The following is a 144,179-nucleotide window of genomic DNA, read 5'->3' as shown; positions in this document are numbered from 1 at the left end:
TTACTAATGGCTACAGAGACATTTATCATTCCTATTATCTACGTATCACTTCAGGGGCAGACTGCACACCACATTTGAGTTACCAGGAATATGAATTTTATCCATAGTGGATGCTGTCGAACTCCGTGACTGTTCTTTTATGGGGTGTAGAAAAATATCCGCTACCAGTCACAATAAAACGTTTTTTTTGCCACACGACCGGTTTCGGGCTTGCGCCCATCTTCAGATGTTTCTACATTCATGTACATGTTTGTACTTTTGGAGATCACTGTATAAATACAATTATTTTTTTGTATTTATACAGTGATTTCCAAAAGTACAAACATGTACATGAATGTATAAACACCTGAAGATGGGCGCAAGCCCGAAACCGGTGGTGTGACAAATAAATAACCCTTATTGTGACTGGTAGCGGATATTTTTCTATACCACGGATATGCTGACAGCTAAGTATCTAACTGGCAATCACTGTAGTTCATCTCTACATGCTGAAGGATATTCAGACCTGTATCACATCTGAATAAATAAATAACTGCAACAGTTGCCATATGACATTGGTTCACAATTTGATTACCGGTACTTTGTGTAGCACTTTAACCCGTGTCCTATATTTTCCTCCGGGAAACACTAAAATGCTCGAATAACGCAGTAACTATGCTTTTCCAGATACTAGTTGAGACAGCCTTTTTTTCTTCTTGCTAAACGCATTTCTGAGATTTTGCCGACGAGTTTTGAAGCACCCTGTATAGTTCCATTAAAGAAACGATGTCGAAATCGTAATTCCGAAGCTATAAACATTAAGAATTGCTTTTGTACTTCAGGAAATCGAAGAGGTCCGCCGTAATCAGTCTTAGCACTCAGTTTGGTAAGGATTAATTGATGTTATCTGTTGTGCTTTCCAATCCACCATATGCTGGTAACTAGCAGCTAAAGAGGCACTGCCAGAAAGCACTACCTACTATAATGGTGTGCAAAACTTAGGCGCGAAAGAAACTTTGACATGATGCATCACTGCCAAGTAACATACCTCGATTCAACATGGGCCATACAAAGAGAGAACTGCTACAGTGTAATACAGAAGGTAACTAGAGGAAATATACAGTGAGACGAACAGAAAAGGCATTTCTATTCAAGGACAATGATTACCCTGAAGTCACTGATATTCATGATGGTCCTCTCATCCTCGTCGCAAGGTTGGTAACGAGTGGTAGAACGTTTGCTTCATTTACAAGCTCGGTTGACAACTGCATGATGGTTGTTGGTGCATGTAGATGTCCTGCCAAGCGTCCTCCTAAAGTATCACGCACGTGCTCGATGGGATGTAAACTTAGGGGACGAGCAGGCCAGTCCATTCCTCTTGTTCCAAGAACTACTCCTCTTGAATTTACAGTACAAGACAAAGGTCTGAGATATTACTATAATGAAAACTATTACCAGTATCTCACGGAAATTAAAAATGCTGAGAATTATGCAATTCTGTGTTGGACGAGAGAAATGACAAAAGATGCCAGACCTGACGAAAGAACATAGATAAATGACATTAATGACGTAAATCACTCATTGAAGTAATGATGAGTTTACCGTCTATTAATATTGTGAGGCATGATACATCAATCCATTGAAGCGACTGCCGAAGTCATTGTTCCAAAGTAAAAGATCAATCAACCTAACATAATTCTTACATAAAAATATACGATAGGAATGAAAGAAATGATCGGCAACTCTGTTTCAAGGTGGTTCTGCTTAGCGATATTGAATAGGTAACGAAATAACTCGTAACGTGTTCGGTCGTTCTTCCGTCGAACAATTCGTCGGCAACCTTATCTATACGGCCGCTGTTCAGAAAGATGCAAATACACTGAAGCGCCAAAGAAACTGGTATAGGTATGCGTATTCAAATACAGAGTTATGTAAACAGGCAGAATACGGCGTTGATGTCGGCAACACCTATATAAACAATATGTGTCTGGCGCAGTTGTTTGATCGGTTACTGCTGGTACAATAGCATGTTATCAAGATTTAAATGACTTTGAACGTGGTGTTATAGTCGGCGCACGGGCGATGGGACACAGCATCTCCGACTTAGCGATGAAGTGGGGATTTTCCCGCACGACCATTTCACAACTGTATCGTGAATATCAGGAATCCGGTAAAACATCAAATCCCCGACATTGCAGCGGCCGGAAAAAGATCCTGCAAGAAAGGTACCAACGACGGCTGAAGAGAATCGTTCAACGTTATAGAAGTGCAGCCCTTCTGCACATTACCGCAGATATCAACGCTGGACCAGCGACAAGTGTCAGCGTGCGAACCATTCAACAAAATATCATCGATATGGGCTTTCAGACATGAAGGTCTACTCGTGTACCCTTGATCACGACAAGACACAAAGCTTTACGCCTCGACTGGGTCCGTCAACACCGACATTGGACTGTTGTTGACTGGAAACATAATCCCTGGTCGGACGAGTGTCGTTTCAAATTGTAGAGAGCGAATGGACGTGTATGGGTATGGAGACAATCTCATGAATTCATTGACTCTTCTTGTCAGCAGGGGACTGTTAAAGGTGGTGGAAGCTCTGCAACGGTGTGGGGCGTGTGCAGTTGGAATGATATGGGACATCTGACACGTCTAGATAGAACTCTGACAGGTGACGCGTACCTAAGCATCCTGTCTGATCACCTGCGTCTATTCATGTCCATTGTGCATTTCGACGGATTTGGGCAATTACAGCAGGACAATGTGGCAGCCCACACGTCCAGAATTGCTACAGAGTAGCTCCAGGTACACACTACCGCTGACCACCAAACTCCCCAGACACGAATATTATTGAGCATATCTGGGATGCCTTGCAACGTGCTGTTCAGAAGAGATCTCCACCTCCTCGTAGTCTTACGGATGTATGGACAGCCCTGCAGGACTGTCAGCTCCCTCCAGCACTACTTAGACATTAGTGGAGTCCATGCCACCTCCTGTTGAAGTATTTCTGGGTGTTTGTGGGAACCTACACGATATTGGAAGATGTACCTACCTGTTTCTTTGGCTCTTCAGTGTATTAATACAATGTTATCGTTATTATGACGGGATTTTATCAGATTTGATGCTATCATTAAATTCCGCTTACACATTTACAAAAGTATCTTATATTTTTTTAAAGGCAAGGTACATGGAGACGCGTGTTACTCTGGAACAGCCAGACAGGACAAAAGGCCACAGAATGATGAGAAGAAATGAAATGCCATATCGTTCGTTCTACAGTAAAAGAGATGCACATTACGTTTTCATTTGGTCTATGATCAAATGATTTTACTATGATTGTAAAGCAGAAAAGCAAAAATAGAAACATGTTTCTATTGGCATTTTTCACCTCAGTCTTTAACGGTAATGAAGTCACATGTGGGCAATGTGTATATATATTGTTGGCTAGCACATATAACGTTATATAGCCCCCTTAAAAACATAGAGTGATGTAAGGAACAGAACACACTTCATGCAGACGGCCAATTAGAAACTAATATTGACGTCAATTTCAAATATTATCTCAGAGAATTTTACTTTTTGATGACTGAATCAATTACGAATATCCAACAACAAATTACTTTCAGAAATACTTTCATTTTTGTTAGTCGACCACATAAATTTTCAGTAGTTTCGTTATTGAGCCCCTATCGATAAGTTATCTGCCATTGTTGCAAAGTTTATTTTTACATAGCACAGAATGAGAATTTTACATAGTTACGTTTAATTTTATGAGGCACATGCGAACAATTGTGTTTACGTAGTATTACTCTTCATTTGATAACATCCGTCCCCATTTTGGCGCAGATGACGGGAAAAAAGCAGCAAAAGAACAGCAGCTAGGGATAAAATTCTAATATTTTTAACTAACACAAAGACAATGATTCAAAAATACAATAGTACACAAAGTTACTGTTAGATGAAACAGAAAAGATTTCATATTTGGTAGAGTTGCTTTATATCATCGAAGAGAATGTGTTAATCGTACTAAAAATCTGACTTATTTTGCTTCAGCAGTTTACAGAGTATGAAAAAGTTATTTTTTATAACATTCGTACCTAAAATCTCACATGATTAGAAACTTCATGTTTATGTGACAATTACCATTACGACAGACGTCAGTTCCCTGTAGAATACCATGTTTATCACATTGTAAAGAGTGTGCCAGAGCTCTCCATTACATAAAACAATATATCCAACGCTATTCTTTGCATTGTGTAAGCACTCAGATATCGATAGTAAGAATCTGAGGGCAAAACATGGGAGCGCGATTCTAAGCATTGTTGTGAGACGAGGTCTGTCTGCGAGAGTGGAAGTAGCAGTGTCGGTTGAGAGCTCGGAGACAGAAGACGTGTCGCGCTGCCCTCAAGTCGGTGATGGCAGATCATACCACATTCAAGGCGTGATCTCATTTATGTAGCCAGGAGAGATTTAGATGGCGTAACTACGCTTCAAAGCGGAATTCAAAGTAAATTCGCAAGCATAGCGCAAAAGCAATTGCAGGATTAGGCTCGAGATTGCTAGTCCGAGTTTACAATAATCCCAGGTTTTGCTTGAAAGTTAAACAAGCCGCCTTTTCCTCCAAATAATAATGATAGTTATTCTCAACATCTAATTAATATATTGCTGCTGTGGTTATTAGGTGTTAATGTAACTTTGAAACAGAAATAATCTGTTAATCTGTCACTCAGCCATTGTTGATACTTATGTAATTCTCATTGTATGTTATTGGTCATTGGAATTTCTGAAGTTTTAAATTGACTTAATTTATGAAATCCCTTCTTACAAGTTATTTAGTAATTAACAAGGCCCCAGCAAACTCCTTTTTATTAAATTTATTCTTCGTAACAATAAGCTTTAACCGCTGCTGCATGCTGCTGCGAATTGCTGTAAACCACATGGAAAAAGGCAGTCAGATGAAGAGGTGAGAGCAGAGCATATGGTCAAAACAGAGACACTGACACACCACAGCATGTCATGTACTCTAATCCAGTAAATTCCCTTGCTCAAGTCACATTCTGCATAACTTGAAAATTCTTGTTCAAAAACGCAGTCAGACAGCTTATCCAAATGTTAGTTTCAAGTTTTTCATGTAACGACGCGTTGAGGGCTTAAATGACAGTGACACTGAGACTCATGCAACACGCACATAGTGTTATTGCAGGTCATATTCCGTTTACTGATAGCTTAGGTTGATTATCGAGTCCAGTTTCACAGACGAACATAGGCAATATTAGCTGTAGCTACGTTACGTATTTGTTACATATACGTTACAACATGTGTTTATTCGTGGTTTTGTGCAACACCACGCTCGAAGACACACAGGGTTATAAGCATTCTGCTCTCTTAAAACTCTGTGGCAAAGAACAAAGCTAAACGGCGTGTTCGTGTTGAATAGGAGGACGGACTAGGCGGTGGGACGATTTTGGAGCATGCAAGAATCTCATTATAGAGTTTGTGATGGAAAATAAACAACAATATCGAAATTTTACGAGAACGACAGCGATGGAGATGGAAGAAATTCTCTTTTACATAGGACCCAAAGTTGCCAATTTACATCCTCACACGCATCTTATGATGAAACTGCGTGCCTATGGAATACCGCTTCTGTTGTGCGACTAAATTCGTGAGCTCTTGTCAGAAAGGTAACAGTTAGTAGTAACTGACGGAAGTCATCGAGTAAAACAGAAGTAATATCTGGTGTTCCACAAGGAAGGGTTTTTGGCCCTCCGCTGTTCATAGTCTACATAAACGACGTAGGAGACAATTTGAGCAGCCCTCTTAGCCTGTTTGCAGGTGATGTTGTCATTCACCGTCTTGTGAAGTCATCATATGATCAAAAACAATTAAAAATCATTTATACAACATATCTAAATGGTGCGAAAAGTGTCGATTGACTCTATTTAATGTAAAGTGTGAAACCAGCCACATGAGTACTAAAAGAAATCCTCTAAATTTCGTTACACGAGAATTCACCCACTCTAAACGCTGTAAATTCAACTAAGGGATTGCAATTAAGAATAACTTAATTTGGAAAGATAAAATAGATTATTTTGGGGTTAAAGTGAACCAAAGACTGCGGTTTATTGGCAGAACACTTAGAAAGTGCAACACGTCTTCTGGAGTATTGCTGTGCGGTGTGAGATCCGCACCAGATGGAATTGATGGATGACATCGAAAAAGTTCAGACAATCGAGGCTTCTTTTGCTCGTTTTTCCTGCGCACCGTTCGGGTGTGAAACAGCAGATGGTTCCATGAACAGCCTTCCAGGCACTTAATTGTGAATTGCGGAGTAATTATGTACACTATGTGATGAAAAGTATCCGAACACTCTCAAAAACATACGTTTTTCATATTTGGTGCATTCTGCTGCCACCTACTGCCAGGTACTCTATATCAGCGACCTCAGTAGTCATGAGACATCGTGAGAGAAGAGCATCGCCGGCCTGAGTGGCCGTGCGGTTCTAGGCGCTACAGTCTGGAGCCGCGCGACCGCAACGGTCGCAGGTTCGAATCCTGCCTCGGGCATGGATGTGTGTTATGTCCTCAGGTTAGTTAGGTTTAAGTAGTTCTAAGTTCTAGGGGACTGATGACCTCAGAAGTTAAGTCCCATAGTGCTCAGAGCCATTTTAACTATTTGAACAGGGTTTGGGTATGGTGAATGCCTCGTGAACGTCATCTGTCAGCGTGTGTAGTGCCAACAGTAAAATTCGGAGGCGGTGGTGTTATATTGTGCTCGTGTTTTTCATGGTGGGGGCTTGCACCACTTGTCGTTTTGCGTGGCACTACCACAGCACAGGAGTACATTAATGTTTTAAACACGTTCTTGCTTCCCACTGCTGAAGAGCAGTTCGGGGATGGCGATTGCATCTTTCAACACGATCGAGCACCTTTTCATAATGTTCGGCCTGTGGTGGAGTGATTACGTGACAATAATATCCCTGTAATGGGTTGGCCTGCACAGAGTCAAATGGTTCAAATGGCTCTGAGCACTATGCGACTTAACTTCTGAGGTCATCAGTCGCCTAGAACTTAGAACTAATTAAACCTAACTAACCTAAGGACTTCACACACATCCACGCCCGAGGCAGGATTCGAACCTGCGTTCATAGCGGTCGCTCGGTTCCAGACTGCAGCGCCTAGAACCGCACGGCCACTACGGCCGGCACACAGAGTCCTGACCTTAATCCTGTAGAACACCTTTGGGATGTTTTTCAACGCCGACTTCGTGCCAGGACTCACCGACAGACATCGTTACCTCTCCTCAGTGCAGCACTCCGTGAAGAGAGGGCTGCCATTCCCCAAGAAACCTTCCAGCTCTTGATTGAACGTATGCCTGCGAGAGTTGGTCATCAAGGGTAAGGGTGAGCCAACACGATATTGAATTATTGCATTACCGATGGAAGGCGGCAAGAAACTTGTAAGTCATTTTCAGCCAGATGTCCGGATATTTTTGATCACATAGTGTAGATGTAGATGTAGAAAGCCAATTCTCATCTGTTCCAAGTGCTCCCTGGAAACAAGCTCGGTAGTTGAATTTATCTGCACTGCTTGCTGCTGAGACATTTATCGAAATTTGCTGTCAATAGTTCTTGTGTCAAATCAGCCCTTAATTGTTCGGTATGTTCCCTGGAAACAAGCTCTTGAATTGTGTTTATCTGCCCTGCCTGTTGTTGAGGCAGTTTGTCAAAATTCGCTTTTAAGTTTTCTTGTGCAATGCGATCAAAATCAGACCTGAGCTGTTCGGCTTGTTTCCTGGAAATACGCTCGAGTGTAGTATTAATTTGCACTGCTTGCTGCTGAGATGGTTTGCCAAAATTGTCTGTTAATTGTTCTGAATGTTTCTGTGCTTATCTAGCAATGCATTGAATGGATCGTGGGCAGCCCCGTTTGCCGAATTTCTTCCATTAATTCGGGTTGCATGTTTTTCTCGTCTTGCATGTGAAAGGTGGCTACACTGTGTCACTGCGCCAGAGATTGCGCCAAAGAGTACTATTAAGCCGCCTCCACAGTGCGTGTTAAGATCTCATGGCAGTCAGTGGTTGTTGAGAGTTCGTAGAGGACAGTGTGTGTTAAGAGCTGGTGGTTGTCGTGAAGTTGGAGTAAGATGTTGTAGTAAAGAGTGTTGTTCCATGTTTTATGCAGTTATTTGATGGGAGAGATAGCAGATGTTATTGTGTGCATTTCGTCAATATATATGAAGGTAAAACTTACAATGCTCTTTTATTAATTGTGTATCTGAAATAATGTGTCACTACAGGTTCAGTCAACAAAGCATCTGGCTTGTGTTCTTGGATTAGAGTGTAATTGTGATTTTCTTGCGTAATTATAGTTTTTCTAAATTTCTTTTGTCACGTCAGTATAGTTGGTATTTAAAAATTCTTGTCTTGTTGGAAAAGAACCGTGCCAGATGTGGGCGTTGAGTCACACTCCCACATACAGAACAGTTACTCTTGTGCTTGGATTTTGTAGGTTTTATAGTTGCTGGGGACTTAATTAATTAACTGTGTTTACGAAAATTTTCTTTCATTGTTTGTTGCAGTCAGATAGCGTAATAATACTAGTCAGGGCCAGCCGATTACGAGACTTACGTAATCGGACATACTAAAATTAAAAGTATTTTCAAATTTATTTAATTAAGCCCCCATGCACGTGGCGACCCTGCCAGGATCGTCCCTTGGAATTTTTCTGATTGTGAAAATTGTAGACTGTAGTATTGTTGTAGTAATTTTGAGTTTAGTGATTGTAGTCTGTATTGAGTGTGTAGATTTGGTAATTAGCATTCTTCTAATGGTATTTTTCAAAATTTAATTTTTATTGCCTTGTATACGCATTTGACAATTTTGTGCAATTATTTCAATTGTTCGATTGATTGTGTTTGAAGGAAACATCTCGTGTGAATAGTCTTGTTGGAGATAAAGAGTCACGGTGTGTAATTTTCGTACAGTGACGAATCTTTCGTATATTTTGTAAATGATTACGCGATCAATGAAAAAGGCAAAAATGATGAATAGTGAGGACGAAATTGTTGACATGGCGAACTCGCCAACAGAGGAAAACTGTATGATGGATAATGAAGTGGAAAACAATGTAATAAGTCGGGAAGACAATCCGGAACCATTTCAAAATTTTTCTCAATCGGAAAATTCACAGAATCGGAGATTAACGACAGAAGATTCTGAAATAGTATCGAACACAGATAGCCTTACAGCTGTGACGAAGGAAGTTAGTTTTGCGGGAGATGTTAGGGGCGAAAAGAATTCTGAACAATTTAATATGGAGCAGTTGATGAGTGTAATATTAAATTTTCAATCTGAATTAAAAACACAGATAGGAACAATGGAAACACGGATGGGAACAATGGAAACACGGTTTGGATCTGAATTTAAAACAGAGATGGGAATTTTACGGACTGAATTAAAAACTGATATGGGAACAATGGAAACTCGGTTAGGATCTGAATTTAAAACAGAGATGGGAACTTTGGAAACACGGTTAGATTCAAGAATAGGGACATGTTTCAAAAATATGAAAGATGAATTAAAGAAAGAAATCAGGGAAGAAGTACAACCGATTCTGAATTCTCACAATAATAGATTAATTGCAGTAGAAATCAGACAAAGGGAACAGGATAGAGAACAGGAAGAAAGAGATCGCGTGATAGTACAGAATTTTTCAGAGTTAAATTTACAACGTGCAAAGGATAAGGAAGAAATATTTGAGAGAATCGAAGGATCCGTACCAAATGACAGATTAAATAACCTAACACAACAATATGAACAGCTAGCTACCAAATGTGACAATGCTGAAACCCGAGTCGCGACACTTACGGAAGACGTAAATAAACAGAAAGAACAATTTGGTGACTTATCGGAAAGAGTGGAGGAAATTTCAGATAAACTGACAAATCTTAGTTTACATGGGGACAGAGATTCAGATGATACAGTTCCATTACCATTTGCAGAAACTGAAGAGTATCAGAACATAAATAAGCATGTTGAAAATCAGGGAAAATTTAATGAACGTGTGAAAAGGGAATTTGAGGCATTACGGAAGCAAGTCAAACAAATTGAAGGCGAAATAGTAGGAAAGGACAGTAGAAGGAACTTAGAATCACAGATAGCAGAGGGGTATGAAGAAAACAATTTATTTCATTTACGGGATGCAGTAAGAGAGCGCGAGGCGCGTGAATTTAACAATAATCGACATTCGGACTGGGACAGACGCGGTAGGTCTTTGTCGCCACGAGGCGAAAACTTTGACTATAAACACTTTTTGACTGTCCGGAAATTTAAGATCTTCCGCAACTCTAGGAATGACATACATCCATGTGCATGGTTAGATCAATTTATGTACGCACTTCCACCAAATTGGCCACTAAGTCACAAACTAGAATTCATGTGTGGATATTTAGAAAACGAACCGGCGACGCGGATGCGCGCACTCATTAGAGATTGCAATAATTTGAATGATTTTTATCATGCATTTCTATCGGCATATTGGTCCGAAAACACACAAGACAGAGTCAAACATAGTCTGATTATGCAGCGTAATTTTAAACAGTCTGAGTTCCGCACGCCGGCAGAGTACTTTGAAGACATGATTCGAAAGAATCAGTTCCTGTCCAACCCTTATAGCCCGACTGAATTAATTCGCATTTGTTTAACTAAGTTGCCACAATCCATAAGACAAATTGCTTTAGCTGGAAGATGTAAGGACGACATCGAGACTTTTAAGACTTTGTTGCAAGAACTTGAGTATGACAATGATGACGGGACCTCTTTTAACTTTTTCAGTAACAGTAATTACAATAGATTTTCGGAGAAAAGTGATAGTGGTCGGAACGGAGGTTATAGCGGTAATTTTGAGAATGACAGACGTAACAGACAGGACAATAGATACCAGCCCTATGACAATAACAGACGTTCTAACAGAAATTACACAGACAATAGCGGTAATTCGTACCGGAATGATCAATCATACGGAAACAGTAATCGGTATCATCAGGACAGAAATTATTCATACGGTAATAAAAATTCTTTCTACAGAAACAATCAGGGTAGTAGATACAACAATAATTTCAGAAGTGACAGTCGAAATTACACAAGGAGTAGTTATGCAGACAGACAGGAAAACAGAAATTTTAATAACAGACACAGACAAGAATTTGCATCCAACAGACAGGAGGGACCTAATTGGCATCCTCCACGTGACAGAACTTCAGAGAGACAAGTGCAAGTCGTAGAAATTGATCCGCGAAATGACGCGAATACTCAAAGACGTGACGCAAACAATCGACAATGACTTGCAGCTTCGGCTTCTGGCAGCAATATAGACGGTTCAGAAAGTAATGACACTACGACTTTACGTACGCCTGGAAGACATGAGAGACATTTTATTAGACGAAAAGGAAAATAATGTAGACGCATTTTTACATCCTGTTATTGAAGTATGTGTGGGTAAGAATAAGTTCACTGCAGTATTAGATTCTGGGAGCCCATTGAATGTCATTAGTGAATCAGTTTTTCGTATATGTGAAAGATCTATTGCCTGTCCTGTGTTACCTATTTCTAAAACTACAATTCGTGGAGCGATTTCTGGAAAAAGTGTGGAGGTCAAACAACAGACCAATTTAAATTTCATTTGTCAAGGATACGAATTTTCTGCTAATTTTATCATTGTTCCATTACTCAGTACACAAATTATATTAGGTATGGAGTTTCTTAACGCACATAAGGCAATTTTGAACTTTAAAGAAGGAAGTGTAAATTTGACTGTTGCCGGAATGCCGAAATGTTTAAAATTTTTCGAGTGTTTAACAAGATCTGAGTCAGATACAAAATGTTTAAGGTTTCTTACTTCTGATGTTTTCGTTGAGCATTATGACGACAATGTGTTTATTCATGATAATGACAATAGATACAGAGACGCGATGGATGATATAATTAATAGCGAAGAATTAATTAATGAAAAGGTTAAGAAAGCTGAAGTGCCAGATGACGTTGCAAGAGAAGAGCTGCACCACATTTTGACTTCACATGCTACAGTGTTTAGTCATCACACAGGAACTATACAAGGCTTACAATATTTATTTAAAGTGAAAGAACACACACCATTTCGCGGGAAAACGTACGCTATTCCTTTGGCTTACAGAGACAAGGTTAAGAATGAACTTCAGTACATGTTAGATCAGGGCATTATTGAGCCTGCAGTCAGTCCTTATACTAGCCCATTACACGTTGTTCTTAAAAAGGATGGGTCAATTCGTTTGGTTCTGGATTCCAGACAGATAAATAACATCATCATTCCTGAAACTGACCGCCCACAAAATTTAGATGAACTTCTTCAACATTTTCATGGAATTAAAGTTTTATCCACGATTGATATGCGCGCAAGTTTTTGGCAAATAGAACTCCACCCTGATTGTAGAAAATATACTGCCTTTTTAGCCTTTGGTAACTGTTACCAATTTCGGAAATTACCGTTTGGACTTACTGTATCTTCAGCAGCATTCATTCGTAGTTTAAATGAAATTTTACCTGTTTATCTTCGTGACAATATTACTTCTTATGTTGACGACATTCTTATTGCGAAACGTTCTTGGAGTGAGCACAACAAAATTTTGGATTCATTATTACGTATTTTTGCACGAGTTGGCATGACAGTGAACTTGGAAAAATCTGAATTTGGTCGTTCTCAGGTGAAATTTCTCGGCCACATTATTTCTACAGAGGGTGTTCTTCCTGATCCAGAGAAATTAGATGCTATTCGTAATTATGCTGTTCCTACTACAAAACGTGATGTTCGTAGTTTCCTTGGTGTCTGTAATTTTCTTCGACGCTTCGTTAAATTGGACGATTTGGCCACACCTCGTTTATGTGAACTATCTGGAAAGAAATCTAATTGGTGTTGGGATGAGGAAGCTCAGTCAGAATTTGAACAGCTTCGTGATGCTTTAGTTGCTGCTCCACTTCTTTCACATCCGGATTTATCTAAAGAATTTTGTTTGGCGACGGACTCATCATACAAAGGCCTAGGTGCACATTTATTTCAAGAGATAGAAGAAAACGGCGTTGTAGTACAGAAGACTATTGCATTTGGAAGTCGCGTTCTCTCTAAATCCGAAAAGAATTATTCGATTACGGAACTTGAAGCTTTGGCTGTTGTTTGGGCTTTCACAAAATTTCGCACATTTTTGTTTGGCAGACATACTAAGGTTTACACCGATCATCGAGCTCTGGAATTTCTTATGTCAACAAAATTAACTCATGGCAGATTGTCACGATGGGCGTTGTACCTACAGGAATTTGACTTTAGTATTGTTTACATACAGGGTTCTTCTAATATTGTTGCCGATGCTTTATCACGTGCACCTATAGGTTTGAAACGAAGTGCTGAAGAGGACTGCAAAGAAAACAATTATTGTTTGATGTATATTCAAGGTGTTGCGTTTGAGAACTTTATTTCGTCTTCGCTCCAGGACATCGCTAAGGAGCAAAATAAGGATCCAATCTGGAAGGACATTAAGGAGAAGTGGAGGAGAAAGGAAAGCGTAGCGATTAGACAGCATTATTTAGTTCGCAATGACATTCTTTTTAAACGAAAATCGGTCGACAACTCCGTTTGGTTAGTTTGTATTCCTGATGAGTGGGTCAATAAATTGATTTGGTATACGCATTTCAGTTATGCACACTTTGGTCCCAGAAAATGCTTTCATAAATTACGAGAAAATTGTTACTTCAGTAATATGGAAAAACGTATTCGATCTGTTCTTGCCAAATGTAAATTATGTCACATGGCTAAGCCTCCAACGATTTCTCACAGAGCACCGTTGTTTCCTGTCATTCCAGCGAAATTAAAGGAGATGGCTGCAGTCGATTTGTTTGGTCCAGTGGTTCGTTCTACTAATGGTTTTGCGTACATTTTTGTAGCAGTGGAGTTGACATCAAAATATGTGTGTTTTACACCGTTACGCAAAGCAACAGCTCGTTCAGTATCTAACGCTTTCATCAAACATTTTCTTAAAGAAGTTGGTCATGTTGATAAGGTAATATCAGATCACAGTTTCGTTCTAAAATTTGGCTTCGTACTCTACGGCGTCGTAAAATTAAACCAATCTTCATTTCACTTTTTCACCCTCAATCTAATGCTTCAGAGAGATGGATGAAGGAAATCAATAAATTGTGCCGTCTTTATTGTCATCAGAATCACAGAACTTGGGATCAGTATCTTCATATTTTTCAAAACATTCTGAATGAACTTCCTAATGACTCAACTTCTTTACCGCCTCTATCGATATTAAAAAATAAAGTACCAACAAATCGCATTTCTGAAATCGTTCCTTTTCCGCCTTCACGGAAACTGCGACATTCTGAAGTTGTCAACCTGGCTCTACGAAATATTGCGTCTGCGGCTGCAAGAAAAGAGAAATCAGCGAAACGTCCTGGTCGTTTAAAAACTTTTTCAGTTGGTCAAAAAGTATTAATTAAGTCCCACCGTTTGTCTCACAAAGGAGAAGGCTTATGTCGCAAATTTTTTCTGCTTTATAACGGTCCATATAGAATTCGTAAAATTATACATGATAACACTGTTGAAGTAGAAACTCTTAAGTCACGACGCTCTAAAGGAATACATCATATATCAAACGTTAAAATTTTTGTGGAATAACATACTTTAGAGAGACCAACAGTTTACGTAAACACGGAGAATGCAAGAGTACCGCGCTGTGTTTTGGCGGCGGCACATACTCAAAGCAACAGTCAAGTCTGCGCGCCGCACAAGGCAGTCGTTGACCGCAAACAATTGCTTCCTACGTCACGCGCCTACAGCTGATCGAGCGCTCAGTGCGAATGCACTGACAGCCGTAAACAAACACACAGTCTAATTTCTCCGACTAAATTCTGTATAAAGCTATAAGGACTTGTTGAATTGTGTTATTAACATTCAGTATTTTGCAGGATACGGTGTATAAAGTATTTAAGACCTTCAGGTAAATTCTGTGCGTGTCCGACGTTAAGATGACCTGCTATCGAGAAATTTTCAGGAAGAATGTAATTTCGAAGAAGAAACTAATAAACTAAAAAAGGTAACTGTTAATTGAGTTCATTTTTCAGGTAACATATTTCCACTTAGGTACGTACTTTAGACGTAATTTGCTGCTCGCGATTACGTGATTCATACTTTGTGCTAATTTCATGTTCTATGAATTTACGTGTGAAGCGACGCGCTTGTGTACATATACTGATTTTGACAATTATTGATTAATGAACTGGGTTGTGACTTGTATATATTATGCATCGCTTGGCTGCACTGCTTTTTCACTGATGTCTTATTTTTTTTAATTATGTGCCTGCTGTGCTTATTTATTTAAATTATAATTGTAACCTGATTAATTGTGCTGATGTGGTTAGGTATGTAAGTTATACTTTGTGATTTATCTGCTTGCGCCTTCATGTTTACTTATTAAGATGACATATGAACATTTATTTGCTTAGGCTGATATGATGCTAATGACTTGTTTATTACGTAAGATATATGTTTGCTGCTTTTTGTATGGATTACATATTTACACATTTCTGTTTTGTTGCCATAACTGCTCTTTAATTTGGTGTATAGCAATGCTGATGTACTGTGTATAAACATAGAGTTTAGGTTACACTGTGGTATTAATTATAGATTGTTCGCTTGGCACAGCCTCGTTGTAGGAATTGTGCTGCATCCACTTGTTGACATTCTGTTCTCTACTGGTATATTTACTCGCTATTGCATGTTTTGCTTACGCTCAGTGCCTTACATTTTTAAGATAAGAAAATTAACTACTATAATTCGACGAACGACATTAGTACAAGAAAGTCATAGAAGTCACATGAGCTGAGGTTTTATGGAAGCTGTATACATTTATGCTAATAGGAAGGAAGCTAACGACATGACATACCAATACTAGGTTTAGACCATTGACAGTTATTACACTGCATTTTTCGTGAGCAATTGAAATAGGAAGTGACACTTGACACAAGAAATACTCCACATGTTTGCTTCTGTCTGCCATAATTCTTGAAGTGGTGTACACACTGTGAAATATTATGATCATTCACACTCCGTAATCGTACTTAATTACTGAGAGTTATTCGAACTAAGTCTGTTAGAGGTCATGTATGCATTTCTTTGTTTATAATTTATAATGAGTAGAAGATTTGGGTCAGATGGATTACACAGAGGTTGTGTGTTGACAATGTGTCTTCGAATTGTATGGGATGCTGAATTGAAGTTGCATTAGGATTTTATCTGTACTTGTTCGAGGAGACTGACTAGAGGAAAGAGTTGTTATGGAAGTGAAATGATGTTGGTGCTGAGGTTTATATTTATCGACGTATTATTATAGGTATTGAGAGTATATGAAGTTGATGATTATTGGAGTTTTTGTGGACAAGAGGTAAGGTAAATGATATTGATGATAAGAGTTATATGTATCGACGTATTGTAGAAGTATTAGTGACGTATTGAGATTAAGTTGATGATTATTGGAGTTTTGGTGTATAAGAGGTAAAGTAAGTGAGGAGCATATTTTTTTGTTGGTCTTATGGAACAAGGAGGATGAAGAGAGCAGAGTAGAACACTAAAATAGAAGGAAGATAGTCTATGCATACACTTTGTTAAATCACTAAGCAGTATATACTTTTTTTTGGAGAGAGGAAGTAATTGCATATCTTGGCTCACTGACAGTTGTTCAACAACAGTACATTTTGATCTGGCTTGGCAAACATTGGTCTTGACATGATGACTATGACGTTGACTAACTATTATTGACTGTTATACATTGCTGCCAGTACTACTTGATACACATGATGAACATCAGATTTTGACAGAATTACATTTACACAATTAACACTATTCAATTACACAGTAGTACTTAATGTGGATGAAAGATGAGTGAGTGTGTTCTGTGTGTTTTCCTTTACTAATCCTACCCACTTATCTCCTAAATATTATTTTAGTGTTGGTAGTGGCTTGCACTGACACCCATAAATATTATAGGTTTACTGGTATTTGTGTATTGTAATAGTTAATAGGACAATTATCTGATATCATTTGTGTGTTTGTTATGATTTATATGTTACTGTAAAAGCATCTGTATGTGCATTCAAACTATTGTTCATGCCTGAACTGTCTGATTAGCGAAGATAAATATTCTGAACTGTTACCTGCACTTTTCAACATGATGTGTGACATTTGGTCATGTTTAATTTCTGCTGATGAACTGTGTGATCAGTGATTGTAAAAAAAAAAAAAAAAAAATTATGGACTGTTACCTGTACCTTTTCTACATGATTGGTACCACTAGGACATGTTTAATTTCTGCTCATAAACTCTGATGAACAGTGTGATCAGTGCTAGTGAATTTTGTGGAACTGCTTCTGCTGAGAGATGTGACTTTTTGCTGTCTGCACCTGCTCAACATTGCTGGGTGCAACTGATTGACTGCTTCTACTGAAATGATGTCACTTGTTGGTGTCTGCACCTACTCAACATTGCTGGGTGCCTCTGATGGACTGCTTCTACTGAACTAATGTGACTTGTTGCTGTGTGTACCTCTTGAACTTTACTGGGTGCCACAGATGGAACTGCTTCTACTGAAATAATGTCACTTGTTGCTGTCTGCACCTGCTCAACATTGCTGGGTGCAACTGATGGACTGCTTCTACTGAAATGGTGTCACTTGTTGGTGTCTGCACCTGCTCTCAACATTGCTGGGTGCAACTGATGAACTGTTTTTACTGAAATGAAGTCACTTGTTGCTGTCTGCACCTACTCAACATTGCTGGGTGCCTCTGATGGACTGCTTCTACTGAACTAATGTGACTTGTTGCTGTGTGTACCTCTGGAACTTTACTGGGTGCCACAGATGGAACTGCTTCTACTGAAATAATGTCACTTGTTGCTGTCTGCACCTACTTAACATTGCTGGGTGCATCTAATGAACTGTTTCTACTGAAATGAAGTCACTTGTTGCTGTCTGCACCTACTCAACATTGCTGGGTACCTCTGATGGACTGCTTCTACTGAAATGATGTCACTTGTTGGTGTCTGTACCTACTCAACATTGCTGGGTGCCTCTGATGGACTGCTTCTACTGAACTAATGTGACTTGTTGCTGTGTGTACCTCTGCAACTTTACTGGGTGCCACAGATGGAACTGCTTCTACTGAAATAATGTCACTTGTTGCTGGGTGTACCTGCTAAACTTTACTGGGTGCAACTGATGGACTGCTTCTACTGAAAAGATGTCACCTGTTAGTATTTTTTTTTGTATAAACTAATCATTGAAAGCATTTTATGTGAACATTTGTATAAACTGATTTTTTGTATATTGTGTAAACTATTATGTAAAGTCACATGTATGAAAAGAAGTTGTATTGCTTACTGTATTTCATATATTAGGTTAGTGAAAGGTCAGTGCAAAGCCAAAATTTTAACTAATTATGTGATATTTAAGTATTATATTACCTATTTTTGTCTGTATTTTTGTGGACGAATTTGGTGGTATTTTCACCACCAATGCTGGCAAAAATACCATCAAATTCTGGCCTGTGGAGGAGGGGCATATGAAAGGTGGCTACACTGTGCCACTGCGCCAGAGATTGCGCCAAAGAGTACTATTAAGCCGCCTCCACAGTGCGTGTTAAGATCTCATGGCAGTCAGTGGTTGTTGAGAGTTCGTAGAGGACAGTGTGTGTTAAGAGCTGGTGGTTGTCGTGAAGTTGGAGTAAGATGTTGTAGTAAAGAGTGTTGTTCCATGTTTTATGCAGTTATTTGATGGGAGAGATAGCAGATGTTATTGTGTGCATTTCGTCAATATATATGAAGGTAAAACTTACAATGCTCTTTTATTAATTGTGTATCTGAAATAATGTGTCACTACAGGTTCAGTCAACAAAGCATCTGGCTTGTGTTCTTGGATTAGAGTGTAATTGTGATTTTCTTGCGTAATTATAGTTTTTCTAAATTTCTTTTGTCACGTCAGTATAGTTGGTATTTAAAAATTCTTGTCTTGTTGGAAAAGAACCGTGCCAGATGTGGGCGTTGAGTCACACTCCCACATACAGAACAGTTACTCTTGTGCTTGGATTTTGTAGGTTTTATAGTTGCTGGGGACTTAATTAATTAACTGTGTTTACGAAAATTTTCTTTCATTGTTTGTTGCAGTCAGATAGCGTAATAATACTAGTCAGGGCCAGCCGATTACGAGACTTACGTAATCGGACATACTAAAATTAAAAGTATTTTCAAATTTATTTAATTAAGCCCCCATGCACATGTTATTTAAATCTACACCAGACATTAGATTTTTCTAAAAATGGTCACCACACAACACATACAAATGCTTTGTAGCAATGGCGGTTGGAAAACCTAAATTAAGAGAGAACAACACGATGGATTCCTCTAACTGAAACGTAAGACAGACAACCTCCATCAATCTTATTCACATGCAACTTAATAGTGGCCATGTTGCTTCGACTTCTGTGGTTACAATAATGAAATTTACAAAAAAAGAAAATAAAATCTTAATAAAAAAAACTGAACCATGAGCTGCTAACAACACTGTCTGAAAGTCGCAGAAATGCAGACAATGCAAGTGTGGATCAGTGGTGCTCTTATATGATAGTGATGCGCTGTGTCTTCGTCATTTATGCAATAGTGTTGTATGCTTTCTTAACGACGAAAAAATGTTATAACTTGAATAACTTATTCCTCTCACAGTTTTTGTTTACATCAATGTACATTACAAGCGACATTAATAGATATTTACAACAAAATTTTTCTTTTACTGTGCTCCATGTTGGGCGCAACTGAAATATTTCCGTCAGGAATTTATAGTACAAGAGAAAGGTCCGCCATACTACTATTATGAAAACTTTTACCAACACGTCACGGAAACTAAAAATACTGATTATTGTGAAATTCTGTGACGGACGGGAAATGTTCAAAGAGGGAAAATCTGAGCAAAAAGCATGCGTAAATGAAATTAATGATGTAAATCACGTATTGAAGTTTACCGTCTATTAAAAAATCATGAGGCAGGATACATAAAGTCATTGAAGCGACGGCCGACGTTAGTGTTCGACGCTAACTGACCAGTCAACCTAACGCGATTCTTACGAAAAAGAATCTGAGAAGAAATGATCAGCAACTCTATCTCAGTGTGGCAGTGCTTAACGACATTGAAAAGGTAATGAAAGAACACGTGACATGTTCGGTCGTTCTTCCGTCAAACAATTCGTCGGAAATTTTTTCTCTACTGCCTCTGAAAAGAAAGGTGCTAATATTCATACAAAGTTAGGGTTATTATGATGGGATATTATCATATTTGATACTATAATTAAATTACGCTCACACGTTTTAAAAAAAGTATATTATATTTTATCTAAAGCAAGGTACTAGAAACGTATTTACTGTGTAACAGCCAGACAAGAGAAAACGCCACAAAATGGCGAGAAGAAATGAAATGCCATATCCTCTGTTTTACAGCAAAAGATACGCGGATAACATTTCTATTTGGCGTCCTTGGCAAAAGTCTCTGTCCAAACGATTTTATTATGATTTTAATTACAAAACGTATTTTTACATAGAAAAGCAAAAAGAGAAATTCACAATATACCAATGTATTAACATGTTTCTATTGATATGTTTCATCATGTCCGCCTTAACACATTCATGAAGTCACATGGGGGCAATTTATGTATGTACAGGGTTATTACAAATGATTGAAGCGATTTCACAGCTCTACAATAACTTTATTATTTGAGATATTTTCACAATGCTTTGCACACACATACAAATACTCAAAAAGTTTTTTTAGGCATTCATTAGTGATTCGGCAGACATCAAGCCGATAATCAAGTTCCTCCCACACTCGGCGCAGCATGTCCCCATCAATGAGTTCGAAAGCATCGTTGATGCGAGCTCACAGTTCTGGCACGTTTCTTGGTAGAGGAGGTTTAAACACTGAATCTTTCACATAACCCCACAGAAAGAAATCACATGGGGTTAAGTCGGGAGAGCGTGGAGGCCATGAAATGAATTGCTGATCGTGATCTCCACCACGACCGATCCATCGTTTTTCCAATCTCCTGTTTAGGAAATGCCGAACATCCTGTTGAAAGATGAAGTCGGCGCTGTCGGTCTCCAGTTGTGGCATGAGCCAATTTTCCAGCATGTCCAGAAACACGTGTCCTGTAACGTTTTTTTCGAGGAAGAAAAAGGGGCCGTAAACTTTAAACCGTGAGATTGCACAAAACACGTAACTATTGGTGAATTGCGAATTTGCTGCACTAATGCGTGAGGATTCTCTACCGCCCAGACTCGCACGTTGTGTCTGTTCACTTCACCATTAAGAAAAAATGTTGCTTCATCACTGAAAACAAGTTTCGCACTGAACGCATCCTCTTCCATGAGCTGTTGCAACCGCGCCGAAAATTCAAAGCGTTTGACTTTGTCATCGGGTGTCAGGGCTTGTAGCAATTGTAAACGGTGAGGCTTCTGCTTTAGCCTTTTCCGTAAGATTTTCCAAACCGTCGGCTGTGGTACGTTTAGCTCCCTGCTTGCTTTATTCGTCGACTTCCGCGGGCTACGCGTGAAACTTGCCCGCACGCGTTCAACCGTTTCTTCGCTCACTGCAGGCCGACCCGTTGATTTCCCCTTACAGAGGCATCCAGAAGCTTTAAATTGCCCATACCATCGCCGAATGGAGTTAGCAGTTGGTGGATCTTTGTTGAACTTCGTCTGGAAGTGTCGTTGCACTGTTATGACTGACTGATGTGAGTCCATCTCAAGCACGACATACGCTTTCTCGGCTCCTGTCGCCATTTTGTCTCACTGCGCTCTCGAGCGCTCTGGCGGCAGAAACCTGAAGTGCGGCTGCAGCCGAACAAAACTTTATGAGTTTTTCTACGTATCTGCAGTGTGTCGTGACCATATGTCAATGAATGGAGCTACAGTGAATTTATGAAATCGCTTCAATCATTTTTAATAGCCCTGTATTTACTGCCTAGCATGTATAACGTTATTGTAGCGTTCGTGGTACGAGCGATGTACCTCCAATACATTATCATCCGCCAAACTGTACATGTAATACAATGTTGGGAGCTTTTGATTGGTGCACATTTATAGACTGGAAACTAGAGACACAGGCAATTACAAACGACCTTATACTCACCTATGCTAATGGCTACGCAAACGTATTCCTAGTACTAACGTATCACTTCAGAGCAAACTGCAAACCACAACAGCTAGGCACGGATATGCTGGCAGCGAAGTATTTAACAGGCGATCACTGTACTACATCTCCATGTGCTGAAGGATATTCAGGCCCATATCACATCTGACTAAATAAATACTGCAACCATTGCTGTATCAGATTGATTCTCAATTTCATTACTTGTGCAACGCTTGTAACTGGCGTCCTAGCTTTTCCTGCGAAAACAGTACTTGTCAGCGTGCACTCCGTAACAATGCCATGCTCGAATAACTCGGTAACTATGCATTTCCGGATCGCTGTTGAAATAGTCTATTTTCATCAAGTTATATGGGGAATTCATTCCTGAAGTTCTGCTGACAAGTTTTGGAACATCCTGTTTAGTTTCATTAAAGAAAATATATCAACTTCATAATTCCGAAGCTATATACATTCAAGGAATTTGAAGAGATCTGCAGCCTGCAGTTTCGTAAGGATTAGTCCAACGACGTCATTAGTCGTGTTTTCGAATCTAACATATGCTGGCAACTAGCATTTCGACAGGCACCCCCAGAAACCACTGTCTGCTACAGTGGTGTGGGAAACTTCGGCAAATGTGGTACTGCCAAGTAACATTGCGATATAACTTGGACTGTACATAGAAATAACTACTACACTATACTACAGAAGATAGCTGAAGGAAGTACGTAATGAGACGATCAGAAATGACACTTCTATTCAAAAACAATAATTACACTGAAGTCACCGTGATTCATAATAGTCACCTGGACATTACAAAAGCCGAGGCAAGGTTCTGAGTACGGTGTTTGATCACCAAGACGGCAACGCATGCTCTGCAGCGTGCTCCCATGCTGGACACAAGGTTGGTGAAGAGTTGATATGGTAGGACGTTCCATTCCGTCACCAGCGCGATTGACAACTGGTGAATGGTCGTTGCGTATGTGGACGTGGTGCCATGCGTCCCCCCAAGGCATCACACACGTGCTGGATGGGAATTAAGCCGGGGAGGGTGGCGGGGGGGGGGGGGAGGGGGGGGCGGGACAAGCATCCAGTCCATTCTTCTCGTTCCAAGAACTCCTCCATCTGCACTTCGATGTGGTCTTGCACTGTCATCCATGAAACTGAAGTCAGGGCCGAATGTACCTCTAAATAGACGTACATGGGAAGGAGTGAAAAGGGGAAATGACAATGATCAGCGAGTGTGCTGTGTTCAAGTATTTGGGGGTCTCTGCTCTTAAGCAACATTGTTCCTTCCCTCACTATAATATCTGGGCCAACAGAACGCTCATGTCCAAAAGTGTTCCTAGGAGCAGTACGTGTTCCCACGTAAAAAAAAAGAAAAAAAGGAAAATCACTTAGGGTGTCCCATAGGTTTCAATTTTGGCTCAACTCATATTCCTTATGTAAGTGAATGACTTTACACTTAACATTCAACAATCAAAATTCCTAGTTTTTGCATACGATACTAGTGCCATAATAAATCTCATTAGAGGGGAAGCAACAGAAGATTTGGTAAACGATATGTTGCAAAGAATTATAAAGCGGTTTTTTGAAAATTTTGAAAAAAAGTCACATATTCAGTTCCATGCAATAAAAAGAGTCATATCAACAATTGACGTAGCACATGGAAAGAGTCAGTAAATAGGGTGGAATGCTCCATATTTCTGGATGTGCATATTGATGAAAACTTTTACTGGAAGAAGAATATTACTGAGTTTTGTTACGTTTAGCTACTTTTGCTCCTCGTGCAATTGCTAATCTTGGAAACAAACGTATTGTGCAGGGAAGAGACCCCCCAAGAGGGATCATTGCCGATAAAATTTTATTAAATAATTTTTTCCATTCATAATGTACGGCCGCAGCCGGCTTGGGCATACTGTGGTGGAAGGTGCTGGCAGGAAGACCGTGGTCGGGACATTCCTGCCACGTGCTCCTCGGTCAGACTCAAGTCCCACGGGTTGGTTGCACTGACGAGGGTACGCTACTAGCAAGGCGCGTTGGCGGGATCAACCCCCCAATCAGAGAATAGCCGTGTGATCACGTGGGGATGCGGCCGGGAGCGGCGAGAGCGGCTTGGAAACAGCTCCGCGCTCTCTTAGCTTCAGACCTCGGCCCCGAGTAGTCGCTCCTCTAGCCTCAAACCACCTGATCAACAGACGGCAACCCCTCTTGGGGTTGCTCAGCCCTACGTAGGCACCCATGTACCATCTTTACATGAATAAATAGGGTCCATTCAAGCTTAATTACTTTTAATTATTGCAACGCCCACAATTTTCCGCTCCTGACATCTATCCTGACAAACAGTATCAACTTCCTGACACATTTTTCATATTTCCACTAAGTAATGTAGCACGGAATAAGTTTAGGGGCTAACTGACCACTTAGGAAGAAAGTGTAATTGTACAAAAGCCAGAAGTAAGAGCAGCATATGGTGTTCACCGACGAACGTCATGTAGGTACGTCTTCAAGGGGCTAGGCATTTTAACTGCTTCATCACAGTATATACTGTGATCAGCCAGAACATTATAACCACCGACCTACTACAGATTTAAAACCGTCCAGGCGATAGTAGCGTATCCTGGAGTGGATTGACTGCTAGTCAGACACACGCTCGGTGCATGTAGAGTGAGGCAGCGTGATGTCAGTGTGTAGGATAGGGAAGGTTTCACCGAAGGCAGATTGTGATGGCCAGGAGGCTCAGCACGAGCATGTAGGAAACTACATGACTTGTCAGGTGGTCGAGGAGTGCTGTGATGAATATCTTCAACACTGGCGAAACCAAGGTGAAACCACGTCTCGATTTCGTGGGGTTGGGCGGCCAGCCCTCATTGCAGAAGCCTGATGTCGTAGGATGGGCAGACTCGTAAACCAGGACAGGTGGCGAACTTAAGCGGAACTGACATCAGATTTCAATGCTGGGAAGAGTACAATTGTGTCTGAACGCACTTTGCACCAAACGGTCCCAACAACGGGCCTCCGCAGCCGACGACCCATGCATATGCCAATGTTAACACCATGACATCGGCAACTACGACTGAAATGGGATGTGACCAATGGAAGATGAATCCCGATATCTTCTTCATAATGCGGACGGGAGGGCGCCAAACCGTTCTCTTCCACGGGAGCAGCTTCTTGACGCCTGTACTGCGGGAACATTCACGTGGACATTCATGGGCCCAGTGAAGCTCCTGCAAGGCACTATGACGGCCATGGAGTATCGTACATTGGCTGCAGACCATGTACACCCCTTCGTGGCGATCATGTTTCCCGACAGCAGTGGCATTTTTCAGCAAGATAATGCGATGTGTCAAAAGGCCAGGAGTGGTTCAAGGAACACAGTGGCGAGATCCAGTTGATGTCCTAGTTTTGCAGCTCGCCAGATCTGAACCAGATCGAACAGATATGTTATTGAACATGACGTTAGAGCTCATCGCCTCATTCCCCGGAATTTACGGTAATTAGGTCACTCGTGTGTGCAGGTGTGGTGCAAACTCTCTCACTGATTCCATCCCAGGACGCGTCGTCGCTGTTATCCATGCCAAAGATGGACATACCGGCTATGTTAGGTAGGAGGTCATTATTTTCTGGCTGATCTTTGTATATTCGCTAGTGAAATTCGTCATAAATAATTCATAACAATTTGACAATAACAGTGATGTACATACCTACAACACAAGAGGGATAAATGACCTCCATCGTCCATTGTCAACGCTGAGAGTGGTTCAGAGACGAGGTCAGTATGCAGCGAAAAATTTTTTCGACCATTTGCCTAATAACTTAAAACGTCTGACAGATGGCTAAGCAACTCTTAAATATAATGCAAAATCATTTCTCCTGGACAGCTCCTTCCATTCCATTGACGAATTTTTTCTGAGCTGGTAGCCAGTAGAAATAAATAAATAAATTTTAAGCGTAGTTGCAAGCGTAAGACTAAAAATAATAAAGGGTTCATTAATGTTAACACTAATTATGTATACATATCCTGTAAACTGACTCGTTCCGCATCACTTCAACAGTATAATCGTTCAAATGACCTATGGAACGTGTAACTAACTAAGGACCTCTCGTCAAATGAAGACAAGTCCAGCACTGTATAAAGAGTTAAGTGTGGGAGATTAGTGATGTTTGCTAGTTAACATAGTTTTTGTCTATTATAATATCGGCTGTCAATTTTTTCAAACACAGTAAGTGCTCTGACTTGTTGTCTGCACCAGAAACTTAAATGTCACCCAGCTCAGTTCTCCTCTGCTGGCCAAGCTGGTGCGGCAACTGCGTACGGTATATAGGGTTTAGTCGCATAGGACGTAATTGCATCTTTAAATTCGTGAACGGTTCAAGATGCCGAAATGAGGCTTTCGGGGAAAGGCGCTATGCATAGGGGTACCTAATTTGGTCCTCTTAATTCTTGGGTTAATCGAGACATTGAAGCAACTATGTTCCTTTGCAAAAGAAACTTGTTTCCACGAAAGCTATTCACTTGAGCATGAGCATAAGCGCAGAACTCGTTAGGAAACTCCTTGAAGGAGGGATATTTTTGGAGTAAACTTTCAGATAAGCAGAAAAGAATTTTTATCATCAACATACATTACCCCTGTCCCTGGTCACTGACTTCGTGGTATTTATGAAATGTAACTATTACTCCTTTCACTGATTTCGGTTTATATATGTAGCAGCAACAATTTTTCAGCATTTTTATTACAAATCAATTCGGAAAAACCGTGTAGTATTAAATATTAGATCTTTGTGCAAAATGAGCAAAAAGTAGACAATAGCGTTTCGCCGAAAATCAATTTCCTGCGTGACACTGACAACATGCGCAGTACTCTGTGACGAAATCCAGTCATCTCCACCTAAACTGTACCTCGAACTTTAGCTCTGTGAGTGTGGCGCTCAAAGTACCTCGTACTTTGTGTCTCTCTTACTGCGGCATGGCGTCAACGAGGTGTCATTAATACACAAAAGAAAATTCTACCCAGTTGTAAAGGCACATGAACTTATTATATCGAATGTTGCAGGGTTCAGGAGAACAACAGAACAAGATGTTTCAAAGACATTACTAGAAACAATGACATATCTATTGTACCATTTAATACCCTAATGTGATGCGAACATTAACGGGCTGATGGAAATGGAAATGAGCTTTTATCGTCATTGGCCGGGAGGCCCCTTGTGGGGCAGGTCAAGCCACCTTGGTGCAGGTCTTATTACATTCGCCGCCACATTGGGCGACCTGAGCGCCGGATGGGGGTGAAATGATGATGAAGACAATACAACACCCAGTCCCTGAGCGGAGAAAATCTCCGACCCAGCCGGGAATCGAAACCGGGTCCGTAGGACGGCAATCAGTCACGCTGACCACTTTTTTTTTTTTTTTTTGCATTTTGTTCGTTGTTGATCGTTGTCTTTGGTCGTTGCGGACGTCACATGACTTCCGTTCAGGTTCGTTTGTTGATCCTTCCACTCAGTTTTTTTATTACAGAGTCCAACCGGCTCTCTGACCGAACACGCTGAGCTACCGTCCCCGCAGCCACTCAGCTATCGGGGCCGACAACTGCCTGGTTAAAATTATTTCACTTCTGATTTGCTCATACATCGTGTAGTCGTGCAAAACAACGCCGTAAAATGCAGCAGAAATTTATAAACTTAACACTATCTAAGGCAAGCATTTAGGTACTTGTAACTGGTATACTCAAGTATCGTAAACAATTCAGACACCTCTTGCGAGTAGTTGACACAGGTGGGTCAAATATGCCACTCCTGGTGACTGACATTACGAATGAATTGATCAAGTATAAACTATCATTAAAATGTGCGACGCTATTTACTCCCCAGTCTAAAGGGTAATATTTTTTTAACTACTTTGTTCCTGAAGTCATATATTGATTACCATTGCCGATCAGTGCCATAGACAGACTGAAAATGTCACAGCGTATTCCTCTCATCATGAAAGTAAATATCGAGTATTCAGGAAGATTACCAACACCACTTGGTACTAAAGGTGGTCTGTTTTGATAACAGTAAAATATGTACAGTGTTACAGATAATGAATTTCTGGAATAGTGTTAAAAATCCATGTTAATATACTGCTCGAAACAAACACTAATGGTAGAAAGCACACAAAGTATTTCTGAAGTACTACATTCTCTGTTTCCTTTTAGATACACAAACCCAGAAGAAAGAATGAAAAATTGTAGCTTACATGATTGAAAAAGTTACTCTAATTATATGGGCGTGTTCTAACGAAATTTTGAGATGATACGATATTTCCCTTATACTAACACTCTTACAGTCAATGACATAGGGTTTACAGCCAGAAATAAATAAATAATCTTAAATGATATACAGATCGACAAAAATTGTTAGCCTAACTACAACACGGCAGACTATAAAGACGGCAGGAATATGCAGAAACGCACAAGTCCTGTAGTCCTATATTGTCCTCCAAGCAGAGGAAATCTCAACAGATTTAAATTGCTTGGCGGAGTAAAACATGTGCTACGCTTTTACACATCTACACTGCCTGATAAAAACGAGAAGCACATAGAAGTCATGGTCGGATGCCAATATAATATCCTGCACGTACATCCCCTCGGTGGGTATGTAAATGATTATAGAGTTGCAGTTCTCTGAGACAGGTAGAGAGGCTGTCAGAGTCCGTTAGTGTTGTTATTGTTTAGCGTTATCACCAGGCCGGGTACGATATGTAAGCGGCGTCAACAGCAACAGATGTTGTGTGACCACTATGAAGGACGCGGAGGTACGGCGTACTCGTCTGACAACGTTATCAGCACTTGACAAGAGTTTGAAAAGGGTTTCATTGTGGTGTCCATTGGACCGGCATGTCGAATCGTGATCTATCCAGATTTGTGAGGCATTCAGATGCGACAGTGGCCCAATGTTGGACAGCACCGGAATATGAGGACAGGAATACTTTTCAAGGTTCCGATAGAGCATGTCTGGCAACCAAAAAGGAGGATCGCGGTATTTGAGCAAAGCGCATCGTAATCCCTTCACATTTGTTCATGGTATCTGAGAATAATAGACTCCTCGAAACAGCATTGTGCGTAGGTTCTTTGAATTACCTACACATCTAAATAAATAATAGCACCGTCCCCGTGCGGCAAAGATTTCGAAGGGAGGTATGATAACATGCATAAGCTGACAGAAAATTGAACGCTAAACTATCAGTTATTTTATGTACCTCAGCTGTTTTTTTTGTTTTCACCGATCTCGGTATCGGTCAGCCATTTGAGCTCGTGCGATAAAGACGTACGTAACTGTGCTCTCCCAGTATTGTGTTAATTAAAAGTTATAATATCTGGAAATCGCAAGTTTTCAATCTCCTACCGTCCTACATCGTACGTTCCGCCTCCCTATGCGATGAGGACTTGCAATTTTCAATGGACCTTTTTCGGAGAAGAAGTCAGCACGAAGTGAGAATAGCCGCAGCAGCGACGCCAGCATTGTTTTACGTCGTTGGGGAGAAAAGGAAAATATTAAGCCGTACACCAAGGCTCAAAGGAATTACCATTGGATAAATGTTCCAGAACTGCCACAACGTTGTTAACACGCACGCGTCCGTACCCGCGCGCATTTCTGGGCATATAATTCTTGGTGCGACTAAACGATATTTACTTGAGCTCTGAACAATTCGCATTATCTCTCTTCCCAACCACTACATTTGGTAGGTGACTACAAGCAGCCGCACTAGGGCATTACTGCCACATGAGTAGGCTGCCGTAAACACCGCGAAACAAACGCCTGCGTTTGGAGTGGTGCCGTAACGGGAAAGCAGTGATTGCCGATAAATTGCTTCGCATTGTGTTCAGCGATAAATCACGGTTCTGTACTACCCCCGAATGACCATCGCCGGTGTTTATGTGGTGACCTGGGAAGAGGTCCCATACGTCAAATGTTTTGGAGAGGACAACAGTCTTAATTCTGGCGTCATGGCATAGATATCTATCGGGTATGACTTCACGTCATAGCTACTGGTGTTTGAGAGAATTCTGATAGCATAACTGTACGTCACGGACACACTGAGTCTTCATTTGTTACTCCTGAGACAGTGTTGTGGTGCCGTTTTTCAGCAGGGCAGGTAGCCGGTATTTCAATGAACTATCTGCCTAACGTTGAGTTAGTCCAGTGGCCACCAATATCTTCGCTCTCCAATAGATTCGAAGGAACATGCGAGGGGCCAGCTGTAACGTCGCTCCTTCCTACCCCGTGTGCTTATTTGCAGATAAGAGCGTATTTTACTTGGTTGCCTATTTTACTATTTGTTGAGTAAAGCTGCGTTTTCCTAGCTGCGAGGATTTCCCGCAGACTGCTGCGTAAAGCGTGTGCGAGACCCCGCTGCTCACTCGGACAATGCAAATATACGAGACCGTTTTCCGAGGGTGCGAACAATGCAGTGCCGCAGCGGGCTCCGCCTGCGAGAAACGATTGCGTGCTCCGGGAGGAGTCTGCCTCGCACGTCGCAGCGATTTACTTGGCCGGAGGAGAGGTGGTAGACCAACTGGACAGCAGCGGGACGACATATCTACTGTTTTTTTCGCGCGCACGGGCAAAAAAAAAAAGTGTGTGAAATCTTATGGGACTTAACTGCTAAGATCATCAGTCCGTAAGCTTACACACGACTTAAATTATCCTAAGGACAAACACACACACCCATGCCCGAGGGAGGACTCGAACCTCCGCCGGGACCACCCGCACAGTCCACGACTGCAGCGCCTTAGAACGCTCGGCTAATCCCGCGCGGTGCGCACGGGCAACAGTGGATAATTTTTAACAGAGTTGTTATAGAAGCTATCACCAGAAATGTCGGCTGACCGTTTCTCTGCCTCAGAGGATGAGCAAATTATCGAACTGGTATCTGAAAAGCAAATTTTGTGGAATATGGCCGACGCCGAGTGGAAAACTCAAATGAAAAAAAAAGACTTAATTTGGTCAGAAATCGGAAGAAAAATGAATAAAACTACTCGCGAGTGGAATATGGTTGGAGGGATCAGATTGAGGTACCGAAAGTACCCTCCGCCACACACCATTATGTCGCTTGTGGAGTACGATGTAGATGTAGATGTCTTTTATTATGTCCACATTTTGCCGCTCGGTTACTGGAATTATTTCTCAGTTCGTTTCAGTTAACGAAAGAAAATAATGAAACTGACTGAGTGTGAATCCGAAAAATGCCATAAACTTCTCCGCATCGTCGAGCAAATGTTTTGTAACTGACATTTGATACGTTCTTTCTTCTTCACGGTGCAAGAACATGCGCCTCACTGCATTGAGCTTCCTGAGTACTCTTTCCAATAACACACAGTCCTCCTCCTCTTCCCTAACTTCCATGTACCTGCGGAGTGACAAAATTAACATTTTTTAGCTGCAGCACTGCGCTTCATGTTTGGCCTTCACCGTCTCCGCTGCTACTGTCGTGCTGCGCTGCTCTGGGCTTAGCAGAGTGCAGTGCGCAGGAAATAGCGTCACGCCTACGAACCGCACAAAACTGCTCTCGTCTAGGAGACTTCCAACAAACTGTAAAAATTATTTCAAACCTTTCAGAAATGTTTTCTCGCTTTCACCCCCCACAAAAAATGTAACTGGAAAAAGTCTGTCGCTTACTACATTTCGGACGTTCGTTTGGTAAAAGTTTCGCGTCAGACCTTACATTTTAATTTATTACTTCACTATTAACGACTCTATTGGCGAGAACTTTTTCAGACGTTATCGACACATACTACTGATGGCAACAATAGAGGTATGTTACTGTACGACAGTTTAGGAGATGTGGCGTGGTAAATATCGAGTAGCGCGAAAAATCAACTTTTCTTAAAATCTTAAATATTTATTTATTTCAGTAGCACAAAATTTTCATTGAGTTAAGAAAAGGTATCAGGACGTAGTTCTCGTATCACTCTATCAGATTCAGTTGTCAGATTCTTAAAAAAAAGTCTCGTTTTTTAGGTTCTGACGTGCGCCGCGCCGCGCCTAGGAAAACGTACCACGCAGCATCCTCCGACTCACATCGCACAGCTGAAGGCGCACGTGTATTCGGCAGCATGCTGCGACGAATTCGCGCAGCTAGGAAAACGTAGCTTAAGGGCCGAGCGGTGTTTCCCAAGCTGGCTAGCAGAGGCGTTTGGCCATCTGGCGCTTTCAGAGCTAGTGGGATGAAGTGCCTATGCAGAAATCGCTCGTGACGTCAGCAAAGATACTCGTAGGGAAAGTAGATTTATTCTGGCGTGAATCACCTAATTGTTATTAATAAATATTTGCTAACAAAAGTTGCCTTTTGCTGTTCAGACATCAGGACGAGTCTACGGGTCATAGATGCTACCTTTCAGTAATTTTACAATCGCAGGAAACGTTGATATTAATGAATAACTTTGATATATGTACAAACTTATACGAACTATACCTATTGTACACTCAACTTACAGGCTGTGCGCCATACTCGGCAGTCGTCGATCCAGTCATGCACTAGACTATGCTCTCGCACCGTTCATAGTTAGCTTGTAATCAATGTGAACAAGTTCATTTTACGATGTTTCTTAAATAAATGCACCATAATCATACCCTGCATAAAAATTATTTTCAAAAAAAATATTTGAAATTTTTATTTTATGAATTTGTGATTTTTACTAATTGGTGTTCTACATAAAATTGAAAAGAGCATTTAGTAGTGTAGTCAATATTTCGAGGGTTATATTTTTTTGTTAAGAAGTGAGTAATGCGACATAACACGGTAAAACTGTGCGGGAATGTGTGAGTCTTGTTTGGGATACTGATTAGGGATGGCGGTTATCGCTGAAACAAACGGTTTTCGGTTATATCGGTTTTTCCAACGCCAGTTTAAGCGGGCTATTACATCCGCTTAGGGAATAATCAGTTTCTGAAACGACAGATTATCAGTTTTTTTATTTGTATTGCATCCTGTAATAAGCGTAGAAGCCTAACAAAGATGAAAAATTTTGGTTGCCTCAGCTTCAAAACATAGAATCAAAACATTAAACTGAATGGGAAGATAAAAGTTGGTCCACCGTTCGTTGCTTTTCTCGAGAAGTGATAAGTGGTTGACTACTACAGAAAACCATTGATACTCTCCTATTGACTCTTTTTTTTCGAATTTTCTTTTTTTTTTTAACGCAGTTCAAAAATCATGTTGTGATGAGCGATGATACCACTATTTGGACATCACTCTTAGTCAATGCTAAAAGGTGAAAATTGAGGTTGAAGAAGTCTGTTTTTCGTGTTCAGCCCATAAATGCACGTTATGTAGGCACAAGCAGCAGATTAGCTACATTCTACTTTTGGTGTAAACTATGAACGAACTGTTAAGTTTTCTCCTCATACTGAGTCGCAAGTTTGTTGCAGCTCCTCCCTTTTTTAAGCTTCAAAGCAAATGGAGCATTTTACTTCACTGATAGCGCACTTCGTAAAATACTTCCAGGCAGTGAAACGGTCGTTGTGGCCTGAGCGGTTCTAGGCGCTTGGGTCCGAAACCACGCTGCTGCTACGGCCGCAGGCTCGAATCCTGCCTCAGGCATGGATGTGTGTGCTGTCCTTCGGTTAGTTAGGTTTAAGTAGTTCTAAGATCTAGGAGACTGATCTCAGATGTTGAGTCCCATAGTGCTCAGAGCCATTTGAACCATTTAAACTTCCACGCTATGTATTATTCCGTTCTGTGACATACCTAATGCCCAACGACCAAAGTGAAAAACTACCATATAGGCCAGATGCGGAAAGTCTTCCACTCTGCATGTACACGGGTACGTTCTAATAGGCCTCAACACATGGTAACAGCAACAGCAGCAGTAACAATTATTGCCTCAGCAATGCTGTACCAAGTCTCATGCCACGTGTTCCTCATTTCTGTTGGCATCGTTATCAAAATGGAGCTGATAGCTTCTCCCATTTTCAATAATAATGCAATATTACAAAGCAATGAAAAGTTTACAGGTACGAATTAGTCATTCTTTGAAAAAAAGGTTTATTTAAAAACAATAAATTTAGCACTGCTGCTATGGCTAACCGACATTTCAGTTTTTTACCCGGTTATTAGAAAAAATAAAAACACCTGTTATAGCCGAGAGCAAACAAATACCGAAAAATATCGGTTATTCAGAACAAAAATATCGGTATCAGTTTTATGTGATCGGTTTTTCCCATCCTTACCATTGATGTCAAATAAATGTTTTTAAAAGTTTCTCTTGGCATACAGTAAGCTTCCAGTGCGTTCCGCTTCCCTAGATCCGTGTCTGGTCATTGTTCAACATTTTTTCATATTGCTGCTTCTGAGTACAGTAATTAAAATAACCGTACGCTAATTATTTTTACTGCGAAAAAAATTGGTAGTTGAAGGATTGAGAGGGGTAGGACGTCAAACTGGCCGACTTGGAGCGGGAGAGGCACCACAGGACATTTTAATTTCCACTGTCTATACTTTTACGAATAAAGTCATATAACTTTGTCAGCATGAGCAGGAAGGATCCAGAATTCACACTCATAGGAGTGGAAGTGCGAAAACATAACGAAATGATTTTTTTTTACGTGTGAAATTTCATCATTTTTTTCACTTACTAATGGCAGTATTTGTTGCTATAGGTACACTTTTCTTCATAACTAAGAGAGATTCTTCGATGAATTTTGCACAGCATACAAACCATACTTAAAGGTGTATGAAACTTTAGAATTTTCCAAATCTATTAAAAACTGTGGTAAAAATTGAGGTAATTAACTATAGAATTTATGTTTTTTTTCTAAACGTGAAGTTTAAAACATAACCGTTTTTTCGTTTTTTCATAAATTAAATAAATTCTAGAGTTTAATGCACCTGTGAGTATGGTATGTATGCTGTCCAAAATTCATCGAAGAATCTCTCTTATTTAGGAAGAAAAGTGTACCTATAGCAACAAATGCAGCCATTAGTAAGTGAAAAAATGACGAAATTTCGCACGTAAAAAAAATTTATTTTGTTATGTTTTCGAATTTCCACTGCAATGAGTGTGAATCCTAAATCCTTCCTGGTGTTGCTGACAAAGTTTTATGAATTTATTTGTAAAAGTATAAACACTCGAAATTAAAATGTCCTGTGATGCCTCTCCTGCTCCAAGTCGGCTAGTTTGACGTCCTGCCCCCCTTAAGGTACAGGGTGTTTCAAAAATGACCGGTATATTTGAAACGGCAATAAAAACTAAACGAGCAGCGATAGAAATACACCGTTTGTTGCAATATGCTTGGGACAACAGTACATTTTCAGGCAGACAAACGTTCGAAATTACAGTAGTTACAATTTTCAACAACAGATGGCGCTGCGGTCTGGGAAACTCTATAGTACGATATTTTCCACATATCCACCATGCGTAGCAATAGTATGGCGTAGTCTCTGAATGAAATTACCCGAAACCTTTGACAACGTGTCTGGCGGAATGGCTTCACATGCAGATGAGATGTACTGCTTCAGCTGTTCAATTGTTTCTGGATTCTGGCGGTACACCTGGTCTTTCAAGTGTCCCCACAGAAAGAAGTCACAGGCGTTCATGTCTGGCGAATAGAGAGACCAATCCACGCCGCCTCCTGTATGTTTCGGATAGCCCGAAGCAATCACACGATCATCGAAATATTCATTCAGGAAATTAAAGACGTCGGCCGTGCGATGTGGCTGGGCACCATCTTGCATAAACCACGAGGTCTTCGCAGTATCGTCTAAGGCAGTTTGTACCGCCACAAATTCACGAAGAATGTCCAGATAGTGTGATGCAGTAATCGTTTCGGATCTGAAAAATGGGCGAATGATTCCTTTGGAAGAAATGGCGGCCCAGACCAGTACTTTTTGAGGATGCAGGGACGATGGGACTGCAACATGGGGCTTTTCGGTTTCCCATATGCGCCAGTTCTGTTTATTGACGAAGCCGTCCAGGTAAAAATAAGCTTCGTCAGTAAACCAAATGCTGCCCACATGCGTATCGCCGTCATCAATCCTGTGCACTATATCGTTACCGAATGTCTCTCGTGCAGCAATGGTAGCGGCGCTGAGGGGTTGCCGCGATTGAATTTTGTATGGATAGAGGTGTAAACTCTGGCGCATGAGACGATACGTGGACGTTGGCGTCATTTGGACCGCAGCTGCAACACGGCGAACGGAAACCCGAGGCCGCTGTTGGATCACCTGCTGCACTAGCTGCGCGTTGCCCTCTGTGGTTGCCGTACGCGGTCGCCCTACCTTTCCAGCACGTTCATCCGTCACGTTCCCAGTCCGTTGAAATTTTTCAAACAGATCCTTTATTGTATCGCTTTTCGGTCCTTTGGTTACATTAAACCTCCGTTGAAAACTTCGTCTTGTTGCAACAACACTGTGTTCTAGGCGGTGGAATTCCAACACCAGAAAAATCCTCTGTTCTAAGGAATAAACCATGTTGTCTACAGCACACTTGCACGTTGTGAACAGCACACGCTTACAGGAGAAAGACGACGTACAGAATGGCGCACCCACAGACTGCGTTGTCTTCTATATCTTTCACATCACTTGCAGCGCCATCTGTTGTTGAAAATTGTAACTACTGTAATTTCGAAAGTTTGTCCGCCTGAAAATGTTCCGTTGTCCCAAGCATATTACAACAAACGGTGTATTTCTATCGCTGCTCGTTTAGTTTTTATTGCCGTTTCAAATATACCGGTCATTTTTGAAACACCCTGTAGATCTGCCATTGAAAATAGCGGAAATGTCTGCGGCGCTACTGCAGAACCTTCTTCAGAACAATCTCCGTGCAGAAAGGCCTGACCTGCAGAGAGCGTTCCTTGTCGCTTTAGTCTCGTCACGCAGGAAGGTCAGCAGTGGCCGCCGGTAGGGGAGTGGGGGCCACGTCCAGTCGACCCGCGCCTGACGCTCACGTACTTCACGTACTTGTTGCGACCGGCGTCGGCAGCGGCAGCGGCTGCGGCAGCACAGCGGCACACTTTCGCTGTTCCTCCCGGGCCCGCTGAAGGTGAGAAGTGATTGGAAGCGCCGGCGTTTCTCAAGACGGCGGCTACCAGCTCGCCAGCTCGTCCGGCCTCCCTTTCCTTTCGCCGGCGGACGGAACGACCGGAGGTCGCGCGGCCAGCTGCTAGCTGCCGCAGACCGGCCGGTCGCTACTGCGTCGATTCCACAGACACACTTGCGAAACCCGAACACTGGCTGCCGTAGAGGGTCCAGACGAGACTCAGGTGTCTGGATACGATCTTAATTGTGGCCTGAACAGCCGTTCCAATAAAACTATGATAAAATCATATCTGAACCATTCCTGTTGTTGTTGTTGTGGTCTTCAGTCCTGAGACTGGTTTGATGCAGCTCTCCATGCTACTCTATCCTGTGCAAGCTTCTTCCAGTGCCTACTGCAACCTACATCCTTCTGAATCTGTTTAGTGTATTCATCTCTTGGTCTCCCTCTACGATTTTTACCCTCCACGCTGCCCTCCGAATACTAAATTGGTGATCCGTTGATGCCTCAGATGTCCTACCAACCGATCCCTTCTTCTAGTCAAGTTGTGCCACAAACTTCTCTTCTCCCCAATCCTATTCAATACCTCCTCATTAGTTATATGATCTACCCAACTAATCTTCAGAATTCTTCTGCAGCACCACATTTCGGAAGCTACTATTGTCTTCCTGTCCAAAGTAGTTATCGTCCATGTTTCACTTCCATACATGGCTACGCTACCTACAAATACTTTCAGAAACGACTTCCTGACACTTAAATCTATACTCGATGTTAACAAATTTCTCTTATGCAGAAACGCTTTCCTTGCCATTGCCGCTCTACATTTTATATCCTCTCTACTTCAACCATCGTCAGTTATTGTGCTCCCCAAATAGCAAAACTCCTTTACTACTTTCAGTGTCTCATGTTCTAATCTAATTCCCTCAGCATCACCCGCTTTAATTCGACTACATTCCATTATCCTCGTTTTGCTTTTGTTGATGTTCATCTTATACCCTCCTTTCATGACACTGTCCATTCTGTTCAACTGCTCTTCCAAGTCCTTTGCTGTCTCTGACAGAATTACATTGTCATCGGCGAACCTCAAAGTTTTATTTCTTCTCCATGGATTTTAATACCTACTCCGAATTTTTCTTTTGTTTCCTTTACTGCTTGCTCAATATACAAATTGAATAACATCGGGGATAGGCTACAACCACGTCTCACTCCCTTCCCAACCACTGCTTCCCTTTCATCCCCCTCGACTCTTATAACTGCCATCTGGTTTCTGTAGAAATTGTAAATAGCCTTACGCTCCCTGTATTTTACCCTTGCCACCTGCAGGATTTGAAAGAGAGTATTCCAGTCGACATTGTCAAAAGCTTTCTCTAAGTCTACAAATGCTAGAAACGTAGGTTTGCCTTTCCTTAATCTTTCTTCTAATACAAGTCGTAGGGTCAGTATTGTCTCACGTGTTCAAACATTTCTACGGAATCCAAAATGATCTTCCTCGAGGTCGGCTTCTACCAGTTTTTCCATTCGTCTGTAAAGAAGTCGCGTTAGTATTTTGCATCCGTGACTTATTAAACTGATTGTTCGGCAATTTTCACATCTGTCAGCACCTGATATCTTTGGGATTGGAATTATTACATTCTTCTTGAAGTCTTAGGGTATTTCGCCTGTCTGATACATCTTGCTCACCAGATGTTAGAGTTTTGTCAGGACTGGCTCTCCCAAAGCTGTCAGTAGTTCTAATGGAATGTTGTCTACTCCCGGGGCCTTGTTTCGACTCAGGTCTTTCAGTGCTCTGTTAAACTCTTACCATTCCCGTTATACAGACGAGTTTTAGATACTATGGTCAGTAAGATCAGCAAAAGATGTGACATCAACGTTCATGTTCTGTTCCACCCACCATTGCACCTCTTGACAAAAAGCAACTTGGATGCGGTTAATACCAATAAATGATTCCTGATGACGGGCTAGTTTAATCACCGGCAGAAAATTAAAGAACTTGTACACAACTTAAAAGTGTTCTTGTATCTTTATTAAGTGATCTTTAACAAGGGAGGGACGCGTCTACCCCGACCGTACTTGATAGCCCGGAATTACCTGAGGGCCTGAGGACACATTTCACTACGCAGCTATTTCCCACTGGTACTGACGGGAAAGAAATAATGTAGCCGCCGATTATAAGACTGAGGTGGGTATCAGAGGAGACTGTTGTGTTCTGTCATGTCGTTCAGCAAGCTGCTCTTGCTCTGTTTAAGAACGTGATCATTTGTCGATGGCAGAATGAACGGACAAAATGTATAAAAAGGGACACGAAGGTTATCGATATCAGGACATTAAATAATGAATAAAAGATTCGTGATGACGGACTGGTTTAATCACCGACCAGAAAATCTGTTTCTATCCATATTAGGCCGGCCGGAGTGGCCGAGCGGTTCTAGGCGCTACAGTCCGGAACCGCGTGACCGCTACGGTCGCAGGTTCGAATCCTGCCTCGGGCATGGATGTGTGTGATGTCCTTAGGTTACTTAGGTTTAAGTAGTTCTAAGTTCTAGGGGACTGATGACGTCAGAAGTTAAGTCCCATAGTGCTCAGACCCATTTGAACCTAACAATATTAAACCAAGAGACAGAACTTGCAGCTGGTTTGTTTTGTGCTTTTACAAGGACAACGACGTTATTTTTAAAAGATTTTTAATGAAAGCTTCCTGAAATTTATTTGATGTACAGAGTGCCCCAGTAGTAATTAAAATTTCATGAAGCAAAATGAATAATTAACGTATGATAATGAAAGGCAAGCAAGAATGCATATATGCCTAGTGTGTAACATGGAGCTCTGTAATAAACGAGTATGTGACAAGAGTTAACAGTCATGTGGCTCTGGATCAGTGTGACATCACTGACTTTACGAGGGTGGCTCTGTGGGAAAGGATATGCATTACACACTAATTTAAAAGTGCCTAAATTTTGAGAAATAAATACAAGGCTGTGTCATCTACTGCAAAAGAAGACTGAGAAACTTACTTCTGCTAACTAATATCACGAAAATACTTTGTGTGCGTAATTTCACAAAATTTATGAACTGTATATTTTTTATGAAACTATTCCAATTTGCAATTTTAGCTGCATTATTACACTTTAATGAGTAGGGTTCTACGGGAAATTCATAATTATGTTTTATCTGGAAATGTTATGTTAAAATAGGAATAGTTCTCTTTCGGAATCATAACTTAACGTATCTTATTCACTCGTTTCCAACACAAGGTATTTATTTTGTTCCCAATGTTTTTCTAAAAACAAATGAGGAGGTGATGGGGGGACGCAAGTGCGTTGGATAGTTCCGCCGCACACCTTACTGTGCCTTATAGGAGTACACATGTAAATATTTCAGCTGATTTTACAACGAAATTGTAGCACGTAACAGGAATTTGCCCCTGGGCTGTTCTGTGAAGGATAAGGACGAATGTACCAAGGGATAGGCCTGCTGATCACCGTAGCGTTATACACTCTGCTTATATACACTTATGTTCAGAAAAAAAAAAACAGAACACCTTGAACGACTAGAGATAGGACGTTCATATCTGCAGAAGATATATGTTAGTAAGTTCTGCAGAAACGCATTGCATTTCAAACGGGCAGTGGGTTCAAGGTTGCGACGTAACAGCACCTACCGCTAAAATATGCCTGCAGCTCACGTCGCCGCTATGAACCGAAGATAATGGATCAGTGTCACTTGAGCAGACGTCTAGGATGACTCACAAACGTTTGCGCGAACCGTACCGTCAAATTAATAAGTTTGAAAGAGGGAGCATTATTGGCTTGAGAGAACGCAGTACACCCATCAGGGAAACTCCTCCTGCGGGACGAAACGTTTCGCCGATGCGACGGGTGTGTGTAGAATGGTTCATGGTCGCGTCACCCTGACCACCCCCAAAGAAGATCGACACCTCATCCTAATGGCACTGCAGGACAGATCCACGTACTCCTCGGCTCTGGAGCAATAGTGGAATAGTGGAACACATCGTACACTATCAGGATTGACAGTCCGTTGCCGCTTATTACGGCATGAGTTAAGTGAGCGTCGTCCACTTTTTCGCCTACCTTTGAGGAATGTGCAGAAACATGCTAGAAAGTAATGGTGCGTGGAGCGTCGCTGGGGACAGGAATGGCATCAGATAGTGTTTTCGTACGAATCCAGGTTCTGTCTGCTTGAAAATGAAGGCCGCATTTTCTTTCACCAGAGGGAGCGCCTTCAGGTGACTGCATTCGCACAAGATATGCAGCACAACTCGAGGCCTTACGGCGTGGGGTGCTATTGAGTACAACCGCGTGTCCAAGGCCCTTTGATCAATGTGTCCTACGTGACTGACATGCTGCGTCCTGTAGCCATACAATTTCTGCACAACACCCCAGACGACATTTTTCAGCAAGACAATGCACAACCAGACGTTGCCGCACGAATATGTGCCTTCTTGGTGTCACAGGACGTCATCAGCCTTTTGCCTTGACCTGCCATATCACCAGAGTTGTCGCCAATTGAAAATGTGTGGGATTTGGTGAAAAGACAGGTGCAGCGCTGCGACCAAATGGCAGCCACCGCAGATGAACTTTGGAACCAGGTGAATGCACCATGGATGGCTATACCAAAGGATCCCATTGGTGCCTTATACGCGTCGACGCCATCGTGCATGGAACAATTTATCAGGACTCGTGAGAGACCCTGTGCTTACTAGGCAACAGAACACATGCTGAACCGAGGTGTCTGAAATGCTAATCATTTCTGTAGAACTTACTAATGCAGGTAACCTTTGTATATGAATGTCCTATCTCTAGTCGTTCAAAGTGTTCTGCTTTGCTCTGAACGTGAGTGTATATATGTACATTATCATAATTATTGCTCATGTGCTATACGTACTGCAATATTGACTCACTATGGCAGTCTAGTCACATGTAAGAGAGAGACTGCAGGCCCTAATGTGGCACTCGGAATACTGACAGAAAAACTGTGATGTCCCGCGCGCAGGACAATTTTAATTCATATCCACTCGCTACTGGAATACGCAAGTGTTGGTTTGTGTACTTCAGCTCTCCCTGTCTGAAATTAATAAATACCTTCTTTTCTTCATTTCCCGTTCTATTGTTAACTCTGGGAGATCATTTTTAAATTTTCGTTTATGTTAGAGTATCTTATATTTTATTTTGTTAAATATAACGTTTGCAATATGCTTCATCGGCTTACCGTGATAAACATTCCATTTGATGCTCCTGGAACGAACCTAGCTATTGCAAGACGTATGCTTTGCCGGCGATGGGCGAGGCATGACAGAATCTCTGACCAGAGAGTAGTTTATCGTTAGTTGTTGCTTTTACTAGTCTGCGCTTGACTGCGCGAGTGGACAGTAGTAGCGAGCGGACTGTAGTAGTCGGTCGGCTTTAGTAGCGAGTCAGTAGTAGTCTGGAGTAGTCTGCGTTAGTCTGCGGGAGTAGGCATGCGTCGGCTGTGTGCTCTGCTCGCCACTCTGGTCAGGACTCTGGAGGATGAGTATTGTTGTAGAAGGTAAAGAAGCAGCCTTGCGCTTATTTAATAATGTATGTTAATTGTAATTTAATTTGTTCAAAAAATGCCCCAATAATAATTTTTATAATATAAAGCAACTCTTTTAAAGAAAAGCATTCATTTCAATTTAAAGAATTTCCAATGCATTATCATTGCTTCTAAGAATCAAAAAAAATATACGTCAGCATTGCACGAAGCTGTGTCGAAAAATGACTAATTAAGAGCAGATATAATTGCAGTTTTATTGAGGTAAGAATTTTTGCTTTTGTTATTCAGAATACAGGGCCGAAGGTCAGCGCCGCTGTCCTCATAAAATTCATCAGGTTACAATTTTTTTTTATTATTTTGGTGTTTAGGAATTTTTCTGTTTCGAAGTTGACATTAAATGAGAAAATAATTTTGTGGGAATATTAAATGTGAATGCATTTCTGCACACAGACTATAAATTTTTTGTGGGGAGTTTACGCTTGGCACAATTAACAAAATTCTGATGGGAGGTTACACTTGGCTCCATTTTCATTTATTATTTAACATTTTTATTTTCTGCGGGGAGGTTACACTATCATATGCTCGAATAAACTTACCCAGGAGTTTTCCTTTGATTTTGTTCGTGTCGCTCGTCATAGTATCTCTACGAATACTGTCTCACGACTTCAGTCCGCTGCCGCGAGGAGTGGCCGTGTGGTTCGAGGCGCCATGTAATGGATTGCGCGGTCCTTTCTCCGAAGGTTCGAGTCCTCCCGCGGGCATAGGTGTGTGTGTTGTTCTTAGCATAAGTTAGATTAAGTAGTGTGCAAGTCTAGGGACCGATGACCTCAGCAGTTTGGTCCCTGAGGAACTCACACACATTTGAACATTTCATTAATTCTGCTTGTAAAAGACCGCGCAGTGTCGGTACATACACTAGCGTATGTGCAGTTTGGTTAGGTTTCACAGCTGGAATAACGGAAAAAGTATCAAATCTCCGAATACTTACGCAAAACTTTGGTACGGTAGCACACTCTTGGGTGAATATATTTTGAAATTTTTTAAATTTCTCCTTACCGTCGGTTGTGTTCAGTTGCAACAACATATGGAACCACAACAGATGGATCTGTTTATCGACTTTTCTTACGGCCAGAACTTCCTAGGATTTTATGATAGTTCTTTCGCCAGGATCTGACTGTAGAAATATCTGTAGACTCCGTGCGTGGCCCTTCGTACGGATGCACAAGTTGCTGTTAACCCCAACAACACCAATACAGTTTCTATAACGCACGTTATCAAGGGAGGGTATTTCATACGGTCACAGCAGAGTAAAATGGACTTTAATTGTTGTTAAATATTAAGAAAACGTTTTTGAAGACTTACTGATGTGTAATCAGGGTCCAGAACCTGAAAATACCTCTTAGCACAATGTTAGCAATATAAACGCATTTTCAATAACGTCTACTACCAGGCTGTGGATATGTTATGACCACCACAAAAAATTTAAAGAATACGAATTTCGTTTATTGTTACTGAATTTTACTCAAAACATACTTCTTAAAGAGACACTGATATGTAAGTAATGTCCTGAGTCTGAAAATATCGAATACGAAGTTCACTGCGGAAAGTGACATCTGATTCCAATATTTAAATTTTCCGTTAATTTTAACTAAAACATCTAAATCATTTATGAAATATGGTAGAAGAATTCTCTACAAACAATACATTTTTTTCAGTATTCTAAAATATAAAGTAACTAACTGTTTTGCAGAACGTGGGCTGAACATAATGAGAGGGTTAAATTTTCTGTCAGTTTACGTGCAGTCTCTTCTGTAGAGAGAATCTAGTAGGCCCTGTTCTCGCATTATTCTTCGAAGGTTACCAGCGATCGGCATGGGATTTTTACTATCCGTTATTACTTTATTTTGGAAGATACCTAGTCAGGCCGCTGTATATAACGCCTTTCAGTTTCAACCACAATTTTTCTGTATTTGCCAGGTCTCAACTAAATGTCGTTAGTTCCTCCTTCAAATGAGTTAATAGTGGCTTTATCACTTGGACCAAACACAGACACTTTCCTGTCTACCCTGATGACATTTTTGCCTTTGGTAACCATTGGTCCTGTAACATCATGGGTCCCTCTCTCATTAGTGACACTTGTTAGCCAACACTTGTATGATGATCATCTTCATCACATCGATACGACATGTCTAGCTGAAATAACAATCCACATTCACACAGATTCTCGTATATATCGAGGCCGGACCCAACAAAGTTTGAACGATAGATACATCTAATGTTAAGTCTGTTGAGTACTTTCGCTTTTTGAGAAAATATCGCTGAAGCGTACCCAATAAATCCGTGAGACAAGGTGCCTGCTGATCGTTCATTTTGTTCCCTCAGCAGGACTCGATGTCGTTGGAATGTGCTACCTGTTTTTCAGAATAGGCCTTCTGTTAGAATACTGTCCTCAATGTTGAAATTCATTAGGCATGCTATCAGTATCGGACACTATGAGTGCGCTATCAACAGTGTCGTGTTGTGCAAGGTGGTGGTAAGTAGCCTGCAAATAGACTCTAAGGGAAAACACATCAAAAAAATTTAAAAAATAATAATAAAAATAAAAAATAAAAATTGCATTATTATTCAAGAGAAAAAGCTCCACAAATTTACCTATTCAATAACTCGTTGGTCTTCCTATGCAAGGAGTTATTCGTCTCGACGTTGATTGATATAGTTGTTGGACGTCCTCCTAAGGGATTGTTGTTGTTGTTGTGGTCTTCAATCCTGAGACTGGTTTGATGCAGCTCTCCACGCTACTCTATCCTGTGCAATCTTCTTCATCTCCCAGTACCTACTGCAACCCACATCCTTCTGAATCTGCTTAGTGTATTGATCTCTTGGTCTCCCTCTACGATTTTTACCCTCCACGCTGCCCTCCAATGCTAAATTTGTGATCCCTTGATGCCTCAAAACATGTCCTACCAACCGATCCCTTCTTCTAGTCAAGTTGTGCCACAAACATCTCTTCTCCCCAATCCTATTCAATACCTCCTCATTAGTTACGTGATTTACCCGCCTTATCTTCAGCATTCTTCTGTAGCACCACATTTCGAAAGCTTCTATTCTCTTCGTGTCCAAACTGGTTATCGTCCATGTTTCACTTCCATACATGGCTACACTCCATACAAATACTTTCAGAAACGACTTCCTGACACTTAAATCTATACTCGATGTTAACAAATTTCTCTTCTTCAGAAACGATTTCCTTGCCATTGCCAATCTACATTTTATATCCTCTCTACTTCGACCGTCATCAGTTATTTTACTCCCTAAATAGCAAAACTCCTTTACTATTTTAAGTGTCTCATTTCCTAATCTAATCCCCTCAGCATCACCCGATTTAATTTGACTACATTCCATTATCCTCGTTTTGCTTTTGTTGATGTTCATCTTATATCCTCCTTTCAAGACACTGTCCATTCCGTTCAACTGCTCGTCCAAGTCCTTTGCTGTCTCTGACAGAATTACAATGTCATCGGCGAACCTCAAAGTTTTTATTTCTTCTCCATGAATTTTAATACCTACTCCGAACTTTCTTTTGTTTCCTTTACTGCTTGCTCAATATACAGATATACAGATATCCTAAGGGATATCGAACCAAATTCTGCCCAATTGGCGCTTTAGATAGTCAAAATCTTAAGTTTGTTGTCGGACCCTGCCCGTAATGCTCCAAAAGTTCTGTGGACCGATCTGGCGACCTTGCTGGAAAAAGTAGGGTTTGACAAGCACGGAGGTGGGGAGCAGAAACCCTCGCCGTGTGAGGGCGACCATTATTTTGCTGAAATGTAAGTCCAGGATGGCTTGCCATTAAGGCAACAAAACGGGGTGTGGAATATCGTCGGCATCCCGCTGTGCTGTAAGGCTGCTGCAGGTGACACCCTAAGGGGACCTCCCATGAAAAGAAATGGCACCCCAAACCATCACTCTGTTCGTCGGGCTGTATGGCGGGCAATAGTGAGGTTGGCATCCCATCGCTGTCCGGGGAGTTTCCAGGCAAGTCTTCGGTGGTCATTGGGCTCATTACGAAGCGAAGCGGAATCGTCACTGAAGAAAATTTTGCTCCAGTTAGTGAGATTCCAGGACGAAGACGTGTGGGATACCAACCTCACTGTCTCCCCCGATGCGGTCCGACAGAGAGGGGCGATGGTCTGTGATGCCATTTCATTTCGGAGCAGGACTCCTTCGTTGTCACCTGCGTCACCCTTACAGTAGAGCGGTACGTTGACGATATTCTACGCCCCGTTTTCTTGCCCTTAATGGCAAACTGTCATGGGCTTACGTTTCAGCAATATAATGCATGTGCACACGCGGCGAGAGTTTCTACTGGTTGTTTTCGTGCTTGCCAAAACGTTCCTTGGCCGGATCTCTCCCCAATTAAGAACATTTGTGAGCGTTATGAGGAAGTCCCTGCAACCAGCTCGGTATTCTGACAATGTTACACTCTAATTGGTCAGAATTTGGCAGGATATCCTCAGGACGACATCCAACGACTCTTCAATCAATGCCAGCCGAATAACTGCTTGCATAAGGACCAGAGGTGGACCTGCGCGTTATTGAGTTTCTGAATTTGTGAAGTTCTTTCTCTTGACTAAGTAGTCTTTTTTTCTGAAATTGTAATGATTTGTTTGTTTCTACATATAGATCGTATCCACCGATTTCTGTTCCTTTGAATAATTCCTTAGTGGTGCGTTGTTCCCTTTTTTTTCTCTTAAAGTGTTTGAATATACACTGAAGAGCCAAAGAAACTGGCACACCTGCCTCATATCATGTAGCGCCCCCGCGAGCACGCAGAAGTGCCGCAACACGACGTGGCATGGACTCGACTAACGTCTGAAGTAGTGCTGGGGGGGGGGGGGGGGGGGGACTGACCTCATGGATCCTCTAGTAAGAGTACGAAGGGATGGAGCTCTCTTCTGAAGCAAAGCATCCCAGATATGCTCAATAATGTTTATGTCTGGGGAGTTTGGGGGTCATCAGAAGCGTTTAAACTCAGAAGAGTGTTCCTGGAGTCACTTTGTACCAGTTCTGGACGTGTGGGGTGTCGCATTGTCCATCAGGAATTTCCCAAGTCCGTCGAAATGCACAATGGACATGAATGGATGCAGGTGATCAGACAGGATACTTATATTGGTGTCACCTGTAAGAGTCGTGTCTAGACGTACGAGGGGTCTCATGTCACTCCAACTGCACGCGTCACACACCATTACATAGCCTCCACCAGCTTGAACAGTCCCCTGCTGACATGTAGGGTCCATGAATTCATGGTCTCCATACCCCTACACATCCATCCGCTCGATACAATTTTAAACGAGACTCGTTCGACCAGGCAACATGTTTCCAGTCATCAACAATCCAATGTCGGTGTTGAGGGGCCAAGGCGAGGCGTAAAGGTTTGTGTCGTGCTGTGATCAAGGGTACACGAATGGGCCTTAGGCTCCGAAAGCCCATATCGATGATGTTTCGTTGAATGGATCGCACGCTGACACTTGCTGACCCAGCACTGAAATTGAGGAAGTGCTGCACTTCTGTCACGTTGAACGATTCTCTTCAGTCGTCGTTGGTCCTGTTCTTGAAGGTTATTTTTCCGGCCGCAGCGATATCTGAGATTAGATGGGGATTCCTGCTATTCACGGTACACTTGTTTAATGGCTGTTCGTGAAAATCCCCACTTCATCGCTACCTCGGAGATGCTGTGACCCATCGTTCGTGCGCCAACTCTAACGTCACTTTCAAACTGACTTAAATCTTGATAACCTGCCATCGTAGCAGCAGTAACCAATCCAACAACTGCACTAGACACTTGTCTTATATAGGCTTTACCGACCGCATCGGCGTATTCTGACTGTTTATTTATCTCTGTATTTGAATACGCATGTTTATACCATTTTCTTTGGCGCTTCTGTGTTTCTTATGTGATCTCATAAATCTAGTTTCTCTCTTTTCAGGTAACGGCTGATCACGGGTGGAATGGGTGACACTTTGACGCCTTTGAGGATGATAGAAAATTCTATTACAGTGTCCGTGTTATTCCGAATAGCCGTTGGCGACTACAGACGTTATGAATTTCACTTCATGTGTTCGCAGTAGCGAATATGTACCACCATCAGCTGTGGGAATGGATTGGCGACGATGATAATTTGTGCCAGACCAGGACTCGAACTCGCATTTTCCGCTTATCGTTTGGGTGACGCTAACTTCCCATGTCGTCAACTAAACGTGTGCAAAGGAACTTTGCATCGTAGTTTAGAATATCACAGGTCCTGCAATATCGTGTTTCTCCTCCGACACTGGGCAAGTGACTTTCAAGTAAAATGTCTCGCCTGTACGGGAATACACACAATGGATGTACTAGTAAAGGTTGTAGACGCATGGTTGATGACATGTGGAAGTTTCGGCCTGGTTGTGGGTCGTGCACGGATAGCCAAATGGTAAAGCACTACTCGCGATGGGCGGTCAATACGACTTCCAGTCCCGGTCCGGCACAAATTTTCACTGTCGCCATTCCATTCTACAGCTGATAGTAATGCACATTCACAACTGCGAATACATTTAGTGCCTTTGAGGACGGTCCGCGTTGTCGAATACCTGATCACAAGACGCAAGGGGACGAAGGCCATTGTTTTCAGAAAACTATGACATTTTGTCCTTGTCTTTTGTGTCTGTGACACTTTTATCGTAAAGTCGTTTATGTTAATAGGATTTGATTCAGTTGTTAATTTGTTGTTTTTGAGATTCTGCCTGCTTAGCTAGGCAGAATAAAACTGTAATTTTAGTGAAAGTAGGTGTATTAGTAGAAAATCAAGTACTGATTAACTGAGATAAAATTTTTATGAAGTTATAATTTTATAAAGTTATATATTTTTCTTTACAAGCTGCAAAATTAGAGAAACACTTTTCAAAACAATTTTAAACAGAAAGTTATGGTTTTTGGAGGACTGTGAGTGTATTTCACGTAAGGGGAGGATTTTATTTTCTGTGATTTTCGAATCGTATAAAGGAGTCTGACTCCACTCCATGTAGATTTAATCAATGATGTTGACGACAGTGTATTAGACTTTTATCACAGTCGAATCGTTGCTCGAAGTATCTCATTAACTTCCTTCTCACTTTGCATTAAACCGATTCTACAGATCTACACTGGAAATCAGTATTTTCAGCCAGTGAAGAATTTGTTACACAGCAGAGAACAAAGAACTTTGTTTTATACTTCTTTCTGTCCAAACAGTTATGTAATGTTCAAATAACTTGGAGGGGATGAAAAATAACGAAAAGTACTACGACACGGCACACTTTGCTGGTTCAGTTTCCCCCTCATGTATCAGGAGTCGTGTTGAACAACAGTGTAATATGCGCCTTTGCTCCGAAGTGGCAGTAGGCGCTACGGAAATGCCTGCAGAAAGAAAATGGCTTGCTTATGGTCGGGCGGCAGTGAAAGTGAGTTCACGCAACGGGTCGCGGAGGTCGAGGCGGCGGAAAGTTGCTCTCGCCCGGCTGCAGGCGGGGGCGTCTCTCGCCGAGCGCCGAGTCGTCTGGAGTCGCTTAGCCCTCCACGTGTGAAGCCCAAGCAAGTCACGCTAAACCTGCCCTGAACTGAGTTGTAGACGACTCGTTGCGTCAACTTGTTCAGGGTTCAAGCAACCATCACAGCCGATAGTGCAATGTTTTTAAATATTACCGGTTAATGAGGAACTCTTTCCGTCACTTTTACTTGCGAGTCTCTACGGACATCACGTACTTACCTGGGTTCCCGAAGATATTCGGAACATAAAACCGTATTTAAGACTGTAAGACAATGAAACGTAAACAGCCGTCCTTATCATCTTATTTATTGTGTAGCCACCAGTTTCGACACTTCAACACACCATCTTCAGTTCGTTGTTGATGATGAACCGATTTCACGATCCATATACACTGAAGCACCAAAGAAAATGGTATAGGCATGCATACTGAAGTACAGAGATATGTAAACAGGCAGAATACGGCGCTGCAGTCGGCAACGCCTATATAATACAACAAGTGTCCGGCATAGTTGTTAGGTCGGTTTCTGCTACTACAATAGCAGGCTGTCAAGATTTAAGTGAGTTTGAACGTGGTGTTATAGTCGATGCATGAGCGATGGGACACAGCATCTCTGAGGTAGCGATGAGGTGAGGATTTTCCCACACGATCATTTCACGACTGTACCGTGAATATCAGGAATCCGGTAAAACGTCAAATCTCCGACATCGCTATGGGCGGAAACAGATCCTGAAAGAACGGGACTGACGACAACTGAAGAGAACCGTCCAGCGTGATAGGAGTATAATCCATCCAAAAATTACTGCAGATTTCAATGCTGGGCCATCAACAAGTGTCAGCGTGCGAACCAATCAACTAAATATCATCGATATGGGCCTTCGGAACCAAAGGCCCGCTCGTGTACTCTTCGTGACTGCGCGACACAAACCTTTACGCCTCGCGTAGGCCCGTCAACACCGACATTGGACTGTTGATGACTGGAAACATGTTCCTTGGTCGGGCGAGTCTCGTTTCAAATTGTATCGAGTGGATGGACGTATACTGGTATGAACTCATGAATCCATGGACCCTGCATGTCAACAGGGGGCTGTTCAAGCTGGTAGAGGTCCTGTAATCGTGTGGGTCGTGTGTAGTTGGAGGGATATGGGATCCCTGATACGTCTAGATACAAGTCTGACAGATGACGCGTACGTATTCACCCTGTGTGTTCACCTGCATCCATTCATGCCCATTGTGCATTCCGACAGACTCGGGCAATTCCAGCAGGACAATGCGACGCCTCACACGTACCCCGAACTGCTACAGAGTGGCTCCAGGAACACTCTTACGATTTTAAAGACATCTGCTGGCCACCAAACTCTCCAGGCATGAACTCTATTGAGCATATCTGGGATGCCTTGCAACGTGCTTGTCAGAACAGATCCTCACCCCCTCGTACTCTTACGGATTTATGGACAGCCCTGCAGGATACATGGTGTCAATTCTCTCCAGCACTACCTCAGACATTAGTGAAGTCCATGCCTCGTCGTGTTGCGGCACTTCTGTGTGCTCCTACACGGTGTTAGGCAGGTGTACCAGTTTGTTTGTCTATTTAGTGTATACACACAGTAGATGGTTGGAGTGCTGACACCACAGTTACAAATGGTCTGCGTAAAATAGTTATGTTGGCCACTGACGCAATGTGTATATGGATCATGGTAACCCTTTCAGCATCACCTACGGCCTGAAGATGGCGCACTGAAGCGACGAAACTGGTGGCTACACAATAAATAAGGTCATAAGGACAGCTGTAGATGTTTCATTTCCTCACAATAGTGAACGGTCGTGGTCCCCAGGGCCTCCAGTCAAAATTATGGGCATACAAAAACCGTATTTAAGTGGAATGTGAACCGTGAGCAAAATACGGGATCGGCCAAATTAAATGCCCGGAAAATATTTACAATAAGACTGACGCGGGATAGACAACTGTTAGTAACCGTTGCAGAAGATGCTGGAAAAGGTCACTGCTGACCCAGATGGTGCGCTATGTTCGATTTAGCAAACTGTGTCACGCCCGTGGTAGCTCTGCGTAAGGGACAGAAGCAATACGTTTTCAGTGCTCTGCTGTATCTCTCCCAGTGTGTGAGGACTATTTCAGTTCACCTGATCTTCTGTTTGCCCCACAGGTAAAAATGACAAGGAGAGAGACCGGGTGATCGAGGTGGAAGGAGATGCACTACGTCTGCTGGCTGTGCCTTCCTTATTGAAAATCTCACGCATTCGAGACAAGGTTGTAAAGACTATGTATGATATGTTGCTCTGTATTGATGCAAATATCCATACAGTCGTTCAACATCTGTGGGTTGATCCACAAAAGATTAAACAGTTTCCTGGCATACGGATAATAGCGCACATTCGGTGAGTTAACATATCCTGACTCGTTGAATCAGTCCTTATCTGAAGAAATGAAAAAGTGAGGATACTAAAGTCCTGATTCCTCTTCAGTCAGAAACCACCGGAAGCATACTACACGCAAAAGTTCGTCTGGGCGCTTTAACTAGTGCACCACATTTGTGAGGATACAGATACAAGTCCGTTTATATAATGTTTCGACACTACGCTCTCTTAATTCCCACTTGCAGAGATAAACGGCGTTGACATTTTGTCGGAGTTTGTTCCAGGCTTTCCTTGACTCGAGCAATATTTTCCGGTGTTCGAACTCTTTTGGGATATTTGCGGTTCTTATTCACTACACAGCCCGTTTCGCTCCATTTCGCCACTAAGTTTTAAACAGCAGACTTTGCTGTACTCCTAAACTCTTGACCAAACGATCACTCACATGTTTTCCACTAATTATATTCGTCTGACATTCGACAAACAATATCTGTTGTTTCATCGTGACTGCCATTTTATGTAGCATTCTGCTGATCACTAAACACGTCTGCTCCTCCCACTTTTTGAGACGTAATGACACAGCGAAGTACTCACCACGGGGGCAGATGTGCATGTGTAGCAAGTGACAATAACCTATTGATCCAATGAAATCACGGTGTCTAGGATTTTCTGTGGTAGAAATTCTCCTCCTCCTTGACAAGTGTCGATTACGATCAGTCTAAGAGATACACTGACTGAGGGTACAGCGTACCAGTATTATCTATTTTCCTTAATATTCGTTTAGCGTATTTGCAAGGGAAATATTACTGCTTATGTGCCTTTGTAAGCACCTTATCGCTCTTATCTTATTTTCGTGTATCCTACACGAAGTACACGGTGGTGACAGTGTAAAGGTTGCGCAGTCTTCCTCAAATACAAGTTCCATAAATTTAGTGAAACGGGTTATCCGAGAACTTTGCCGCCTTCCGCCTTTCTTCTTATGTCCTCTAAGCATTTCTGTTAGACATTCTTATGTGCTATACCGACCTGTAGAGCGTCTCTAATTATGTATCTCCTTCATAAGGACTCCACACACTGGAACAATAAGCTAGACTCGGGTGCACTACCATCTTGTGTGTGATTTTCTTCTACATCTACATCTACATTTGCATGGATACTCTGCAAATCAGGTTTCAGTGCCTCAGAGGGTTCATCGAACCACCTTCACAATTCTTTATTATTCCATACTCGTATAGCGCGCTGAGGAACGGAACACCTATGTCTTTCCGTACGAGCCCTGATTTCCCTTATTTTATCATGGTGATCGTTTCTCCCTATGTAGGTCGCCGTCAACAGAATATTTTTACATTCGGAAGAAACAGTTTGTGACTGGAATTTTGTGAGAAGGATCCTCCGCAACAAAAAACACCTTTGTTTTAATGATGTCCATCCAAAATCCTGTATCATTTCAGTGACACTCTCTCCCCCATTTCGCGGTAATACAAAACGTGCTGCCCTTCTTTGAACTTTATCGATGTACTCCGTCACTCCTATCTGGTAAGGATCCCACACAGCGCAGCAGTATTCTAAAAGAGGACGGATAAGCGTAGTGTACACAGTCTCCTTAGTAGGTCTGTTACATTTTGTAAGTATCCTGCCAATAACACGCACGCTTTGGTTAGTCTTCCCCACAACATTTCCTATTTGTTCTTTCCAATTTAAGTTGTTCGTAATTGTAATTCCTAGGTATTTAGTTGAATTTACGGCCTTCCGACTTCACTGATCTATTGTGTAATCGAAGTTTAACGGATTGCTTTTAGCACTCATGTGGATGAACTCACACTTTTTGTTACTTAGGAACAATTTCCAATTTTCGAACCATACAGATATCTTTTCTAAATCCTTTTGCAGTTTGTTTTGATCTTCTGATGACTTTACTAGTCGATAAACGACAGCGTCATGTGCAAACAATCTAAGACGGCTGCTCAGATTGTCTCCCAAATCGTTTACATATATAAGGAACAGCAAAGGGTCTATATCACTACCTTGGGGAAAGCCAGAAATCACTCCTGTTTTACTCGCTGACTTTCTGTTAATTATGACGGATTGTGACCTCTCTGGCAGGAAATCACGAATCCAGTCACATAACTGAGACGATAATTCATAAGGACTCAATTTCACTAAAAGCCACTTTTTGTACTGCGTTTTCCGAGAACCTTTACAACACATATTCGTCTTCCATTTGCATTCCCTAATATTGATTTTAACGCGATAGTCCAACGTCATGTCCCGTGTTAGTTTTACCACTAATTACTTACACGATGTAACGTATTCACCACTAACCTAGTTTCTCTTTAATATATTTGTACATGTTAATTGGAAGCAGCAAAACGTTATACCAATTGAATATTTTGGCCAAGTATTTCTGCACTTTCTTACGATTATCCAACGACGATACTTTTTTTGTATACAACAGTATCATCAGCGAACAGTCTTTTAGTTCTGTTGATCTCATCTTACGAACTATTAGGTTCATCCTAATCCTTGGGGTACATCCAATGTGACTTTGCCCACTGTGGAAGATTGTGCACTTGCATCTGTTGCCAGCAAGATGTTGTGTATAAATAGAGTGTCAATTACGTTTTACCATACAGATAAGAAAACTTCAGTTTTTCGCAACTGAAATTTAGTCTAAAGTACCAAATATACTCGTCTATTCCTGCTAGGCATTTTCAGTGGTCTGTAATATATATAAAATTATTTAATTACACATATTTCGATGGGAGATTTCTAGTGATTGTTTTGTAGTTTGTTAAGATCTACCTATTTCTATTTGCAATGATATGTTTGTGATTTTTATTTACATTCATTTTGTGTGCTAAATGCTCATCTTCTGCCGTAACAACAAAAGAGAGGGAATGCACATTGTACAGGAAGTATATTTAATGTGGAAGGCCATAAATAAGAATGAAAACATTCCTAATAGACAAAAGAGCTACAACAGTAGACCAATATTGAAACTAATTCACAGTCTACCAAGAAAATAGGTTTACAACTTTAAAAAAAATAATAAAAAGTAAGTAAAAATAAAAAGGAAATTAATAATAAGTGAATAAATAAAAAATTTTCACATAAGGCACACTCGCGCACACAGACGGTACCCCACCATCCACGGTCCCTGCATCCCCACTCCACCATCCCACCTTACTCTCACAAGGTTTCCCAGTCAGTTCCCACGTTCCCCAGTCATCTTTATAGCATGTGACCAAGGGCATTGCAGATATGGGCAGTTTTCTACAGTGCACGTCATGTGCAGGGAAATATTTACTTGAAGAGATCTATATTCACGCTCATTTAGCACACATAGAACAACAAATGGCTGGATGCCAGTTAACAAAATGATGTAAATAGAAAACACGAACATTTAATTATAAAAATACCTCTATTTAAACAAACTGCCAAAGAAACTCTGGAAATCTCGCATCCAAGTATTTATAATTAAATAATTTTATACCTATTATAGACTGCTGAAGATGCCTAACATGAAAAGGTGAAACACCTGTGGTACTTAGGAATGAATTTGAGTTGGAAAAACGGAAGATTGTCTATCTTTATGATAAAACGTAACTGAAGGTATTATTAGCAAGTGAGGAAAATGGCTACAAATATTAACAAAATAGACTGTGTTTCACACGAGTGTTTTTCTCATAATCAGTGTTGGTGGTTATCTGAGAGAAATCTTGGTTCCTCCTAGAAAGTCATAATGTTTGAGATAGGAAATGCTCCAGAATCCTGCAACGTACGTTGGCGATAGTGGTCTGTAATTATATATCAACGCCTACATCTAAACTCCACAAACCGCCTGATGGCATGTGGTTGACAGTATTTCTGGTAACATTATCTTTTCACCTTTCGTGTTACATTCATGAATATCGCGTGGAATAAACGAGTGTCTGTAAACATTAGCATTAGCTGTAATTTCTCTGATTCTCTCGTTGTAGTCATTTCGCGAAAGGTATGTGGAAGGAAGTAAAAGTTATTTCGACCTCCCACGGGATGCATTGTCTTGGAATTCCAATAGAAGTCTAATACTCTCCGGGAAACACAACACCTCTCTTGGAGCGGTAACCACTGGGATTCGGTCAGCATTTCTGTAAAGATAATTTGGCAAACGGGCCGCTTATCGTTAGATTTTCTCGGTCTCTTTTCTATTATTCCAGCCTGGTATGAGTCTGAGGTTGACGAATAATATCGAGCAATCGGTCAAACAAGGGTGTTACACTGAAGTGACAAAAGTGTCCATCATCACACCTTAGTATTGTGTCGCATCGTCTACTGCCCGGTGTAGCGCAACAGCACAACGTGGTATGTACCCAACAAGCCACTGGAAGTCCCCTGCTGAAATATTGAGCCATGCTGCCACTATAGCCGTCCATAATGGCGAAAGTGTTGCCGGTGCTGTATTTCGACCTCTCGATTACGTCACATTAATGTTCTCTGAGATTCAGGTCGGGCGAGGCAATGTGGGTGGCCGAACCATTCGCCCTAATTGTCCAAAATGTTCTTCATATCAATCGCGAACAGTTGTGGTCCGGCGAAGTGGCGCATTTATATCCACTAAAATCCCATCGTTGTGTGTGAATATAAAGTCCGTGTTTGGCTGGAAATGGTGTCCAAGTAGCCGAACATCCAGGGGACCCAGTCCATATCTTGTCAACACAACCCACATCATTATGAAGCCAACCAGCTTGCACAGTGCCTTGTTGACAACTTGGGTCAAGGCTCCGTGAGGTCTGAGCCACACTCGAACCGTTCCATCAGCTCTTGCCATCTGTAATCTACCTGACTAGGCTACGGTTTTCCACTCGTCTAGAGTCGAACTAATATAGTAACTGTCGCGTACATAGTTCCGCGTAGTCAGCGCGTACACAACTTTCCCAATAGAGCGCGCCCCGCTAAGCACAACAGCGCAGGCGCAGCGCTCGTCCGTCTCCGCACTACGAGATGGCGCTACCTAAGAGACGGACCAAATTCTGCTTCCGCCGATCCGCGTATTAATATGTAACGCAGCCAATGAGATTGCTGCTAATGTATAACCTTTTCTCATCGCAGATCACACTCGCGCAGTGATACCAGAACGCGCGAGGTATTATAACGAGTGTACAGACCTCCGATTAGTCAGTCTGCATTAGTCAGTCTGCATTAGTCTGCATAGGTCTGCATTTGTCTGTACCAGTCTATAGTCAAGTTTCAGTCTGCGCCTAATAAGATTACCAAATTCCTGTACATAGCCATGAAGATAAATGAACAGACACTTCGTCAAGTATCAGAGATATGTGAGAATAAGATTAAAGTATCAAGACCATAGGAACTTAAGATTGTCAATTGTACACAGCATCCAGAATCAAGTTACGTAATGTCTACATTTTATTTTATTTTAATAAATGTGTGTGAAAATTAATCAAGTTCTGTTTAAAGTTGGTCACCGTCAATCTGCTACTCTAAGGTTGCAAGTGGCATTTCTATCGTCTGACCTAACAGCAGAAGATAAACACGCCACGATAAAACCACGAGACATATTGCTGACACTCGCCTACTTCGTTAGAACGACAAGCAAAATAATCTGCTGGTCTGCCTACCGAAGGTCTTACACTAAGCACGCCACAGTAACGAACCCAGGAGACACGCTGCATGATATGTCGTCCTATTAACAAAAGCAGTCGCTTGGGTAGTCTACTGTTATAGCAATTTAACGCCAGATTTCGCTGCACTGTACTAACGGATAAGTTCGTTCTACGTTCCAAATTGATTTGTGCGGTTATTTCACGCAGTTTTACTTGCCTCTTAGCACAGGCAACTCTATGCGAACGCCGCTGCTCTCGGCCACAGCGTTATCCGTGCTGGGAGGTATGCCTGAAATTTGGTATTGTCGGCACACTCTTGACCTTTTGGATCTCTGAATACTGAATTCCCTTATGATTTCCGAAATGGAAAGTCCCAAGCGTCTAGCTCCAACTACCAGAAGATCCAAGTCTGCTAATTCGTACGTCGGAAGCCTTTTTGCATGGATCACCTGAGCACAAATGACAGCTCTATCAATGCACTGTCCTTTTATATACTACTGGCCATTAAAATTGCTACACCAAGAAGAAATGCAGATGGTGAACGGGTATTCATTGGACAAACATATTATACTAGAACTGACACGAGATTACAGTTTCACGCAATTTGGGCGCATAGATCCTGAGAAATCAGTACCCAGAACAACCACCTCTGGCCGTAATAACGGCCTTTATACGCCTCGGCATTGAGTCAGAGTTTGGATGGCGTGTACAGGTACAGCTGCCCATGTAGCTTCAACACGACACCACAGTTCATCAAGAGTAGTGACTGGCGTATTGTGACGAGCCAGTTGCTCGGCCACCATCGACCAGACGTTTTCAATTGGTGAGAGATCTGGAGAATGTGGTGGCCAGGGCAGCAGTCGAACATTTTCTGTATCCAGAAAGGCCCGTACAGGACCTGCAACATGCGGTCGTGAATTATCCTGCTGAAATGTAGGGTTTCGCAGGGATCGAATGAAGGGTACAGCCACGGGTCGTAACACATATGAAATGTGACGTCTCCTGTTCAAAGTGCCGTCAATGCGAACAAGAGGTGACCGAGACGTGTAACCAATGACACCCCATACCATCATGCCAGGTGATACGCCAGTATGGCGATGACGATACACGCTTCCAATGTGCGTTCACCGCGATGCCGCCAAACACGGATGCGACCATCATGATGCTGTAAACAGAACCTGGATTCATCCGAAAAAATGACGTTTTGCCATTCGTGCACCCAGGTTCGTCGTTGAGTACACCATCGCAGGTGCTCCTGTCTGTGATGCAGCGTCAATGGTAACCGCAGCCAAGGTCTCCGAGCTGATAGTCCATGCTGCTGCAAAGGTCGTCGAACTGTTCGTGCAGATGGTTGTTGCCTTGCAAACGTCCCCATCTGTTGAGTCAGGGATCGAGACATGGCTGCACGATCCGTTACAGCCATGCGGATAAGATGCCTGACATCTCGACTGCCAGTGATTGGAGGCCGTTGGGATCCACCACGGAGTTCCGTATTACTCTCCTGAACCCACCGATTCCATATTCTGCTAGCAGTCATTGGATCTCGACCAACGCGAGCATCAATGTCGCGATACGATAAACCGCAATCGAGATAGGCTACAATCCGATCTTTATCAAAGTCGGAAACGTGATGGTACGCATTTCTCCTCCTTACACAAGGTATCACAACGACGTTTCACCAGGCAACTGCTGTTTATGTATGAGAAATCGGTTGGAAACTTTCCTTATGTCAGCACGTTGTAGGTGTCGTCACCGGTGCCAACCTTGTGTGAATGCTCTGGAAACCTAATCATTTGCATATCACAGCATCTTCTTCCCGTCGGTTAAATTTCGCGTCTGTAGCACATCGTCTTCGTGGTGTAGCAATTTTAATGGCCAGTAATGTACTTTGTGTACGCGATACTACCGCAGCCTGTATATGTACCTATCGCTGTCTCATAACTTTTGCCACCTCAGTATATAAGCCACTTCGTTGGTAAATCACCTTTCCTGAAGATTCTTCAAATAAATCTCAGCCTGGCGCGTGCTTCTCCCGCAATTTATTTTACTGGGTCATTCCTCTTTGAGTCGGACTAGATTGTTACTGCTGAACATTTTACGGTCGTTGTTGCCTCTTGAGATTTGTTGCTAATGTAATCGTACAGACATGACCTTATGTGCGTCTGACCTTTTACCTTTTTTGTAAACAGCAGATGGTCTGATGGGGATCTAACCTACAAAACGACTTCAATGTCTTAACCACAGCGGCTGCCTGCTGCCGTTTGTGCTCCAGCAATGATAGACCGGCACGGAACTCTGATCCTGAAGAAAGTGGCTGAACTTGTTTCTCATGGCTGGTAACACCTGGCACGTCAGGTGGGATTTTGTTGAACAACCGGTATGACGCTTCTGATAGGAGGTGGTCTCCTGGAATTGGGGAAAGAGAAATTTGGAGTGTAATATACACACGCGAGAAAATGGAAACTATCGTGGTTTGAACACTCAACAGAAATGATATGAACCTGTCACATACCGACTCCAATGCAGTATATGTTTCTCTCTTGGATTTAAATCCTCTACTTTATTAATTTGTTAGCTTTCATAGAAAACTGAGAGACAGACCTACTTGGTCACGGAACGAGATAATACATATTTTATAGAACGCTAGTTGGAAAATTTATAAACAAAGAAATAAAAGAAATATTGAAACACGGGAAATGTTTTGAGAGAGTATACGAGTGGCGCTCATTAATTAATGCAACACATTTCTTCTGGGGTAATTTCTGTTGAAAGACTGCGGATTTTGTTGAGGGTCATCGTGGAATGTTCCTGCTTCAGCCTCTAAAATTTCATGAAATTCCCATTAGTGGTGGTGTAATACGTTGCCTCTTGAGATTTCTTGCCTATAATGTAATAGTACAGACATGACCTTCTGTGCGTCTGAATTCCCATTGGTGGCGGCGCAATACGTTGAAGGTGCCTTCAAATCAGAGAGCTGTCAATGAGTTTTTTTGGTGGAAAATCAGAGAATGCTGGAAAATGCGGACACTCTCATTCGGGGTGGTTGACAGTTCGCAGTCAAACACATCGATGCACAACTGGTCGTCTCTGTTGCTAGCGGTGACACACTCATCCACTGGCTCACAAAACTCGATTGGATTGTTTACCTTCAGCCACCCTACAATCCAGATCTCGCAACTTCCGACTTGGGTCTGTTTAGCCCAATGAAGGATGCACTCCTTAGGAAGCAGTACGTGGTTGATGGGATGGTTACTCATCCAATGAGACGTTGGCTCTGACGTCAACCAGTAGAGTTCTACCAAGCGGACACTCAGGCCCTCCCAGTAAGATGGTGTGAGGTTGTCACATTGAACAGAGATTATGTTGAAAAATTGGGTTTTGTTGCAAGATAGTTGGGAATAGTATGGTGTATTGGCATCCTGAATAAAACCAACCTGCTTTCAGTAACAAAAGTGTTGCATTACGTACTGAATGTCCCTCGCACATAAGAAAGTTCTGAGCAACTACGAGGAATTCATGCACAGAGTACAAGGAGTGCGCTACAAGGAAACATATGAAGTAAAATATGAAGGCTTGTGGTTTGTGAGCGAAAGAATTCTGAAAAATGTAACCTGATGAATAAAGCCCACATTTATCGGCAATGCTTAATGAATGGTTATCCAATTGCAGATGATTTTTCCTTCAAGTGCAGCAGCTTTTTTTCCCCCGTTTGTATCAATATTCTCAGCAACAAATCCCATGATAGTGTAAATGAACAGGAAGGGTAGGATTACAGTTCCGACGCACCTCGACAAAACACGATGATTGCGAACTGATACCGTAAATATGGCTGGTTTCCTTTTTCTGGGCGGAGAGTATTCCTCGTAAGGCAGAGAAAGCTACCTCAAAATATGACACTATATGAGACAGTAGCGATTCAGTTCCTCCACGAGAGTTGAATGTGATATTTCAAGAAAGTGTTTTATTCAACATAAACCCCAAGAATTTAAGATGGACACTTAGTTACTGTTGGGCGTCCTTGCGACAGTAAAATTTGCCTTTTACAAGAGTTTCGTGCTGGAAAGTGTATGCATTGAACTTTGCTGCAATTAAGCATTTATCCTATCTCTGAAAGGTACTGAATGATCTTCCCGCCAACATTATTAGGTGGAATATTTATAATAAATTCAGATTTTTTGCAGTAGCCTTTATGTCATTCGCAACGAGAAAAATTTTGATCCATCTATGATGACGGCTGGTTACTGAAATATATCAAGAAAGGCAATGGACTCAGTACAGAACTCTGTGGCATCCCTTCTATATGACTCAAATCTAGGTACTGTTTAGAGCCAATGTTAAGTGATCGTAATGTTATTTTTGTCGGGGAAGAACAATTTTTTGGTTGTTTTGTGCGATCTTTTGTAATTGTGTGTACATGTAAATCTGGTGTACTGAACGTAATTTTGGCTTTACACAATCTAGGCGCAAAAACATAGTGCTAATGTTTCCCTTTCTTAATTGCATGTAAAGCTGGTAATATTATTTAAAATAATTAGTTGATTTCTGTTTCTTTTCGGTATTTTGTTCTGTTAGAGCACACAGCATTCAATACGTAGTTACAAATTTTGATTATGAGAAGGTCGACAAAATTAGTAAAAAAAAAAATGGTACTGTGTTGAGTTTGTATAAAACCAAGCTTTATTTATTTTAATGTAATATTGATCTTTACGTACCATACATGCATGTAGTAGTTTCATTTCCAGACATTTCATTTTTAACACATTTCGCAGATACGAGTGATCATCAAGACCGAAGCTCAGAGACGGAAAGTTCTCCAATGTCACCTTTCTTATGGGGTTATTGCAACACTAATACAGTTTAAATGTTTCAGTTTGAAAGATCCTTAGGAGAAGATACCATTAACGTTAGTGAGAGCGTAAGTGTAACTAATGGTTATAACAGGCACTTATTGAATACGAATGAGAGGGGTTTAACTGAAAGTACGTCTGGAACTGAGACTTGAGATGTTGAGTCTCAAGGGCGCTGTACGTAAAATTCGTAAAAGTGTTGAATTGTTTTGCCACCAGATAGTTATGTAGCGTGTTATAAATATTAATTTTCAGTGTCTGATTCGTGCTACAAATGTGTTAAAACCCATCTAATTTCAATCAACGCGAAATGCCACGCTCCCTTTTCTGCACTTCTACACGACTCTGTGCTCATTTGCCATAGTTTATTATTTCCTGCCACCAGAGAAGATATCTTTGGAGTGTAGAACGCTGGAAGCCCATTTACAATGCGATTAATTACGATTTATCAACATAACAACATAAAACCCGAACAAAAGCTGTAATGGTCCCGGCGGAGGTTCGAGTCCTCCCTCGGGCTTTAGGTTAAGTAATGTGTAAGCTTAGGGCCTGATGACCTTAGCAGTTAAGTCCCATAAGATTTCACACACATTTGAACATTTTTTTTCTTTAATAACTTACCTTAAAAGAGACGCCCGAAGGCAACATTTTGCTCATGTACTATTGTTGAAATTTTTTCATAAGATGCTTGCCTGTGTTCAACTATTGTAACTTTGGAATAATCAGGACCATTTGGAGACTACAGTTTGATGCAGGTTGCTTCGCTGAAAACCAATGTAAGATTTATGGTGCGTGTATTGCTAGTCCTGAAATGTCAGTAAAGGATATTCCCGAAAGGGCACGCCAGAAGGATCAGACTAGAAGAAAAGAGTATCTGAAAAATCATAATTGAAGCCAACAGCTGCACTGTAATCAAATGTTGTTTATTCAAAACATAATACCAGTTTTGACGCCAAGAAGCGTCATCCTCAGACTCCAAGTGATATCTGCCATCAGCGAACAAACCACAGTGACAAAGTCGGAGTTTTCAAATGGAAACATGACGTATTTTTAAGCATGTTAAGCCAGAATGTGCACTGGAGTGCAGCAGGACCAAAATCAATTGGTTTCCGCATCTTCGTTTCCACCAATGGTCCAAAGAGAGCTACGTGGAAGACCAAATGTATGGTTACGGCTAACAATAAGGCACTTGCTTCTGGCATGAAGGCAAACAAAATCTTTCTTCTACATTTCCCGCAACTTCCATTTTTCGGTGTACAAGGAACTTTTCTGCTGAACCACTGCAAAAAAAAGCTGAAATTTAACCAACTTTGTTTCCAGCAGTAACCGTTGTTCACGGCGACCGTAGGCTATAGAGAAGGAGAGACACACAGCAGTCAGTCGCAATCACATTAGCTTTTTTTTTACTCTTTTAAATCTAGAGTGTTCGACAACCGCCTCGTGTCCTCCTGCCTACACTCCTGTAATAACATTTGCTAACATGAACTGCCGCGAGTCTGTTCAAATATAACGAAAATGCACTGAAGCCTGAAGATGGCTATTTACAGCCGAAATCTAGATTGGCAAGAAGACTGCAACTAACTGCTGTGTTTTTGGACAACATGGTTGTGGAGATGGAGCAGCGGTTAGTATGACGGCGTCCTCGCTACACAGACTAGAGGGGGCCTGATGTGCGCTTTATAATCCATAGCAACGGCGTCGTCACCACAAGAGTAGAGGGCGTTGTAGTCCTTCCACATTAGCCGTTTTAGTAAATTCACTCTAATGTTTTCTATGTAAATGTACGAGTAGATATATTATAATACAAGACGATACCAGTTTTTGTGTGTCACAAATTGTTTTACTTTATATTATGGCACATAATGTAATATACTTTTACGAATTTTTAGAGTTGACTACGGAACATTTGTTATTATTTATAATTAACACCATAATTGTAACTCTTTTTAGAGGGAATGGTTCCATTTTCTGTTATTTTCTGTCACTTAAATTTATGTTAAACCAAGGTGACTAGTAATTACATATAATAAACTGTATTAAATGCCGTTGATCGCCGCTGGGGGTGTCACCGTCTATTCACGTGATCTCACCACGCTATTTAAGCCCATACGAAGGGTTAGTCTCGCATAGTTTCCTGCCGTTATGTAGACAGGAGTGACACCACCAGGAGTCGACCAATAGGTAACATACTTTAAATTTACATAATTTTAGCTGTTGTAAAATGGAGTCTTTCTGACGGATATCTATAATTTCACAGTGTAAACGTCCAGAAGAAGACCCCTACGTCGGGTTGAAACGGGTTGGCGGTTTAATAATAATAAGTGTGCTTAGCATTGTTTTTGAATAATTGACACTGCTGTGTGCCTCTCCTTCCTTAAAGCTGAAATTTGCTACAAACTTTGTACATAGTGTAGTACAACATCCTTCGGTACAAAGTTTTTGAAAGAAGGTTATTGGCAAATTTACTTAAAGTTTTTGAAACGAAAATTGCTTTGTGTCACAGACATAAATAAAAAATTGTTTTGAGAGTTCTAACCGTGCGAAAGGACGTGCCTCTCCAATGAGTACCGAAAACATTTGATCGCAAGAACATAGGTCAACCGATTCCTCCACAGGAAAACACACTGGTGACGGCATGTGCGTCAAATGACAGGAATATGTTGTCGACCTATCTAACTTGTACGCTTGACGAATGGGTAAAAACATTCTTCTGCCTTGCCCGATTTAGGTTTTCTTGTGGATGTGACAATCACTCCCAAAAAAGTGATGAAAACATAAGAGTTTGTCACATAAACTGCAACAAATGAATACAACAGTTTCACAGTCGCACAGTTTTCCCTGTGCTCTGTCAAAACGTGTTTTTAACGTTTTCAAATTTTTCCGTGTGTAGACCGTCAAATCCTGCAATGTCCAAGCAAATCTTAACATGTCCTGGAACTTTGGAGAGCGAAGTTGATTATGTGTGAGTGCCTGAACTTTGATAACTGTCTGAAAATAAAAAATTAAACTCTTCACTCGAGGGGAGACTTGAACCAAGGACCGCTCGTTTCGCAGCTACCCACGCTAACCACAGGACCACGGCGGTCCTGGATGTTCCCTATCTTGTGCATGGACTACTCAGTTTGTATATTTTGCTTACTTTTTTCATAGTTTCAAACAACTTCTTCCTGTTTTCTCGATTGACCTGTGTTCAGTTTTTCAAGGCCTATCCACTGTGCCAACTTATAACTAAATCTGAGGAGGTGCGATGGGGAGGTTCCCTTGTAAGACTGGTATTAAAAAACTGGTACACAGACTTATTTATTTAATTTCTAAGAATAAACTCCCACATTTTGAAAGCGATCGTAAAGCAAAAAATAATTCATTTTATAGTCAGTTACAGAATTACAACATGTTCGAAAGTTGGTTCAGTTATTTCTCAAACGATAACTTACAATAGTTAACATGTAGCTGTGTATTTACTCATAAATCCCCATTGAAAGTGTCACATTTTGCAAGCTAGGTCGTGGTATGAGCGGTAGTCTCCACGGCGCCTCGAACTATGGCTGACCGCTCGCAGTGGTGCTGGTGTCTGAGTCCTCCGTGGTGGAGGAGTCGCAGTCGGCGCCGCAGCAGAGCGGCGGCACGGCGTCCGCCAGCAGCTGCCCCTGTAGCTCCGGCGGCGCGGCGCAGTAGCCGCTGGGCACGCCGGCCCACAGCTGGGACGCCAGCCACTGCACGGCCGGCTGCAGCGAGCAGTCGCACAGCCACGGGTTGCCATAGAGACGCATCCCCAGCAGGCGCGGCCACCCTGATACCAGCGCCGCGTCCAGCACCTGCAGCGCGTTGTTCTCCACGTACACGTACTCGACCACGGAGCTCCTGCACACAACGCCGCACACAGCTTCAGTCCAACTGTCGTGTTTCCGTAGTGAGAAAATAACAGTGAGGTGGCAAAAGTCATGGGTATCTTCTACATCGCTGCGGCCGGAAAAAGATCCTGCAAGAACAGAACCAGCGATGACTGAAGAGAGCCGTTCAAAGTGACAGAAGTGCAACCCTTCTGCTAATTGCTGCGTATTTCAATACTGGGCCATAAACAAGTGTCAGAGTGCGAACCATTCAACGAAACATCGTTGATATGGGCTTTCGGAGTCGAAGGCCCACTCGTGTTCCCTTGATGGCTGAACGAGACAAAGCCTTATGCCTCCCCGCGGCCCGTCGACACCATTGGACTGTTGATAACTTGAATCATGTTACTTAGCCGGACGAGTTTCGTTTCAAATTGTGGATGGACGTGTACGGGTATGGAGACAGCCTCGTGAATCCATGGATCCTGTATGTCAGCAGGGGAATGTTCAAGATGGTGAAGGCTCTGTAATGGTATGAGGCGTGTGTAGTTGGAGTGATATGGGACCCCTGATATGTCTAGTTACGACTCTGACTGGTGACACGTACGTAAGCATCCTGTCTATTCACCCGCATCCATTCATGTCCATTGTGCACTCCGACGGACGCTGGAAATTCCAGCAGGACAATGCGACACCCCACACATACAGAGTTGCTACAGATTGGCTCCAGGAACACTCTTCCGAGTTTCAACACATCCACGGGCCACCAAACCCCTCCCGTCATGAACATTATTGAGCATATCTGGGATGCCTTGCAACGTGCTGGTCAGGAGAGATCTCCATCTCCTCGTGCTCCGACGGATTTATGGACAGTCCTTCAGGATTCATGATGTCCCTGCATCATTACTTCAGACATTATTCGAGTCCATGTCACATCGTATTGCGGAACTTCACATTGCTCGCGTGGGCCCTACACGATATTAGGCAGGTGTACCAGCTTCTTTGGCTCTTCAGTGCACGGTCACAGATTCGAAACCTGCCTCGGGCATGGATGTGTGTGATGTCCTTAGGTTAGTTAGGTTTAAGTAGTTCTAAGTCCTAGGGGACTGATGACCTCATATGTTAAGTCCCATAGTGCTTAGAGCCATTTGAACCATAGTGTGTTCTTATAAGGTTTTTCATTATATTGGAGGGAGGTGCTGCAAATCTTCACCACTTTCATTGACCATATCAGCGCCATCAGCGAATCTTATAAATGTGAATCTTCGTATCACACATGACATTTGTTTATATATATATATATATATATATATATATATATATATATATATATATATATGTAGTATGGGTGAAAATCTACATCCCTGTCATATCTGCCCATCCAAAATCCGAACTTGTGCTCCTTCCTTAACGACTCTGTCGTCGACGGGACCTTAAAACATGATGATACTGCTCTCAGCTGTTCCTGAGTTTATTTTCGTAAGCTAAGTAGAAAAGATGTTTGTCAGTTACTTAAGAGAGCGCATCGGTCGAGTTGGAGCGCTGTAGATGGCGAATAAGTTGTACCAAATGATCGTGTTATCCGCCACTGTTGACGAAAGTCGTGACAGTTAAGTGTAATTTCTAGTCAGTTGTATTGAAACGTCCCATTAAGATGGCTCAACCTGAAGACGTGACGGAATGGTCGAAAGGACCTATCATGTTTGGTCGTGCCCAAGACTAGACGGTAAATGAAGCACGGACTGTTGGATGTGTCTATAAGGAATGTTTCGTCACTTGCAGCCATGTAACACGGCTTAAGAACATCGGTTGTAAAACCATCTTAACTGGCAGGCACCAGAGAAGACAGTGTTTCTAATATGACAGAAATTCATGCTGTCAGTGAATACAAGTAAATTTCAACCAGTTTCTGAGTGAATATTGTGAATATCATGTTTGGTCGTGCCCAAGACTAGACGGTAAATGAAGCACGGACTGTTGGATGTGTCTATAAGGAATGTTTCGTCACTTGCAGCCATGTAACACGGCTTAAGAACATCGGTTGTAAAACCATCTTAACTGGCAGGCACCAGAGAAGACAGTGTTTCTAATATGACAGAAATTCATGCTGTCAGTGAATACAAGTAAATTTCAACCAGTTTCTGAGTGAATATTGTGAAGGGAAACGGATGCAGTGGACATTTGGAGTCGGGTACCTTGTGAAAAATCATTGTTGACAAAATGATGCAGTGTTTCAAGAGCACCAAGGACGGAGTGAGACGTTTGACCAGCAATGTGTGGAGGGCGTAGTTCAGGCCAGATGTGATTTTGTTATTTTTTTGTGCTTTAATTAGGCCCATTTATTCAGCTTATCGTGAAGATGAATCAGGATTTTTATTTCAAAATTTTCGGAGACCAAGTGTTGCTCTTCTTTCTACATATCATTAGACACTCCCAGCTTCCATGACGACAAGAGCCGTGTTCACTGGGCTGCAAGTACACGTCACTAGTTTGATGCACACTGAGATACACTACCGCACTGCAACTGTCGCGAAAATCGCATGATCTTAGGCCCGTTTCACACTGCGACACTGGTGACGGTCGCCAGTGACGGTCACCGATAATTGTGGTGAACACTCCTGGATCACCAGTCTCCGATACCGCAGGTATTGCCAACTGATTAGTTAATGAAATCCGGCCGCTGTGGCCCAGCGGTTCTAGGCGCTTCAGTCTGGAACCACGCGACCGCTACTGTCGCAGGTTCGAATCCTGCCTCGGACATGGATGTGTGTGATGTCCTTAGGTTAGTTAGGTTTAAGTAGTTCTAAGTTCGAGGGGACTGATGACCTCAGGTGATAAGTCCCATTCTGCTCAGAGCCAGTTAGTGAAATGGACTCGAGAGAGGAGGAACTTTTGTTAGTACTTCTAAGGAGGAGGAGGAGGAGGAGGAGGAGGAGAATGATTACAAAACGTTTATTACACGTGCATCCACTGCTACATGATCGGCTGGAGAAAGGATTGTTTTATATTCTTTATGTCGTTTGAGGATACGTTAACTATTCAGGGATTGCAGGACATGTCACCTTGTTTAGTCCGTGGAGGAAATATTGCGAACAGTATCAGAGATGACTTTGCAAACTACTTCCTTAGCCCTGAATGTGAAGTGGCTTGGCAGCAGTAAAAAATGTAATAGCTAGAAATGTTACGTGAATGTTAATGTGGTTAGGCCTCATTGTTCATCTGGCATTGTATTTGTGATGTGCATTGTGCAATTATTACTATGTTAACTGTAAAATGCCACATTCTTGTATTCACTGAACTGATTGGAACTTACAATTAAAATTATAGTGTGTCAGTAACTTGTACCTCAATAGTATTATAATAAATGAATGGAATTTATTATTGTAGTAGCCACATATGCGTAAATAATTGTAATTAAGAATAATGTTTTAACTCTGTCTTTTGGACCATAAGGCGGAACGCCTTAAGACGCAGAAGAAAAGGGGGCGAGGGATTCAAATTTGCTTGAAGGTTACTACCCTCCTACCCACCACATTGCTGCTATAGTCATCGCTATTGACGTCCCATATAGCGGGACGTGACGTTTTGTATTCCGCCTGGAAGGCAGCGCGTGGGTTGGATCAGGAAGAGGTAAAACACGTCAGTACTGCTGCACGAATTTAAATCCCTTTTACTCAAGCAATAAGAATACATAAGTTGCAAGGTGGTGCGAAGTTGAAGCGAAGTTTCCTGGCTGGCTGCACCTGATGAAATGGGCAGAATCTGTAGCGGAGCTCGTAGAGCTGCACAGCACCAGCTAGAGGGAGCTGCCGTCGGTGTCTCGTGGTAATGCCAACCTTTGAAACTGTGGCATCGTTACTATCGATACCACAGAACGACTTTCTACTTCACTTATAAAATCTTCCGTGTTAACGAAATCTAAACTCATGGCTACAATGTGTACAGTATAATATATAATGAATGTTTCGCGGCACTCTCTCAGAAATGACTGCCTGTCTGTTGGCAAATCTGCAGCGCTGTGTCTGTGGTCTGTGACCCAGTGCGAACACTCCAAGCCAAAGTAGTGCATGTCCGGCGGTGACTGCTGTGAGCACATTGACCGCGTCCGCCACATGTGGCGAGGGTGAGTCACTGCTGGGTCACAGTGGCTCGGTGAGGCAGTGTAGTGTCCCGGTGTGAAAGCTCTAGTTCAAACGAATGTCGGTGACAGTCGCGGGTGACCGTCACCAGTGCCCCAGTGTGAAACGTGCCTTAATGCCGTAGTGACCCGTGTCGGGTCCCTTCCCTCTTACAAATTGCCCGCGTCCTCCGTATGAGTTCGCAGCCGTGGTATAAAGTGCTTTGTTTATCTATGGGGTGTGGTGGCGGTGGGCTTGCGAACGGGGAAACAGAGGGGGGGGGGGGGGGAGGCACAGTGAGCTGGGACCTGTGGTGCTTGGATGGGGTTGTTCTCCTCTCTCGGTGTCAAAGGGGGTGACGTGGCTTGAATTTCTGGCGAGGCATACTGATCTTGGACATTGGGAAGTTTGCGTATATGTGCAACGGTTTTCTAATTGTAGAGCTCACTCACCTTTCCCGGAATCTATTAATTTGTTGTGTGGTAATCAAGTTGCGCTTGGTAGCTGATCCGCACTTGCCGAATTAAACCCCCTTGTTGCTTGTTCGACCAGTGTGAATTTTGGCTCCGAGGAACCTCTTTCTCTGAAAGGACAGAGCGTACTTTTTACATGTGAGCGTGATTGTTCGGGGCGTGTAAGAGTCTCACTGCCCTGACTGTTTCGTTCCCAGTACCTTCGTAAATCGGGGAGGAACCAAGTCGAGTTGTAAATTTTTGGCTGTGTCGGTTTCTTAGTCCAAGCTCGGCAGAACTTCCGGAAGTATTTTACTGTTCTACCATCTTTTCTGATACAATGCTGAGCCCTTTATCTGCGGCAACGTTGAGCGTGCAGTGGTGGCCCCGACTTACAAGGGGAGGCCATGACGTTTGGAAAGCGGATTTACTGCGAACTTCGTACACTCTTAGTACTCCATGAGGACAACAAAATGTGTAAGCAGTAGAGCGTACTTCTCAAGCGTTATTGAGAAAATCGCAAGATAATTTCGGTCGTCGAATACATATGTATCTGTGCGTGGGCATTTTAACCATGAAGCGGCTGCAGCTGAGTAGTGACCGCACGGTAGCTCAGCGCCAGCACGGTAACTCAGCGTGTTCGGTCAGAGGGTTAGCTACCCTCTGTAATAAAAGAAAAATAAAAAAAAACTTAGTTAATGGATCAACGATGAACTGAAACGGGTGTCTTGCGACGTCCACTCCTAGCAGATGCAACGAACGAAAACGACTAAAATGAGATTCTTTTTTTAAAAAAAAAGAAAAAAAAGCGTGTTCGGTCAGAGCGTTAGCTACCCTCTATAATAAAAGAACTTAGCGAACGGATCATCGACAAACTGAATGGGTGTCATTGGACGTCCGCCATGAAAAAATTCAACGCAAAATATAGAACAAAATGTTTTTTTTAAAAAAAAGAGTTTGGCGTTCAAGCCGTTGGATTGCTGGATCGAATTGCGTTCGTCAGTTTTTTTTATTTTCAACACAGTCATTTTCTTTATTATTTATATTACAATTGATATAATGGGGAAAGTAAGTGTAATCAGATGAAATTTTATTAAATTTACAATGTTATTTGGCAATCTACTAGTTTATATTATCACAAATAATGTAATATTCATAACTATCGACTAGTAAACGACGAAATGCATAAAGCCATACTAAAAATGTATGCTTGTCCGTGATTTGAGAAATCCCTTAACCTGGAAGGAGCCAGAAACGACTTGTTACCTCCAAGTTTTGACCGGCACAGACGGCTTTCGAAAGATGTACAATTAATCATCGCTTTCGACATTACGAGTACAAGTTGCAGGATGGTATTTTTCGTAAAAACATGGAAAACAAAGTTAAACGGCACCAGCTCCATTGAATAAGCGCTATGTTTCCGCATACGCAAGGTCTTTTGACGTTTTCTGTGGAAAAACAAACCTTTTTAACATTTTCAAAAACCTCTCTTTCAGACGATAGTTTTGAAGCAAACCGTGCATAACGCAGTATTTCCTTAAAAATCGGTGCTGATAATTAGTTATGGAGTATCGAGTGTATTTTAATAGCGTCTTAAAAAACAAAAACATTTTGTTTTACATTGTTCGCTGAATTTGTTCAGGGCGGACTTCCGATGACACCCGTTCAGTTTTTTTTATCATCTCTTTTTGTTCGCTTTTGTTCGTTGCATCTGCTCGAGGCGGACGTCGTAAGACATCGGTTTAGTTCGTCGGTGATCGATTAACTCAGTTTCTTTTTTTTGTTACAGGGGGCACGTAGCGCTCTGACCGGACACGCTAAGCTACCGTGCCGGCGTTTGTTCGTTCATCTGTTCGCTCAGCTTTTTTATTAGAAAGGGAAGCTAATGCTCTGACCGAACACGCTGAGCTACCGTGCCATCACCGCTCGGCTGCAGCCGCTTCATGGTTAAAATGGCCACACACAGATACATATATGACGACCGAAATTATCTTGCGATTTTCTCAGTAACGCTTGAGAAGTACGCGCTGCTGCTTACACATTTTGTTGTCCTCATGGAGTACTACGAGTGTACGAAGTTTGCAGTAAATCCGCGTTCCAGACGCCGCGGCGTCCCCTTGTTAGACGCGCCTTTAGTCTGTTCCAGCATCACGGACAGTGTGGTATGCCGCCTTCTGGGACTCTTGAACCGCAGTGCCTTCGCAACTGTGCTTCTACACGCCACACCGGCCTGCACTATCTTCGCCGAGGACGTCGCCGCTCGCCAAGTTATGTAGTTGTAATCAGTTTAACTGTTTCATGTCACGTCATATCATGTTTCAGCGGAGGTCGCCACTCGCTAACTTTCGTAATTGTAATCTAGTAGCTCTTTTATGTAACTGCTTTTTTTCTAATGGCTTAAGCGGCCAGTTACTGTACAACAGTTTTGTACTCCTTGTTTTAGCAGTGTAATATGATTTTAAACTTGATGAAACATTTTTAATTAGTATGAGAAGCTACTCCTTTTGTAAACTGCTCATTCTTTCGGTTTAATAGTTTACTGAATGTAGCAGCCCCGCACCGCCCTTCCATTTTAATGTCGGGGTAGTAGTGGCAGTGGCTTTATTGATCTCGTGCTTTATTTGGCCACAGTTGACTGTATTTCTTAGGAGCGGTACCTAGATACAAACAGATTGTTTTTAACAAACTACCTATTGGCTTCTGTCTCGGGTTCTTCGGCCGACGTTCATCTAATGATTTTTCTGACGTTTCGCCAGCACGAGTGGCTGGCATTGTCAAAGCTTCACCCTCCATTGCCGGTGGTGCACTGGAGGCGAGCTCGCGGGCGCAGACTATATGTACCTGGCGCGCCAACGTCCGAGGGCTTCTCCGCGGTCATTTCCGGTGCGGTTCTCCTCTTGCTACCTGCGACGGTCGTTCGCTGCAGTACGGGAAGCCAGGATCCGTTTACCTTAAGGCTTTTCTCTTTCTTGTTGAAACTGTTCGCGTGTTTTTGGATTTCTACAGCTTCTCTGAACAAGCGCGTGCGGTAGTGCTTCTCTACAGCCAGAACTTCCGTGTCGGCGAATTTTATTACGTGATCGGTCTCATTCAGTGCGTGCTCTGCCACGGCCGATTTCTCCACGTGCCCCAACCTGCAATGTCGCTTACGCACCAGGATCAAAGAGCATAAGCGACATTGCAGGTTGGGGCACGTGGAGAAATCGGCCGTGGCAGACCACTCACTGAATGAGACCGACCACGTAATAAAATTCGCCGACACGGAATTTCTGGCTGTAGAGAAGCACTATCACACGCGCTTGTTCAGAGAAGCTGTAGAAATCCAAAAACACGCGAACAGTTTCAACAAGAAAGAGGAAAGCCTTAAGGTAAACGGATCCTGGCTTCCCGTACTGCAGAGAACGACCGTCGCAGGTAGCAAGAGGAGAACCGCATCGGAAATGACCGCGGAGAAGCCCTCGGACGTTGGCGCGCCAGGTACATTTAGTCTGCGGCCGCGAGCTCGCCTCCAGTTCACCACCGGCAATGGAGGGTGAAGCTTTGACAATGCCAGCCACTCGTGCTGGCGACACATCAGAAAAATCATTAGATGAACGTCGGCCGAAGAACCCGAGACAGGAGCCAATAGGCAGTTTGTCAACAAGTGGCCACGAAAGCCTTAACAATTTTAGATTGTTTTTAGTTAATCCTTATATTGTCAGGTCATCGCACTGTTGGGGTCTATTTATTGTGTTCGGTGTTACAAGTCTCTTTTGTAAGACGAAAGATATATAATCTGCATTGAATGGCTTAAACCTCTTGCTTAAAGTACTTACCATTCTGGCGGTATGTTGGTAAACGTGATCGATCTTGCACGGGGTAGATTTCCTTGATACTGAACGACTTTTTTTTCAACGCAAGGAAAAAAGAGAGGAAAGGCCACATCGCCAAACATGAAATTGGTTTCTTCACTCATTGAATTCTAAGGTTAGCTACGGCGCCGAAATTTTTCTCTCGCTGGAGGTATAGAGGCAGCATCTAGCCCTGACAGTTGATGTTTTTTTTTTCTAATTCTTAATTCAGGCCGTTGATCCTTAGCTTCATTGTTGTTTAAATACTGAGTCCGCCCAGTGGGGTTAGTTTGTAACGTTCTTGTCAAAAGTAATGGAAAATTGTATTTAACTTGTTTAAGCCGGTGAACGTTTTCGCAATCTGTGCCCTTTGTTAAAATATACACAGTCTGAAGTTTAAACGATTATAACATTTGGTCGTGGATTGACATTAAAGATTTCCAGTTTATGAGCTTGTCTATAAGAAATTATAATTTAATAAAAGGCCCTATTTCAATTTAGAACTGTTGTTGGTATCCAAACTGTTGTTCGCTTTATAACTGCTGTTAAAGTGAATGTTGCTGATATCAGAAATTATGTCTCTTAGTGTATATACAGTGCTTGTTTAATTGTAATAAAATTTGGCAAATGGTGAATGATGTGTTCTTAAAACCACGGCTCAATCCTTTCGCGTGTTTTATTTTGATTAAGTAGGAATCTGAAAAGTAGCATTTCACATGGAAACTGTCTGGCATTCTCTGCAACAGCGAGCGAAACGTAACAGTCAACATCCCCGCAGTTTGGTGACGCTACGGGCTCGAATCATCAACGGATTTCAGCTGAATATAGCATATCCGAAGAAAATTGATGACGATATTTCATACAGAATCGAAGGAAGGAAGGAAATAATATTGGATTCAACATCCGTCGACAGCGAGGTCACTGGAGACGGAACACGAGCTCGGACTGTGTCAAGCATGGGGAAGGAAATCGGCGGTGCTCTTTCGCAGGAACCATCCCGCCATTTGCCTGGAATGATTTAGGGAATGTGCAGAAAACTTAAATCTGTATGGCCTGATGCCGGTTTCATCCGTTATCCTCCCTAATATGAGTCCGCTGTGTTAACCACTACGCCGTCCGCTCCTGGTAGCTGAGTGCTCAGCGCTACGAAATGTCATACCTAATGCCCCGGGTTGGATTCCCGGCTGGGTCGGAGATTTAAGGTCGGGACACACACGTCCGGGCCTTGTCAGGGCCGAGCGTCGGACGAGTGACGGCCGTGCTCCGGTCCGTTCCTGCAGGGGTCACACATGACCGGGGCACGTCCGTGTCTTTGTTGTTCCTTCTAGTGACTCGGACGCGGTGATCTGTTTCTGTTTCTGAAAGCTGTAAAACATGTTCACTAATTTTCGTAATAGTGAATTAGGACTTACAGCACTTGCTTTAGACGAAGAGGAAAAAGAACGAAAGCAAACAGGAAGAACAAAATTGTGGATCCACAGTGCCTGGAAAACAAGACCAGTACAGGCAGAGTTTCGAACATTATTTTATCATCTCATAGATGATGAGACTAAGTTTTACGAATATTTTAGGATGACGCAGTACACCTTCTGTGAACTTTTAAAGAAACTAGAACCAAGACTGAGAAAATACGACACTTTCTGGAGAGTATCAGTTTCACCCAAAGAACGACTGGCTGTTTTTTTAACGTAGGTTAAAGAAAACTACACAGAACACAAATAAATATGAAGTTTTAAGGACAGCATTTTTGTTTTATTACTTTAGTAATTGAAAGATAGGCCGGCCGATGTGGCCATGCGGTTATAGGCGCTTCAGTCTGGAACCGCGTGACCGCTACGGTCGCAGGTTCGAATCCTGCCTCGGGCATGGATGTGTGTGATGTCCTTAGGTTAGTTAGGTTGAAGTAGTTCTAAGTTCTAGGGGACTGATGACCACAGATGTTAAGTCCCATAGTGCTCAGAGCCATTTGAGCCAATTGAAAGATAAATACATAAGTTAGTAAATAATACAGATAATTTTCTACTACCCTAAGAAAAACAAATGAGGACTATCAGTGAATTAGTTTCTGAAGCTGATGAGGATGCAGGGAAACTTGGAGGATGATCGCTTTGGTTATTTATATACGAATTGTGGAAATCCCTTCGCAGATTCAAAAGCTGCTGTGTAGGTTCTGTTGACTCGTTTTCCACAGGTGAAGGATATGGTGTTGAAACAGATTTTGCTGGAGTGAATTGATGGACTGATACGTCATTCATGAGTTGCTTCAGTTCAAAGTCTTGTACAATTGAAAAAATCGTCTCTTAGCTTGATGAAAAACTCTATCTCTGTACTCGATATTCCTGTAGTTTTCACTTCCCTGATCATAAAGAACAGGAAACTTATGAACTTCTTCTACTAGCCGTTCCACATCCATGTTTTGTACACAGAACAGTCTTGCGCAGTTGCACAGCTCACAAGACAATTGTACCGTCAGGCCGTGCCCGTCACGTGAAAAATTAAACAAGGCGAATCCCGCCCGGCCCGGCTCCGGTCCGTTGACGTTCCCCGTGCACGGCCCGGTCAAGTGGGGCCCGCTACATTTGTTTTAATTTTGTATTTCGTTGTCCGGGTGACGGCCGATACTCGGACGTGTCTCGGCCCTGACACGGCCCGGACGTGTGTGTCCCGACCTTTACTCCGCTCAGGGACTGGGTGTTGTGTCATAACCGTTTCATCACCATCGACACGCAAGTCGCCGAAGTGGCGTCAACTCGAAATACTTGCACCACACGAAGGGTCTACGCGACGGGAGGCCCCAGCCCTATGGCATTTCATTTTCCATTACACCACCTCGCTCGGTACGCAGGATCATTGTGAAGGCTCAACGTGGTATTATGCAACATGACCGTGATATCTTTCTTGGTGACAATTTTTTGTCCAGTGTGCTTATGTATGAACGAATGCATGTTATTTTGCTTCCAACTGAGTGAAGTTATCTGAATTTCAAAACAATGTGTGTTCTCGCGCTACAGCTACGAAGAGCACGCCTAGGACGCTCATCGTTACTGTGACTTACCCGTTTACGAAGGCGTCTAGCGGCAAGTCGACGAGACTGTTGGATCCCAGCCAGAGGATGGTGAGCTGCGGCAGGGGCGAGAACAGCCCCGGCTCCAGCTGCACCAGGCTGTTCTCGCAGAGGTGCAGCTCCCTGAGCAGCGGCAGGTCAGCGAATGTGTCGCCCGCCACGTACTCCAGCCTGTTGCCGCACAGCAGCAGGTACCGCAGAGAGGGCACTTCCGAGAACGAGCTGCGGTCCAGGCTCGTCAGCAGGTTGTACTCCACACTCAGGTACGCCTGTCGACGAACGAGGCTTGTTATTTTATTATTTTACTCGTCTAGTTCCGTAGGACCAAAGTGAGGAGCAAAACTCCAACGTCATGAATCGTGTGAGTACATGAAATTACAACAGAAAGTTAATAATGAAAAAAATAAAATTTTTATTAATAAAAAACGACAAGCAATAAGTTTATGTAAACGCAATCAACGCTACCATGTGGTTCTAATTAAACTTTCCCGATTTAACACTTTATAACACGGAAACTAATCACTGCACCAGTGCCATACTTTGTAGCATTAAAGTCAAGGACACGGGGTAGAGAAATAATGCAGAATCAATTCAGTTGAAACACTTTTAATGTGCTGCTACGGTACATCATACCATTACATACCGGTACCCTTACTGCTACAAAAGGGGCACAATATGGCGCCCATAAGTTCAAATGTCTCTGAGCACTATGGCACTTAACTTCTGAGGTCATCAGTCGCCTATAACTTAGAACTACTTAAACCTAACTAACCTAAGCAGATCACACACATCCATGCCCGAGACAGGATTCGAACCTGCGACCGTAGCGGTCGCGGCGCCCATCAGTGTCCAGAAGAGTCTGAAAGCGCAGGATTGAATTCTGCGTAGCAGAACGAAGCTTGTCCGTAGATATACTGGCTACCTGATATGCTGTGCTTCACATGAGCACATGTGTGAATGTTCCTGTGGTAAACCCTGTCCTTCAGGTAGCCCCACAACCAGAAATCAAAGGGAGTGAGATCAGGTGTTCGTACCGGCCAATCATTTGTAAACGATCGGCTGATAATTCGATCGTTTCCAAATATGTTTCGGAGAAGCAGGTGAACTTGACGAGTGACGGGCGGTGGACCCCCGTCTTGGATGAAAACTGTTGAGTTCACTGCGCCTCTCTCCTGTACGACGGGTATGCCATGCTGGCGAAGCATATCGCAGTAACGTTGGCGAGCTACACTATACATCTTTGGTCCTTGAGGGCCAACCTGTTCAAAAAAGAATGTAGTCATGAGGCCACAACATATGGTGACACATCCACCATACAGAGGAACTTTGTACAGTGACTGGAGGTGAAGATCCCCACACCCGACAAATGTACGTGTTCACCTCACCTGTTAGAGAAAAATGAGCTTCGTCAGTCCACAGGGTGGTCCAGGTCCAGCGCTCATCAACTTCAATCCTTCCGAAAAAGTGGAGAGAAAAGTCAACACGTCGTTGTGTGTACGATGGTACAAGCAGCTGTACGATATGAATCTTGTACGGATACCATTTGAGAATGGTTCGAAGTACCTTCCGTACAGTGGATTATTGGATGTTCAACTGTCGTGACACAGCACGCGCACTGCCTGACGATTGGGAATTGCGCGCAGCGTTGCCTGTCATAGCAAAAGCGGTTTCGTCAACCACATGTTGTTCAACGGGTCGTCAGCCTCTTCCCGGAGCGACACCCGGTTCTCCAGTTATTTGAACTTCTTCGACATGCTCCGCACAGCAGGCGGAAACATAGGACTCTTCCGTAATCCTTTCAGCCGGCGATATTTTCGAAGTATCACTGAAGCATTACTGTTGTTTTTATAATAGAGCTTCACCAATAATGCCCTTCTCCTTTTGTCCAAGTTCATGTTGATGCGTCAACAAGTGCACTGCGACTGGTCAGGTGTGTGAGGCTACGAATCACCATGACTAACCACGGCACCTGGAGGCCATAGTTGGAACTGGTCGGTGGCGCTGTGACGCATGAAAATGATGCACCCCATACTCTTGAAATTAACGCTACCAAGTACGTCACTCGTGGCTCTTAGCACTATGGGACTTAACTTCTGAGGTCATCAGTCCCCTATAAATTAAAACTACTTAAACCTAACTAACCTAAGGACATCACACACATCCATGCCCGAGGCAAGATTGGAACCTGCGACCGTAGTGGTCTTGCTGTTCCAGACCGTAGCGCCTAGAACCGCTCGGCCACCCCGACCGGCTCGTCACTCGTACGTCAATTAGTTTCCGTGTAATAACGTGTTAAATAGGGAAAGTTTAATTATAACCCCCAGGTATAACAAAGGAATCAGCTTAATTTTTCAAGGAACTCCTCGACAGAATATGTGTAGTAACCTATTAAGAAACATTTCAGTTTGGAATGTTACTTATAATCCGTCTTGATTGCAAAAATGTTTATTCAGTAGACCAGTTTCGGTTCCTCTAGAACCATCTTCAGATCTGCAATTCCGGTTACAGGTTGGTTGGTTGTTTCGGGGATGGAGACCAGACAGCGAGGTCATCGGTCTCATCGGATTAGGGAAGGACGGGGAAGGAAGTCGGCCGTGCCCTTTGAAAGGAACCATCCCGGCATTTGCCTGGAGCGATTTAGGGAAATCACGGAAAACCTAAATCAGGATGGCCGGACGCGGGATTGAACCGTCGTCCTCCCGAATGCGAGTCCAGTGTCTAACCACTGCGCCACCTCGCTCGGTTCGGTTACAGGAATAACCTGTCCAAACACAGCAACCTTCACATCCTGCGTCTCCCGGTCATTTTTGCAATCAAGACGTATTATAAGTAACATTGTATAAACAGTGATTGCGGTATCCCATCAGACATTATGTCTGTTTTTGCAAAACTTCAGTTTGGACTTGAAAGCGCGTGGATTACTGCTAAGATTTTTGAATACTTGTGGTAGCTTATTGCAAATGAATACAGCAGTGTACTGCACGCCTCTGCGCAACAGTGAAGGAAGTGCGATGCAAATGCAGATTCGATTTCTGCCTAGTATTAACTGAGCGAAAGCTGCTAATTCTTGGGAATAAACTGATATTGTTAACAAGAAACGGCGGTAAAGAATATATATTTCGGGAAGCTACTCTCAGAATACCCAGACTAATCAACAGCGGTCGACAAGAGGTTCGCGAACTTACACCACTTATTGCCCGAACCGCCCGTTTTTGAGCCAAAAATACACTTCGAGAATGGGAAGAGTTAACTCAAAGCATACCACAAGTCATAAGCGACTACTTTATATGTCGAACTACCACGTGCTTCATATACCGTTCTGATTATAAAAATGACAGCATTAAGTCTTTGAGGAAGATGCTGAACATGTGCTTTCCACGACAGTTTGCTATAGAAACTGTAAAAACAGAGTCTTATTGTGATTTAAATTAGTTTATTTTCTACAAACTTTGAACTTGTTTTGAACTGCACTCTTTGAAACACTGCCAACGTTGCACAGAACATCCTTTACTACCAAACTACAGTCATGAGCAAACAGAAATATTTTAGTTACCTGTAACAATAGAGGGAATTTCATTACTCATTACTTTATGGACACGTTGGAATTGGGTTTTTAGACTGGTACGGTGCCACATTACTCGCTTTCCATTTCACAGAACAAGTGCGCCTAAGAAGAAAAACCTACAAAATATCCCAGAAGACTTAGAGTAGGCTTGAAAGAATACCATTTCGGAATATTTACGTGCGGATTTCCAATTTTAGCATTGGCCTGATAACCAAAGAATACCTCCTGAAAACGTTGATCGAAAATTCGGAATTATTTTAATTTCATTCTGTGATATTTTCACTGTCTTATCTTTCTTAAGGGAGAGAGGAGGTAGATGAAGAAGAGAATGATGACACTGTCTGAATAATTTGAGAGAGCTCAGAACACCTACGTCGGAAGAAGGCACCTAGATTAGACAAAATTCGTTACGAATGTGGAGTTCTTTGGGGGGAACATACAATGACAAGGCAATTCCACCTGGTTTGCAGGACATATGCGAAAAGTGAGATAGCCTCAGACTTCAAGGACAATGTAATAATTTCAATTCCAAAGAAGACAGAAGTTGATAGGTGAGAATATTATCGAATTGTGAGTTTAATAGGTAATGGGTGCAAAATATTGACACGAATTACTTACAGAAAAGTGGTATAAATGATAAAGTCTACCTCGGGGAAACTCAGCCTGAGTTCCGAAGAAATGTAGGGAACATGTGGAGCAATTTTGACCTTGCAAGACAGTCTGAAGAAAGGGAAATATACGTTTCCAGCATTTGTAGTTTTAGAGAAAGCTATTGACAGTGTTAAGTGGAATACACTGTTTCAAGGTGGCAGTAATGAAATACAGGGAGAGAAAGGTTATCTACAACTTGTATAAAATCCTGGCTACCGTTGTAAGAGTCAAAGTGAATGGAAGGGAGCAGTAGTTGAGTATGGAGTGAAACTGAGTTGCAGCCTGTCCCCCTTGTTACATAGACTGTACACTGAGCAAGCAATAAAGGAACCCAGGGATAAATCTGTAAATGGAATTAAAGTTCTTGGACAAGAAATTTAAGATTAAGGTGTCCTGATGACATCGCAAATCTGCAAGATGCAACAAAGAAAATGAAAGAGAAGTTGAACGAAATGGTTAGTATCTTGAAAAGAGATTATCAAGTGAATATCAACAAAAGCGAAGAACTAGTAACGGGATGCAGTCGAAGTGAATAAGGGGAGGGTAAGGGAATTGGAATAGTAAGTGAGACACTGAAAATAGTAGACTAGTTTTTATTTGGTAAGCAAAATAACTTACGTTGGAGAACGTAGAGAGGATGTAAAATATAACTTGCAAAAGCAAGAAAAGCCTTTCAAACAAAGAGGAATTTGTTATCATCGTTTTAGAGCTTAAGTGTTAGGAAGCCTTTTCTAATTGTAAGCGGCTCGGATGTCGCCATATACAGAACTAAAACATGGATAGTAAACAGTTCAGACAGGAAGAACAGAAGTTTTGAAAAGTGATGCTACAGCAGAATTATGAACATTAGGTGGTTATATCGATTAACAAATGAGGTGACACTGAATCGGATTGGAGAGAAAACAAGTTTATGGTTCAGCTTGACTAAATGCTGACACATACAGAATCATCAATAAATCGTCAATTACCAAACAGTTGAATATGGTATAACCACTACACAATTTTGTGGGAGCTGAAAGAAATAAACTTTACTGTGATAGTAACACATCCAAATGTAAGTAGGTTGCAATAATTATGCAGAGACTCAGTGGATTCTCAGGGCAGACTAGCATGGACAGCTGCTTCAAAGCAGGCTTCAGAGTTAACTCGACAACAATATTACTGAATCCAGAGTTCTTATGCAGATTCAACCACACTTTCCTTTTAACAAAGAAGAGCACAGAAGTGACAGAAATTACTAGAAAAACAAGGGGAGGACGGTTAACAAATTAAAACGACTTCTGGTATGCCATATCGAACGGAGTGGAATGTATTTCTGAAAGACATCACAAAACTTACAGGAACAGTCTCAACAGTCATCAGAGTACCGTAACGTACGTATTTTGCACAAAAAGATGTGCATCCAGCAACTCTGTCTGCACATTTGCTTAGCAGATAGCTTGTAGTTTAAAAAGAAAACATCCCAAACAATTAAACACAATCCATATAGGGCCTAGACTCTAAAATAAAGGTTGAATATTTCAAATCTATTATAAATAAATGATCATGTGGTTACGATGAAATTAATAGTAAAATAATCAGTTGCTATTAGCTCTATAAAGTATTAAGTTAGTTAAGTAATGACTCTTCTCGAACTGATATTTTCCCCAGTCAGACAATGAAATGCACTGGTCAAGCCTCTTCATTAAAAAGGAGAGAAGATATTAGTAAAAAATTACAGCTCCGTTTCATTACTGTCAGTATTTAAAAATTAGAAAATAGACTTCATAAAAACTAAGTGAGCTGTAAATAAGTTATAGACAACTGCAACCAGTCACTTTTTTTCAATAATAATGTTTTATTACATGAACCGGTTTTCGAACCCTTTCAGGTTCATCTTCAGATGATTTCGAGAGGATCCGGGAAGTTTCATCATTACTGGTAGTATCATAATGCTGGGTGCTGGTTCTATGGCAGAAAGATGGGTCACACTTTAATGTATCGCCATGACTATTGCTTATCTGTCGATATGGATGTAAATTTAGTTTTTACTTACTGCGACAGTATAGGCGGCTTTTTTCGTAATCTATCTGCCTCCATTTTGATGTCCAGAACACTTTCAGACGAACTATATTAGTTTATGCTTTGACAGTGACACTTTACCAGCATCCAGCATGCGCTTTACAACTGTTGCTTGTAACAAAGATCTTGACAGAGAGATATAGCATAAGCCTACTTCGTACAGAGATGTAATTTGTTGTTCTTTACATGTGTTGAAGACGATATAAGGGCAAGTTTTTTATCAGAATGGCTATAACATGAGAGCACTAGATAAAATAATAATAAATTACCACAAGAACAAATTTCAGGTGATCTGATATGTTATTTCTACTTGTATGTTACAGGCAGTTTGTTGACTGAAATTTTAAATGTTTGGCCTGGACAGCACTTCTTGTGCAACGGTCGTTATTGTTTACCTATTTACTCACTCGGTTTCTGCCTTGCATTACTCTCTCAGATTTGTTGCAGTGTCGTTTGATAGAACAGTTACCATGAGGTTTATTCACAGCGAATTGGTGTATATTTAATTCTCGTTACGTGATTTTGGGAATTCTGAGATTTTGTGGGTCAAGCTGTGGCGTAAAATTGCATGATTAATTAGTAGTTAGCGATAGTTTTAATATTTGTTGCATCCCATTTATTATTTTATAGAGATATGTGTCTTCCTCAAAATGAAATTTTGTGATTTTGGAGGCCATTGTTAATATATGTTAAGACTTTGATGTATTTCTTGGTGGCAAAAGTTTGTGCTAAATACTATCAGTTATAAGGGTAAGGCTTATAGATCCTTCAAGACGCTGATTACATTAGCGTCCCGTTGCCCGATCTATATTAAAGCCATACATTTAAGAGGGGGTGGGGGGGAAGGTAGACGTAGGAAGTGAAACCGGACTACTTGAAGCAGGCGGGGAACCACAGAACATTTTAATTTTAAACAAACAAATTCATAAAACTTTGTTAGCATGACCAGAAAGGATTCCGGATTCACAGTCATAGCAGTGGAAGTTCAGAAATATAACAAAATAAATATTTTTACATGTGAAACTTCATTATTTTCTCCCTTGTTATTGGCTGTATTTGTGGCTATAGGCAAACTTTTCTTCATAATTAAGAGAGATTCTTCGATAAATTTTGCACAGAATACAAACCATACTTACAGGTGTATGAAACTCTAGAATTTTCCAAATATATTAAGAACTGTGGTAAAAATCGAGAAAATTAATTATAAAATTTGAGTTTCTTTCTAATCAAATTTAAAATAAACAGCTCATTAATTTTTTTCATAAAGTAAATAAATTCTGAAGTTTCATGCACATATAAGATTGTGGTTTGTATTCTGTGCAAAATTCATTGAAGAATCTCTCTTACTTCTGAAGAAACGTGTACCTATAGCAACAAATCCATCCAATAGTAAATGAAAAAATAATGAAATTTCACATGTAAAAAAATTTATTTTGTTATGTTTTCAAACTTCCGCTGCTATGAGTGTGAATCCAAATTCCTTTGTGGTCATGCTGACAAAGCTTTGTGAAGTTATTTGTAAAAGTATAGACAGTGGAAATTAAAATGTCCTGTGGTGCCCCTCCTGCTCCAACTCGACCCGTTTCACGTGCTACGCCCCTTAAAGTATGTTTTCCGGAGTGTCGTTGGCTCACTTCGTTTTGTCTGGTTCGAGTTAGCCTTGGTCTCTGCGATACACTGGCGCTGTGTTGTTGTTGTGGTCTTCAGTCCAGAGACTGGTTTGATGCAGCTCTCCATGCTACTCTATCCTGTGCAAAGTTCTTCATCTCCCAGTACATCCTTCTGAATCTGCTTTGTGTATTCATCTCTTGGTCTCTCTCTCTACGATTTTTACCCTCCACGCTGCCCTCCAATACTAAATTGGTGATCCCTTGATGCCTTAGAATATGTCCTACCAACTGATCCCTTTTCTAGTCAAGCTGGGTCACAAACTCCTCACCAATTCTATTGAACACCTCCTCATTAGTTATGTGATCTACCCATCTAATCATCAGCATTCTTCTGTAGCACCACATTTCGAAAGCTTCTATTCTCTTCTTGTCCAAACTATTTATCGCCAATGTTTCACTTCCATACATGGCTACACTCCATACAAATACTTTCAGAAACGACTTCCTGACGCTTAAATCTATACTCGATATTAACAAATTTCTCTTCTTCAGAAACGCCTTCCTTGCCATTGCCAGTCTACATTTCATATCCTCTCTACTTCGACCATCATCTATCATTTTGCTCCCCAAATAGCAAAACTCCTTTACTACTTTAAGTGTCTCATTTCCCCTCTGCATCACCCGACTTATGTCGACTTCATTCCATTATCCTAGTTTTGGTTTTGTTGATTCTCATCTTATATTCTCCTTTCAATACGGTGTCCATTCCGTTAAAAAAAATGGTTCAAATGGCTCTGAGCACTATGGGACTTAACGTCTGAAGTCATCAGTTCCCTAGAACTTAGAGCTACTTAAACCTAAGGACATCACATACATCCATGCCCAAGGCAGGATTCGAACCTGCGATCGTAGCGGTCACTCGGTTCCAGACTGTAGCGTCTAGAACCGCTCGGCCACGTCGGCCGGCCATTCCGTTCAGCTGCTCTTCCAGGTCCTTTGCTGTCTCTGACAGAATTGCAACGTCATCGGCGAACCTCAATGTTTTTATTTCTTCTCCATGGAATTTAGTACCTACTCCGAATTTTTCTCTTGTTTCCTTTACTGCTTGCTCAATATACAGATTGAATAACATCAGGGAGAGGCTACAACCCTGTCTCACTCCCTTCCCAACTACTGCTTTCGCTCCCTGTATTTTACCCCTGACACCTTCAGAATTTGAAAGAGAGTATTCCAATCAACATCGTCAAAAGCTTTCTCCAAGTCTACAAATGCTAGAAACGTAGGTTTGCCTTTCCTTAATCTTTCTTCTAAGATAAGTCGTAGGGTCAGTATTGCCTCACGTGTTCCAATATTTCTACGGAATCCAAACTGATCTTCCCCGAGGTTGGCTTTTACTAGTTTTTCCATTCGTCTGCAAAGAATTCGCGTTAGTATTTTGCAGCCGTGGCTTATTAAAGTGATAGTTCGGTAATTTTCACATCTGTCAACACTTTCTTTGTTTGGGATTGGTATTATTATATTCTTCTTGAAGTCTGAGGGTATTTCACCTGTCTCATACACCTTGCTTACCTTGTCAGGACTGGCTCTCCCAAGGCTGTCAGTAGTTCTAATGGAATGTTGTCTACTCCCGGCACCTTGTTTCGACTCAGGTCTTTCAATGCTCTGTCAAATTCTTCACGCAGTATATCTCCTATATCATCTTCATCTACGTCCTCTTCCATTTCCATAATTTTGCCCTCAAGTACATCACCCTTGTATAGACCCTCTACATACTGTTTCCACCTCTCTGCTTTCCCTTCTTTGTTTAGAACTGGGTTTCCAAGCTACATCATAGCAAGTGAATTTAAATGATCTCACCCGACTATTTTTATAAATTTTAGAATAAGGCAAAGTCGTCTTTTCTCCGAATATGTCTCCACCAACAGGCATCCGATCTACCCGGAACAAAAACACAGACTCGACTGTAAGATAATAATGGCGAATACTCTATCAAACAAGCAGGGCCACAGGTCCTGCACCCAGCGAACGGTTCCCTTCCGTAGAAAGCAAACTGAATCGACAGAGACGTAAAACTGTATCAGTTCTCAAGTAGAGGGGAATCTGCCATGGTTATAGGGTTTAATCGAAAGTGATTACAATGACTCGCATGAAATATTTTATATATAAGATTCTCAGTTATTGAATCCGCACACACCAACCAAGACTCAATACACCCTCAAAAGAAGAAATCCTCGAGCTCATCCACCATCTGAAAACAACAAAGCGGTTGGTGATGGCAACATAGTAGCAGAACTGCTGGAAAATTTAGGCCCTAAATCACTTGAGGAGCTCACGGAAATTATCAAAGAAATTTGGACAATAGAAAAATTACCTTACGATTGGAAGTGTGCACTTATCCAACCCCTGCACAAGAAATGCGACAGAACGTATGTCAACAATTACCGAGACATTTCACTACTACCAGTCACCTAGAAGACCTTCTCTTCATGCCCATTGCAAAGAACACGGGAACAAACTGAACACAAGATTGGGGAGTATGAAGAGGGTTTCCGACCCGGACGTTCCTGCCCTGAACAAATTTTTGATCCAAAAACAACGTTGAAATACAGAGATATTAGACATAAGCCCACCATATGTACATTCGTCGACTTCTAGAAGGCGTATGACTCAGTCGATAGTAAATACCTTGTCAATACTCTAATAGAACTCGGACTTGACCAGAAAACAGGTAAGCTCATTGAAAAGACACTCTCCAGCACAACCCCTAAAGTAAAATTCATGGGAGAAATCTCAGAATGTTTTGAGATCAGAACTGGAGTTAGACAAGGAGACGGACTATCTCCATTTGTGTTCAATATCATTTTGGACAAGGTCATAAGGGAATGGGAGAGTGAGCCTAGAAAACGTGGCCTATGGAAACCAGTGAAGGTGGAAAAGAAAATAATGTCACCTGCCTAGCCTTTGCCTATGACCCTGCAATTTTGACAGACAGTGAACAAAATGCACTACATCAAATAGAAATACTCAAGGAATGCGCCGAAAAGTTGGTTTGCAAATTTCATTTGAGATAACGCAGTTTATATGTACACTCTTAGACACACAGAATCTCACCACAAAATATGAAAGGATAAACAGGGTTCCATATTTTAAATACCTGGGGGAAATTTTGGAACTCACTGGACTAGAAAAAAAAACTCAAGAAACTCGAGCACAGAAACTAAAGACTGCCCACGGTCGAACATACCAACTTTACAACAAAAAGTGCACATCCACGCATGCAGAAATCATGCACTACAGCACTGTCATTAAATCCGAGTTGCTATACACAGCAGAAACCTTGTCACTCCATAACAAGATGCTACTACAAAACCTACAAAAAGAAGAACGAACGAGAAACCTTGTCACTCCATAACAAGACGCTACTACAAAACGTACAAAAAGACGAACGAACGAGAACCCGAAGCTGGATATAGACTGCAAACCGAAAAAAAAACTACAGAGAAAATTTCAAATATTACTACTGACATTGAAAAAAGATCTTAAATTCTATGGACACATACACAGACTCCCTGAGTGAGAATCACACGCCAGATACTGACAGAGGTATGACACGGGCCGAATAAGTACGAAGAGACCTTACTGATGCTCAACTCAACATTCAGGACACTGCAGACCGTAACATTTACAGAAACAAAATAGACAAGTGGGATGTCCAGCCAGAGACAGGAGCCAAAAAGACCGGTACAAAGTGGGCGGATGAAAGGAAGAAAGCCAGAAAGCCATGAGCGATAAAATGAAGGTCTCATGGAAAAACCACAGGAGGAACTGTAGAAGCTTCACGTGATCGACAAAGGGTCTACTACGTATATATAAAGTGTAATGTCTCGTTCTGCTATATATATATATATATATAATAAAAAAAGGGAAGAAACGAAAGTGTCGAGTGTACAGACACCTTTCATAGCCAGAATCAAAAGACATGGTATACCGAGCGTTGTAAATTTGATTCTCTGTTTCTTTTGTTGCACATAAATAATACCCTGTTTACATTCTCAGAAGATGAATATTTTGTCCTTTTTGCATGTCATGGAAACCTAGAAGTACCTACTAGTACCAGTACACTTCCCGAAAAGGCAAATAAAGCCGTATTTGAAAGTACAACATATAATTCTAGAAAGGGATTATAATTATGACAAGATTCAATACACACAGTTCAATACGTCTCACTGAACTCAATGAGCTACGTAAATAATACGCTCAAGCAGTGAAAGAGTCTTCAAGTAAAGAGTGTTAAGGTTTTGTTGTTGCAGATAGATCACAACCTCGTTTGGAGAATCATCTGTCTACAATTAATGAAGTGCCATAGTTCATGTAAGTTTGATGTAAGCCTGATTACTACTTCAAGCATTTCAAAATAAAAAATTGGTTTTTACTGTGTATTTATATTTAATAATGAGTTGCGGAGACACTTTCGGGGAACCTCAACTTGCAGGGACAGTATTTTCATACTACAGAAATGTGCGTTTCGACTTTGAGAATCGCTTGCAGAGACCCCTGCAAAAATCTTGAACTGCAACAAGTATCTCATGCCTTAAAAACTCCTTGAAAGCATGGATATAAAACTTGGTCCGAAAATAACCCGTGCAGAGATCAAGGACTTAACATTATTGTAGAAAGGAGTCGGATACACAGGAATTGCATGTGTTGAATAACTCTCTAGTGAATGTTAAAAGGCTTCTGGGTGGAATTTAAAGTCAAATTAAAGAACACTCTGTTTGATAACTCCTTGCATTACATCGAAGAGTATCTCATAGAAACTCTTTAAACGCAATGTTTTAGATTGTACTGCAATTAACTTTAATACCGCATTAAAATATTATTTCAAAATCTGGGGTGATTTCATTGTATTCCACTTAAATAAAATGAACATACTTAACTTATTTCGACATACGAAACAACCTTCTACATGGGTTCCTATGGAATACGAATAATGTAATGTAATAAATTTTTTTCATAATATGTTTTTCGTAGGTAGATGCCGTGCCGCTAGGGCCTCCCGTCGGGTAGACCGTTCGCCTGGTGCAAGTCTTTCGCGTCGACGCAACTTCGGCGACTTGCGTCTCGATGAGATGAAATGATGATGATAAGAACAACACAACACCCAGTCCCTGAGCTGAGAAAATCTCCGACCCAGCCACGAATCGAACCCGGGCCGTTAGGCATGACATTCCGTTGCGCTGACCATTCAGCTACCAGTGGCAGACTACGTTTATCGTGTGAAATTTTCTGTAGAGATTCTTATGATTTGACTGTGGCGTAACGTGCTTGACAATCATACAGACCACTTTCTGGATGTTTCTGTCAGTTGTCAGATCTTTGGGTAGACCTTAGCATCAATAATGTTCAAGATAATTACGGTTGCACAGGAATTAAGTATCAAATGTTAAAAATAAAAGAAGATATTTCTTGTTGACCCTTCCTATTTTGGGTGAATTTCCGTCACCGATAAATCGTCCAAGAAAGAATTATTTAACTTCAGTGTATTTCAGTGTATACGACAACTTGAAAAGAAAAACACTGATGCGCAGATGTACCTGACACTTGAAATGCATTATTGCCAACCATGTACCTCTTTCGCCAGGAACTCTATATCTCTCCTTACTCTTCTCTTCTTTATATTTTAATGTCAAGTAAATTTGTGGATTGGCTTGGTATTCAGGTAACGTGTCACGTTGAAATTAGCCACTAAATAATAAATTAACATCGAGTTACACAATTCTAGTAGTAGTTAGCAAGAGCTGCCAAAGAACTACTAGAAATATACAACTAGATAACTAAAAAATCGAGCAAGTGACAGAATTTTGTTGCTCTGAAGCATAATTTCTCAAGATATTCCGTTTAGTTAGAAACTGAAAGAAACTGACAAAAGGTTTTACTTAGCGTATAACCGCAGTAACTTGAAGCAAACGAGTGTTCCCGTCGAGAGATGCTTCTGGAAAGTACTCGAAGGGAGAGAGGTGGCACATTGTAAGACACTGGAATTGGTTTTTGGAGGAAGGCGGTTCAAACCCTCCTTTCGCTTTACAGCTTTACGTTTTTCGTAGTTTCTCTAAGTCGCTCAAGATGGATGTCGGGATGGTCTCACTGAAATGATGCGGTCGATCCCCTTGCCCACTCAGAGCCTGCGCTCCGTCCTTAACGATCTTATAGTAGATGGGACGTAAACCATAACCTTCCATTTTTTTTATGTGCGTATGTTATATGACTACAGAAACTGTATTTATCTCTTTCCATGCAACGACTGACCACGGAGAGAGCGTGTGCCTCCTTGAAGACGGGCCGCACCGCCGTACGTCTTGTCACAAGCCGTAATGCGACGCAGGACACCGTCTCTCAGAGTAATGTTCACAAACTGTTCCTGTTTTTTCCCAAGCGTCTCTTATTTTAATCCTTAAATTTATGTTACTAGAATGATTCTGAGCGGACTTAATATTATCTGACGGGCTCGTGCACTCATATGTATGTACAAATTTTGTACCATCAGTAAATGTTTTGTGGAGCTGGAGAGTTAATGAAGTAGGTACTTTGGATTTGCATTTATTGAATTTTGTGGAGGAGATGGAATTAATTTTACTGGAATAACACATTATAATTTTTATTATACCCTTCAGCCTCGTCAGGTGTTTCTCGGCATTACGAGGAAAGGTTAGTGAATTATTTAAAAGTTTGAAAACAGCTTTAGGAGAGGAGAATTTGATTTATTATTTTCAAACCATGTAGTTCTGTGCCGCTCAGCGACGATTTAGTGAATACTACAGACGACAGATATATTAGCAAATTATTACAGTCGCCATCTCTGTTCGACGTAGCCTATTATCCCTTCAGCCTCACTTTGTCCAAAACGGAACCAGCAGATATGCAAATCGATATTAATATTATTAGTTAATAAGCAATTTTGCTACAAAGCAAAGTTATTTGCTGTCTGAATGGTAATGTGGAATTATCAAAGGTGAAGGTGATATACTATAATAGTTAGTAATTACGACGAGTGTTGCGACATCCACAGCAGAAAGTGACCAAAGCGTGCTGGACGCAAAATAAATACAATGGTGTTCTCAAGGAGGCAGGAGACATCTTAACCGTTTCGTGATTAAAATTTATTTAGCAGATATTTCAAAAATAAGAGTTAAAAATTTCCCTTCCTTTGTGATAAATAATACACTTTCACCACAAAAATTTTAAAAACAGGCGAAGTGAGACACATGCAACCCTGAATCTGACTGGATCCATGTTTACATGTGCATCTAGGATTTTCAGAACTAAATATTTAATTTAAGATTGATTTTATCAGGTTGGCGATTATGGAAAAAAGTAGAACAAATCAGTCCCAAAACACATTTATACTTCTGACGATAAAAAACATGAAATGCCACACACATGTTTTCAACATAACATTTGAATATGGCTTTGGCATATCACACACCAATGTTTTCTACATTCTTTGAAATTTTCTGGAGCATATAAGACCCACTACATATAAATTATGCGCAGAACAACAGAATTATTGAGGTATGTAGGAATGTTCCAAAACAACGTCTATGATGTATATGAAAACACAGTTACTTACTTCAGACATTCTCGAAGTGGAGAAGACGGTGAATTGATCTGATTTTCGTAAACAGACACACTATTATCACCCTCAGCTTCATCTGATCGCTCATAGCCTTCTGAAAGCATGACGCTACATTCTAGCACTGAACAGATACGGAATACAGACGTCCCAAGGTTCAAAACTTCGTATTGTATTAGTGAGATACATGTGTTCCATCAATCACTAAATGGTTAAGGAAACAGAGTGGAGGAAATAAAAAAATGATAAGCCTTGCTCTTAGACTCAAAACTTTTAATGTAAAAATCTTGTAAAGAAAATTACTGGGGAAAGATCAAGAAATTTAGTAATAGAGTGACTCCCTGGCACAGATTTTCATTCATTACATATTCATTACGTTGCAGGTTCAGAACACCTGAACGGTTTGTATTGATATCATTTTACGTTATGCCATGTGCACTGACTTCATATCCATCCATCCAGCCATTCATTTCAACTCAGTGTATTTAAGTCATTTGAAAAGACGAATATATGCTTTATTAAATATTTAAAGATAACTGTGGGATTCATGAAGTGTGACGAAATGAAGTACGACGGGAAAGACGTCTACGGTTACACTGACAGCCCAAGGGATCTAGAACACAACATGAAATGACAAGAAATAAAATTTGAAAACAGGGTCACAGCGTATGTTCGTGGGGGACCTTTGTATCCAGTGGAGGGTATCATTCAGCGTGTCTCGGTGTATAAAGCAGCGTTATCAAGCTGCGGGAACAGCGCTGTCAAACCCCAGGAAGCACGAGGTGCTTCGGCTGACGATTACGAATCGCTAACCCGCGCCGCGCGCCCATCTGTCAGCGTTATGCGCTGCCTGCGAGGCAGTAATGCGACGCGTAAATCTGGCTGAGGTACGGTGCCAGGGTCCGGCGCTGTAGCGTGAACAGCACAGCACACCACAGCACAGTACAGGTCTTGTTAGAGCGTTATGAATTACTGACGTGGACACGCCCGGCCGGCACCAAATTCTGGAAGAGCTGCCTTGTCACCAACGTGGTATACAGTGATGGGGTTTAATAGCGTGCATAATTGAAATATTGCGCTCAACGGCTTCCGTTCTGGTGGTGGAGAGCATTGCAGGGTTATCACCAACGGTTTAGTGTGTACGGAAATCATGCGGAAATCCTACGATGCACTTAATAGCTCTAATTGTTAACCTCCAATCTAAGTGATAAGTAAAGAGAACTGTTTGACTTTTGGACTTTTTCCTTGTGGATTTTCTGTTGTCTTTGCGGTATCAGAAACACAATAAATACCTGTAAAACGTTGTTATAAGTGATATCAGCAGTAGAGGTGTCATGGTTAAAGGAACCCCCAGCTGGCGGGCAGCTCGCTCGTCCCAACAATAATTAGATTTAAACATGAAAGTTTCCGCTTACGACTGTGAAAACTATATATTTTATTTATTTATTGCGATCGCAGTTTTGGAAATCACGACACCAGTCTCCATAGTGTTTGTCTGTCACATTTGTTTTCCAAAAATCAAGCTGGACAGTATGAACGTCGAAAATGCGAAGGCGTAATGGAAGGTATTGCTTCGAATCTTTTATTTGAAAACGCTGAAAGCTTTCTAAATGAAACAAACGTTATTAAGATTCTACATCTTTGTTCTTCACATCTACGTATTTTCAGCCTTCTGCAGCTAGAGTGTTCCGAATTGTAGCTTGAACGTGGTACTTGTAATGCAGCTGTGTCGGTGAGTGAGAAACAGCGTGCTGCTATCGAGTTTCGAATACAAGGAGTTTGTCCATACATGTAGCACCCTCTTCTTTATCATGACAATGCCATACCGCACACGAGCGCTGAGGCATGTGCAACAATTCGACTCCTTGCGTTCAGTGTCATCAGTCACCATCCATACAGTCGCCACTTGGTCACATCCGATTTTCATCTGTTCTCAAAACCTGAAGAACTCCTTCGATGACATAGTGATGAAGGTGGGCAAACAGAGATGCGGTTGTAACCCGTCAACAAATTCATACATTCTACAGTGACGGTATCAAGGAACTGGTCTGTCGTTGGGAGAACTGTGTTCGACGCCAGGGTGACATGTTTAGGAATAAATATATAGGCATGCAGAATAAAGATGTAAAACGTTAACAACATTTGTTTCACCTAGAAAGCCTTAAGAGTTTTCTAATAAAAAATTCGGATGCATTAAATTTCAGCGCGCAATCGTATGTTATGTCGTGGTGTGCATCTGGTTTTGGATTTATACTATTCGTGTACTTGGACGTCGTTCTTACTCACTTGATATTTGGACTAGCAGCTGTATTTATGGGTATGTGTATATTTGAATTTGATATTGCTTCCTGGAAACGGGTGATACTATAAACTGCAATCTCAGTAAATAAAAAGTAATGGTTCTTCCACAATAACATTCCTCAAATTGACTGACCTGCCCATTGTCCCGACCTAAAACCAATGGATTACATTTGGTATGAGTTAGAATGTCAACTTCGCTCCGGACCCAGCCCCCAGCATTACTTCCTCTCCTGGTTTCGGCTCTTGAGGAAGAATGGGCTACCATTCCTCTACAGACATTTAGATACCTCATTGAAAGTGTCCCCAGCAGAGTTCAAACTATTACAAAAAAAGGAGTGAACGTTTTAATACCCAGTAATTGGTATTTGGATACTTTTGATCAGATATTATATATCTACATACAGATGATGCAATTCCCGTAAATTACTGACCGGTAATTTGTAGTGCTGAAGTAACGACCGACAGTATCCCAAATTTGTTTCACTGGGTTCACATCAAACAAATCTGGTCAGAACACCAACGTGACTTCACTATCTTGCTGCTCGAGTCACTGCAGCTCCATCCTGGGTTTGTCACATGAACAGTTATGCTGGTGGAAGATGACATCGTCGTCGCGGGAGGAAACAGACATGATGACATGAAGAAATGCAGGTGGTCCTAAGAAAATGTCGCATTGTACAAATGTTTCATGGTGCTTTCGGTTACTACGATAGGTTACATGGAAGTCCATGTGAATGTCCTCTATTGCACAATACTGTCCACACCGACCTATGGCCGGCCGGAGTGGCCGTGCTGTTCTAGGCGCTACAGTCTGGAGCCGAGCGACCGCTACGGTCGCAGGTTCGAATCCTACCTCGGGCATGGATGTGTGTGATGTCCTTAGGTTAGTTAGGTTTAGTTAGTTCTAAGTTCTAGGCGACTGATGACCTCAGAAGTTATGTCTCATAGTGCTCAGAGCCATTTGAACCAACCAACCTATGCATGCTTCGATTAGCGTTCCACCGGGATTATATGGACACAGCTATCGACCTGGTTTAGCAAGAAACATGATCCATCTGATCAGGGGTCACATTTGTATAGATCCGTGCCCATCACAATCGTGGCTAATGAAGTCGTTGGTTCAACATGGGAAAACATGGAGATCGTATGCTGCGGAGCTCCATGTTCCACGAGGTGCATTAAACGGTTTGTTCCAAAACACTTATGCGTGAACCACTGTTGTTCTCTATCGTCATATCTGCAATAAATTCCGTCCTATCTAACTTCATACTGCGGTGGCAAAATTCATGGTTGGTTGGTTGGTTTGGGGAAGACCAGACAGCTTGGTCATCGGTCTCATCGGATTAGGGAAGGATGGGGAAGGAAGTCGGCCGTGCCCTTTCAGAGGAACCATCCCGGCATTTGCCTGGAATGATTTAGGGAAATCACGGAAAACCTAAATCAGGATGGCCGGACGTGGGATTGAACCGTCGTCCTTCCGAATGCGAGTCCAGTGGGCAAAATTCATGGCATAGCGATATGTACATATCATGCACACAAGCTATAAAAGAGCAGTGCATTGACGGAACTGTCACTTGTAATCCGGTTATTCATATGAAGAGGTATCCTATGTGATTATTGTTCGTTGTTTTGGGGAGTAAAGGGATCAAAATACGGGGCCAGCAGTCTCTCGTTACTCATTCAAACAGGTCTCGAGTTAAAAACAGACCAAAAAGAAGTCGGGGAAAGAGAAAGGAGGTGATTATTGCTGCACGAGGGGAATTAACGAACTCTGAACGAGGAGTGGTAGTTGGAGCTGAAGCATGAGACATTCCATTTCGGAAATCGTTAATGAATTCAATATTCGGAGGCCCAGAGTGTCAAGAGTGTGCCGCGAACATCAAATTACAGGCATTAGGTCTCACCAAGGACAACGCAATGACCAACAGTCTTTGCTTAACGACCGAGAGCAGCGACGTTCTCGTAGAGTTGTCAGTGCTGAAAGACAAGCAACACTGCGTGAAATAACAACAGAAATTAACGTGGGACGTACGACGAACGTATCCGTTAGGACAGTGCGGTGAAATATGGCTTTAATGGGCTGTGGCCGCACATGCCGGACGCCAGTGCCTTTGCTAACAGCGCGACATCGCCTGCAGCGCCTATTCTGGTCTCGTGGCCATATCCGTTCGACCCTAGACGACTGGAAACTTGTGGCCTCGTCAGGTGAGTTCCGATTTCAGTTGGTTAGAGCTGCTGATAGTGTTCGAGTACGGCACAGACCCCACGAAGCCATGGACCCAAGTTGTCAACAAGGCACTGTGCAAACTGGTGGGGCTGCATAATGGTGTGGGCTGTGTTTACAAGGAACGAACTGGCTCCTTTGGCCCAGCTGAACCGATCTTTGGCTGGAAATGGTTATGTTAGGCTACTTGGAGACTATTTGCAGCCATTCATGGACTTCATGTTCCCAAACACCGATGGAGTTTTTATGGATGACACAGCGCCATGTCACCGGACCACACATGTTCACGATTTGTTGAAAGAGCATTCTGGACAAAATGGTGCAAATGATTTGGCACCGACATCGCCTGCCCTTGATCCTACCTAACATTTGTGGGGCATAACTGAGAAGTCAATTCTGGGGCAGAATTCTGCACAGTCAGCACTTTCCCAATTATGGACGGCTATAGTGGCAGCATAGCTCAACAATTCTGCAGGGGATATATGAAGACCGGTGGAGTCCATGCCACGTCGATTTGCAGCACCACGTCGGGCGCAAGAAGGTCCGACAAGATATTTATAGCTGTCCCACGACTTTTGTAACCTCGTGATACAGAGCGAGCAAGCGTTCGACTTCCACGTTGTGTAATGAGGCGTAGACGTGAAACCTACTCATGCTTTCACTATCTTTCAACCATTTTGGAAAGATGCTCTCGACAGTAGCACAGGAACGGCCTATTAGTTTAGCCGTTTCCGAGGTGCTTTGTCCAATGCGCCTCGCCATAACAACGTGCTCTTTGTCAAAGTCGCTTATCAGTGGATATCCCCATCTGTGCCCCATATCGTCGATAAAGTGATTGCCCATTGGTCTTTGCTCCATTTATACACCTTCCATAGCACGCCACGTGCCGGTAACGCCACCAGGCGGTATCCAGTCTCGTGTTGGGCAGTGGCCATAATGGTTTTGGTGCTTCATTGTATGTATTGAAACAAATACTTGTTGGGAAATGGAGGGTCTGTCTCATAATTCCCATACGTTGACAACACAAGAGGTGCTCATTAAAGTTAGTGCTCAATGTTAGTGATTCATCATCTTCCCCTTGTCAATCACTCGTGCCAGCACTACCGGTAGTCCTCAAAATCCAATACATGCATGGGAGGCTCACTCCCGTATTTGTTGTACGTTCTAGAAATGTGTCGTTGCAGCAATGTTTTAAATGTCTCTATAGTCATAAACCTATGGTACTAATGTCAGGCGACAAGAGATGTTGTAGTATATGGCCTCTTAGAGCACATTATCACGTGTATATTCGATATTTGTTTTTTTCCAGCTTGTCGATGACAACCACTAGGATGACAATTAGATGACGTGTAGCATCTCAACGAAGTTACAGTGCTGCAGGGGTTCTTGATGCTATATCCTCTTGAACCACGATGCCTGAGAAGGTGGTGTGTACGGAACAGTGGACAAATGCCTCACCTTCTGCTTAGTATCACATGTATAGGAGATTTGTGGTTTTAGCAGAGTCCGCTTTTAACATGACAATTTTACTTTACCAAATTCGCACATGAAGAGGGTTAAGTAATCTATATGTCGGCCATAGCAGGCTACTTATTGCGTGTAACTTCTCTTTTGGTTGTGTTCGTTGAGCATTTCATGTATTCGCATTTTCAAATATGGCCATCCATCATCTGTAGAATGGAATGACGAAAAAGAAAATTTGTACCGGACCGGGACTCGAACCGGGATTTTCTGTTTATCGAGAGCGGTCGCCTTACCTCTTGGTTATAGGTACATGACTCACGGCCAGTCACAAACTTCCATATGTCGTCAACTACTCGTCTACAGCCTGTTATCATACATCCAATATGTACAGGGCTACTACATATGATTGAAGCGATTTCATAAATTCACTGTAGCTCCATTCATTGACATATGGTCACGACACATTACAGATACGTAGAAAAACTCATAAAGTTTTGTTCGGCTGAAGCCGCACTTCAGGTTTCTGCCGCCAGACCGCTCGACAGCGCAGTGAGTCAAAATGGCGACAGGAGCCGAGAAAGCGTATGTCGTGCTTGAAATGCACTCACATCAGTCAGTCATAACAGTGCAACGACACTTCAGGACGAAGTTCAACAAAGATACACCAATTGCTAACTCCATTCGGCGATGGTATGCGCAGTTTAAAGCTTCTGGATGCCTCTGTAAGGGGAAATCAGCGGGTCGGCCAGCAGTGAGCGAAGAAACGGTTGAACGCGTGCGGGCAAGTTTCACGCATAGCCCGCGGAAGTCGACGAATAAAGCAAGCAGGGAGCTAAACGTACCACAGCCGACGGTTTGGAAAATCTTACGGAAAAGGCTAAAGCAGAAGCCTTACCGTTTACAATTGCTACAAGCCCTGACACCCGATGACCAAGTCAAACGCTTTGAATTTTCGGCGCGGTTGCAACAGCTCATGGAAGAGGACGCGTTCAGTGCGAAACTTGTTTTCAGTGATGGAGCAACATTTTTTCTTAATGGTGAAGTGAAGAGACACAATGTGCGAATCTGGGCGGTAGAGAATCCTCACGCATTCGTGCAGCAAATTCGCAATTCACCAAAAGTTAACGTGTTTTGTGCAATCTCACGGTTTAAAGTTTACGGCCCATTTTTCTTCTGCGAAAAAAACATTACAGGACACGTGTATCTGGACATGATGTAAAATTGGCTCATGCCACAACTGGAGACCGACAACGCCGACTTCATCTTTCAACAGGATGGTGCTCCACCGCACTTCCATCATGATGTTCGGCATTTCTTAAACAGGAGATTGGAAAACCGATGGATCGGTCGTGGTGGAGATCATGATCAGCAATTCATGTCATGGCCTCCACGCTCTCCCGACTTAACCCCATGCGATTTCTTTCTGTGGGGTTATGTGAAAGATTCAGTGTTTAAACCTCCTCTACCAAGAAACGTGCCAGAACTGCGAGCTCGCATCAACGATGCTTTCGAACTCATTGATGGGGACATGCTGCGCCGAGTGTGGGAGGAACTTGATTATCCGCTTGATGTCTGCCGAATCACTAAAGGGGCACATCGAACATTTGTGAATGCCTAAAAAACTTTTTGAGTTTTTGTATGTGTGTACAAAGCATTGTGAAAATATCTCAAATAATAAAGTTATTGTAGAGCTGTGAAATCGCTTCAATCATTTGTAATAACCCTGTATATTCACATACAGGTAAGACATTTGCTTGAAAGTAGCTTGCCTGGTGCCGGCGGATATGTACGATATTGCAGTGCCTGTGTTATTCTGAACTACGTTGCAAAGTATAGAATCACACAGTCACTGCAATATAGTATAATGCCGTTTAGCTCTGACCTGCCAGCGCTGAAGTATCTGTCCTGCTGCCAAGACACTGAGCAACAGGTTCATGGCAATGAAGTGGGTGTCTGTCACCAGTGTTCACCTTACTGTTATCGATTTTGGATGTTTCTATTCGTCTGACGTCAGATTTCACCCAAAACATGAATCTTCTCGAGTTTTGTTGCTATCTTGGTCACCAGACAGCAACTCTGCTGAACAACAACATCCACCTGTTTCAAGGGGTGAAAGATTGGTACCACACGGATAAAGAATATTCTCTTGCCGACGTAGGTACTGCCATGCGAGAAGTGCAATACAGGGCAAGTAGATACAGCCCGGACAAGTGGATATGATTGGACGTGAATGTACGCATCTAAAGCACCACGTGTACGTCCGCAACGTGATCCAAACCGCTTCAGAGCGTAGTGCAGGCTGTGCCAGTGAGAGTGGAGCAATGCAAACAGGACAATGGCACTCACAACGGAGCAACAGGTGTTTTTTGTGGAAAGTTACGTGACAACAAAGTCGTAGAAACGGTGTCGTCAGTCGTTTGCTTGTGTCTAAGTGCCAGGAAAGAGCGCCAGGCTCAGAATTGTGTCAGACAGGATCTACTTTTAACAAGTCAAAAAACATTCCGCAACGTACCGGCACTCCAGAATATGGGGCTTCAGTTCACTAGAAAATGCTTCAGAGTCCTATGTAATTAACTCGACGCCTGATGCAACTCTCCACATGGACCTGCACATCTATCCCTGCCGAGTATCAGTTGTTCGTGTGTTAAAACCAGCAGATGCACCTCAGCGCCTCCAGTTTTTTTAAGAGGCTGTTCACTGAGCTAGCAACAAATGCTTGGGCATTAGTTATGTCTGGTGAAGCCTGATTTCACTGTAGTTGTTACGTCAACTCACAGAATCATGGGTTCTGGGCGGTGGAGGATCCGCATAACTTCCAGGAAACACCATTGCATGATCAGAAAGTTGGGGTTTGGTGTGCAATGTCTGCACGCCACTTTGTTGGTCCCATCTTCTTCCATGAGACGCTGACTTCGGCGAGTGACATTGCCAACATTTTGAAACCATTTGTGGCAGCATTAACGGAGGAGGAAAAGACCTACAGTTACTTCCAAAGGGATGAAACAACTGCCCATGCAGGTGGCCGAAGCTTGGAGCACGTGTACACAATCTTTAGGCCTGACAAGAGTTGTTAGCAGAGGTCGGTCAGGCCGCGGTCCTAGCTGGCCACCCAAGACACCTGATCTGTCAGTGTGCGATTACTTTGTCTGAGGAGATCTCAAGTCTAAGGTGTATCGCAACAACCATCACAGTATTCAAGAACTGCAGCAGAATATTTTGGATAAGACTGCAGAAAGTCAAGCAGTCCAGCTTCGATGCACCTGCACCATCGTGCTGACCAGGGCCAAAAAGTGCCAAGAGATGAACTATTGTGACTTTCAACATCTGCTGTCGTCAGGTTAGTACCGTATTTCCTTTCCCCTGCTATGTTTCCTTGTACCCTGGAACTCGGTTCTCCGGGTCACTTTTATTTGCCCCACACTGTAGGAAATTAGATGATGCTCTGCCGTGCGTATAGAACATCCGTTGTCTTTCTGCAAGGGCAAGTTGCTCCAGCAGCGTGGCTGAAGTGTCTGGTAAGGATTTGTGATAGAGCAGATGTTAGTTTAACCACTAAAGTAGTTTAACCTACGAGACTCTCTGTCATAATTCCTACCCACACATTCATACTAAAGCGAGCTTGATACCTCGTTTCAATGATCGTTCGAAAATTTGCATAAACCCATACTAGTTTTCTGCAGTAATTTATTATCAAGCTCTTTGTGAATCCTGCCTTATCCGTAAATTCAAGGCAAGCTGTGGTGTGCTGGTATTCAAATTCCTTCTCAGAATCCATTGGCAGAACTGTATTCTGACATCATAACGTTGTGCCGTCGTAGCTAGCACACGCTGTAAGCGATATGAAATAAGCTTAAGCACCTCCGATTCTCCGCAAACTTCTTTCAGGATCGTTTTCTTGTCATTACAACACTCGCTCCGAGATCCCGCGTGGGATATGTACGAGGTATACGGCGACACCTAGGCCATGACGCGAGTACAGTCTGTCCTTGATATAATAGGTATATCCCATAACAAGTTTTTGTTTCCGGACCTAAGTTTGTGCGAGGTTATTTTCGAGTTTTGGCCTGAACTACAGCTTGAAAGACTTGAGGAACACATCTTAAGCACCCTGTATGCAATTTCATGTTTTTTTCGAAACAAACTGCTACTCGGTATATGCTTCCTTACCTCTTTCGTCTAGATATCATATAAGCCATCAAAGGTTGGTTTCAGGGCTGTATTATTACATCTGTACTGTACTAAACGGCTAAAACGGTTACACAGTCACATAGTTATAGTTGCAGTTTGCCTATCTAAACGCTTCTAGAGACAACAAAACTCTTATTTTCGGCATTTCATATAATAGCCCGCATCTCGTGGTCGTGCGGTAGCGTTCTCGCTTCCCACGCCCGGGTTCCCGGGTTCGATTCCCGGCGGGGTCAGGGATTTTCTCTGCCTCGTGATGGCTGGGTGTTGTGTGCTGTCCTTAGGTTAGTTAGGTTTAAGTAGTTCTAAGTTCTAGGGGACTTATGACCACAGCAGTTGAGTCCCATAGTGCTCAGAGCCATTTGAACCAAGCCATATAATTATTGACCGAATTTAAAAATTTAAAATACTGTCTCAATCTATTCGTTATGAACCACAATCTGGTGTTAAACACAGTACGTCAAGCATTACAATTAGAAAGAGTTTACTTGTCACAAGGTAGTGAAACTCACGGCGTACAGATTACCCAGACTATAATCATCTAGTATCTAAGAATCAGAGGCCTTAGACTTCCAACAAACTTTTCACGTAGCTTTTAATCTTTATGAAACTTTTTTCTCTAACACCATCCTAAAAATGATGAAAGAAAAAAAGTTTATCGTGTACAACATTTTCGCTGTTCATGCGCCAAAACAGCAGCATCGAACATGACATTTTAAGTTATTACTTCTATATTACTTACTCTATTTGCAACAAATTTTGCAGTCAGTATCCACATATACCACAGAAGGTATCTATATGATTATATCATATGAAGTTGGAAATATTGAGATGCGAGGAAAATTCTTCCGAAGTAAGAGTGATTTCAGATGTGCCGCAGGGGAGTGTCGTAGGACCGTTGCTATTCACAATATACATAAATGACTTTGTGGATGCCATCAGAAGTCACTGAGGCTTTTTGCGGATGATGCTGTGGTATAGCGAGAGGTTGTAACAATGGAAAATTGTACTGAAATGCAGGAGGATCTGCAGCGAATTGACGCATGGTGCAAGGAATGCCAATTGAATCTCAATGTAGACAAGTGTAATGTGCTGCGAATACATAGAAAGAAAGATTCCTTATCATTTAGCTACAATATAGCAGGTCAGCAACTGGAAGCAGTTAATTCCATAAATTATCTGGGAGTACGCATTAGGAGTGATTTGAAATGGAATGATCATATGAAGTTGATCGGTGGTAAAGCAGATGCCAGACTGAGATTCATTGGAAGAATCCCAAGGAAATGCAATCCGAAAACAAAGGAAGTAGGTTACGGTACGCTTGTTAGCCCATTGCTTGAATAATGCTCAGCAGTGTCGGATCCGTACCAGATAGGGTTGATGGAAGAGATAGAGAAGATCCAACGGAGAGCAGCGCGCTTCGTTACAGGATCATTTAGTAATCGCGAAAGCGTCACGGAGATGATAGATAAACTCCAGTGGAAGACTCTGCAGGAGAGACGCTCAATAGCTCGGTACTGGCTTTTGTTGAAGTTTCGAGAACATACCTTCACCGAGGGGTCAAGCAGTATATGGTCACTCCTACGTATATCTCGCGAAGAGACCGTAAGGATAAAATCAGAGAGATTAGAGTCCACACAGAGGCATACCGACAATCCTTTCCACGAATAATACGAGACTGGAATAGAAGAGAGAACCGATAGATGTACTCAAGGTACCCTCCGCCACACACCGTCAGGTGGCTTGCGGAGTATGAATGTAGATGTAGAAAAAATACGATTATTAAAATGCAACATAAATAACCCACCCTATTGCTATTCCGGGGTTTGATAATGGGAGCACTTCCAACAAGCTTTAAACATAATCTGAAGCTGTTTTAGACATGGAAGATCGAGTTTTAATAGAATGAGAGTGATCCGTGCACGGCTCTTGTTCATGCCATTTATTGTTTGTCATCTTCTATTACTGTACTGCATCCTCGTTTTCCTACTCCATTTAATGGCGTCACTAACTTCCTGTCTTACTTGCCCGTGGGCGGCAACAGCAGCGCGTGTCGATAAGCGCACTGTCGTACCATCTCTGGAGCGACCGATAGTATTTCCGGGTCGTCGTGTGTCTGAGTAGTCAGTTCCGGACGGACCAGCAGTGCAGTCGGGACGCAGCAGCAGTGAAGTTGGGGACGGAGCGCCGGTGAGGCGCCGACAGCCAGTGCTCGCCAACTGTTGGCGACACACATGAACTGTCCGACGGAGGGGGATTGGAGTGAGACGACCGTTGCTTGGTCGTTCGGGTGGTCGTCTCATCGGCCGACGTATATTTGGTCGTTTCACCATTTCCGGGCCTGCGGTTGGTCGGTTAGCGTGGAGCAGCGAGGAAATCTCCGCGGTACATAGTTTAGCCGGCCCACTGGCGGGCCTCTATGTGGTGTCGGAGTGTGTGGTGCTGTTCCCATTGCTATGGCCGGGCGGTGTGGCCGAGCGGTTCTAGGCGTTACAGTCTGGAACCGCGCGACCGCTACGGTCGCAGGTTCGAACCCTGCCTCGGGCATGGATGTGTGTGCTGTCCTTAGGTTAGTTAGGTTTAAATAGTTCTAAGTTCTAGGGGACTGATGACCTCAGAAGTTAAGTCCCATAGTGCTCAGAGCCATTTGAACCATTTGAACCATTGCTATGAGGTTCGTGACTCACCGACCCTGGACATGAAAGTTGAGTTTTGACTTAATCTACCAGCAAGTCACGACTGTTCACATTGTGTCGTTTGGAGTTCGTGGTCGGCTGTAAGGATATTCCCATGAGCAACAACGTGTGTTTTCAAGTTGGAAAATTTTAGTCACTCTTCGGTGGAGTGTAACTGTACTTGGTTATTTGAATTGAAGTGCACCAGCGGAATCTTCTGACGTGTGGCCGTTAACGTTCCGGTTACCTGCCCTGGGCGTTGACGTAAATTCAGGCAGTGTATTATCATTATCTTGTTATCGCTGTCCATCTCCCACCCGGTCTCCATCTCTCCACCCTCCTTACACTCTCCCAAGGTGGCTTCCGCCAGCTCCCCCTCCTTGATAATGTCCTCCTCCCCTCCACCTACCCCTCCTATCAACTTTGATCCTCCCCCCCCCCTGTGTCCTTTCCTTTAGGCACCCTCCCTCCCTTCTCTCTCCTTTTCCCCCCATCCCTCTTCCTCCATCCCTCTTCCCCCGGGCTTCCCCATTCCCCTTCCTCCTTTCCTCCTATCTCCTCTGCCCATGGCATCTCTGCTCTCCCCTCTCCCTCTCCCCCCCCCCTTCCTCCTTTCTTGGCAGGGCCCCGGAATCGCACACGCTACTTGGACTTTCGCGCGCCGGAGATCATCGCCATCAGTGTCTCGTGTGTACCGTCGTGTTTAGTGTTCAGTGTTCACCCTCGCACTCCATCGTTCACCTGTGCCATCGGCATCTTCAGTGTTTGTGCGTCGTATCAACAGTTTGCAGTGTGGATTATCGTCGAGTGTGAACGGCTCCGTGTTTGTCCTTATGTGTCTACTGTTTTATTGCCCACCGTTCTGTAACTTATGTGTATTCTTTCTGTTTTTCCTCATTGTGTATTCTATGGCTGAAGAGCAGCGTAGAATGCTCCTGACAGCCTGCCTGTTGTACAGGTTTTAATAAAATAACAACAAAGCAAAAAAAAAAAAAAAGCTGTCCATCAAGGTGTGTAGTCTGACAGCTCCATGTATAATTGGTTGGGGGCGCTAATACCTTCTGCATTGTTCCATTGAACTCCCTGTTGTGTACTGGTCGGGTGAAGTGGGGGTTAGCTTGTCGGTAGATCCGTTGACTATCGGTCGGTTGGGTTTTTATTGGATCCTGAATGGTTGGCATGACTGCCTGTCTCACCTAAGCGAGCGTTAGAGTTTGAATTCCAGACAGACCCTCGAACATCTGAGCACCCTTGGGTGTACTGCTTTTTTAAATTCTGTTCTTGTTGTTCGTACTTGTATGGCTTCTATGCCTTTTTTTATTTTGTTCTTGTTGTTTGTACTTGTATGGCTTCTAGCCGATTCTTTTTTAAAAATTAAGGTTGTTTTGCCGTTAAGGCGTAAGGTTCTTTAGCCCTTCAACCTATTTAAAAAAAACTATTTCACGTAATACCTTTGGCATTTTAAAGGTTTTAATGTTGTTTGAATTTTAAGTGTTGGGCCTTCAGCCGATTTTGAGTTTGAGTTGTTTTGCTCTAAAGGCCTTCAGCCGAGTTCAAAGAACTGTTTCACGTAAGGTCTTTGGTATTAAAAAATTAATGTTATAGAGTTTTAAGTGTTAGGCTTTCAGCCGATTTGAGTTTAACTTGTTTGCTCTTGAAGTGTCTGATTCTTTGGGCCCTCAGCCTAACTAAAGAACTGTTTTAAGATAAGGCTTTGCCTTTTAAATTTCTATTTTGGTTGGGTTTTGCCTAATTAAGAATTGTTTTAGGTAAGGCTATTTTTTAATTATTTTTTTTTTAGCCTTACATGTTGGGCTTTCAGCCGATTTTGAATTTAAATCGTTTGCTCTGAAAATCTCAGATTCTTTGGCGCCTTCAGCCTCAATAATGAACTGTTGTAAGATAAGGCTTGCCTTCTAAATTTCTAATTATGCTGGCGTTTTAAGTTATTAGCCGTCAGCCGTTTTTAAATTAAAGTGGTTTTCAGATGGTAATTAGGTCCCAAAGATTAAGGCTACGTGCTTTAAAAAAATTTTTTTTGGTCTCATTACGTTTGATCAAATAACAATTTAAGCTGTCTTGTCCTGCAGGTTCAGTAAGCTGAGCGTTTCAGAGGGATGGCTGCTTTCTGATTTCCTTTGCAGCTGAGAAGGGCGCGCATGAATAGGAACCTTTGTGCACGAGACACGGCGTGTTTGACATGCAATCGTTTCGTCGGTGATGCCCCGTGTCGAATAGCCCTTTCGCACTGCTAATTCTAGTTCGTTAACTGTGCTGTGTACGAATTACGGAAACAACAGGATCGCTGGTATTTGTGCTTTGAGAAACAATATCTCCGTTCATTAAATTTTCTTCCAGTTCAATCTCCACTGGTTCTCTTGTAGTGCAATCCCATCAGTGGAAAGGAGACTGGAATCCTAGTGTTAAGCGTTTTGCAATCAACTGTACGTCGGATTCGTGTGAAGTCTCATGTGTAAAGTGTCATACAGTTCCGTTTTATCATTAAATTGCACAAGTTCACTTGACTTCGAACCAGTTCAGAGGATGGCATGTATGAACCAGCAATAACATAAGCTCAAGTTTTTAGCGAAGACTGTTGTAATAAACTGGATGCTCAGAGTCTCAAAAGAGACGTCGCTGCATTTGACATTACGTGTGATATCTTCACAGCTTAGATCAATAATTAAAATTATAACAGGATAATAATCATATGATGACTAACGTAAAAGTTCGGTAAAATTAAGATTTGTGCGGATTTGTATAATTTAATACATTTATTACTGCGTATGGAAGATGTATTTTACTTTATAGCACATAAAAATCTTACTGCGACTCGGTTCTGAGGTCATAGGATCTTTCAACAAAACAAAAACATAGTAATTGTTGTTTCTGCCCTGATACGAATTGTTAATGAAACATTAGAGGAAAACTTTCTACATATTATCTTCCTAATTGCTATCATATGTTCTGAAACGTAAGACACTAGAAAGATATAGCAGCTTCCACTATTACAAACCAAAAACTGAAGTCAGTTGTTGGTAACCTACAGCACACGATGCTACTTCCGGCGACCTGGATAGCTAACAGATTTAGTAATATAAGACACAAAGGAATTAAAGCCACTAGCTGCCAGTGGTACTGATGTCAATGGGGAAAGTTGAAAATTAGTGACGGACTGGGATGGGAAATTTACCCATTGATATAAATTAATGGGCATTGGCAGTTAATGTCTTTAATTCATTTCCATCTTGATTTATAGTGGCTGCAGTATCAAATTGTCCGAAAGAAGATATATCACACACAAAATTTGGAATGTCAAATCAAAAATTATTTTATTGAGCAAACAGTTTCGGCGATATATTGCAGTATCTTCAGGCCACCTGACCGACGTCCAGGAAGATTCCCACCTCTGGTCCTGTCAAAATAAGGGGTAGCGTTCAATGACTGGGATCCGTAGAGAAATCTACTTAGGTAGTTGAAAGGGGTTTTGATTTGACATTCTGTACTGAACAGCTGATTTCACGTTACCATGTACATAAAGATGGATACACAAAGAGATAAATAATTAGTCATTATAATGGAAAAAACTATCAAAGTTTTATGCGTTATTCCTTCAGTAAGATGCGTTAGAAAATTATCTAGCTGAAACACGTTGCTCCAACGAATGTTAACACGTTTTAAAGTTAAGAACTTAGCCGCGATCACACTGTCGATGACTGGGCAGGGGGGGTAACAACTTGTACAGGGTGATACGACTGCAGCAGCTGATGCGGCTCTAACGTCACATTTTTGGTAACATGAAACAGTACTAGAATGGAATTTTCAGTCTGCAGTGGAGTGTGCACTGGTAGGAAACTTCCTGGCGGTTTAAAACTATGTGCCTGTCCGAGACTCTAAGACGGAACCTTCACCTTTCGCAGGCAAGTGCCGTACCAACTGAACTACCCATGCTCTCTAGGAGTGATAGTTCTGCAAGGTTCGCAGAAGAGCTTCTGTGAAGTTTCGAAGGCAGGAGGCGACGTACTGGCGGAATTAAAGCTGTGGGGACGGGTTGTCAGTCGTGCTTGGGTAGATTGGTAGAGCACTTTCCCGCGACAGGCAAAGGCCCTGAGCCGAGTCTCGGTCCAGCACACAGTTATAATCTGCCAGGAAGTTCATGAAACACTACTGCTTCATTACGTAAACAAAATTCAACATGTGATTTTTGAGTTTCTCCCGGCGTATTTGATAATCAAAATATCCACGGGTGTGCTGCCGGTCTATAGTATCCAACGGGCACAATATTTCGGCGATCATACGTGTCGCCATCATCAGGTGAACTGACGGACTGAGCTCCTGTGAACGTGCCGGCACGGAGATCCGTACGCTATGGCTGCTCAGAGGGAACTGGGTTCGGTCGCGGCGGCGGCCGATTTAAATACCCTCCGCCCGCGGCGCGCTCCCTCCGCCGTCCGCGCCCCGCGCCACGGTTGCGCGGTGGAACAGATTGCGACGGCGTCTGAGATGACGTCGGTGTGATGGCTCTGTCCGCCGTGGTCGTCACAACCATACGTTTGCTCGATTTACTCTTGATTAACCCAATCGCTGGTTCCCAAGCCTTGCTAAGATTATAGCCACAGTCATGGTTTATGAGGTCGTCATTGGTGCAAATTTCGATGGCCTCTCTAACAACACTGTCCCAGTATCTCGACGTCTGTACCAGAACAAACGGAGGGAGTCGCCATGGGTAGCCCACTCTCACCGATGGTAGCGAATTTGTACATGGAGAACTTCGAGGAGGAAGCCCTGTCGTCATCCGTATGGAAACCTACTTGCTTTTTCCGTTACGTGGACGACACGTTCGCCATCTGGCCACATGGTATGGTTGTGACGACCACGGCGGACAGAGCCATCACACCGATGTCATCTCAGACGCCGTCGCAATCTGTTCCACCGCGCAACCGTGGCGCGGGGCGCGGACGGCGGAGGGAGCGCGCCGCGGGCGGAGGGTATTTAAATCTGCCGCCGCCGCGAGCGAACCCAGTTCCCTCTGAGCAGCCATAGCGTACGGATCTCCGTGCCGGCACGTTCACAGGAGCTCAGTCCGTCAGTTCACCTGATGATGGCGACATGTATGATCGCCGAAATATTGTGCCCGTTGGACACTATAGACCGGCAGCACACCCGTGGATATTTTGAAAATTCAACATGTAAGGATTTCGTTCTGTGTTTTCATCCAGATTGAAGAGGCATAAAGTTTCCTTGACTGCACGTTGCTTAGATGACGCCAGATTCATACAGTATTCGGAGAACTGTGCGATCGCAAATCTACTAATTAATACGGAAAAACTTCGTCTCCAATGCTTTATGTTGCGTCCGCCCTTTTTTCCCTAAATTAGAGAGGTAGTGCCTAGTTGATATAAATAACCCCTTCTGCATATCAGTAGAAGCCAGTCTAAATTCTTCTTAAAATGCTGTGCTTAAAAATATTAAACATGTTCCTTTCACTAAATTATTAAGCATGTTTCACTTGAATGTATGTTTCAACTATTTTGTTAGCAAAATAGAGAAAAAGTATTCAGTATTTACGTGTTCTTTATTCAATACCATTATAGTGGAGGGAAGGAAATATGTGCAACCAACAATATATTCACGTTGGGACAATGCGGCCCGTGCGAACAGAAACCTTTAGATCCCCAGTCCTGATGAACAAGGCGGGATGAGAATAAAACTGGATACTTGATGTAATGTTTATCTTTGCCTTTCAGTTATCTGTCCTCACTGCGCATTGTGGGAGCAACTGTTTTGTTATGCACGGTAATACGACTACAGAAGCAAACGTGACTCTAATACCACATTTTTGGGAACGCTTTTGTTCCTCACTGCCCTCACTAAATATTTTTCTACATTATTATTATTTTATTATAATTATTATTATACGTTCTTTGTTGTAATTCTGTCACAGTTGCGCTTTATCACGGTGGCTGCTAGTTACGAACTACGAAGATCATTTTCAAGTTAGTTTAGTTCAATTTGCTCTTCATGACTGCATCTACACTCTGAAATTGGTCTGACATTCCATGTAAATATGTACCTTGCGTATGTTACATATGTGGGGATTGATTGTCGCTTAACCATGCACTATTGGTCCAGCTTTAATAGGCCTGGCTTGGAAATGATCTTGGTGGTACGTTACTAGCCACCAGCATAATAAAACGCAACATTGATGGAAATATAATAAAGAACTGATGTTATCCAAGTTGCTGGCCTTGTACTGACATCGTGCTGGAAATACATCCATATACAGGGTGTATTGACCAAAACAAGAAAAAAAAGTGTACTAAACATGAGGTCTAAAATTCATACTTTAAGAGCTATGAGCACTGGTTTATCTTCTCTAGAGTGTGACTTATGTCTTCTACAGGGAAGAAAGGTGCTCATAGCTCTCAAGGTAGGGATTTTAGAGCCAATGTTTACTACTTTTTCTATTTTTTCTACTTTTAGTCCCTACCACCTCTTCCCGAAGTATGAGAAACAAAGAACATACAGTAGAAGAGAGGTGTTTCATAGTATCCAAGATGAAGTGTAGTATCGATGATGAACAAGTTTCCGTATCTATTAAGGTATGCACTCTAGTGGCCTCGTTTACTAGACTTTTTTCTTGTTTTGGTGCAGTGAACCTGTCCCTATAGCTTGTCGGTGTTTTCTTGGGACACCCTGTATAATAATGTCGTTATTATTATATAATTACTTATAATAGTAAACTCAGAAAATGAGTTCACTGTGCTACAGTCCATTTTTGACTAGTCGGGCACTTCCCAAGCATCTTGTACTGCGTGATTTATCGGCTGATAATTTGTGCATATTCCAGTAAAGTGGCTTTATGCGACTGGCCGATGGATATTTTATCAAAGCCAATTGTTTTCAAGTTCCAACTGAGACCTTTTGGCACTACTCCCAGTATGTCGAGAACTACTGGATCCACTTTCACTGGTGAACGGTAGAGTCGCTGTAGTTCGATTTTCAGCTCCTCGTATCTGTAAAGACTTTGCAATCGTCTCTCTTCGATTCTGATATCACCTGGGATGGTAATGTCAGAGATCCACATTGTCTTTTTCTCCACAACTACCATGTATTAAGTATTATATTCCAGCAATAGATCTTTCTAAAATCGGAAGTCCCACAACAATCTGTCATGTTCGTTGTCGACAATTTTTTCTGACTTGTTGCCCCACCAGTTTCTTTCCACCGGCAGTCGGTAATTTTCGCATAAGTTCCAGCAGGTATTTCGTGCCACGTCATTTCAAGTCCTTGCAAAGTCAGCACTGAGTGTTTTCCTGATTTCTCGATTCTGGCTGTGATGGAGTTAGTTCTGATAGCTCGTCCCCGATCAGCAAAATTCAGTCTCTGTTTCCTTTTTAGGGTTCCATCGGTCACCCAAGACAAGGTCTTTTCTTTTTGTATTTTGTTTTCAGTCTTCCCCAAAAGCTACCCGTGCAATGCTTAACTACGCAAGCCGTCAGTGTGGCACTGGAGTACAGCTTTCCGGTAATGATTCGTCGTTTACCGTACCTGGAGAAGCTTCGTGTTGCTGACTTCAAGCGTTGCTGATTTTTTCCTGTCTGTCGCATAGTCTGCCAGTACATGCTTCTTTACCTCCACTGTCTCTCTAATTCCCAAGACTCCTCTCTACCTATTTTCCTGAAAAAGTACAGCCGGTCGAAGTCTCTGCCAGGGTGGAGTGCGAGGTAAATTGTCACAAGTTTTGTTGTTTGCTATATAGGTTATACGGCTCTAGAGTTCATAATGTCCGTCAGGTATGACAGGTATGTCTAAGGTATTGAGTACCATGATGGTGTTGCCGCCATTTAGTTTGCTTTTCTAAAACTTCCCTGACTCATTTACATGCCAGTGCTTGAAGTTGTCCAGCTGCAAAATGCCTAGGCGATGATGGAACAGCAATGGGAAGAACGAGTCTCTCTGGGAAATGCCTCACCTGATGCTGAATGGCCTGTAACTTTCTTTTTCGGCAAATACTTTGTTCCACCGTGTCTTTTGTGATTTTCCTGTTGTCTTTTCTGACCCCGATGGCTTTCAGACACTTAGTGATCCACCTGTGTGGCTGTGTGTCAAAGGCTTTTGCAGTTTCCAACAATCATGTGTTGGTAAGGGACTGATCCATTGTGCCTCTGCTGCTACTACGCTTGTTGCCTTTTTATTCTACTGAGGTATTTCCCAGAATGTCCTTGATTATGACGGCTGGGAAGCCTGTCGGCAATTTGAAGATGGCTGGAAAAGACGTTATCAGCCTGCAACCTCCAGCTATTACCTCTTTTGCAGGGTCCACCTGCAGTAAACACGTTTTTCCAGATGTTAGCCATTCAGTGATGTTCCCTGACTGCTTTAAAGTGTTCAACCATTTTCGCATGCGTGCTGGTCAGGCATTTGAGCTACAAGCCTTGCTGTTGATCGCTGTCAGGGGTGTCAAATTCTTGAATTTCTTCACTCTTTACTCAACCATTTCAGGTGTTATGCCCAGCTGTTGCATTATGGTCTTTAAGAAAATTTATTTTCAGAGGCCATTATCCACCTAGGAGTTTTGTTGCCTTTTTCAGTTTCTCAGACATCTTTCCAGTACTGGATTCTTACATCTGCCTCTGGTTTTTTGTGTCTTTCTGATTCAGGCTCTGGTAGAACTGCCTCTGATTGTGTTTTGCCTACGTTGGATTATCCTGGCCTCGTTTCTTTCGATTTTCCTGGTGCAGTTTTTTATTGCTTTAGAATCTCTAAAATTTTCTTCAATTTTCCTCTTTATAACCCTATACATTGTTATTAGATAGTGAGAATGTTGTACAAGTTAAGTAATTTACCTACAAACAGATGCATTTTCCTTGTCAGTGTTTCAGTATACAACTGATTCCAGAATCACATGAATGTATGCGCACCAGAGACCGCCATACGTAATTTCCGGCAGTTTCTACAGATCTGTTTGTCGTTAAACATGAAGTTGTGTTTTACGCAACATTTCTAAATATTTCGCGTTCTACACAATTAATTTCTGTGAAATGTATTAATATATTGTTAATTTATGGCGAGTAAAATCCCATTTATTTTTACAACCACCTACATAAGAAGTGTACAATTAAGCCATATTTCGTCGGTCGCACACCTCATTGTACTTTGAAGCGAAAGAACGTCTTCTGCCTTGGAAGATCTGAAACTTGCATATGAACCGAGTTTCTTTATATCTTAACAATTTTCCCTGAACTGAAAATGAAAATTTTTGTTATTTGCCAACAGCTGGTATTTCAAGTTTTTATAACTTGGTATCTGGTTTTTGATAACATTTCTCCGTAACTTTATTCCACTTACTGATTAATGATACTTATGTAACTGACAGACTAAAAAATACAATAACGACAGACCTTATCGACTACAAAAATTTAAAATTTCAACAGAATTTGTTCCTAGGTACATGAGCATGTTGTACCTAGCAACTTTTTCACAGCTGGAAAATTTTTGTAATTTCTGTACTTTCAGAAACAGACTGCAGCACACAAAAGTGGAAAAAGTATAATAAACTTCTATGATGGGGCTAGCTAGGAGACTCTTTGATCCTCTGGTTATTTAATGTATGCTCTTTCATGCTTAAAGCAAGTCCTAAGCTTTTGATTTTCAGTTCCAGTTGAACTTCGAGCTTGGGTTTTCCAGTCGATTATTATTATTATTATTATTGTTATACATACACACCAATCATCAGTTATAATAATAATAATAATAATGATAATAATAATAACAATAATTGTTATTATTATTATTCCTCCTTAGTACTTATAGTATGTGGACGTTCTAATAAGAACGTTACCGACTGTCGGAAGTTCATGATTACCTCACAAATAACAGTAAGTGAGATAATCGTATCTTCGTAAACAGACTTCACACTGGAACAAAGAATAATGAGGTAATGCTGAATCACCTTAAAATTTAATAGTTGAATTGATATTTCATAAACCATGATCGTACAAAACTCATTGCCATACGGAAATAACTCACCAGTTCGGTGTTGTTGTGGAAGATGCTGCCATCGAGCTGCGTAAGGTTGTTGTAGTCGAGGTACAGCGAGTTGAGAAGTGGTGTGTACGAGAATGTGCCGGGAAGTAGCTCCGTGAGGTTGTTGATGTTGAGGAAAACCTGTTCAGGAACCATTTATGTGAGCCATCAGCCCAATAAAACAATCTCTCTTAATATTCTACGAAATTTCACAAAGCGAATTAATTTTGAAACTATTGCTGATGTTTTACATCCAGGAATGGGTTGGCACATGTTTAATATTCTGGTTACAGATAACGTTACAGTATTGCAGACTAACATCCACGAAAATTGAAATGTGTAGCAGGATAAAAATTTCTGCAAGAAAAATGGTTGAAATGGCTCTGAGCACTATGGGACTTAACATCTGTGGTCATCAGTCCCCTAGAACTTAGAACTACTTAAACCTAACTAACCTAAGGACATCACACACATCCACGCCCGAGGCAGGATTCGAACCTGCGACCGTAGCGGTCACGCGGTTCCACACTGTAGCGCCTAGAACCGAACGGCCACACCGGCCGGCTGTCTGCAAGAACTTCATACCGTGGATTAAGTATGTTAAAATACAAACAATTATGATTATAACTTGGATGAAATAATTTAATGATTGTCAGTGCTATACATACAGAATTACGATCGGTTTGCTACTGGCCTCTACCTCTCAACTCGTGAAAGAACAATCAAAAAGGTATTTTAATTAAAATGTAGCAATACATAATTGTAAATGGTTTCAGGTCTCAAAAATTCAGTGTCAAGTCCTGCATGTTGTTAAGTTTTTTTTCGAGTCGTAGCATGGAATCAGAGGAAGCCTGCATACGTTTCCTTTCAAATGATTGGTATAGAAGTTCAAAAACCATCAACAGTGGTTGCTGGATTACGGTGACGATAAAGTTTCAGAGCAACCATACCTCTACATGTCCGATGGAGGAAATGTAAGGCAAACGTGGCATACAGGAAAACAGCCTATCATTCTTCGGATGAGGCGTGTAGCTATCTCGTCCTATGTGCTAGTCGTTTTACTGAAGGATGGCACATTGGATTTTTTGAAAAAAGTCAGTGCCTTGGGCTCTAAGGCTCCCCTGATCTATTTGTTGCTACTCAGGCACTCCTCAATGCGTTAGAGGTAGCGTGTTATATACAGTTGCAACCATGGCTACAAATTTCGTTGAATGTGGGAATAACTTTCGTGTAAAAATCTCTTCCTCGGGTGAAAACTAGATAAGAAGACAATTGAAGAGTCTGAGATGTGGCGTTACAGAAGGATAGTGAAAAACTGAGAGGACTGTGAATTGTTAGTCTCCAAAATCATCATTAAATCATGCAATATTTAAAGAAAAACTTCATCTTATTTTGTTTCGTGATTTTTGCTTTTCCAATTCCGAAAACGTAAGTTGCATCACATGGGTGGTTGGAAACGAAAATCTTATTATTACGTAGACTAATGAAAAACTAGTTCTGCTTACCTTTTCAAAAATATAAATCTTCTTTAATGCTTCAAAAGTTTCCCATAGTATTAATAGCACCTTCTTGATTTCCCATTCTTGGTCTATGCCATAACATAATGCCAACCATTACAATACTAAAGACAACACTGTGATCAGATTAAGACATACTGGTATTGTGTGCGAGACTATATTGAGAATACTGGCAGTGGAGACATGCGGTCCCTGCCGCGATTAGTCTCACAAAATTCCAGTTTTTTATTTTGTTGGAAATTCAGTTGCTATGAGTTTTACATCAACTAACCTTTTTATATGACGGTTCCAACATTCATTTTTAATTTTTCATATCATAGTCTTTTATATACCTGACCCTTCTGATACATATGTGTGATCTTTTCCGTATGGGTTAGATATAATTATTTTATAAACTTTGTTACTTGTATCGTCCTTTGTCACATTTCATTATGTGTAACTGTACGCAGTTCATTATTACAAACATTTTTTATGGAAAATCATTCCTTCCTACCATCTCTCTCTTTTGCGAATTTTTATGTGACATTAACTTTTCCGGTTACTAAGTGCAGTTATCAAGTGAAAAAAATCCGCTGATCAGAAACTATTTGAGATTTACAACAAAAATCAAACATTATTTCTCTCAAAAAATAATTATATTAACTTCCGCGTATATAATACAATCACAATCATCATATTTTACTTCCGTCAAAGTATCCTCTTTTGGATTTAATGACTGCCTCATAAACTCTAGGCATGCGGTCAATCGTCGGCCGGAGTGGCCGAGGGGTTCTAGGCACTACAGTTTGGAACTGCGCGGCCGCTACGGTCGCAGGTTCGAATCCTGCCTCGGGAATGGATGTGTGTGATGTCCTTAGGATAGTTAGGTTTAAGTAGTTCTAAGTTCTAGGGGACTAATGACCTCAGAAGCTAATTCCCATAGTGCTCAGAGCCATTTGAACCATGCGGTCAATCAGTTTTTGTAGGTATCGTAAATCGATATGATTCCACACATCCTCAACAATATTCCAGAGATGTTCCTTGCTGGATATATTAACTTCCCTGATACGTCTGTCCACTTCATCCCAGACCACTTCAATGGGATTACAATCGGGGCTTTGGGACGGCCATGCCATATCATTCAGTACTTTCTGTTCTTCCTTTAATGCAATGTAGTTCGTACAGCATGCTGACCAATGTTTTGGGTCATTATCCTGGGGTAAGGTGACCCCTTTCCCTATTCAGCGCAGTCCACTTCGTACTGCATGATACTGGAGTATGCGGTGGTACTCCTTCTGATCCATACATCTTATTTTCACAATATCACCAACTCTATCCCGGCAAAACATCCCCAAACCATAACAGAACCTCCACCGCGTTTAACTGTAGGTAGAACACGCTGCTGGGCTACCCTTTCCCCTGCAGATCGTCGAACAAATATTCTCCTTCTGGTTCCAAAAATCTCGAAAGTCGATTCATCGATGAATGACACCTTCGCCCACTCTTCCGATGTCCAATTACGATGTTTTCTAGCCCATTCAAGTCTCTTCTGTTTATTTATGGGCATTAGAAGGGGGTTTTCTTGCTGTGGCACATCGTTTCAAGCCGGCTTCAGGAAGCCTCCTTTTTACAGTTGCAACAGATATTGTTGTCGCGTTAATTTCTACCATTTCTACACTAATTTGGGGCGCTGGTTTGAATCTGTTTCTCTTTATGGTAATTCTGATATATCTGTCATAACTTTTAGTTGTTTTACGAGGAAGTCCTGGCCGTGGTATGTCCTCATTGCTACCTGTTATCTTTTGGTGATGAAGGGTTATTGCACTCCCCCTATAGACACACTACCCTGTTTCACAATTTGGCGGATAGATAAACCTGCTTGGCTAAGAGTTACAATTGCAGCACGTTTTTCTATGGATACCTCCACTCGTGGGGCCATACTAGCGATGTGCACACTTCAATGTCACGAAGGAACTGACGGGCAGGAACCGTATGTTCTGTATCGTAGCAATGCTTGCCGTTCGCGTCGGGCGTCACGTCATTAGCGGGAACAAGATAGGTGCACCAAATGCGGCGTCTGTCGGCAAATAGGTAAACAAACATATAAGATAGGTACATAAGATTTATGTACAAAACATTGATGGATACTATTGTATCTCGATGACCACACACAAAAATCACGACATGTGTACAACTGTTGTACTATTCCTTTGCTTCCTCAACCGTACCCACGGTATTAGACCTTACCTACAGAGAGCTAGGTGTCATTTATTGGGTATATTGAAATTAATGAGCGGTAGTGTGAGAATGTGAAAATCGCAAAAATTCAAGCTATAAATTGGAAAAATACGCAGGTATCTGGCTCTGCACTAATCCGTAGTATCGATCTGTACGCTAAATCCCGTTGAGAAAGTTACATTGATGAGAAATGAGGAGCTTCTCTGGCTAGAAGAAAGGACAGGATAATAGGCCAGAGATATGGGACTTTCATTGTAACGGATGGGGCCGTAGATGGCTACAACTGATGGACTAGACACGTTCTGGGATATATACTACAAATAAGTTCAAAAATGTTCAAATGTGTGTGAAATCTTATGGGACTTAACTGCTAAGGTCATCAGTCCCTAAGCTTACACACTACATAACCTAAATTATCATAAGGACAAACACACACACCCATGACCGAGGGAGGACTCGAACCTCCGCCGGGAACAGCCGCACAGTCCATGACTGCAGCGCCTAAGACCGCTCGGCTAATCCCGCGCGGAAACAAATAAGCGTAAGTCTCTGGCACTACTCTACAATAACACGTTGGCATAAATTGCGCATCAAATCATGAGAAGGCCGTTGGAAAAAAGAAAGGATTCTATCACAGTCCAACCGTTACATATTTCTAATAAACACACTATCTGATCAAAAATATTCGGACACCTATTAGTAGATATAATTATGGGAAGTAGAACATTTCGCCTTTATGCAGGCATGACAGTCCATGTTCCTCAAGAAGTGATACCAGAGATGGCAGTGATGTTGAACGCTCGAGTCTGGAACGAAGAAGCACTAGCTCATTCTAACGACGTTGCATCTGGAACATGAGGCCTCTGTACATATCAGTCCATTTCAGATGTGTGTGCATATCTTTCGGCATCTAGGGATTTCTTAAGCACAGTAATGGAACTACGTCATAACTACGAAGATGTTCCGCATACCGCTACGGCATCTCCTCCATATTACACTGTAGGCGCTCTAAATGATGAAAGGCAACCTTCTCCAGGTATTCGCCAAACCCAGACTCTTCCATCGATGGGTAGAGAGTGATACATCACCACAAATCGCTCGTTTCCAGTCATTAACTATCCAGCAGCGTTTCCGCTTACACTACCTCAAGCGTTGCGTAGCACTTAGAAATACCTGGCTTTTGAGGAGATGCTAGATCACTGTACACCGTTCGGACTAGCGCCTTCCGCGCAGCCATTCTCCTAAGTGGACTGCTGATAGCATTGTGACTTTATACAATCTCCCTCCACAGTGCTAGACGGTCTCTGGCCGCAAGTGCATGAGGCCTGCTTGCTCTTGATGTAGCTGTGGTTGTTTCTTCGCGTTTCCAGTTCAGTCACATCGCCGCCAGTCCAGCCTTTGAAGAGTTGAAGTGTTTCTGATGGATTTGTTACTCAGATGACATCCAGTGTTTAGTACATGTTCAAAATCATTGGGCTCTACTGACCGAACTATTCCGGTGTTACCACTTCTCTGCTGACAAAGCGAGCGAGATGGTGCAATGGTTAGCGCACTGGACTCGAATTTAGGACGACTGTTCAAAACCCACGACCGGTCATGCAGGTTTTTCCCGGGAAAGGGCATGGCCCATACTTCCCTAATCTGATGGGATCGGTGATCTCGCTGTTTGGTCCCTTCCCCCGAATCAGCCAACCAACCAGTCTGCTGACAACACCATATTCCCTTACCTCCTTTTATACTGACGGGTCTAGTGGACAATAACTAGTTACATAGGATTGTCCGATTACTTTGTATCAGATAGTGTATTTGGTTAACCTGAGTGAGTGTAAACGTATTGATCAGTGGCAGCAGCATATGAGGGAGTGTATACCTGTATGACTGCCGGGTTGTTGACGAAAGTGTCGACGGCAACAGTGGCGATTTGGTTCATGTAGAGCTCGACGCGCACCAGGTCCGGCAGCGCGGCGAACGTCGTGTTGTCGAGCTGAGTGATGAGGTTGCCAGACAGCCGGAGGATGGTGACGTTGGCGGGCAGGCAGTCCGGCAGCTGGTCGCCGATCTGCTGGTCGTCGCAGTCTGCCACCTGATCCCTGCCAGAGGGACCCAGTGAGCAGGGGCACTCGTCCGACTGCGCCACGGCAGGCGCGGCCAGAGCCAGGGCGCAGCACAACAGCAGCGTCACCTGCAGTGGCGGGTGTACTGAGGCGTTAATGTGAGGCTTACACGTAAAGCAAGAGATATTTTCTGTATTTAAAAGACTTCAACTCAGTACAAGCTTGCATGGGTGCAGAGATAACTGTTGATTGTTACCGAAGCCATAGAACACACTGTACTGATCCAATAGTTGTTTGATTATGTATCGTCCAAACAAGAAAACCACGAGATACATGTAATGAGGAAATTCTGCTGCCTTCGTAGCGAACTGACACACTATGGAGTGAAATGGGACTACGTTCACATTCCGACCGGAAATTCCTATCTCATGCTAACATTCTCTGAAGAGGTAATTTTAACTCTATTTTTTAACTTTCTGGACTTTATACTGCTATGTTTATACCTAGTTCCTGAAGTAAAGTGCCCTTTCAAAATTAGTACAAATGAGTTTACTACACTACTGGCCATTAAAACTGCTACACCAAGAAGCAATGCATATGATTAACGGGTATTCATTGGACAAATATATTATACTAGAACTAATGTCTGACTACATTTTCACGCAATTTGCGTGCATAGATCCTGAGAAATCAGTACCCAGAACAACCCCCTCTGGCCGTAGTAACGGCCTTAATACGCCTGGGCATTGAGTCAAACAGAGCTTGGATGGCGTGCACAGGTACAGCTGCCCATGCATCTTCAACACGATATCACAGTTCATCAAGAGTAGTGACTGGCGTATTGTGACGAGCCAGTTGCTCGGCCACCATCAATCAGACATATTAAGTTGGTGAGAGATCTGGAGAATGTGCTGGCCAGGGCAGCAGTAGAACATTTTCTGTAACGAGAAAGGCCCGTACAGGGCCTGCAACACGCGGTCGCGCATTATCCTGCTGAAATGTAGGGTTTCGCAGGGATCGAATGAAGGGTAGAGCCACGGGTCGTAACACATCTGAATTGTAACGTCCACTGTTCAAAGTGCCGTCAATGCGAACAAGAAGTGACCGAGACGTGTAACCAATGGCACGCCATACCATCACGCCGGGTGATACGCTAGTATGGCGATTACACGCTTCCAATGTGCGTTCACCGCGATGTCGCCAAGTACGAATGCGACAATGATGATGCTATAAAAAGAACCTGGATTCATCCGAAAAAATTACGTTTCGTCATTCGTGCGCCCAGGTTCGTCGTTGAGTACACCATCGCATGCACTCCTGCCTGTGATACAGCATCAAGGGTAACCGCAGCCATGGTCTCCGAGCTCACAGTCCATGCTGCTGCAAACGTCATCGAACTGTTCGTGCAGATGGTTGTTCTCTTGCTAACGTCGCCATCTGTTGACTCAGGGATCGAGACGTGGCTGCACGATCCGTTACAGCCATGAAAATAAGATGCCTGTCATCTCCGCTGCTAGTGATACGAGGCCGTTGGGATCCAGCACGGCGCTCCGTATTACCCTCCTGAACCCACCGATTCCATATTCTGCCAACAGTCATTGGATATCGACTAACGCGAGCAGCAATGTTGCGATACGATAAACCGCAATCGCGATAGGGTACAATCCGACCTTTATCGAAGTCGGAAACGTGATGGTACGCATTTCTCCTCCCTACACGAGGCATCACAACGACGTTTCACCAGGCAACGCCGGTCAACTGGTGTTTGTGTATGAGAAATCGGTTGGAAACTTTCCTCATGTCAGCGCGTTGTAGGTGTCGCCACCGGCGCCAACCTTGTGTTAATGCTCTGAAAAGCTAATCATTTCCATATCACAGCATCTTCTTCCTGTCGGTTGAATTTCGCGTCTGTAGCACGTCAACTTTTGGTAGCAATTTTAATGGCCAGTAGTGTATTTCAGATTAAATTTTACCTTAATATGTTACCCGATGCGTATTATTAGCGAAGTGGAGTAAGCCATTCCTTAATAATTCAACTTTGAAATGTCGTGATGTGAACTGTGCAGTCATGTTGCATCACAAATGCTTCAAAATTTGCTTCTCCTCTGTTTCCGAAAAGGTACTATATTTATTCATTATCACTATTTAAAATGATAGCTCTACTTGAGAGCTATACTTGACACCAATTACAGTATCTTATTCAAAGTAATTTGTTCATAATTAACTAAGTAATTTAAAATGTTGTACTGTAAAACTTACTGTAAATGTACATAAAATTAAGGAAACTCTTCCAAATTGCATATCAGAACATGTAGGGCAAATTGTGGCCAATTTGTTGGTGTAAGTAACTGAAATCATTTAATGACTTTTAACTGTTCTTTTGTATGCAACTGTTTTGTTTTATATGAAAGGAAGTGGTGCATGAGCCACTCGGGCAGAGGCAGAGTCAGTACGGATAAAGTAGTCGAAGAAATGGACGGTCACTGAGAGAACCGGTCAGTGCGTCTGCATTATTGCCCTTCGGAAGCTGTGTGTGACTCATTCGGAGGCTGTCAGACTTTATAAAATGTATCTAAAATCAATGTATATAATATTAAGTTGTAATACAAAACAAGAAAAGGGATACACACTATGTTTCATTTAAAAAGTAGCACATCAGCATCGACGGACTCTGGACTTTCTGAAGAAACAACCCCCGAGGATATCAAAGTTCAGTATCTCATCATATGGAACAGCTAAGTTATTACACGAACTTGTATTAACTGTACTTGAAATTTTCTAGTTTTCACTCGTCTTCATACTTGTGAATGATGGAGGCTCAAACTATTAAGTTGCTCCCATGGTGTGATTGAGAAATCACTATTACCACTGTCCAATTATGGATAGAATTATAAACTGTATATTTTATTCACACTCAACGTCAGTGGTAATTAAAATGCTTCCCTCCACTCACAAATCAAGAGTGACATTTTAGGAGAAAGCTATGAGGATATAAAATCGGACCAGCAAATGCAAAGAGGCTTTTTTGGCCAAGATAAGTCTACTGGTGTCGAACATTGGCCTTAATCCGAGAAAGAAATTTCTGACAATGTACTTTTCGAGCAGAGAATTATATGGAAGAAAATCACGGGCTATGGTAAAACCGAAAAACTAGAAAAATCGAATAGTTTTGGATGTGATGCTGTAGAGTGAAAATTAGAGTTAATGATGAGAAATTACGAAGTTCTCCGCAGAATCGGCAACGAGACGAACTGGTGTGGTTAAGATTGAGTGGAAGACTCAGTATTCAGCGCTATGATTGGGAGGGTTTCGATCAGGTCTTTGTTCCATTTGTTGCATGATTTAATCGAAAGTAGTGCAACAAATGGACCAAAGGTCTAATAGTCATCGAAAATTGGTGGTCTGGTTATTGTGCAACATGTGGCCCAGAAAGTACGGTCTGACTGAAAATAGAAAACTGATGCTCTGGCTCTTGAATTTTCTCATGTTGGACACTATGCTGAGACGAAACATACAGATTTGAAATCTCGGGGAACCATTGTAAAGTATAGTCCACCTCCATTCCAAATCTCGTCCTCTTACCTCAGTCCGTGCCAACGATAAGGTTGTCATTTCAGTTGTAAAATTTTCGACCAAACACTTTATAATCTTGACATTGCAGCCAGCGTGTGCTATCCTTTGTTGCAACTCTCAGAATCAGTTTGGTCGACGTCTGAAATTTCGATGATCTCAAGATCGCCGTCGTGAAGTCATTCAATTTCTAGGTGAAGAATTTCTCTGTAAGGTGGTTGATTTCTATGAAATATACCACCAGTAAAAGGTTACTAATGAAAATTTTTTTATGACCAACGTACATGATTTTTCGATTTTGCTTTGTACATTTATGCAAGCAGATCAGTAAGCGATACAAGTCAATCCTTAATTAAATATGAATTCATCAACCAGTCTGCAGTTGTGATAATTCCATTTCGAATAACTGTTCCTTTGTAGCGGAGATAAACACGAGCAGCTAATGGAAGAAAATGGAACATCTCTGAAGACTACCTCCAAAATCGCTTCCAGTAAGAATATAGTAACCCATATAATGTATTTAAAGGATAAAGTAGTATAAATCACGGTATGATAAGTGTTATTACCTAATTTGGATTTAACACTAAAACAGAGCAATGGTTCTACTATTGGCATCATTAAAGCTGAGGAAACAGTAAAATGTAATCTATATTGTTTATTGCTCTAAATAACAAGTCAGATCACCGACTTTTTTGCGGTAAAATGCCTCCCACTACACATCCAAAGAAAATTAACGAGTTGTCATAGAACTAGCTCATGCGTTTCCGTGTTAAGAAAAGCTGAAGATGACGACTGGATTACCAGTAAAGGAAGTAAATCCTAAAGTAAAAATGTCGTGGAAGGGTTTTGATAATTTATATAGTGTTGTTAGAGATGAGCTTTCGGTACGTCTGAAGAGGGAAATTTTACTATCAGCGTTTATTATAAGTTTTAAGGTACAGCAGTAAGAGAAGAAATTTTAATTCAAAAGCCATTCAGAAACTGAGGATTACACAGAAAGCAATTAAGAGGTGCATGGGAGAGGATGGGTGACGAGTAGGACCGAGAAGCTATTAAGTAAATGGACCAGGCAACAAACTGGATCGCAACACGTATTACAACGTTAATTTACGACACGGTATCAGTGAACAGTAAGAATGTTCACTGAATACACTTTAAATTTGATGTCTTCAGCTCTGTTTGTACTAATAATTTTCACATTTTATCGTCATCTATAGCATACATTCTTCACGAGTATTATGTAAACATGTCGAATTAAATAAATATTAATTTCGTTTTAATTACCTTTTGGACATGCTGAAGATGCAGATCATTTGCTTTTACATACAACGTTAACCAGAAATGGGTCGCGTTACAGTCGTTGAAATATTTTGTTTAATATTCTGTTGCACAAAGCTGAAAGCATTAATTTCGAAAATTATTTAAGATTCTAGAATTGCAGTTCTGGTGAAACAGAACTATTTGGCAGACACAATCTTTGATTAAGGAGTAAAAGTGCGTTTGAAATTGGAATATTGTGGTAGAATCAGTAGTGGAGTACTCGAAAAGTAGTCAGGCTACCAACTACATGGTCTTCTTAATAACACTTGCGTAGTGAAATCGCCGTATATTAATAAAGAATTGCGCTACAGTAAGCAGCTTAGTGTGATGGTTAGTCAGTTACAACACACGATGTGTACAATATTCTGACTGAAGTGGCTCAACGGATAAGATACTCGATTCGAATTAAGGAGAACGGAGTTCCAAATCCTCATCTGCCAGTCCACAGATTTTCCCATGTACTTCCTCAAACACCTTAAAGCAAAGCCCTGGATGGTAACTTCGTCCATTTACTTCCGTATCCCTCCCCCCTTCGAGCTTGTACTCCATTTGTACCATCTGTTCGGCAACAGGATGTTGAAGCCCAAATCTTATTTCCCCCTTTTATTCAACGCACTTCACCGATAATTACGCAACGTATAATATCAAATCCACAGAGAAGATAAGGTTATCAATAACACAGTACAAGTTGTATGTAAACGAAAAAAAACGAGCTCCTGGACAGGTGTCGAAAATCAGTCAGCATACTCGCACCACAAGCCAACTACATGACCGTTGACTCAATGAGAGTAATGAATAGCGTCTGGTGGCAAATCGAATAAGAATTCCCCCAAACGCGATACAGTCGAGTTCGGCTGACTCAGCTAGAAAAATGGCTCTGAGGTCATCAGTCCCCTAGAACTTAGAACTACTTAAACCTAACTAACCTAAGGACATCACACACATCCATGCCCGAGGCAGGATTCGAACCTGCGACCGTAGCGGTCGCGCGGTTCTAGACTGTAGCGCCTAGAACCGCTCGGCCACCCCGGCCGGCTCACTCAAAGCTTGTGCACAAAATGATTTGGAACGTCGACAAAACAGACGGCCAAACGCGACAATTCGAACTGAACGTTTGGCTTTCAGACACGATCCAACAGTCGACTACGTCGCGAATGTGTTGGTCGACTCTGGAAGACTGAAAAATATTTCTCAACATTGCAATGGTTTGAGGTATCGATACGAACCGTCAGGATTATGTTGTGGGAGTGGAAAACATCAAATTACCACAGTTGAAACCGCAACCAGATTCATTGTCGTCATTGTTTTCTGGGTAAGAACCTCGACCGAAGTATTTCTTGGAGAGTATACAGAAGTACCACAGTTTCTTAAAAATGATATCATTTGGGGCAAACATTATCGAAGAACGAGGTTCTGACCCAACTTTTAAGGAAAACTCTGTTGCGACTGCATCACACATGGAATATGCAAGCACATCGCTCAAACAAACATCAACAATTCACGGAGTTTCACCTTATAAATCAATAGTTTGCCTTCAGTTTCACAGATACAATGACAAATCACGAGTATAAATTTACCATCTAGCAGGAGCGTTGTTGCCACAAGTGAAAGCTGATCACAAATATCTTAAGATTTATTTCCTCGGAAATTCTGATGATGAAATCAGTCAGCGTTGTGCCATCAGACGTGCGGTTAAACGAGACCGTCTTGAACAACTACAATAACTCTGACGTGAACACAATCGGGTGGTCAAATTGTTCAACACTCGAAGAGAAATGATTCCATCGGGTGATCACAAAATAGTGATCAGAGCAGACAAAAATATCGTTCGTCACTAAGAGTTGCGACGAACGCATGAAAAACACCAATAAATTGTTCTCATAACAATGAATTCCAGTTTATTTCATTTCAATAAATTTGTGATCAAAATGGTTCAAATGGCTCTCAACACTATGGGTCTTAACTGCTGAGGTCATCAGTCCCCTAGCACTTAGAACTACTTAAACCTAAATAACCTAAGGACATCACACACATCCACGACCGAGGCAGGATTCGAACCTGCGACTGCAGCGGCCACGCGGTTATAGACTGTAGTGCCTAGAACCGATCGGCCACTCTGGCCGGCCATAAATTTATGTTCTTACTGAAATTGCCTTGTTTCAATTCACACAAATCCAAGGAACGATTCGGTTGGATGAATTCCTTCTCGACCGACTGACTGACTGCCAGACAACGTATAGTCTAAAACAAAATGTTCAAATGTGTGTGAAATCTTATGGGAATTAACTGCTAAGGTCATCAGTCCCTAAGCTTACACACTACTTAACCTAAATTACAAACACACACACCCATGCCGGAGGGAGGACTCGAACCTCTGCCGGGACCAGCCGCACAGTCCATGACTGCAGCGCCTAAGACCGCTCGGCTAATCCCGCGCGGCTATAGTCTAAAACACTGGATGCGTAGACTTGGTACACAATAAATACATCCTATTAAATCGGCTCCGAGAAGAACATGTAAAGCCACGCTGTGAAAATGTGCCATTTTGTTTTCCTTTTCGCAGTTATTTTTAACAGAAAACAGGAAAGCTGTATTTATGGCTAACTGTATAATTCATCCTCTTCGTAAATGAAAACCATGCACCGTGTACTAATGACTCCAACTGATTTACGCATTAATTCTAACTTCTATGCCCAAACACGGTTCCGTTTGCAGTAACAGTAAATAAGGTCAGAGAGAGAAAAGAGAAGGAGACGGGCAGAAAAGTGGCGAGGAAACGGATATAAAGAAGGGGAATGAAGATATGGACAGAGAGACGTGGGAGAAGGAGATGAATGGAGAGAGCATGGGATAAGAGATGGACGGAGAGTAGGGGGAAGGTGATGGACAGAGGCAGAGGGGAGGAGGAGCAGATGGACAAACGGAGGGGGGAGGAGGAGAGGGATAGTGAGGGGGGAGAAGGAGAATAGGACGTATTGCCAATTCCCACAAATATGTAGCAATTGCGAGGCATTGCCGTGTTTGCTGTTATGTGATACATCTGACAAATTACGGTTGTTCACAAAGAGTGCTTAATTTGGCATGAACGTCGACTATCTCTTATGTTATGTACCTTGAAGAACAAAAGCTGTTTGACATCACTGCGAGTCAGCAGCAACGATAAACAGTTGGTTTCCGATCAGTGGAGCATGGCATTGTGAAAGAATGATTAGTGCTGTTATCGTTGTTTCCTTCCAGTACTAAAACGAGATTCACAGCTCAGTTTTCATCCAAATCGTGCTTTCCTTGAAGCTGTAACATTTGATACGTCGAGTCTCTATGAATGCAGTGGAGACCGTTTTACTCCAAGCACTGTTAGTTCAATGGTTCAAATGGCTCTGAGCACTATGGAACTCAACTGCTGAGGTCATTAGTCCCCTAGATCTTAGAACTAGTTAAACCTAACTAACCTAAGGACATCACAAACATCCATGCCCGAGGCAGGATTCGAACCTGCGACCGTAGCGGTCTTGCGGTTCCAGACTGCAGCGCCTTTAACCGCATGGCCACTTCGGCCGGCGCACTGTTAGTTAGAATAATGTTTTGTTAACCTTCTGACGTGTGTCTCCACTAGTTATTTCTTTGCCCTCACAAGCTTATAATTTGTATGGCAATGGATATTATTCCTTTTTTCCACAATATCTGAAAACTACGTTGAGTATAAGAATGTTGCATTTGAACAGAAATGTCAAGGGAAATACCATGGGGATTCAGTAACTAATGCAATACATTTTTTCTGATAGTAGGTTGGTTTTATTTAGGACTCCAATAAACCATATTATTCCCCAGTCTTCTGACTACAAAGTCTTATTTTTCAAAATAATCTCAGTTCAATGCGACAGTCTTACACCAACTTACCAGGAGGGCCTACATGCCTGCATGGTATCACTCCACTGGTCGACGTCAGAGGCAACGTCTTGCTTCATCAATGAACTCCTCAACACCCACGTTCTACTTCCCGCAGAGTGCATCCTTCATTGGGCCAAACTGATGGAAGTTGCGGAACCCGCGCTGGACGGTGGATTAGAAGGAACATTCCAATGTAGTTTTGTGAGGTGCTCTCTGGTGGGGAGACATACGTGAGGCCTTGCATTATCATGAGGAAGGAGAAATTCGTCTGCAAGCGCCTATGAATATCTGCGATGCTCTGATTTCCCGCCAAATGAAACTCAATGACAGCTCTCTTCTTGGAACGCACGTCAGTTGCAGACTTCATTTTGAAAGCTGCATATAGTGCCGCCACCTATCGAGCTTTAGGGGCTGAAGCGGAAATATTTCGCGACGTTTCACAACAAATTCCGCATTTTTTCATCCAAAATTGCCAGAGAGAAAAACTGTGTTGCATTACTTATTGAACGCCTCTTGCATAATTGCGCATCACGTATGTCAGACATTACACTGAAAGCAGATCTGTGGCCCAATTGTTCAGATCTTTACAATGCGAGATGTTACGAGTAAGACGTTCTTTTGTGATACTTCAGAGGGATATTGCCTCAAGGAAATTCATGACATTGCTGCTCGTAATTTATAATTTGCTTGAAGTTTAAGTGTAATTTTTACATTTCGGAACGTTTAATAGCATTTTTTTAAAATCTCAATGAATGACAGTAGCGAGACAACATTCAACAATCTTGTGTAGTTTACAGCATGAAAGGAGGTCTGTATTCCGTTAATAAACTTAAATAACGTAGTATTTAATTAGTACCAACGTGTCATTTTGCTTCTTAGTAATCTGATGTGCTACGTATACTACATGACCTGTACCAACGTGTGGAACACAATGGACATGTAGATTCTAAAGGTGCCACGCATCAAAGGTTGCTTTCTTCAATTTATTCTATAAATTTAGCTCTCTCCGGTCTCAGTACGATGTAATAGGCTGATAAAACCACTTTTGAAACCAAGTTTTTATTTTTAAATTTCAATGGAAAGCTAAAATCGCTTTACTTATATTGTAAATGGATTTTTCCGTACGCATCTTTTCTGACATAGAGTGTTTATGCCCCTCCTGACTGAGGTAGTGTCAAAGGTAACACACAACCTTTGCCGTTAACTTTCTATCTCAGCAAGGTATAATTCCTCTGAAATTAAAGTCATATTTCGTTTATTGCGTCACGTAAAAGCAGTACTAGTTCAATTATTACTACATTTTTATACCACAATTTATTATCGTGTCTACTTACGTTTTAGAACTCGTCTCATCACGCATTGCTCTTTTGTTGTATGGCTACATTACAATGAGAAACAAAGGCGATACCTTTTTCTAGGTATTTAATTTAGCTGAAAGAACACTTTCTTCAATATTTGTAAATTTGATCCCAACGTTCATCGTCGACTGTAAGTGAAAGTCGAGCCAAGTCAAGCTGAAAGCTGTAGGAGATGTTACACAATTAAATTTAGGCACGTGAAAGCGACGCAAACAACACATGCAAGTGTCTCGTGTCAGGCACTGAAGGGGAACCACGCCTACAAGTAGCAGAGTGGCGCAGTGGAAGCGTCCAGAGCCCATAACCAGGATGTCCGTGCATCGAAACCACACACTTTTGTCTTACTTTCTTCTTTGGACGTTGTGGCTATTCCTATATTTATTCTAACATTATATCAAAAATTTTGACGTGTCGTAAAATATTTGAAATTAAACGGAATGTGGGTTTCTAGTAGCCCGGCAAAAAATATTAATTGTTCTCAAACCTAAATTCTTTCACTTAACACAAAACGATACCTATACTAACTGTATGTTCCGAAGAGATGAGTTAGGGGCGTTCATACCAACTTTTCCAGAAATTATAACATAGGGATCAAATATAAGCTTCCTTGAGCACAGTTCCAGTTTTTCAAGATTTTCTCGTTACGCACACAATGTGACAGATAAATTTATAATTTACTTCAAACATAAACCTAAGAAACTTCAGACGCTCTCGCTTATTTGATCGTTGGTTGCATATGTAGTTTAGGAAAGGAACTGAATTGTTAAAAGTATTAGAGCCAGAACTATATTTATAACAGTAATTTTACACTGTGCAGCATCAGATTATGCGCCTGAACGTTGCTATTTTGATTTGCGCACTAACCTGCATGTGAGAGGAGGTCGTGCGACGCAGATTCGAAGAATACCGTACCACAGTCGCCTTGTCCCCAAGTACTCTGATTCTTCTGCAAGTTCTCACTAGCGGATGTTTTATCTCGGTCACCCGCTCACTCAGAACATAAATGATAACCCCAGGCAGATATTGTTGCTATCTCGTTTCAATCTCAGAAGTACAGATCTTGTGTAATTAGCACTAACTGCTCACGCTGAGAGGCAATACGTTCTGTTATGTCGTGTTATCTTGCTTACCTGTGATATCTCCCAAGATAATCTCTTTGATGTGAAACTTATCTACTTTGATGTCGCCACACCTTCCTAATTCTAGATAATTAAGGCTGTACAAGTGCGCAAAGGTAAATTACACCATTGCTGTCTGATCAAATAAAAAGAGGAATATCCATGTCTTATTACACATACACATATTTACATATCTACAACATAGGATTGTCTTTAGGTCGTGAATGCTACCCATTTTTGCCATATACAGACAGAAAAGTTTTCGACACTGGTCTGCGCTGCGACTGAATATTGGACGTATTCAGTACGCTCCATAAAATAAATGGTGAAAGGAATTCGAAAGACAAGAGAGTTTTACCTATGTGCTGAGAACAAGACGGAAACGAACAAGAGTAAATGTGCGCTCATACGAACAGAAACGACAATCGACGACAGCAGAATTACTGCGCTGCGACTGAATATTGGACGTATTCAGTACGCTCCATAAAATAAATGGTGAAAGGAATTCGAAAGACAAGAGAGTTTTACCTATGTGCTGAGAACAAGACGGAAACGAACAAGAGTAAATGTGCGCTCATACGAACAGAAACGACAATCGACGACAGCAGAATTACTCCTATTTCTGACGAAAGAAGAAAAAAAATATCCAGGCTGTAAATACTACAGTATCAGTGATAGTGGAGGCAGAGAGATAAAATGGAGAGACAATAAAAATTATTGAACATGTAATACGGGCGACATTGATGTAGTAGGTTACCCAAGATGAAGTCATTCATTCCGAAAGACAGATATCGAGCTGAGTATCCCTCCGACTGTAGCGTGGAGCTAAGTTATTTATATAGTGCTGGTGGTACCTCAAAGGCTTGCGATTTAGTTAACAAAATTTACAATCTCCATAAAATGTTATTATCTTGTAGTTGGTCTACATGTGCAGTGATCTCATATTAGAGTTTTCTCTCTTCAGTCGCCAGCCGTGGTGGTAGAGCGGTTCTAGGCGCTTCAGCCTGGAACCGCGCCATCGCTATAGTCGCAGGTTCGAATCCTGCCTCGGGCATGGATGTGTGTGATGCCGTTAGGTTAGTTAGGTTTAAGTTCCATAGTGCTCAGAGCCATTTGAACCAATCTCTTCAGTCGACAGTGTAGATATAGACACGAATAACACCAGTGAGAACACATTGAACGGAACCAGCATAACAACTGTAGAATTGAAGAATGATGGTGTCAGCGATAGAGGAGATCACCGTCCAAATGAACAGTAGAAAGACTGGACTAGAGAAAGGTTAACCGTAGGTTAAAAGCCAAATAACGGCGGATATGCTGCGTCTCATTTCGTGAATTGTTGACTGTGTTAGTGCTTGAGCTCCGTGTCGCTGCAAACGTATTTCAGATTGCTCTAGCGAATGGGAATATCAGCTCACAATTTAGACATTTAGGGAAAATAAACTAAGGTTTTATCAGATGGTGGGCGTAGTATGAAAAACTCCATTATCGCTGTAGCCTCGGGGATCTGTGTTTTGAATTTATTTATTAATAAACACTTAGGCCTACATCTTTCAATTTGCGGGTGATTGTTGTTCCGTGAGAATGGAAGAAGTAGAGTGACTGGGAGAGCATTAGAGTAAAGTACTAGGTAATTTCTTCATTCTGCAAAGAAAATGATGTAGATTTGGATTCAATGTCCCTCCGTGGTGTAGTCATTAGCATCCCGGATTTTTTTCCTTAAGCGTTTTAGGGAATGCACCAAAACGCAATCGTCGATGGCCAGACGAGGATTTTGATCGTCAATAGACCGAAAGCGAGTCGAGCTCGTTACCACTGCGCCATTGTTCAAGATCCAGGCGAAACTTTCACGTCCAGCTACAGAGATGGCGTGCAAAAAAAAAAAAAAAAAAACTATCGAGTAATAAGCAAGTCTTCTCGAACGAATGGATAATAAACGTAAAAGAAAAAGATGGGCTCCAATACAAACAAAATATCTTTACACATGTTCCAGCTCTCTGACATGTTTTTGGAAGATTCATCCAGGTTTGGCATCGGCTGAATGCTACGTATTACAAAATACAAAAAATAGTTTCGGCTGTAGGTGCGTATTTTGCATTTATTGCAAATTTGAACGTCAGGTATGGAATCAGTCCACTTATAGACCGTAGGCAATGTTCATTAAATTAAAGGGAAACTATGTTGAAAAGTCATAGAAACTGTGACGTAATAATACCAGAACAAAAACACACCGGTCGTACTGCTCCGTCATCCTGTAAAATATTTAAAATGCTAAAAACCTAAAATAACCGAATTTTTGGTGGTATTGCAGTTTCTTAGTGGCGTAGACTGTAATAACTTGAGAAGCATGAAAAATCGAGCTATAACATTCGCTTCTGTTTCAGTTTCTTGTGTCTTGTCTACGTACAAATGAACGACACGACATAGTTACTTTCGTCTTACAAAGACAAACTTATCGCTTCTTATATCAGTCAAAGACCGATTAGTAGACCTATACCGACATGCTTTGGATTGAATCCAACTGAAAGCTCTGTGTTCCTAGTCAAAAACGTAAATGGAACAGTGTTTTAAGATCAGGCTTGGTGGGACTAGTTCACTGAAAATAAAAGGTTCTTGTGACTTCCACTAAATATTAGTTACGTTAGGCATAGTTTCCAAACTTCTTTGAAGCAATTTAGCCATCACACTCCAACAACTAGGACAAAACTCTCGTTTCACACAACTAGATTTCCGCAGAATGTCTTTTAAGTATCCTTAATTGAAATGCCAAAGAGAATACTTAGAAAACTGGAAAAATCCATTGTCTTGGCAAAATCTGATTCCACGTCCGCATTCCCCAAATTTAATTCCATCGCTAAACATCCATGTGAGTAATAACATTCCATGCAGTTTTTTGGTGAAATTTTACAGTGAATTTTGTTTCTAGCCCGTCTATACCAGTGTCAACCCAGTTCAATAAGAATATTAGAAACGTGATTGACATTCGAACAGAAACGGTGTTTCTATTGAGTATGCTGAAACATTGAGAAAAGTGGCTTTCAGTCAAAAGTGTAAACTGAAGCGTGATATATGACTCGGTTGGCACCGTATCAAGATGATGTAAGTCACCATCTAGGGCCCGGTGGTCTAGAGGATCTATTTACAACGAAATAATGAATACAAATTTTACAGTTTCCCAAGAATTCAGATAAAGGATGGTCATTTTTATTCCGAAAAGATCAGGTAATATGTCAGTTGAAAAGTTGGGACCTACACCACACCAAGTAGCGGCTACAAAATCTTAGCGGACATCCTATCACGAGGAATTAATAACGTAAAGAAGATTGCAATTCGGCATTTTTTCACCTAAGCACATATACATGGTGTCCTCGGAGGAATGGTGGTCAGTATTCAGGGATATGACAAGAACGATCATTCGAAGCAAAAATGCTAGTAAATATGGGCTCTACAATGCATACCTTAAGAGCTACGAACATTTCTTCAACTTCGATACTGTGAAACATATCTCTTGTACTGAAAGATACTCGTTGCTTTTCGTATTTTGAAAGGTGGTAATATGAAGCAAAACAACGAAAAATATACAGTATACAGGGGCTCTAATGTGCTTGTCTTAAGAGCTATAAGCACTTGTTCATCTTCGATACAGTGAAACTCATCTCTTCCACTGAAAAGATACTCGTAGCTCTTAACGTATGCATTTCAGATCCCAGAATCCCAGATTTACTAAACTTCTTTGCTTCGAATGATCGTTCCTGTCATAGCCCTGTATGTTAACCATTCTTCTTGGGACACCTCGGAGACACGCCAAAAAAAAAAAAAAAAAAAAAAAAAACCGGTTCAAATGGCTCTAAGCACTATGGGACTTAGCATCTGAGGTTATCAGTCCCCTAGACTCTACTCTTAGAACTACTTAAGCCCAACTAACCTAAGGACATCACACACATCCATGCCCGAGGCAGGCTTCGAACCTGCAACCGTAGGAGCAGCGCGGTTCCGGACTGAAGCGCCTAGAACCGCTCGGCCACATCGGCCGGCTCGATACGTTTCTGCCATAACCGATGTTTATAAGGTAAGATACGACATTGTCGCTAAAGATGTAGTTAAAGTGTTTGAAAGGGTCAATCACTGTTTTCTGTTCCACACACTGCAAAAGATGGGTTTCTCCCATCGGAATAATAGAGTGTTTGTTACAGGGCAGTATGTCACGAACTGTGATAATCGGTCAACTTGGCAGCGTCACCCAAATCAACATCTCAGTTAAGCAAGGGTGCCCAGTGTCGATGGCATTATTCCCATCACTATTGAGTCACTCTTCGCCACACTAACGAAGCAGCTGAAAGGTTTACAAATAAACGGAAGAAACACTACGTAGAGGGTATGTGCTGACTATGTAGGTTTCCTAGTAATGAGTTTCCAATGAAGTTGAGACTGCAGTGCGGATAATAAAGAAACTGAAGCTGCATCCAGAGCTATGGTGAGCTGTCAGAAGTCTTAACTTACGAATCTGAACTTATGAACATCGGACCAGATAAAAGAAACTAAAAATATGAATCTTCCAAGAACAGCGTTCAAATCCTAACTAAAGCACGCTGTCGCTGCCAATTATTAACGTATATTGACGCGTTCTGCTGTATGACATAAGACAATTAGACGAATTGAAAAAATCCAGTTGGTTAACATCTATATACTATCGAAAGTAATTTACATAGCACATATTCCACCTATGCCTTGTGACACAGCAAAAAGTATTCTAGCAACCCTTGGCCACTTTGTAAGTCGTGGTCGCTTCTCTAAGGTAAGATATGATACACTCACGCTTCCAACACGATACGGCGGTCTGAACTTAATAGATGTTTTCAGTGAGGCACAAGATCTGTGTTTTCGTATCACAAATAAACAGTGACGATCAGCTCCAAACAGTCTTACCTGCCGCATACTGTACGAAATCGCTTCTATGTGTGTCATTCCGTCGATCAATGCGAGACATAGTCCACGTGGGTTGTATCGTTCAAAATGCAAATTACTGGAGTACAATTATATTTACATGAAAATACATGGAACACAGATTATGTAAATCACCAAAAATTGTAAGATACCTTTAGAACTTAAGGCAAGGAACGTGGTGGAACAGAAATGCGAACACAAAAATTGGTCATCCACTTGGGAAAACATACACGGCTCACATCTGATATCTTACGTGAGGACACAATGGTACTTCGCAGTCAACAGGAAAATCACAAAGATTTATAAATCCCATACCATTCACCTAGCAGCCTCACCCATGTGCATCGTATGTGGCCTAGTAGACAGCAACGAATATAGATTCGTGTGTAGAAACTTGAAGGAAATGGAATCTCGTGAAATAAAAACTTGCGAGTTTAAACAGAACTGCGCCAGTATACATCTACTAATATACTGTAGCCGGATAACAAGATGCGTCCTGAAACCAAAAGAAACGCGACAAATTGGTTAAAAGGACACATAACGTTCATCGTTTTAACAAAGAATTAAAAATAGTAATCACGATTTCCTAAAATATTTAACAGAATGAATTCATTTACTCAGACTGCAGAAAAGGTAAAAACAAAACTTTGCAAATTTGGGGACGGGACAATATAGTTTTAGTTAAGCAGGTGCGAAGATAACGAAACTAAATTTGATGACAGCATAGAAGCTCTACTTTTCATTTCAGTTGTATTTACCATATATTTTAACATTACATTCCTCTGGCTTAATTATACTCGTAAATAATTCTCATGATCAAGAAGAAGATTTAAATTTAACGCAATTCAGAGAACCATTGGTGTCAACGAAGAAGACATAGAAGAAAACTTAAAAAGTCTTTAAGTTCACGTTACAAAGGGCCTTTAACAGCCAATTATGATTTAGTTCTTTGGCGGAAAATGCCACTATTTACGTATATGCACCATGAGTAGACACTACCAATTATTTTAGTCACTCTCTTCAAACCATTTAATTTGGCAGGAGACAAATATTATGTTTCCAGAATGAGATTTTCATTCTGCAGTGGAGTGTGCACTGATATGAAACTTCCTGGCAGATTAAAACTGTGTGCCGCACCGAGGCTCGAACTCGATACCTTTGCCTTTCGCTGGCAAGTGCTCTACCGTCTGAACTACCCAAGCACGACTTACCTCCCTCCTCACAGTTTCACTTCTGGGAGTACCTCGTCTCCTACCTAGAAACATCCCCCAGGCTGTGGCTAAGCCATGTCTCCGCAATATCCTTTCTTCCAGGAGTGCTAGTTCTGCAAGATTCGCAGGAGAGCTTCTGTACAGTTTGGAAGGTAGGAGACGAGGTACTGGCAGAAGTAAAGCTGTGAGGACCGGGCGTGCTTCGAGAGCTCAGTCGGTAGAGCACTTGCCCGCGAAAGGCAAAGGTCCCGAGTTCGAGTCTCGGTCCGGCATACAGTTTTAATCTGCCAGGAAGTTTCATATCAGCGCACACTCCGCTGTAGAGTGAAAATTTTACTCTAGAAACACCCTCCAGGCTGTGGCTAACCCAAGTCTCCGCAATATCCTTTCTTCCAGGAGTGCTAGTTCTGCAAGGTTAGCAGGAGAGCTTCTGTGAAGTTTGGAAGGTAGGAGACGACGTACCGGCAGAAGTAAAGTTGTAAGGACGGGGAGTGGGTTGTGCTTGGGTAGCTCGGATGGTATGCCGGCACGGTAGCTCAGCTTGTTCGGTCAGAGGGTGAGCTGCCCTACGTAATACATATAAAAAAAACTAATGGATCAACGGTTAACCTGAACAAGCATCATGGGACGTTCACTGCGAACAAATTCAATGAAGAAAATGAGATTTTAAAAAAATAAATAAAAAATGGTACAGCACTTGCCCACGAAAGGCAAAGATCCAGTGTTCGTTTTTCAGTATAAAGTACATTATTTAATTTCATGCGAGGAAAGGTTCATTTATAGAATTATGTTTCTATGAATAGTAGAAAACAGCTCGATTTAAGTGTTTCTTCATACGCGTGTACAAAGTTGCTTTCATCATCTCTTGTTTTATGATTAAATATGATAGAATATGCCGTTCATTTAATTGCATTACCGAATTTACGAGAAGAAAGTTTAAGTTAGTGAAATAATACTACTTGACAGGAAAGAAGATTAGATAACAGTATTTTGGATCTGATTCTCGGCATCAGTAACAAACAAAATTAGTAGCGAGGCAGCCATGCTGTAAATGTCAACCTGCAGAGCAAAAATGCATGTCTCTTAACCGTGATGTCACAGGATCAAATTCTGGTCAGAGGACGGAAATTTTATCTCCCTTTAATCCAAGCTTCGTCTCTCAACGATGTGAGGAATCGCCATGATACGCGTGGTTCGGATATCACGTTAACCCTTCGTTGCCTGACGGTACTTAAAAGTACCAGTAAGTTTTGACAATCATTATTTTCTCGTGGTGCAGTTTCGTGATCTGAGAGCCTGTCGGTACGTAACAGTAACTCTGATCTACTGTTTCATAGATGTTTTTGTGCAATACATAGACCTCTACGGCGCTCAGAGCTTGAAATTGTTTTTCGCGCGCTGCTGTGAATACAGAAGATTGTATGTGCTTGTTTCCATGGTGTTGCCTGAAATTGTGTGCAATTTATTGAAACTTCCGTTGAGTTTTCCATTGTAAGTACTTACCTTCTTTGTCTTTTTTTATGATAATTTGAAGCATTACGTTACAAGTGAATGAGATAAAGTGCAAAACATAAAGCGGACTCATTAGTACCGTCAGGTTGTGCGAACACTTTATTGTAGCAACAATGCGTTACATCTCACTAGTTGTTCTGTCCACTTTTCCTCTCACAGATGGAAGAAAATCGTAAAACTGGTGGCTACTTTCGACCTTTGAGTGAGCCAGAGATTGAAGCAATTTTGTATGAGGACATTGAATCTCTGATATTGCGGAGAATACTGACATCGAAGATGATGACGAAAATGTTAATAATTTTGACAAAGCTTTTTCGTGCAATTTGCAAGAGGCAGATTGTGAAACAAACTCCACTTGTTCGGATAATGATGCCTCAGAGAGTTCTTTGCCGTTTACACCTTCACCTCAATGTGAATATCGGACAAGCAGAATGTGTAGAGACAAACACATTGAAACAAGGAACTGTGAATACAGATATAGTGAAGGTATCTTCTTACACTTAGATTATCATAAATTCTTTTTCAGCATTAGTCAATTTCTTCTTTTTCATTTCACGAATTACTCTAGAATCCTGTTCCGTCTGTGACAACTGCAGTACTATTTCCATTCATGTATTCGTTTTGCAGGGCCTATGGAAGAATTTTTTCAGGATTGCCACTCAGCTACTGATGTTTTTATTTTCATTTGAAGCCAATTGTTGAAGACATAATTTTCCAGAGCAATCTTTACGCAACAAAGAAGGGAAAAATATTAAATCTGAAGGAACATGAGCTGTTTGCTTTTTTGGGAATTAATTTATTTATGGGTTATCACAAGCTGCCGTCGTGGAAACACTACTGGTCTGCTGGTGATGACCTTGGTATTTCTATTGTTAGGCGGTGCATGAGTAGGGACAGGTTTGATTTTATTTTGAGTGATTTACATCTTAATGATAACACAAAGATTCCAGAAAGAAACACTGATAAATTGCATAAAATACGCCCGCTTCTGACTGCTTTGAATAAGCAATTTATGTCCACATACAGGGGCACTACAGCACTCAGTATTGATGAATCAATGATTGTTTTCAAGGAAAGAAGTAGCATAAAGCAATATAATCCATTAAAACCAATCAAAAGTGGCTATAAAATACGGGCAATTTGTGATCAAAAAGGATACACACTCAATTTTGAAGTGTATCAAGGTAGAAATGAGACACTGGAGAAGGACTTTGAAGGGTATGGTTTAGGGGAGAGAGTAGTACTGAAATTGTCTAAACCGTATTGGGGTCAGTACAGAAAATTGTACTTTGACAATTTTTTTACTTCTATTCCACTTTTTGAGGAATTAAAATCCGTAAATACATTTGGCTGTGGAACAATTAGAACAAACAGGAAAGGTTTGTCAGCGAATTTACCTAAAGAAAAATGTCTAAAGCGTGGTGAATCAAATCACAGAATGTCATCTTTACTACAATAAAGTAGTGTATTTTGCGTCAAACTTCCATTGCACTGAACAGAGAGTAGTTTCAAGAAAACAGAAAGTTGGAACTAGTATGACTATACCATGTCCAGTTATTGTATGTGATTACAATAAAGACATGGGTGGTGTGGATCATGCAGACAGATTACGTTCAACTTATGGTCTTGACAGGCGATCAAAGAAATGGTGGCACCGTCTCTTCTGGGGAGCAATAGAAATTGCGTCAATGCTTACGTCATTTTCAGTGATCTACATGGGGCACTGCCACTGCTGGAATTCAGGCGTGCTGTGGCACTAGGGCTAATGAATGAACAGCAAGTGCCAAATCTCAAAAAGAGAAACTCTGGTAAAGATGAAATAACTCCTCCAAAGAGAAGGAAAGATAACTTTTTTCTGTACCTAAGGATGTACGTCTTGGCAACCGAGGAAACCATTTTGTAGTGTTCAGCTGTGAAAGAGGACGATGCGAAATGTGTGTGAAAAATAAAATTCAGTCAAGACCACATTCACAATGTAGTACATGTAAAGTGTATTTGTGCTGCAATGAGGAAAAGAACTGTTTCCTACAATTTCATGAGGTATCACTAAATATGTGATATGTATATACTGTCAAAAATGTATAGCTAAGTTACTATGTATTGTGAAGTTGCTCTAGAAGGTAAATTTATGCGAAATTAAAAAAAAATCAGAAATGTCGTATTTTTGTTAATTAATTTTCTAATGTAAAAATTGTAGTATCGGTAGCGAGACCGACACATTGAAGTTTAGCTGAAAAAGAAAGCTTGACTAACGCTGTAGCCGATAGTGCACGCATTAAGCATACGGGCGTGAAGTCTGGAACATGAGAACTTATTAATGAATAAGAAGAAAAGTATGTAGATGCTTTGTACTTATCTTTTATTTCTCTTGAATACTCGTAAGCTATAGGCACTGATACAAATGGCTCCTTGCTAGTTCGTAGCCATTAACTTCTGATGGCTATTCTGTCTCTCGGCTAATGAGAGAGAAAGGCTTCGTACCACTGGGCGATAGCTAGGTTCGCGTACAACTGGGCGGTAGCTTGGTTCTCGTACAACTCGGGCCGAGTCCACTCTCGTATCACGAGACCTGCCTAGGTGGTGGCGCTAGGTCTGCGATCACAGTGGCGACACGCGGG

The 144,179-nt window shown here is 41.9% G+C and overlaps 1 protein-coding gene across 1 annotated transcript; it reads right to left on the bottom strand.

Annotated features, from left to right (window-relative positions):
- Positions 1-66,702: 66,702 nt before the first annotated feature.
- LOC124788512 (carboxypeptidase N subunit 2-like) lies at positions 66,703-136,145 on the bottom strand. Its single transcript, XM_047255780.1, has 5 exons — positions 136,110-136,145; positions 122,457-122,768; positions 116,856-116,993; positions 78,449-78,726; positions 66,703-67,024 (listed from the first exon to the last, which is right to left on the bottom strand). Exons 1-5 carry the CDS (start codon positions 136,143-136,145, stop codon positions 66,703-66,705), a joined length of 1,086 nt encoding a protein of 361 aa, XP_047111736.1.
- Between the last annotated feature and the right edge of the window lie 8,034 nt (positions 136,146-144,179).

The sequence above is a fragment of the Schistocerca piceifrons genome, chromosome 3 (assembly GCF_021461385.2).
Source record: "Schistocerca piceifrons isolate TAMUIC-IGC-003096 chromosome 3, iqSchPice1.1, whole genome shotgun sequence".
Lineage (NCBI taxonomy): Eukaryota > Metazoa > Arthropoda > Insecta > Orthoptera > Acrididae > Schistocerca > Schistocerca piceifrons.
The sequence above is the reverse complement of the archived record's forward strand: the minus strand, read 5'-3'. Positions and strand labels throughout refer to the sequence as shown.

Bases quoted from the DNA above. Each gene is read 5' to 3' on its own strand.
- LOC124788512 (XM_047255780.1), bottom strand. From the start codon at position 136,145: ATGACGGAGCAGTACGACCGGTGTGTTTTTGTTCTG. The intron at 122,769-136,109 runs GTATTATTACGT...CCGCCACTGCAG, and splicing joins ACCGGTGTGTTTTTGTTCTG to GTGACGCTGCTGTTGTGCTG. The intron at 116,994-122,456 runs GTATACACTCCC...GTTCCTGAACAG, and splicing joins ACAACCCGGCAGTCATACAG to GTTTTCCTCAACATCAACAA.